The 113835-nt window shown below is 47.5% G+C and overlaps 1 protein-coding gene across 5 annotated transcripts; it reads left to right on the forward strand.

Annotated features, from left to right (window-relative positions):
- The first annotated feature begins 46574 nt into the window (after positions 1–46574).
- On the forward strand, positions 46575–109135 carry CERS4 (ceramide synthase 4). Of its 5 annotated transcripts, none has more exons than XM_049876708.1 (13): positions 46575–46696; positions 72303–72602; positions 73876–74173; positions 91338–91511; positions 95668–95785; positions 96389–96507; positions 96603–96660; positions 97022–97072; positions 97421–97513; positions 97729–97857; positions 98290–98396; positions 101064–101220; positions 101312–109135. In XM_049876708.1, the coding sequence occupies exons 4-13, from the start codon at positions 91339–91341 to the stop codon at positions 101468–101470; spliced, it is 1164 nt and encodes a 387-aa protein (XP_049732665.1). In that variant the 5' UTR covers positions 46575–46696; positions 72303–72602; positions 73876–74173; position 91338; the 3' UTR covers positions 101471–109135. The 5 variants fall into 5 exon arrangements, with proteins under 5 accessions (XP_049732665.1, XP_049732666.1, XP_049732664.1 ...); XM_049876709.1 differs by having other exon boundaries at positions 72467–72602; XM_049876707.1 differs by lacking the exon at positions 72303–72602.
- Positions 109136–113835: the final 4700 nt, after the last annotated feature.

Raw genomic sequence — 113835 nt, forward strand, 5'->3', positions numbered from 1 at the left:
CCATAGCAGCTGCACCATTTTACATTCTCACCGGCTGTCTTAGTTATCTAGTGCTGCCATAACAGAAATACCACAAGTGGATGGCTTTAACAAAGAGAATTTTATTTCCTGACATTAAAGTAGGCTAAAAGTCCAAATTCAGGGTGTCAGCTCCAGGGGAAGACTTTCTCTCTCTGTTGGCCTCCTCATCAGTCTTCCCCTGGTCGAGGAAATTCTCAGGCGCAGGGACCCCAGGTCCAAAGGATGCACTCTGCTCCTGGTGCTGTTCTCTGCTTGCTTCCCTTTTCTATTATCTCTTGAGAGATAAAAAGTGGTGCAGGCTACACCCCAGGGAAACTCCCTTTACCTTGAATCAGGGAGGTGACCTGAGTAAGGGTGGTGTTACAATCCCACTCTAATCCTCTCAACATAAAATTACAATCACAAAATGTAGGACAACCACACAATATTGGGAATCACGGCCTAACCAAGTTGACACACATTTTTGTGGGGACACAATTCAATCTATGACAACAGCAATGTCTTCATTTGAGCCATTTTGAAGTGTAGTTTTCAATGACATTTAGTACATTCACAATGTCGTGAAATGATTTCCACTAGCCAATTTCAGAACGTTTTCATCATTCCGAAAGGAAACCCCGGAACTTTTAAGTTGCTACGTTTTGGGTTAATTTGTTATGCAACAAGAGATAATGAATACAAGGTAGTTCGGGGAGTTAAATATTTAATAATCAAACTATACACCTCCACATGACTAAAAGAAAATAAAAGGAAACGAGTGGATTTCAAATCTCAGATTTCAAAGCTTATTGTTCCCATACTCATTTCCCAAGGAGCTTTGGTGGCACAGTGGTTAAACTCTGGCCTGCTAAACGAAAGGTTGGTGATCCGAGCCCATACCAGCAGCTCTGTGGGAGAAAAGGCCTGGCAATCTGCTTCTGTAAAGATTTACATCCTAGGAAACCCCGTGGGGCAGTTCAACTCTGTCCTATAGGGTTGCTAAGAGTTGGAATTGACTTAGCAGAAAACAGGTGGTTGTGGTTGTTATGTCCTTTGGACCCAGGGGCCCTGCGTGGAGAAACTCCCTCGTCCTGGGGAAGATTGATGAGAAGGTGGACAGAAAGCGAAAGCCTTCCCCTGGAGCCGATGCCCCACATTTGGACTTTAGACTACTTTACTGTGAGGAAATAGATTTCCCTTTGTTAAAGCCACCCACTTGTGGTATTTCTGTTATAGCACCACTGGATAACTAAGACAAGCATGTACCAAGAATCATGAATTGTTTGTGACTTAAAAGCCAGTATTTCCATTTCTGAGGATCCCTTCGAGAAGCAGGCAAATATTTACACATAAAGATGCTCGTGGCTGCGTTATTTTAACGTTCACTTGGCACAAAACCTAAGGTTCATGGTTAAGCAAACAGTAGCACAGTGATAAGATAAAGTCCCTTAAAAAAAAGTCCCTTACTTGGTCATTAAAAAACGTTTGGAGATTTTTTTTAACAGAATGAAATTTTTTTTTTTCATGTAACGTTATAAGAGCAGAGTACAGAAGGGGGGCAATTCATTTCCAGATTTTTCTGGGATTAAAAATTCTGTTGACCTTACGCTGAGTGAAAGGAGTCTACCTCAAGAGACTGGAAACTGAGTGATTCCATTTATATGACATAAACTCTAATGAGGGAAAACAGATTAGCTGTTGCCAAGAGGGTGGAGTGGAGGGAAGGGAGGGTGTGACCGTGAAGAGGCAGCTGTTCTGGATCCTGGTTGTGGTGGTGGTTACGTGGATCTATGCATGTGTTAAAACTTACAGAACTGTAGACCACCCATCTGTCAGTTCGTCGTACTGTGGTAGCTTGCCTGTTACTGTGATGCTGGAAGCTATGCCACTGGTATTCCAAATACCATCAGGGTCACCCACGGTGTGCAGGTTTCAGTGGAGCTTCCAGTCTAAGACAGACCAGGGAGAAAGGCCTGGCAATCTACTCCTGAAAATTAGCCAGTGAAAACCCTGTGGAGCACAACAGAACATTGCCTGACTCACTTGCTTTGCACATGTCATTAGGAGGTGAAATAGAGGGCCGGTGAGGGCGAGGGAGACCCTCAGTGAGATAGATGGACACAATACCTGCAACAATGGACTTGAACATGCTAGTGATCGTGAGGACGACTCAGAACCGGGAAAAGTTTTGTTGTGTTGTACATAATATTGCCATGAGTTGGAGTTGAATTGATGGCAGCTATTTTTTTTATAGGGTTGCTATGAGTCGGAATCGACTTGTCGGCACTGGGTATCTATCTATATACCAAATGCGGGGGAAGTCAATTTTACTTTACAATAATGTTAAAAATAAGATTTTTTTAAATGCAAAAGAAGAAAATTCTATTTTCCACCACCCCGCAGCTGCCCACAGCTGGCCCACAAGACCCTGATTCTTTCCTCCTAAGAATCAAGTGTCCTTGACACATACGGACCCACTGTCAGGAGCCCTGGTGGTGCAACAGTTAAGCACTTGGCTGCTAACTGAAAGGTCGGCAGTTTGAGCCTGCCCAATGGCTCCATGGGAGAAAGACCTGGCGAGCTGTTCCCATATAGATCACACCCTAGGAAACCCTATGGGGCAGTTCTACTCTGTCGCATGGGGTCACTGTGAGTCTGCTTGATGGCACCTAACAACAACTGCCAGCTACACACGCTCTCTCAGGAAAATGCAGAGGCCTGATCTGGTCTACGATTTTTGGAGTCTGTAGCCCACCTCGGGGCCCCATCCCTATGAGGCCGCACCTTGTCCATGGAGCCCCAGGACAAATGGCTGCATCAGGGCCACATTCCCTCTGGTCTTGCTGGTCCTCTCACTGCTCTGACCATCAGGCTACACTCCACTCTGGCCACCAGACTCTCCTGGCCACTGTGGAGTCACACTAGAAAGACATAAGTGCCCCGAAGAAGATCACTGTACTACCCACAGGGACAAGCACCTCCATCATCCATATCTACTTTCACTTACAGAGACGTGTCCGTAAACACCACCTAGTGCTGTTGTGTGTGTTTTAAATTTAAATAAATAGCACACTGTGCTTTCATTCTGCAATTTGGCTTTTCTTTTCACTCAACAGTATGTTTCTGAGATATGTGTATGTTGAGTTACAGGGAGACAGACAGAGAGACCCATACATTCCTTTTCACTGTTGTATAATATTCTACCACCCGTCCATGGCACTTTTCATTTGTCCATTCCCCCACTGATGGACACTTCGGTGGTTTCTAACTTCTCACTCTCACTAGCATTACCACCAAGGCAGTGATGTTTCAGTGGTAGAATTCTCACCTTCCATGCAGAAGACTGTGGTGTGATTCCCAGTCAGTACACCTCACCGGCCACCACCACCCCTCTGCCGGTGGAGGCTTGTGTATTGTTATGATGCTAACAGGCTTCAGCAGAGCTTCCAGACTAAGGAGGACTAGGAAGAAAGGCCTGGTAACCTACTTCTGAAAACCAGTCGATGAAAATCCTAGGGATCACAATGGTCTAATCCTCCATCATTCATGGGGATGGCACACGTTAGAATGGCATCGGGTTACCTGACCTCCTGTAACTTCACAAAGAGGAGAGAGAGTCACCGTCAGCATTAGCACAAGACGGATTCCTATGAGGTGGAGGTCAGATATACCTCCACCCTCCAACCTTTTTACCAACTGTGACACCAGCCATCCTCCCCATGGCACTGTCTTCTCCTCTGCTCGATCCAGCAGTTCGTTGTGATGGCCACAAAGAACTCACAGACCGTACTCACTGTTACGGGATTTACTAGGGGAACACCAAGTTACATTTCAGAATCAGGCACAACTTAGCCACAAGTTCTTCAGTCAGGACATCCCCTTCTCAGCTGTGCCCGCAGGCGGGCCTCTCTCTGGCCCTCAGCCCTTGGCTCCTTGGCCCGGCCTTTACTGTGTTTGGGCAAGTGTTACAAAGCTCTTAGCTCTGCCAAGTGCCCAGGGGCATCCCACTCCACCAGCAAGCCTCTTGTCTGAAGGCAATCATCTGTCTGGCTCCATGGGTCAGCAAGCTTAGCTCTGCCAAGTACCTGGGAGCACCCTGCTCCTCCAGGATACCTCCTGCCCAAAGGCACTCAGCTCACGGTTGGTTGGCATGCCCACTCTAGCCACCTCCCTCCGTGGGCTGGGAAGCGCACTGTGCCTCCTCATGCCAGTCTTCTAGTTCTGCTGCCTCTGTTGCCACCATTTCTCTGCCACTGTTTCTCGCCATCTCTCACCACCTCCAATGTTACAGCTCTCTCTCTCTCTCTCTACCTCCTGGGCCTTGGAGGTTCTCAGTGCCGGGACCCCAGGTCCAAAGGACGTGCTCCACTCCTAGCCCTTTTTTCTTGGTGGTAGTAAAGTCCCCCCTCCGTTCTGGGATTGGCTATTTTTTAAGCCTAGCAGGATGGCAAAACTGGCCAATCCCCTCTTTAGGGATCCATACACCTTATTTGCATGTAATAGGGTCAGTATGAGTCAGAATCAACTCAAGGGGTGTAGTTTTTTTCTTTGTTTACCCCCACAGGGGTTTCATGCACCTTAGTTGCATTGTTAGCAGGCTGTCCAATCCCATTGGTGAGCTACTAACACTTTATTTGCATAGTTCCACCCAATCATTTTGTTAGAGTCACAAAGGCTGTAGCTGGAGGGGCCGTATTAAGTAATTCACTGCGCTGCGAGCAGGACTGGGCAGTGTTGCATTCTGTCATGCGTGAGGTTGCCAGGAGTCAGGGGTGCTTTTGACAACAGTTAACAACAACAGCAACATCACTTCAAGAAGTCCTTATACTGGCTCTTTGGCAAGCCTCGGAAGGTTATTTTCTTCCAAAACTCAGTGTCTGATTTTTTTGCTGCTGCTTCCCCAAGGCTGGGAGCTAGTCCTGCCCCTCATGGTGTCCCTTCAGGCACTTCACCTTTGCTTTCTCATTACTGAGGCCTCCCTCCCCTCCCCACAACACACACACTTCTGACCTTCAGCCCCCGGCCATACCCTCCAAACCTCACCTCACCACTGAGAGCTGAAATCCACAGGTGGGAAGTGAAGGCATCCTTGGTATTTGACCTCTGTTTTCTAGGTGAAGGGGACAGTGTCCCACCCCAGCATCTTGGAGGAGTTGTCCCTTCTTCCTCATCTCCCCTCTCTCCTTAAGCCCTGCAGTCAGCCATCGCCCCTGACACTCTGGGACTCCAGGCATGATTCCTAGCAACCATAACAACCCACTCTGCCAGTTCTCACCTCCCTTGATTTCTCAGCAGCTACTGGCCCAGTTGGTTCCTGGGAGGTGCAAAGGGCTTATGCTCCACCACTAACCTAAAGGTTGGTGGTCCCAACCCACCCAGCCGTGCCATGGAAGAAAGGCCTGGTGATCTGCTTCTGTAAAATTACAGCCAAGAAAACCCTATGAGGCAATTCTACTCTGAAACACATGGGGTCTCCATGAGTCAGAATCAACTCCATGGCAACAGTTTTGGTTTTGGGTTTTTTTTTTTTGTTACTGGTGCAGTTGACATCTCCTTCCTTTTTTAAAATTTATAACAGATTTATTGAGCTATAATTCATATACCATAAAATTCACTCATTTAAAGTATATAATTCAGTGGTTTCTAGTGTGTTCCAGAGTTGTGTAATCTTCATCTCTACCGAATTTTAGAATATTTTCATCATCCCAAAAAGAAACCCTGCACCTATTAGCTTACTGATGAAGATCAAAGGCAATAACCTTCAGTATTTATTACAGCTCAACATAAAGAAAACAAAAATCTTTGCAACTGGGCCAATAAGCAATATCATGATAAACAGAGAAAATATTGAAGCTACAAAGGATTTCATTTTACTTGGATTCAGAATCAATGCCCATGGAAACAACAGTCAAGAAACCAAATGATGTATCGCAGTGAGCAAATCTGTTGCAAAAAAGACCTCTTTAAAGTGTTGAAAAGCAAAGGCGTCATTTTGAGGACTAAGGTGTGCCTGACCCAAGCCATAGTATTTTCAATTGTCTCATATGCATGTGAAAGCTGGACAATAAATAAGAAAGACTGGAGAAGAATCGATGCCTTTGAATTATGGTGTTGGTGAAGAATATTGAATATACCATGGACTGCCAGAAGAAAATCCAAACCCATTACCATCAAGTCAATTCTGACTCCTAGTGAACCTATATAGGGCAAATCTTTGGGCAAATCTGTGGCAAAAGACCTCTTTAAAGTGTTAAGAGCAAAGATGGCACCTTGAAGACTAAGTGTGCCCGACGCAAGCCATGGTGTTTTCGACCACCTCCTATGCATGTGAAAGCTGGACGATGAATAAAGAAGACTGAAGAAGAATTGACACCTTTGAATTGTGGCTTTGGAGAAAAATATTGAATGTACTATAGGCTGCCAAAAGAATGAACAAATCTGTCTTGGAAGAACTACAGCCTGAATGCTCCTTAGAAGAAAGGATGATGAGACTCCATCTCACATAATTTGGACATGTTGTCAGAAGGGATCAGTCCCTGGAGAAGGACATCATGCTTGGTAAAGTAGAGGGTCAGCAAAATGAGTTGGACTGACACAGTGGCTGCAACAATGAGCTCAAACATAATTGTGAGAATGGCAAAGGACAGTGCAGTGTTTCATTCTGTTGTATATGGGGTTGCTATGAGTCAGAACTGACCCAATGGCACCTATCTTAGTCATCTAGTCCTGCTATAACAGAAATACCACAAGTGGATGGCTTTAACAAAGAGAAATTTATTATCTCACAGTCGAGTAGGCTACAAGTCCAAATTCAGGGCATCAGCTTCAGGGGAAGGCTTTCTCTTTCTGTTGACTCTGGAGGAAGGTCTTTGTCGTCAATTTCCCCTGGACTAAGCACTTCTCTGCACAGGAACCTTGGGTCCAAAGGATGCTCTCTTCTCCCGGCACTGCTTTCTTGGTTGTATGAGGTCCCCATGTCTCTCTGCTCACTTCTTTCTTTTATATCTCAAAAGAGATTGGCTTAAGACACTATCAAATCTTGTAGATTTTATCAACATATTTGCCGTTAATCCTTTTTATTAACATCATAGTGATAGGATTTACAACACATAGGAAAATCTCATTAAATGACAAAATGGTGGACAATCACACAATACTGGGAATCATGGCCTAACCAAGTTGACACATATTTTTGGAGGACACAATTCAATTTATGACAGCACTTAACAAAAAAGAGCTAGAAGATGAACAAATCTGTCTTGGAAGAAATACAGTCAGAATTCTCCCTAGAAGCAAGGATGGTGAGACTTCATCTCATGTAGTTTGGACATGTTTTCAGGAGGTACCAGTCCCTGGAGAAGGACACCATGCTTGGTAAGGCAGAGGGTTATCAAAAGAGAGGAAGACCCTCAATGAGATGGATTGACACAGTGGCGGTAACGATGAGCTCAAGCATAACTACGATTGTGAGGATGGCAAAGGACCAAGCAGTGTTTCATTCTGTTGTACATAGGGTTGCTATGAGTCAGAACCAACTTGAAAATCCATTCGCAGTCACGCCCCATTTACCCCCTCCACCCAATCCCTAAGCAACCACTAATCTCCTTTTTGTCTCTATAAATTTGCCTGTTTTGAACATTTCATACAAATGGATTCAGACAATATGTGGCCTTTTGTGACTGGTTTTTTCACTCAGTGTGCTGTTTTCAAGGTTCACCCATTTTGTAACATGTATGAGTTCATTTTTATTTTTTTATGACTAAATAAATATTCCCTTGTATGAAATACACCACATTTTCTTTATTCTTTCATTGGTAGACATTTTTATCTTCCTCCTTACTGACACCATCTGACTCCTTGGCCTCTGGGGTTTGCCTCTTTTCTCTCTGCTCCTCTTCCTCTGCTTCTGCCTTACGTGCGCCTTTCAGGACCTTCTTTCCATGACACACCCTCTCAACAGGCCCACCTCATGGTGTCAGCTTCCACCATTCTCTCTCTCCCCCCTCCTCACTCTGTCTTTCCAGCCCAATCCACCTCCTTGTTCCCAGGCCTGAACATCTGGCTGCACCTGGTATCCACCTGACTCCTCAGATCCACTGGTACCTCCATTACCTGTGGCTCCTCTCATGATCCCATTTCAGAGATGGCCCCATTATTTACCCAGGCATTTGGCTAGAGATTGATGCATCATTCTCAAGTCCTTCCTCTCTCACCTCCAGTCAGTCACCTAGACCTGTTGACTTTACCTCCTGAATGTCTCCCAAAACTTCCCCTCTCAAGATATTTGCCCTACGAATATCTGACATGGAATTTATGTCCATAATATATAAAGAGCTCTTAGAAATCAATAAAAAAGGTAGAAACTCCAAAGGAAATATAAGCCACTCACAAAAGATGACACACAAATGGCCAATAAATGATAAGATGTTTGACACCATTAGACAATGGGGAAATGGAAATTAAAACCAAAATGCTATGGCATTCATATCCACCAGAATTGCTAAAGTGAAAAAGACAATACCAAGTGTTGCCAAGACTATGTAGCAACTATAACACTCATACAATTGTAACACTCCTTTGCAACTGTAACTCTCCTGTGCTGCTGGTGAGCGTATACAGTGGTTCAACCATTTTGAAAACCTGTTTGACAGTATCTAAAAGCAAAATAAGCACCTATATTATGACTTAGCAATTCTAACCAGTACCTACTTGCCGTCAAACTACTCTGAATCATGGCGACCCCATGTTACCATGACTAGAACTGTGTTCCATAGGATTTTGTTTTGTTTTGTTTCTTTTTTGATTTGGGTGAAAACATCTGCTGACACAACAACTTCCACATTTACAGCTCAATGACATTGATAATGTTTTTCACATTAAGCCACCATTTATCGCTATCCTCACCCAAAACATTCCACCACATTAGCATAAACTCAGTGCCCCCTCCATAAGACTTTCAATGGCTGATGTTTTCTTCCAGGAGCCGATCTCTAGGCTTTCTTCCAAGGTGCCTTCGGGTGGGCTTGAAACTCCAACCTTTTGGTCAGCAGCTGAGCACATTAACCGTTTGTACCACCTAGGGAGGACTTCCAGCAATTCTACTCCTGGGTATAAACCCCAAAGCAATACATATTTATATTCACCAGAAAGTTCATAATAGCCCAAAACTGAAAACAACGCAAATATCCAACAATAGGTTGGATGGATAAATTCTGGTGAATTCAAACAATGGAATACCACATAGCAGTGATTCTCAACCAGGGATAATTTTCCTCCTAAGAGGACATTAGCAATGTCTAGAGACATTTTTGGTTGTCACGACTTGGGGTGGGAGGAAGCAATGCTACTGTCAGCTTGTGGGTAGAAGCCAAGAGAACTACCAACCATCCTACAGTGCTTGGGACAGCCAACCACACAAAGAATTGGCCCTAAATATCAGCACAGGTTGAGAAATCCTGCAATACAGCAATGACAATGCAGGCTACTGCACCCTCCAACAACACGGATGAACCTCATAAATACAATATTGCACAAAAGAAGCCCAACACAAAGAGAAAATTGTGCAGGCTTCCATCTATACAAAGTTCAAATACGAAGCAAAGGTGATCTCTGCTGTTAAAAGTTGGGAGAGGGTTACCATTGGTGGTGAGAAATGAAGTTTTAATTCTCATGGAATCCAGATTTCTGGGTTCCATGGAGGTTGAGGTGATCTTGGGACACTGAACCTTAAGAATACTGGTTTCTTAAAAAAATATCCCCTAAAGTCATCTTAAAACCAAACAACAGTTTAGCTTAACTAGTAAAGAATGTCTGCCTGGAGGCTTTTAATATCTGTATGGGATTAAACTGACAACAGCTCAAAAGATATGACAGGAAGTTTAGAGGGCACTGAGTTTATGTTAATGGGAGAGGAACAACTCAAAAGGAGCAAGAAAATGGTTGCACAACTCGAAGAATGTGATCGATGTCACTGAATTGTACATGTAGAAACTGTTGAATGGGTGTGTCTGCTGTGTATATTCTCAACAACAACAAAAAATAAATTACAGGTAGTCCCCGACTTACAATGTATTCGAGTTACAACGAACTACACTTACGACTGTCCTCTACTTTTTTTTTTTGTATATCTTATCGTTTGTAAGATACTTATCGTTATTATCGTAGGAGCCCTGGTGGTGCAGTGGTTAAAGCACTCAACTGCTAACCAAAAGTAGGTGGTTGGAAACCACCAGCAGCTGGGCAGGAGAAAGATGTGGCAGTCTGCTTCTGCAAAGATTTATAGCCTTGGAAACCCTTTGGGTCACTATGAGTCGGAATTGACTCTGGATGGCAGTGGGTTTCTTTTTTTTTTTTTTTATCATTAGTAATACGTACTATATAAAAACCCATTAAAAAAACCATGTTGCAGTGTTCAATTTGCTGATGTTAGCATTCTCATGCCAACCCCCAAAGACAAATAAAGATTGGATTTATAAAGATACTGGAGGCGATAATAATGAAAACTGAAAGAAAAAAACATATTTGACTTATGTGAGAACTGACTTATAGTGGAATCATGACTAAGCCAAAAAAAAAAAAAAAAAAAAAAAACCTTTTGCATCTAGTCGATTCTGATTCACAGGACCCTACAGGGCCCTATAGGAACTGCCCCATAGGGTTTCCAAGGCTGTAATCTTTATGGATGCAGACTGCCACATCTTTGTCCTGGGGAGCATCTGGTGGGTTCTAACCACCTACCTTTCAGTCAGCAGCCGAGCACTTAACCCACAGTGCCACCAGGGCTCCTTAGTTAGAAACTACCTTCATTAAAAAAAAAAAAAAAAGGAAGAATATTGGTTTTCTAAAAAAAAAAAAAAAAAAATCCACTGCCATCCAGTCGATTCTGACTCATAGGACCTTATAGGATAGAGTAGAACTGTCCCACAGGGTTTCCAAGAAACGGCTGGTGGATTCAAACGGCCGACCTTTTGGTTAGCAGCTGAGCTCTTAACCACAAGTAACATTTAAGTCAAACAACTGTCTGGATAAATGAGTAAAGACCGTTTTGCCTTAGGCATTGTGCTCTTTTGAAGGATTCCCTATGTGCAGTCAGTTTCAAGAAACAGACTCCAAAGGTCAGACTAGAGCTATGTTTCAGGGCAAATCAGTAGTTATTTTAATTATTCTTCAAGACAATACGGTATGGAATCCTATCGATCATAAATTGTTTTATTAGGGATAAGCTGATGATCCAACAGAACGTGGAAAGTACCGAACAATGTCATTAATATCACACACAAGTATAATTTTGCTGAAGATCATTCAAAAGTGGCTGCAGCAGCACGTCGACAGGGAACTGTCAGAAATTCAAGCCGGATTCAGAAGAGGATGTGGAAGGAGGGGTATCGTCGCTGATGTCAGATGGATCCGGGCTGAAAGCAGAGAATAACAGGAAGATGTTTACCTGTGTTTTATTGACTCTGCTAAGGCCTTCACTGTGTGGATCATAACCAGTTATGGATAACATTGCGAAAAATGGGAATTCCGGAACACTTAATTGTGCCCATAAGGAACTTGTGCTTAGACTGTTGCTGGGAACTCTGGGTTCTGCTTGGCATGACTCCATCAGGGCCAAAAAGACAGAGACTGAGTTGGGGAGAATGAAAGACATCCTTATTGGTTGGCCAAGCAAGGAGACAGTCAGGGCTGTATGCCACCCAAGACTACCACGCAGGCAGCTTGTTGAGGCTGGTTTATACGGGCGGGATCAGTTTCAGAATCCAAAATGGAGGATGGGCAGGCACAGAGTGTTTTAGAATAAGTAAGCATTTTCTAAGATCCAAATTCAACTCCCCACGCAGGAGGAAGTTAGCCATTTTTGTTCATTAGCTTGTTAGCTCTCCATCCAGGGGTGGAGAATTTACTTACTATGTGTGAGGCAGTTAATGAGTCAAAGGTTATCTGGAGTGCCAAGATGGGAGGCAGGACTGGTTTTAGCCAGCCTGTGGCTGTTTCTCTTCAAGAAGTTTCTAAGGAGGAAAAGAAAGAACTCTAGGAAATGGGCTGGGTGTGGGGCTTTCTTGAGGCTAATAAAAATGGCTTTATGGCTCTAGTCCTGCCTTATTCCCTCCTTTTTGTTTTTAATTTTTATTGTGCTTTAAGTGAAAGTTTACAAATCAAGTCAGTCTCTCATACAAAAACTTATGTACACCTTGCTATATACTCTTAATTGCTTTCCCCCTAATGACAAAGGACTCTCCTTCCCTCCATCCTCTCTTTTCGTGTCCATTCAGTCAGCTTCTGACCCCCCTCTGCCCTCTCATTTCCCCTCCAGATAGGAGATGCCAACATAATCTCATGTGTCTACTTGATCCAAGAAGCTCATTCTTCACCAGTATCATTTTCTATCCCATCGTCCAGCCCAATCCCTGTCTGGAGAGTTGGCTTTGGGAATGGTTCCTATCTTGGGCTAACAGAAGGTCTGGGGACCATCACCACTGGGGTCCTTCTAGTCTCAGTCAGAACATTAAGTCTGGTCTTTTTATGAGAATTTGGGATCTGTATCCCACTGCTCTCCTGCTCCCTCAGGGGTTCTCTGTTGTGTTCCCTGTCAGGGCAGTCAGCTGTTGTAGCCGGGCACCACCTAGCTCTTCTGGTCTCAGGCTGATGTAGTCTCTGGTTTGTATGGACCTTTCTCTTCCTTTTCTTTTGACACTAACAGTTATTAGTTAGTGGCAAGACAGCGAGCTGCAGGAAAGGGGAAACGGGGCCATGACTCTTCAAACTGCTTCCTGCTGAGCAGGCTCAGTGAGCAGGGATGGAGCAGCTCTAAAAGATTAGGGTTCTTCCTCTCAGAGTTGTTGGATAGCTTTTAGCCTCAGATCATTAGGCGAGGGTGGTGATGTGGTTTGATAGCCTCGCTACTGTGTTAGAACCATATTGAGTTTGATAGAGCTTACTCTATTGGTAAAAGCTTAGTCTATTGGTAAGGAATTTGGCTAGGAGGATTAGGAGGCAGGGTTCAAACATGCAATCAAGAAAGAGTGCAATTAATACTACTGCAAGAAAAGAGGAAAATAAGGCCAAGAAGATTTTTTAGCCATCCAAACACTGGATTGCCCAGGTATAGGGTTTGGGAGTTAGGTTTAGGGTTAGGAATTCTGGATGCCTTGTACTTCCACACAGAAATACATAGCTGAAGGGGGCACAAAGCACACCTGCTCCTGATTGGGCTAATTTGACAAACATATTTTTCTGTCAAGACCATGTGAGGAGCAGAGTTGGGAGAAGAATGAAGGTGAAGCACCATGGTTTCATATTTGCATGAAGCAGGGTTTAACTTAAGAGGCCTACTACCTTAAAACAGGTGAAATATGAACAGGAAAGCAAAAAAAAAAAAAAAAAAAAACAGTTAACAGAATGCAGACATTGAAGAACAAACTCAATCTATGGGTTGAAAACTCAGTTTGTCTTGGGCTGGGTCCTCTAGAGGAGGAAACCAGTAAAGCTTATAAGTATATAGAGAGAGAGATTTATGTCAAGGAAACGGCTCACATGATTGCAGAGGCTGGAACGTGGATCAGGATAGAGGCTTCTTCCAATTCATGTAGCTGCAGGGGCTGGCGAACCCAAGATCAGCAGGTCGGTGAGGAGGGCTCTTGCTCACAGACTGTGAACACTGACGAATCCCAAGATCGGCAGGTAAGCTGCTAACTCAGGTCCCAAGAACTGGAGGTCAGATGAACAGGGGGCAGCTGCAGGATCCAGGGCAGGCGAAAGCCAAAACATCTGCTTATATTCAGATGTCGGCCACATGCCCAAGGAAACTCCCTTTCAACTGATTGGCTACTCATCGCAGATCCCATCATGGGGGTGATCACATATAAACACTAAGAATCATGGCCCAGCCAAGTCGACCCACAATCTTAATCATCACAGACTCTCTTAAACCCGTACTTCAGGTCTTGTAATGACTCATAGTTCCACTGTTCTGAAGAGCTGTCATTGTGAAGTGGAGGTCTGGGGCAGGTGTTGCTACTTAACACAAGTTGGCAGAAGGTGGTCCCAAACAGGGAAACAATACAACTGAAACTCAAAACAAATACTGTGAGGAGGGCAAGAGTAAAGCTTACCTCTAAGACCTTGGCAGCACTTACTGACATACTAGGGATATCAATGGACCATGTACTTAAGGTCCTCTGTGGGAGTACAAGTCCAATTTCTCTGGTTTGGAGAAGTTTGTCTCTCGATGTCCAGTGGCAGGTTCTTCTTGATTCTGGTACGATAAATCCAGGCACTTAATCCACTGACCTTGACTGCAGTAGGGGTGGCGAGGAGAACTTCAAAGGGTCCAGTCCACTTTTCCTGTAGGATGTCAGACTTCCAGGTTTTGATCAGAACCTGATTGGATGGATGGAACGCAGAAGGACTTCAGGCGTTGGTTCAGGGTCTTGAAAGTGAGCCTATCTATGGAGAGAGCATACACACCCGACAGAGACTGCAACTGTTCTTTTAAGAACTGGGTACTTTTTTCGTGTTGAGAGTCATCAGCTTCCAGGGGCTCCATCCCAGGATTCTTTAGCAAAGGACAGACATACATCAACTCAAAGGGACTGATTTTTTAATTTGGACCTACAGGCAGCCCAGGACTGAAGCAGAGCCAACTTAGTCCAAACCAATTTATTTTCCTGGCAAAGTTTTGCTCTTTGCCTTTTGAGCTGCTGCTTACCTCTTTTTACCTTTCCACCGGATTTGGGTCTCCACACTGAGTGCAGATTCCAATTGATGTCCAAGGCAGTCACCACATCTTGAGCAATTTTTTTGCAATAAAATGAGTCCCATTGTCGCTTCCAATGGATTGGGGCAACCCAAACCCTGGAATGATTTCTTCTAGGAGTCTTTTTTACTACCTCGGTGGCCTTCTCGGTTCAGCAGGGAAGAGCTTTAATCCAGTTGGTGAAAATATCTACAAATACAAGTAAATACTTACAATTTCTAGGCACTCTGGGCATCTGGATGAAATTACCTGCCAGTCTTTTCCAGGTTGTGTCCCTTTTCACCAGGTCCCGGGAGTGCAGCAACGCTGTTTGGAGGTTATTCTTGGCACAAGTGGCACGTTGTTGTACTACAGTTTCAATAGCCTTGTAAATTCTCTGTCCAATCAAATGTCTTTTTACCCAGTCGTACAGAGAGTACAGGGCATCATGCCCATAGTGAGTGGACTGGTGGGCTTCCCACATAACCATCTGTCATGAATTGAATCGTGTCCCCCCAAAATACGTGTCAACTTGGTTAGGCCATGATTCCCAGTATTGTGTGGTTGTCTTCCATTTTGTGATTGTAATTTTATGTTAAAGAGGATTAGGGTGGGATTGTAACACCCTTACTCAGGACACATCCCTGATCTAATGTAAAGGGAGTTTCCTGGGGTGAGGCCTGTACTGGCTTTTATTTTACAAGAGATAAAAGGAAAGAGAAGTGAGCAGAGAGAGGGGGGACCTGATACCACCAAGAAAGCAGAGGTTGCTGCACTGAGAACCTCCCAGACCAAGGGAAGATTGAAGACAAGGACCTTCCTCCAGAGTCGACAGAGAAAACCTTCTCCTGGAGCTGAGGCCCTGAATTTGGACTTCTAGCCTACTAGACTGCGAGAGAATAAACTCCTGTTTGTTAAAGCCGTCCACTTGTGGTATTTCTGTTACAGCAGCACTAAATGACTAAGACACCAGCCTTTCTTTTCTGTGGTACCCCATTGTTCTGCCGTGTACCTGTCCTTTTCACTGCAGTGTGGAGATTGATCTCGTGGGGGCAATGTCAGCTGGGGAACCAGAGGCACAATTGCATGCCATTGTTAAGACGCAGTCCTCACAGCTCTTTGGCTAGATCTGAACCAAAATCAGGTTGGTGAATTTTTGAACCCTTGGGGATACACAGTCCAACAAAATTTCTGTTTTTACCTGGTGTTGGAGTCCTCCCGCTCAAAGACAAAAATCTCTTGGTTTTTACATTCAAAGGGAATACAGAAGAAAGCATCTTTCAGGTCTAACACCGTGAACCACTTAAAAACTGGTGCCAGCATTGATAGTAGGTTGTAAGTGTTGGGTACGACAGGGTGGACAGTCACAGGTTCCTGGTTGATAGCCCAGCCCAGAGGTCTTGCACAAACCTGTAGCTTCTGTCTTTCTTCTTCACAGGTAAGATCAGGTATTGAAAGCTGATTGGCAAGGCCTCAGAATTGAGTCCTTCATTAAAGAAGGGTAGAGCACCCGTGGGGCAATAGGCCCAGGTATCAGCTGACGCAGCATGAGGTGAGCTCACCAACCTTGCTCCACTGGCATGTTCACATTCTGAAAGGAGATCTCAGCCTGCAGTTTACATAATAGGTCTCATCCTGACAGCTGGACTAGGCAATCTAGTGTATGTAGGAGGTAGCGAGTGTTTTTCCAGGAAGGGAGTAGGCCTGGAGACTTCTTTCCCTGACACTCCCACCACGGTAGGATTTTTCCCAAAGAAGGGGCTTGTTTTTGAGTTAAGACCAAAAAAGTGGCTTCAGTGTCCACTAGAAATTTGGTGGGCTTTCTCTCCACTTTCATTGTAACCAGAGGCTCAAGTGGAGGGCTTGTCTCTGGTCCCTTTCAGTCTGATTCATTCTTGGAGTATGCCATGACTGGGAGCCAGGCTGTCCCCAGAGGTTTGTTTGGGTTCAATGGGTGCTTATTTTGGGGTCTCTTGGGGGCACTCATTTCTCCAGTATCCCATTTCTTTACAATAAGCACGCTGGCTCTTATCCAACTGGGGTTTATCATTAGGCTTCGGTCTTATCTACTTGGGAGGCCCTCCTTTCCTTTGGCTTCCCTGCCAATCCCCTGATCCTTGCAAAGCAGCCACAAGGAAACTAGCGTGCTGTTTTGCTCTGCTGGTTTCTGTCTGTTCTGAAAGTTTTTCTCTCTCCTTCTCCCTGCCTGTGTAGACCCCGAAGGCAATCTCAGCCAGTTGAGAGATTGACATGGCTATGTCCTCTTGGACTTTCTGAAGTTCCTTTCAGATGTCCAGGGCACTTTGCCCTGTGAAAATGGCATTAATCAGCCTAGCATTTTCAGGGGACTCTGGGTCTAAATCAGTATATTACCTGAAAGCTGAGAGCTGAAAAGAATCTTTCAAGAAAAGAGGAGGGTCCTTCTCTGACTTCTAACCTCATATTCTTTATGGAGGCTCTTCTGCTTTGGAATTCCATTCCTGAGCCCTGCTAGGAGGCAGTTGTGATAGTAAATGAGAAAGTTTCCTGCTCCTGCACATTAGGGTTATAGCTGGGGTTCCTAAGGGAGATGGCGTCAGCTGCTGCTCAATTTTGGGCCTGATCGACATGACGCTTGTCAGCATCTTCGAGCTCTCTCAAGTACCATGCCTGCATCTCTGGCTGGAGTCTGTCGGAGGGTGTAAAGCCCTGCCTGATGGCTCTGACTCGGTTGGGGCCCCTGTTCTGAGGCCAAATCTAATGGCCAATAGTGGGCTCTGCCTCATGGGGCTGGATACATGAGCAGGGGAGCTGTGGGGGGAGCTGTGAGAGAATAAACTTCTGTTCTTTAAAGCCATCCACTTGTGGTATTTCTGTTATAGCAGCACTAGATGACTAAGACACTGGGTATCTTTATATCTACACAACATTGTAAAAGCTTCTACATAGTATTTTTCATCCCACTTTCCCAAGCGAGAACAAAACAAATCTAACTGCAGTGTGTTGTTACATTGTAAGGATCCATATAGCTGGCCACCTTTCATCATCTAATTTATATCAGGGCCAGGTTGTGTTACACTAGAAAATAAGTTTCTTTTACTTCATAGGATTATACCCGAACTGCCAATTTTTCAGGCTACATCCTAAAGGTGAACAATCAGGGATACTTTTAGAAGTACCATGGCTAAAACAGAATATCAGAACAGAGAACAACTACCTTAGAGTCCTAAGTGGCTGTTACAGAGTTTCAGGCTACTGGCTGGCTTCTACGAGGCAGCCTCGACACAACTTTTTCAAGTTACCAGAAAACAGAGCAGATCTAAGTGCACCATTACAGTGGGTATCACAGATTACATTTTGTCTCCCCTGGAGGAGTCACTGTTGGGTCTCGGAGGTATCTGCCTCAAGGACCCGCTGCCTGTCCCCTGGAGAAATCTCCTGGTGTGGTTGGACTTTCAGTTGGGTCCTCTGTCTGATCCACCTCCAACACCGAGCAATGACTCCTGAATGGCTTGCCAGAAAATATTGCCAGGAACTCCAAGTTCTGCTCGGCATGACTCTTCAGAGCCAAAGAGACAAGATACTGAGTTGGGGAGAACGAAAGGCAACTTTATTGGTTAGCCAAGCAAGGAGACAGTCGGGGCTGCGTGCCATTCAAGACTGCCTCACAAGCAGCTAGTTGAGGCTGGTTTTTATAGGCAGCATCAGTTTCAGAATACAAAATGGCACCCAGGTGGGCACAGAGTGTTTTAGAATGAATAAGCATTTTCTAAGACTCAGATTCAACTCCCCATGCAGGAGGAAGTTAGCCATTTTTGTTCATTAGCATGTTAGCTCTCCATCCAGGGGTGGAGAATTTACCGCACATGAGGCAGTTAATGAGTCAAAGGTTATCTGGAGTGCCAAGATGGGAGGCAGGACTGGTGGTTGCCAGCCCATGGCTGTTTCTCTTCGAGGAGGTTCTGAGGAGGAAAAGAAAGAACTCTAGGAAATGGGCTGGGTGTGGGGCTGTCTTGAGGCTAAGAAAAATGGCTCTATGGCTCTAGCCCCATCTTACTACAAAGAGGCAGTCGGTTGAACAGAGCAAGGGGATGCTGCGTGGTTTAAAGTCAAGAAAGGTATGCATCACAACTATCAAAACCTACACCAGACTGAGTCCAGTACAACTAGATGGTGCCTGGCTACCACCACTGCTGCTCTGACAAGGATCGCAATAGATGGTTCCGGACAGAGCTGAAAAAAAATGTAGAACAAAATTCTAATTCGCAAAAAAAGACCAGACTTACTAGCCTGACAGAGACTGGAGAAACCCTGAGAGTATGGCCCCCGGACACTATTTTAACTCAGTACTGAAGTCACTCCTGAGGTTCACCCTTCAGACAAAGATTAGATAGGCCCATAAAATAAAATGCAACTAAATGGGCAGGGACTAGAAGGCAGGAGGGGACAGGAAAGCTGGTAATAGAGAACCCAAGGACGAGAAGGGTGAGTGTTGACATGTCATGGGGTTGGCAACCAATGTCATAAAACAATATGAGCCTTACTTGTTTAATGAGAAATTAAGCTGCTCTGTAAACCTTCATCTAAAATACAATTGAAAAAAAAAAACTAAAGGTGTGAGTCAAGGTTGTATCCTTTCACCATACTTGTTCAATCTGTATGCTGAGCAAATAATCCAAGAAGCTGGACTATATAAAGAAGAATGTGGCATCAGGATTGGAGGAAGACTCATGACCAACCTGCAATACACAGATGACACAGCCTTCCTTGCTGAAAGCAAAGAGGACTTGAAGCACCTACTGATGAAGATCAAAGACCACAGCCTTCAGTATGGATTACACCTCAACATAAAGACAACAAAAAATTCTCACAACTAGACCAATAAGTAACCTCATGATAAATGGAAAAAATACAGAAGTGGTCAAGGATTTCATTTTACTTGGATCCACAATCAACAGCCATGGAAGCAGTAGTCAAGAAATCAAAAGACATATTGCAGTGGGCAAATCTGGTACAAAAGACCTCTTGAAGTTTTAAAAAGCAAAAATGTCACTTTGAGGACTAAGGCGCGCCTGACCCAAGCTGTGGTATTTTCTATTGCCTCATATATATGTGAAGGCTGGACAATACATAAGAACGACTGAAGAAGAATTGATGCCTTTGAATTATGGTGTTGGTGAAGAGTATTGAATATACCATGGACTGCCAGAAGAATGAACAAATCTGTCCTGGAATAAGTATAGCCAGAATGCTCCTCAGAAGCACAGGTGGTGAGATTTAGTCTCGCATACTTTGGACATGTTGTCAGGAGGGACCTGCCCCTGGAGAAGGACATCATGCTTGGTAAAGCAGAGGGTCAACAAAAACCAGGAAGACCCTCAATGAGATGGATTGACTCAATGGGTGCAACAATGGGCTCAAGCATAATAATGATTATAAGGATCGCGCAGGACCCGGCAGTGTTTCCTTTCTTCGTACATAGGGTCGCTATGAGTCGAAACCCACTCGACGCCACCTAACTACAAAAAGCAAGCTGGAATATAAGAATCTTTGGAAGCTCTTTCCTCTCTGGAACATTTTTGACTCTCCTTTAAGGAGACCTGATGTTAAATAAACTTCAATCAATTTCTATTATTGATTTTTGTTTTAACAGGGGGTAGTGCAAGGAAAAGGAGCCCTGATGGTGCAGTGGTTAAAGCACTCAGCTGCTAACCAAAAGGCTGGTGGTTCAAACCCACCAGCTGCTTGCAGGAAAAGGATATGGTGGTCTGCTTCCATAAAAATTTACAGCCTTGGAAACCCTATGGGCAGTTCTACTCTGTCCTATAGGGTGACTATGAGTCGGGATTGTCTCAATGGCATTGAGGTTTGTTGTTGTTGTTGTTGTTGTTAGTGCCGGAAGAAAGTATAGTGGGGAGTGGGGGGGGGGGGACTGGGGACATGGGTGTTGGTTACACAAGTGCATTCACACTGAGAAAAGTCTTTGAGCGGTACAGTTGTGATTTGTGCTTTTTTCTGAATGTGTACTCTACTTGAAAACATAGAGTCCCAGGGTGGTGCAAGCAGCTAGGCGCTTGACTACTAATCGAAAGGTTAACAATTTGAACCTGCCCAGAGGTGCCTTGGAAGAAAGACCTGGAGATCTACTTCAGAAAGGTCACGGCTTTGAAAACCCCACACAGCGCAATTCTACTCTGCAAAACATGGGGGCACCGTGAGTGGGAATTGAACCTAGAGCAACCGATTTGGTTTTGGGTTTTTTTGTGTGTGTTCGTTTTGCCCGTTTGGGCCTTACAAACTCTGGACTGGGCAAGCACCCCCGTCTCTCCCCCTCTCCCTAGTCTGTCTTCCAGCACCCAGAGGGCTCTCGGCGGGGGGGGGGGGGAAGGGGGGTACACAAATAAGGCCACGGCCCTCCCAACAATTTAGGAAAAGAGGATGAGAATGGCTGCACAGCTTGAAGGATGTAGTCAATGTCATGGAGTTGGATACGTAGAAATTGTTGAACTGGTGTTATGTTCTGCTGTGTATAGTCTCAACAACAAAGACAACAAAAATAAAATAAATAAAATTTTTAAAAAAGATCACATCCCTCCCAGCTTTAAAGCTTTCTATGGCTCCCTATTGCCCCAAGATTAGATCCAAGTCTTTAAGGAGGCTCCCAAGGTCTTTCTTGGTCCCAACTCTGCTTTTCTTGCAGGCTCATCTCTACCCAGTCTCTTTGCTCCTTGCACCATTAACCTCCAGCCCCAAACCTGCTGCTTCAAGCCTCCAGGCTTTTGTACCTGCTGTTGCCTTTGCCCGACTCCCTGACTGTCCCTAACACACTCTTGCCCTTGGAGGTTCAGCTCCAATGCCGCTGCTGTGGGACGCCTCTTGCTTAGGCTCTCTCTTCCTTCTCCTATGGGAAGACAGGAAGGCTTTGGGCTGGGATGATTTTCTGTAGTCACCTCTACCCCCCCCCCCACACACACATACACACACTTTCTGAGTTTTGCAAAATGAGAAAATGCTTCTGCCCCAATCCAGGTTCATAATTTATTGTACAAATTGAATATCACAGGATAAGTTGACATTAGCTTCTCCAGGCATGAGAACTCAACAGATGATGCCCGGACAGTTTAGAATCTATGTATGTCTACTTGAAAACCACCAGTATGTATCATGGATTGAATTACTTCCCCCCAAAAGTGTGTGAATTAATTTGGTGGGCCATGATTCCCAGTATTGTGTGGTTGTCCTCCATTTTGTGACTGTAATTTTATGTTAAAGAGGGTTAAGGTGGGACTGTAACACCCTTACTAAGGTCACATCCCAGATCCAATGTAAAGGGAGTTTCCCAGGGGTGTGCCCTGCACCACCTTTTATCTTACAAGAGAGAAAAGGAAAGGGAAGGGAGCAGAGAGTGGGGAACCTCATACCACCAAGAAAGCAGTCCTGGGAGCAGAGCGAGTCCTTTGGTCCTGGGGTCCCTGCACAGAGAAGCTGCTAGTCTGGGGGAAGGTTGATGAGAAGGCCAACAGAGAGAGAGAGAAAGCCCTCCCCTGGGGCTGACACCCTGAATTTGGACTTAGCATACTTTACAGTGAAGAAATAAACTTCTCTTTGTTAAACCCATCCACTTGTGGTATTTTTGTTATAGCAGCACTAGATGACTAAGACAGTATGAGACCAAAAGCTCAACAATCACTCCAAAGCAAATATGAGAAGATAAGGGGGCAAGGAAACTAGGTTACTGAATTGGAACAAACAGAACACAATTAAGAGGTCGTTGACACATTGTGATAAATGTAACTAATGTCACTGAACAATTTGGGGGGAAGTCATCAAAGGGGAACCTAACTTACTGTGTAAACTTTTACCAAAAACTCAACAAATTTTTTTAGAAGTATGTCGCTTTCACAGCTGGGGTTTTTTATACCTTAACTTGAAGTATGTTGTTGTTAGGTGTAGTCTATTTCCACTCATAGCGACCCCAGGTGACAGAGTAGAACTGCCTCAGAGAGTTTCCTGGGGGTCGCTATGAGTCGAAATCGAAATCGACTGGACTGCAACTGATTTGTTTTTGTTTTGTTTTTGGTTTAATCTTTAAGGGAGCGAGGAGATGGCCAGGTCTTTCTCTCACGGAGCCACTGGGTGGATTCTAACCCCCTAACTTTCGGTTAATAGCGGAGCTTTTTTTTTTAGCCGTGGCGCCACCAGGGCTCCTTCACTTGAGGTCTAGGGCAAGCAAAGCAATGTCTCCGTATGTGGCCAGTACACAATCCATTCCACCTGTGAGAGTATGAGAGCTGAAATGTTTTTTAACATCAGGGAACTGGAATTGGGCATCATTTCCTGGACCTGTCACGATTTCAATCTTGCTAAAGCCACAAATCCCGCGCGGCCTGTGTCCTTCAGTGTACACAGCCACCGGTCGGCCCAGCCGGAGGACACCGCGGAAACTGTAGACACTCACCCCGGGTTTCCTTCCTCCAGGGAAGCCCACCCTCTGAGTCACTCCAGGGGACCGCAGGGGGTGACAAGGGCCGAGAAACTCTAGGCCTCTGCCCAAAGTTACTCCCCTCCCAGGACAAGGTAGGGACCCCAAGGACCCTGAGACCCTGAACTTGCACAGTGCCAGTTTTTCCTAGTCGCCCACACTGGTGTCCTACAACACCGCCCCCAAGCACCGCCCCCCAAGCACCGCCCCAGGTACCGCCCCCAGCTCCGTCCACACCGCCCTTGGCTTTCTCCCTCCACACATTTGGAGGGGGGGCCGCTACACCCTGCAGAGGCTGCAGCAGGGGAAGTCCAACCTGACCAGGGGACCCCACCTCCAGCTCACCCCCGCAGCGCGCCCAGAGGCCTCTGGGAACTTTGCACGCTTGGTCTCTGGCTCTCCCACCGCCTCACCGCCCGACCTTGGGCAAGTCTCTCCACCTCCCTGAACCTCCGTCTCTGCAGCTGAAACACTAGTGGACCATGAAAAGAAGACACGTTCGCAGGAGAGCCGTGTAAAGTTACGCTGTTGTTGTGTGTGTCGTGCAGCCGATTCCGACCCATAACCACCCCATGGGATAGAGTAGAACTGCCCCATAGAATTTCCTAGGCTCCAATCTTTTTTTTTTTTTTAATAATTTTTATTGAGCTTTAAGTGAACGTTTACAAATCAAGTCAGTCTGTCACATATAAGCTTATATACACCTTACTCCATACTCCCACTTACTTTCCCCCTAATGAGTCAGCCCTTCCAGTCTCTCCTTTTGTGACAATTTTGCCAGTTTCTAACCCTCTCTACCCTCCTATCTCCCCTCCAGACAGGAGATGCCAACACAGTCTCAAGTGTCCACCTGATACAAGTAGCTCACTCTTCATCAGCATCTCTCACCTACTCACTGTCCAGTCCCTTCCATGTCTGATGAGTTGTCTTCGGGAATGGTTCCTGTCCTAGGCCAACAGAAGGTTTGGGGACCATGACCGCCGGGATTCCTCTAGTCTCAGTCAGACCATTAAGTCTGGTCTTTTTATGAGAATTTGGGGTCTGTGTCCCACTGTTCTCCTGCTCCCTCAGGGGTCCTCTGCTGTGCTCCCTGTCAGGGCAGTCATCGGTTGTGGCCAGGCACCATCTAGTTCTTCTGGTCTCAGGATGATGTTAAGTCTCTGGTTCATGTGGCCCTTTCTGTCTCTTGGGCTCATAGTTATCGTGTGACCTTGGTGTTCTTCATTCACCTTTGATCCAGGTAGGTTGAAACCGATTGATGCATCTTAGATGGCCGCTTGTTAGCATTTAAGACCCCAGACGCCACATTTCAAAGTGGGATGCAGAATGTTTTCATAATAGAATTATTTTGCCAATTGACTTAGAAGTCCCCTGAAGCCGTAGTCCCCAAACCCCGCCCTTGCTCCACTGACCTTTGAAGCATTCAGTTTATCCTGGAAACTTCTTTGCTTTTGGTCCAGTCCAGTTGAGCTGACCTTCCGTGTATTGAGTATTGTCCTTCCCTTCACCTAAAGTAGTTCTTATCTACTAACTAATCAGTAAATAACCCTCTCCCACCCTCCCTCCCTCCCCGCCTCGTAACCACAAAAGTATGTGTTCTTCTCAGTTTATATTATTTCTCAAGATCTTATAATAGTGGTCTTATACAATATTTGTCCTTTTGCCTCCGACTAATTTCGCTCAGCATAATGCCTTCCAGGTTCCTCCATGTCATGAAATGTTTCACAGATTTGTCACTGTTCTTTATCAATGCGTAGTATTCCATTGTGTGAATATACCAGAATTTATTTACCCATTCATACGTTGATGGACACCTTGGTTGCTGCCAGCTTTTTGCTATTGTAAACAGAGCTGCAATAAGCGTGGGTGTGCATATATCTGTTTGTGTGAAGGCTCTTATTTCTCCAGGGTATATTCCAAGGAGTGGGATTTCTGGGTTGTGTGGTAGTTCTATTTCTAACTTTTTAAGAAAACGCTAGGCTACAATCTTTAAGAGAGCAGATCTCCAGGTCTTTCTCCCGCAGAGCCACTGGGAGGGTTTGAACTGCCAACCACTAGGTTAGCAGCTGAGTGCTTAACTGTTGTGCCACCAGGGCTCCTGTAGGATTGTGCAGGGGCTTCTAAACACGTGGAAACAGGGTGGGTTCCAGTTCCAGCTCCAATGCTCAGAAACTGTATGACCTTGGAGCAGCACTTTAACCTCTGTGCCTCCATTTCCTCGGCTGTTAAACAAGGATAAAAGTACCTGCCTGCTGCAGGTTTGCTGTTAGCTGGTGTGTACTCGTGACAACCCTGTGTACAACAGAATGAACCACTGCCCAGTCCTGTGCCATTCCCATGATCTGTTGAGGACTAGACCATTGTGACCCATACAGCTATTTCACTGGTTAAATTTTCAGAAGTAGGTCACCACCAGCCCTTTCTTCCTAGTCTTAGTCTGGAAGCTCCGCTGAAACCTGTTCAGCACCATAGCAACACGGAAAGCTCCACAGACAGACAGGTGGTAGCTGCACCAGAGGTGCAATGACTGGAAATGGAACCTGGGTCTCGTGCATGGAAGGAAAGAATTCCATCACTGCCCTCACTGTTGCAGGACTGGATGAGTTAACTTTAAATAGCGTCTGGGTACCTAGGCGCCCTTGTTATTTTTCATAGGCAAGGTGCTAAGGATACCCATTCCTCGGTAAATGCTCAATGAATGTGGTATTTCCTCCCTACCGCTGATTGCCCCCACCCTGCTCTTGGCCCAGGCTGGCCTGGACTCCAAGGTCACTGTCTGAACTGATCCAATAACGACTGGCCTGCAGGGAGTCCCACCTGTCCAGGAAAGCCTCCGAATTGGCCTCCCCAGTCCTGCCTCAGCCCTCGGGGAATCTTCTAGAGACCAGACAAACCCCAGCCAGGTAGCCTTAGCAGCCAGCCTAGCCTCTGCCATGGCTCCTCCTCCCACCCTTACCCATGGGGACGCTCATGCATGGGGCCTCCTATCCACCGCACGCCTTTCTCTGGGCTGACACCGAGGACATCTCGCTGCAGTGGCCAGAGCTTCCCATGGCCTCCTGGACATCTAGACGCTCACACACAACCCAGCATCATCCCTCCAAATCTGCTTGTCATCCCACGTCACTCAGGGATGGCAGCCTGCTGGACAACCACCCACTCTTTAGTCCAGGTCTGCTGGCACGACCTCTGACCTCCCTCTCCTTCCATCCCCGTGCCTCCAGACACCCTCATCTTGGAAGCTGGACTTCTTTCTGCCCTGTTCTCTCTACCTACCTCCCACCTGCAGGCCTGGTGACCCTTTGATTGCAGATTGAATCATCGAATGCCCTGATAAAAACCCATCTGGGGCTCCCTGGGGTTCTACTCAGTCTGAACCTCTGATCCAGGGCCTCTAGGTCAGAATGGGCAGTCTGTCTCCGATCCAGCCACGCTGGACCTTCTTCATTTCCTTAAAGGCTCTTCTCCTCTAGAATCCCTCCCCTGGCCCCCGAGACCCCTGCCCCCCTGCCCACTCAGCTGGGACATTTCCTCTTACCTGATCCTGAATGTCCAGTCCCCACCCACACCTCCCTGTCAAACACCCATGACATAGGTCTGGCATTGCCAAGAGGCCTCCTCATTACCCGTGGCTCACTGGTCCTGGAAAAAACCAGTCCAGCTGCCATCGAGTCAGCTCCCACTCATGGCGCCCCCATGTGTGTCGGGGTGAACAGTGCTCCGTAAGGTTTTCAGTGGCTGATTTTTTGGAAGCAGATAGCCAGGCATTTCTTTCGAGGTGACTCCAACTGGACTCAAACCACCAACCTTTCAGTTAGCAGCCAAGTGTGTTAACTGTTTGCACCCCCAGGGAATCCCCCCTCCCCAGAAAAGACCCCTCCAAATAAAACAGACACCAAAACCCCAGAGCAGGGAACAAAAGTATTGATTAGAAGGAACTGTATGTTTGCAGGGGGGGGAGGGGAAAAGCACATTATGACAAATGAATTCATTCTCTCTCACTCTTTTTTTAAAATTTTATTGTGGTAAAATATATGTAACAAGTGGAGTCCCTGGGTTGTGCCAATGGTTAACACGCTTGGATGCTACCCAGAAGGTTGGAGGTTTGATTCCACATAGAAGTACCTCAGAAGAAAGGCCTGGTGACCTACTTCCCAAAAATCAGCCATTGAAAACCCTATAGAGCCCAGTTCTACCTGTCACACACAGGGCTGCCAGGAGTCAGAGTTGACTCCATGGCATTACTGGTTTTACACGTAACAAAACATTTCAGATTTTTACATGTACATTTCAGAAATGAACTCAATCTCTTCAATAGCCAACAAGATGTAGACTAGACTTGAAACTACAAGCTAAATCTCCAAACAAAAAAAGAAATGAATTCACTGGGGTCTTTTTGGGGAGATGGCATTGTTCTCTGCACAAATTCATATGCAATGGTTTATATTTAATTTTCCAGTATGACCTTGGAGGAAATAATTTTGGGGAGAAAAAAAATTTTGTTTAAAACCTTGTAGGGCTTGGTCAGTTTTCCCAACGGTCTCTCTGCCTCCTTTGATGTTCAAGTTACGCCCTACCCCCCTCCTTAGGCAGCCTGTCCTCCTTCACCCTTGGCTGCTTTCTCCTTGTTTAATTGTTTCCTGAACTAACCACCAAGTCCTCTCTGTCAGTGACTCACCTCCGATTTCAGCCTCTCTGTGCCACCACACTCTTCCACCATGTGAAATCCCACAGTGTTGCGAGATTCTTCATTTTGCAACTGACTTATACATTATGTTAATATCATTTCATGGGATGTTTACAACATCCCACGATCAGGGAGTGACTGGTGCCCACAGCCCTCCCCCTCCAAAAAAAATCTTGGCCTGGTAGATGCAGCGCAGCGCCAGAGTGAATCTGGTAGGGAGATTTGGGGGAAAACTGATCTCCTCACTTTTCAATTTCCTAGTAGACAGTTTTCATGTGTGACAGCTTTGGCTTCCCTCCACACCTCGGAACTGCCCTCTTTGCAGGAGTTACAGCGCCTCGTTATCTCTCAAAGCTGCAAATCTGCAAAACAGATGATGCAACCGGGAGCATAAAAGTTGGACCCCGACCTCACACTATGCCTCAACATGAATTCCCAAGGGAGCAAAGTTTGAAATATGAAAAACAAATTCATAAAAGTACTAGGGGGAAGAAAAAAATTTGCCACAGAGGTGTTTTTGAAATTATAATTTAAGAGTAGGAAAAGGCTTTTTTTTTAATTTTTATTATTGTGTGTTAGGGGAAGGTTGACAGCTCAAGTTAATTTCTCGTTCAAAAATTTATACACATATTGTTTTGTGACAAAGGTTGTTGCAGTTCCCACAACGTGCCAGCACCCTTGCCCTTTCTACCCTGGGTTCCCTGTGTTCATTCACCCTGTTCCTGTCTCTTCTTGCCTTCTCATTCTGCCTTTGGACAGGAGCTGCCCATTTGGTCTCGTATATCTGATTGAACTAAGACGCACATTCCTCACGTGTGTTATTTTCTATTGGGAAAGCCTTTTTTTTTTTTGTACTTTAGATGAAGGTTTACAGAACATGCTAGCTTCTCATTAAACAATTAGTACCCATATTGTTTTGTGACATTCGTTGCCAACCCCACAATACGTCAACACTCTCCCTTCTTGATCTTGGGTTCCCTAGACAGGAACTTTCCTGTCTTTTTCTGCCTTCTCATCCTTGCCCCTGGGCTGATGTGCCCCTTAATCTCATTTTGTTTTATGGGCCTGTCTAATCTTTGGCTGAAGGGTGAACCTCAGGAGTGACTTCATTACTGAGCTAAAATTGTGTCCAGGAGCCATACTGTCAGGGTTTCTCCAGTCTCTGTCAGGCCAGTAAGTCTGGTCTCTTTTTTGTGAGTTAAAATTTTGTTCTACATTTTTCTACACCTCTGTCTGGGACCCACTGTTGTGATCCCTCTCAGAGCAGTTGGTGGTGGTAGCCGGGCACTATCTAGTTGTACTGGACTCGGTCTGGTGGAGGCTGCAGTAGTTGTGGTCCATTAGTCCTTTGAAATAATCTTGGAAAAATCTTTTTAAGGAAAATAAATTAGACATGGATTAGATAGGTAGATAGCTGCCATCGAGTAGACTCCAACTCATGGTGACCTTGGATGCAACAGAACAAAACACTGCTCGATCCTACATTCATACTTCATACAGTCCACGTTCCGATTATTAATGGATGTTTGCAGCTGTTTCTTCTCATATTGAGTCGTGCCACATTAGCAAATGAAGGTCCCGAAAGCTTGACTCCAGCCACGTCGTTAAGGTTGACTCTACCTTGAAAAGGCAATTCTTCCCCACTTGTATTTTTTTTGTATTTTGAGTGCCTTCCAGCCAGCGGTGCTCACCTTCCAGCAGTGTATCAGACCGGTTCCGCTGCTGTTCATAAGGTTTTCACTGGCCAACTTTTTCAGAAGTAGACCACCAGGTCGTTCTTCCCAGACTGTCTTAATCTGGAAGCTCCACTGAAACCCGTCCACCATGGGTGACCCTGCTGGGATTTGAAATACCGGTGGGATAGCTGCCAGCATCCTAGCAACACGCGGGCCACCAGAGTATGACAAACTGATGGATGAGTGGTGGCAAGTTAAACATAAAAGCCATAACAGGAAAAGGCAAACAAGTCCAACCTCATAAAAACATTGTACACCAAGTAAAGATACAACTAACTAGAAGGGGAATTGCTACTCATAGTGTACACTAAGAGGTAATTCCTTTAATATACAGGTAGTCCCCGACTTTTGACGTATTTGAATTGTGACAAACCACACTTATGAGTGGTCCCTTTTCTGTGTGTGTGCATTGTGTTGTTGCTAATATGTTCTACATACGATGTTGCAGCTCTTAATTTGCTGATGGCATCATTCTCATGCCAACCCCCAAAGACAAATAAAGATTGAATTTATTACTGATTTTATTACTGAAAATAAAAGACAATAATAATGAAAACTAAAAAAAAGTGAGGTATTCAACTTATGTCAGAACTGACTTCCAACAGAGGCCTCAGAACAGGACCAAGTTGTAAAGTCGAGGACTGCCTGTATAAAACCAAACCAAATCCGCTGCCATCTACTTGATTCCGACTCATAGCGACCCTATAGTACAGAGTAGAACTGCCCCATAGAATTTCCAAGGAGCGCCTGGTGGATTTGAACTGCCGACTTCCTGGTTAGCAGCCATAGCACTTAACCACTATGCCACCAGGGTTTCCTACCTATATAAGGAGTCTCTATATATTGGTGAAGTGGTTAAATAGGTTGGCTGCCAAGCAAAAGGTCGGCAGTTCAAATCCACTAGCAACTCCTTGGAAATGCTACGGGGCAGTTCCACTCTTTCCCATGGGGTCACTATGAGTCAGAATCAACTGGACAGCAATGGGTTTTTCTATACATAAATGAGAAAATGACTAACAACTTTAAAAGAGAGAGAGATTCTTAGTTCAATCAAGGAAAGCAAAGATGAAAAGTCAGGAAGGGACAGAAAAACTGGACAAGCAGACACAAGGAACCTGTAGTGGAAAGGGAAAGGGGGAGAGCACTGACACAAGGAAGAGATGATATACGAATTTGCATATAAATTTGTGAATGAGAAAAGAATTTACACTATAAACTTTTACCCAAAGCACAATAAAATTAAAAGGGAGAGAGAGATTTTCCAGGAAAAGAATAGAAATCCACCTTTTAAACATAGTGAAGATGCTGAGTCTTGCCCAAAATAACACAAACGCAAATTGGAAGGCAGCCATTTTTAACCTCTCAGATTCTCACCATCAGCAGAGTTTGGTAACGCTGTTCAGGGACTGGTGTGGGGCCTCTTGAAGGATATTTTGGCAACAGTTTTCAAAGTGACACTCTCATGTCCTTTGACTGGAAATTCCATTTCTAAGAATTTATCGAGCACATCTACTCCACTGGCTTGATATGAGGTAAGCACCAGGTTATTCATTACAATGTTGCTTGGATTAAAAGCAACCTCCCAGTCCAGCACAGAAGACTATTTAAACAGAGAATGCTCAAGCATGGAATACTAGGCAGCTTTTAAAAGGAGGAGGTACTGAGGGTTGCCCAACTCTGTGATTATACTAAAAGCTATTAAACTGAACACTGTAAGTAGGTGTCTTGCTTTCCTAGAAGCCCTGGTGGTGCAGCGGTTAAGCACTCGGCTGCTAACGAAAAGGTCAGCAGTTCAAACCCACCAGCCACTCTTTGAGAGAAAGATATGGCAGCCTGCTTCCGTAAAGACTACACCCTTGGAAATTTTATGGGGCAGTACTACTCTGTCCTTTAGGGTCTCTAAGAACCGGAATTGACTCAATGGCAACAGGCTTTTGGTTTTATTGGTTTTCTAAGGGTCCTGATTATGGTGTTGGGGAAGAATATTGAATTGCCAGAAGAACAAACAAATCTGTCTTAGAAGAAGTATAGCCAGAATGCTCACTAAAAGCAAGGATGGTGAGACTTCGTCTCATGTACCCTGGACATGCTATCAGGAGGGATCCATCCCTGGAGAAGGACGTTATGCTTGGTAAAGTAGAGGGTCAGTGAAAAAGAGGAAGACCCTCAACAAGATGGATTGACACAGTATCTGCAACAATGGGCTGAAGCATAAAAATGATTGTGAGGATGGCACAGAACCAGGCAGTGTTTCCGTCTGTTGTGCATGAGGTGACTATGAGTCAGAACCAATTCAACAGCACCTAACAACAACAACAGCAAGGTCCCTGAATGAGATGAATTGACACAGTGGCTACAAAAATGGGCTCAAGCATAACAAGTATTGTTCTTTTGTACATAGGGTTGAGATGAGTCAGAACCAATTTGACAGCACCTAACAACAACAACAACCCTCCATGTGTCTGTCAGTTTGTCATATTGTGGGGGCTTGCGTGTTGCTGGGATGCTGGAAGCTATGCCACTGGTACTCAGATACCAACAGGGTCACCCATGGTGGACAGGTTTCAGCTGAGCTTCCAGAGTAACACAGACTAGGAAGACAGACCTGGCTGCCTGCTTCTGAAAAGAATTAGCCAGTGAAAACCTTACGGATAGCAGCGGAACATTGTCTGATACGGTGCTGGAAGATGAGCCCCCCAGGTGGGAAGGCACTCAAGAGATGACTGGGGAAGAGCTGCCTCCTCAAAGTCAAGTTGACCTTAATGATGTGGATGGAGTCAAGCTTTCGGGACCTTCATTTGCTGATGTGGCACGACTCAAAATGAGAAGAAACAGCTGCAAAAATCCATTGATGATCAGAACATGGAATGTATGAAGCATGAATCTAGGAAAATTGGAAATCATCAAAAATGAAATGGAACACATAAACATCCAATATCCTAGGCATTAGTGAGCTGAAATGGACTGGTATTGGCCATTTTGAATTGGACAATCATATAGTCTACTATGCTGGGAATGACAACTCAAAGAGGAATGGCATTGCATTCATCATCAAAAAGAACATTTCAAGATCTATCCTAAAGTACAGCGCTGCCAATAATAAGATAATACCAACATGTCGACAAGGAAGACCAGTTAATACGGCTATTATTCAAACTTATGCACCAACCATTAAGGCCACAGGTGAAGAAATTGAAGATTTTTACCAGCTTCTGCAGTCTGAAACTGATCGAACGTGCAGTCTGGTTCCGTTTATAATTATTGGTGATTGGAATGAGAAAGTTGGGGAAACAAAAAAGAAGGATCAGTAGCTGGAAAATATGGCCTTGGTGATAGGAACGATGCCGGGGATCCACATGATAGAATTTTGCAAGATCAAGGACTTCTTCATTGCAAATACCTTTTTTCACCAACAAACTGCGACTACACACATGGACCTTGCCAGATGGAATACACAGTAGTCAAATCGACTACATCTGTTGAAAGAGACGATGGAAAAGCTCAGTATCATCAGTCACAACAAGGCCAGGGGCTGACTGTGGAACAGATCATCAATAGCTCATATACAATTTCAAGTTGAAACTGAAGAAAATTTGAACAAGTCAACAAGAGCCAAAGTATGACCTTGAGTATATCCCACCTGAATTTAGAGACCAACTCAAGAATAGATTCGACACGCTGAACATGGGGAACAAAAAACCAGACCAGTTGTGGAATGACATCAAGGACATCATCCAAAAAGAAAGCAAGAGGTCATTAAAATGACAGGAAAGAAAGAAAAGACCAGAACGATGTCAGAAGAGACTCTGAAACTTGCTCTTGAACGTCAAGTAGCTAAAGCAAAAGGAAGAATTGATGAAGTAAAAGAACTGAACAGAAGATTTCAAAGGGTGGCTCAAGAAGACAAAGTAAAGTATTATAGTCACATGTGCAAAGAGCTGGAGATGGAAAACTGAAGAGGAAGAACACGCTCAGCATTTCTCAAGCTGAAAGAACTGAAGAAAAAATTCACGCCTCGAGTTGCAATAGTGAAGGATTCCATGGGGGAAAAAATGACACAGGAAGCATCAAAAGAAGATATAAGCAATACGCAGAGTCATTATACCAAAAAGAATTGGTCGACTTTCAACCATTTCAAGAGGTGGCATATGATCAGGAACTGATGGTACTGAAGGAAGAAGTCCAAGCTGCTCTGAAGGCATTGGCGAAAAACAAGGCTCCAGGAATTGAGGGAATATCAATTGAGATGTTTCAACAAACAGATGCAGCGCTGAAAGTGCTCACTTATCTATGCCAAGAAATTTGGAAGACAGCTACCTGGCCAACTGACTGGAAGAGATCCCTATTTATGCCTATTCCAAAGAAATACCTGATCCAACCAAATGTGGAAATTATAGAACAATATCATTAACGTCACCTGCAAGCAAAATTTTGCTGAAGCTCATTCAAAAGCAGCTGCAGCAGACATCGACAGGGAACTGCCAGAAATTCAGGCTGGTTTCAGAAGAGGACGTGGAACCAGGGATATCATTGCTGATGTCAGATGGACCCCGGCTGAAAGCAGAGAATACCAGAAGGATGTTTACCTGTTTTATTGACTATGCAAAGGCATTCGACTGTGTGGATCTTAACGAATTATGGATAACACTAAGAATGGGAATTCCAGAACGCTTAATTGTGCTCATGGGGAACCTGTACATAGACCAAGGGGCAGTTCTTTGAACAGAACAAGGGGATATTATACGGTTTAAAGTCACAAAAGGGGTGCGTCAGGTTTGTATCCTTTCACCATTCCTGCTCAATCTGTATGCTGAGAAAATAATCTGAGAACCTGGACTATGTGAAGAAAAATAGGGCATCAGGATTGGAGGAAGACTATGCTATGCAGATGACACAATCTTGCTTGCTGAAAGTAAATAGGACTTGAAGCATTTACAGATGAAGATTAAAGACAACGGCCTTCAGTATGGATTACACCTCAACATAAAGTAAACAAAAATCCTCACAACTGGACCAATAAGGAACATCATGATAAATAGAGAAAAGTTGAAGTTGTGAAGGATTTCATTTTGTCTGGATCCACAACCAACGCCCACAGAGGCAACACAGTTAAGAAATCAAAAGGCGCATTGCGTTGGGCAAATCTGCTGCAAAAGACTTCTTAAAAATGTTGAAAAGCAATGATGTCACCTTGAAGACTAAGGTGCGCCTGACCCAAGCCATGGTATTTTCAATTGCATCATATGCATGTGAAAGCTGGACAATGAATAAGTAAGACCGAGGAAGAGTTGACGCCTTTGAATTGCAGTGTTGGCGAAGAATATTGAATATACCATGGACTGCCAAAAGAACGAACAAATCTGTCTTGTGAGAAGTACAACCAGAATGCTCCTTAGAGGCAAGGATGGCGAGACTGCGTCTTACATACTTTGGACATGTTGTCAGGAGGGATCAGTCCCTGGAGAAGGACATCATGCTTGGCAGAGTACAGCGTCAGCGGAAAAGAGGAAGACCCTCAACGAGGTGGATTGACACCGTGGCTGCAACAATGAGCTCAAGCATAACACAACGATTTTAAGGACGGCTCAGGATCGGGCAGTGTTTCGTTCTGTTGTGCACAGGATCGCTATGAATCGGAACCAACTCGATGGCACCTAACAATAACAACAACAACAACCCAGTTATCTAGTTTCCTTCTGGTGTTTGTGCATTGTTAGTAGTGTTTTATATGCTATGTATGCCATGTAGCATTGTCCCTATTTTTTCTCCCATGATCTGTATCATTTTAGATTTTATATTTAGGTCTTTGATCCATTTTGAGCTAATTTTTTTTGTTGTTTGTTTTATTTTTTTCAGTACACATATTTTTTTTATGAAACAGGTGAACAACTCCACATGTCAACACTCTCCCTTCTCAATCTTGGGTTCCCTATTACCAGCTTTCCTGTTCCTTCTTGCCTTCTTCTAGTCTTTGTCCTAGGGCTGGTGCACCCCTTTAGTCTTGTTTTGTTTTATGGGCCTGCCCAATCTTTGGCTGAAGAGTGAACCTCAGGAGTGACTTCGTCACTGAGCTGAAAGGGTGTCAGGGGGCCATGCTCTCAGGGTTTCTCCAGTCTCTGTCAGGCCAGCAAGTCTGATCTTTCTTTTTGAGTTAGAATTTTGTTCTACATTTTTCTCCAGCTCTGTCTGGGACCCTCTATTGTGATCCCTGTCAGAGCAGTCAGGGGTGGTTGCTGGTCACCATCTCGTTGTACTGGACTCAGTCTGGTGGAGGCCATGGTAGGTGTGATCCATTAGTCTTGAGTTAGTTTTTGTGCAAGGTGTGAGCTATGGGTCTTGTTTCACTTTTTTGCAGATAGATACCCAGTTATCCCAGCACCGTTTGTTAAAGAAACTGTCTTTTCCACATTTAACGGACTTAGGGCCTTTTTGTCAATTATCAGCTGCTCATAGGTGAATGAATTTGTCTGGATTCTCAATTCTGTTCCATTGGTCTATGTATCTGTTGTTGTACCAATACCAGGCTGTTTTGACTACCATCGGGGTATAACTGGTTCTAAAATCAGGTAGTGTGAGGCCTCTCACTTTGTTCTTCTTCTTCAGTAATGCTTTACTTATCCAGGGCCTCTTCCCTTTCCATATGAAGTTGGTGATTTTTTTCCTCATCTCATTAAAAAATGTCATTGGAATTTGGATTGGGACTACATTGTATCTGTAGATTGCTTTGGGTAGAATTGACATTTTCACAATGTTGAGTCTTCCTATCCATGAGCAAGGTATGTTTTTCTACTTACGTAGGTCTCTTTTGGTTTCTTACAGTAGTGTTTTGTCATTTCCTTTGTGCAGGTCTTTTATGTTTCTGGTTAGATTTATTCTTAAATATTTTATCTTCCTGGGGGCTATTGTAAATGGTATTGATTTGGTGATTTCCTCTTTGAAGTTCCTTTTGGTGGTGTAGAGGAATCCAGCTGATTTTTGTATGTTTATCTTGTATCCTTATATTTTGCTGAAATCTTCTATTAGTTCCAGTAGTTTTCTTGTGGATACTTTGGGGTTTTCTGTGTATAAGATCATGTCATCTGCGAATAGGAATACTTTTATTTCTTCCTTACCAATTTGGATGCCCATTATTTCTTTTTCTAGCCTAATTACTCTGGCTAGAACCTCCAGCACAATGTTGAATAAGAGTGGCGATAAAGGGCATCCTTGTCTGGTTCCCATTCTCAAGGGGAGTGCTTTCAGACTCTCTCCATTAAGGATGATGCTGGTTGTTGGCTTTGTATAAATGCCCTTTATTATATTGAGGAATTTCCCTTCTTTTCCTATTTTGCTGAGAGTTTTCATCAGGAATGGGTGTTGGACTTTGTCAAATGCCTTTTCTGCATCAACTGATAAGATCATGTGGTTGTCTTTTGTTTTCTTTATGTGATGGACTGCATTGATTGCTTTTCTAATGTTGAACTATCCCTGCATACCTGCTATGAATCCCACTTGGTCATGGTGAATTTTTTTTTTTTACATGTTGTTGAATTTTATTGGCTAGAATTTTGTTGAGTATTTTTGCATCTATGTTCATGAGGCATATTGTCATTTTCCCTTTTTGTGATGTTTTTACCTGGTTGTCATATCAGGTTTATGCTGGCTTCAGAGAACGAGTTTGGAAGTATTGCTTCCTTTTCTATGCTCTGAAATACCTTCAGTAGTAGTGGTTTTAACTCTTCCTTGAAAGTTTGGTAGAATTCTCCAGTGAAGCCTTCAGGCCCAGGGCTGTTTTTTGTTAGGAGTTTTTTAATTACCCCATCAATCTCCTCTTTTGTTACAGGTTTGTTTAGTTGTTCTACCTCTGTTTGTGTTAATTTTGGTAGGTGTGTGTTTCTAGAAATTTGTCCATTTCCTCTAGGTTTTCAAATTTGTTGTAGTACAATTTTTCACAATATTCTGTTATGATTCTTTACATTTCAGTTGGGTCTGTTGTCATATCACACATCTCATTTCTTATTTGGGTATTTACTTCCTCTCCTGTTTTTCTTTTGTCAGTTTGGCCAGTGATTTATGGATTTTGTTGATCTTTTCAGAGAACCATCTTTTGGTCTTGTTGGCTCTTTCAATTCCTTTTCTATTCTCTATTTCATTTATTTCTGCTCTAATTTTACAAAGAAGAAGAACAAAGTGAGAGGCTTCACACTACCTGATTTTAGAATCAGTTATACCCCGATGGTAATCAAAACAGCCTGGTACTGGTACAACAACAGATACATAGACCAATGGAGCAGAATTGAATATCCAGACATAAATCCATCCACATGTAAGCAGCTCACATTTGACAAAGGCCCAAAGCCCATTAAATGGGGAAAAGACAGTTTCTTTAACAAATGGTGCTGGCATAACTGGATATCCATCTGCAAAAAAGTGAAACAAGGTTCATACCTCACACCATCCAGAAAAACTAACTCAAAATGGATCAAAGACCTAAATACAAAATCTAAAAATGATAAAGATCATGAGAGAAAAAATAGGGACAGTGCTAGGAGCCCTAATACATGGCATAAGTAGTAAATAAAACATTACTAACAGTGTACAAACACCAGAAGAGAAACTAGATAACTTGGAGTTCCTAAAAATCAAACACTTATGCTCATCCAAAGACTTCACCAAAAGAGTAAAAATACAACCTACAGACTGGGAAAAAATTTTTGTCTACAACAAATCCAATCAGCGTCTAATCTCTAAAATCTTCAACATACGGCAAAACCTCAACAACAAAAAGGCTAATAACCCAATTAAAAAACAGGCAGTTCATCAAAGAAGACACTCAGGCAGCTAACGGATACATGAGGAAATGCTCATGATCATTAGCTGTTAGAGAAATGCGAATAGAAACTGCAGTGAGACACCATCTCACTCCAACAAGGCTGGCATTAATCCAAAAAACACAAAGTAATAAATTTTGGAGAGGTCGTGGAGAGACTGGAACACTTATACACTGTTGGTGGGAATGCAAAATGGTACAACCACTTTGGAAATCAATTTGGCACTTCCTTAAAAAGCTAGGAATAGAACTACCATACAATCCAGCAATCCTGCTCCTTGGAATATATCCTAGAGAAATAAGAGCCGTCACATGAATGGATACATGCACACCCATGTTCACTGCAGGACTGTTCACAATAGCAAAAAGATGGAAACTACCTGGGTGCCTATCAACAGACGAATGAATAAACAAACTATGGTATGTTCAAACAATGGAATACTAAGCAACAACAAAGAACAGTGATGAATCCTAGAAACATCTCACAACATGGGTGGATCTGGACGGCATTATGCTGAGTGAAATTAGTCAGTCACAAAAGGACAAATATTGTATGAGATCATGATTACGAGAACTCAAGAAAAGGTAAACTCAGAAGAAAACATTCTTTAATAGTTACGATGGTTAGGAGGGAGAGAGGGGGAATTCACTAACTAAACAGACAAAATTATCGTAGGTGAAGGGAAGGACAACACACAATACAGGGGAAACCAAAAGCTAAGAAGTTTCCTGAATACTACCAAACACTTGAGGGACAGAGTAACAGAGGCAGTGGTCTGGGGACTATGGTTTTAGGGGACATCTAGGTCAATTGGCATAACAAAGTTTACTAAGAAAATGTTCTACGTCTCACTTTGGCGAATGGCTTCTGGGATCTTAAAAAAAAAAAAAAAAAAGCTTGCAAAAGGCCATCTAAGATGCATCAATTGGTCTGAACCTACCTGGAGCAAAGGAGATCTGAAGAACATCAAACACACAAGGAAAATGTTAGCCTGAAAGACAAAGGGGCAACATAAACCAAAGACTCCATCAGTCTGAGGCCAGAAGAACTAAATGGTACCCGGCTACCTTCAATGACCGCCCTGACAGGGAACACAACAGAGTCTCTGACAGAACAGGAGAAGAGCGGGGTGCAGAACACAAATTCATCTAAAAAGATCAGGCTTAATGGTCTGATTGAGGCTAAAGGAATGCCAGAAGACGCGGCCCCTGGACTCTTTGTTAACCTAGAACTAAAACCATTCCCGAAGCCAACTCTTCAGACAAAGATTAGACTGGACTATAAAATATAAAATAATACTTGTGAAGAATGGCTTTCTTAGTTCAAGTAGATACACAAGACTAAAAAGGCAGCTCCTGTCTGGAGGCAGGATGAGAAGGTAGAAAGGGATAGGAGCTGGTTGAATGGACAAGGGCAACCCAGGATGGAAAGGGGAGTGTGCTGTCACATTACAGGGATTGCAACTAGGGACACAACATTATGTGTATAAATCTTTTATGAGAAATTAACTTGAGCTATAAACTTTCACCTAAAGTACAAAAAAAAAAAAAAAAAAAAACCCTGTAGAGTGCAGTTCTACTCTGATATATGTAGGGTTGCCCTGAGTCAGCGTAGACTGGATGGCAACTGGATTTGGCGGGGCATGGAGGTGAGAATTGGGAGTAATGGCAAGCTTCTCAGGTCCTCTGCAGAAAGAAGGCAGAAATCAACAATTCCCATGAGGGCCGGGTGTTGCCTTTGGGTAGGGAAGAGGGATAGGTTTGAACTATGTATGCACAGTAGCAAGGGAGCCTCTTTCTCCCAACCCTGGTGACCCCCCGCCACACAGGGAAGGAAAGGAAAGCTGAGGCTGACAGAGAATAAGAGGGGAGGCCAAGATGGGTTCAAAGGCGCTTCAGGCTCATGACTGTGTGGCCTTGGGCAGCTCACTGTCCCTCTCTGGACTTGTGTCTTTGTAAAGTGGATATCATAAGTGCACCGACTTCACAGAGAAGGTTGAATATCTTAATCTCTGTAAAGCTGTTAGCACAGAGCCTGCACCGGTAGCTGCTGCTTTTCCCTGCCCCCTCCTTGCCTAGCTCTGCGGGGTGCCACCCTTTCTGGGCCACTGGGAACCACAGCAGCCAAGGAGCCAGCCTGCGAGGAGCACTTCCAGCGGAAACCGGTTGGCCTGCCCGTCCTGCCTGTGCCAGTGCCCGGGGGAGCTGGGCAAAGCCAGGCGGGAAGGAGGTGCGCTGAGCAGGTGAGGACAGTGAGGCTGAGGATGAGAGGCTGAAGAGCAGGTGGTACCCCAGGCCTCGAGCAGACAGAACTCACTCAGGGAGAAGAGTGTGGGATTCAGATCGGCTCAGCAGGGGAAGTAGAGGCTGCTCAGATGGACACATGCACAGATAGACAGGGAAGCACACACGCAGACCCCGACAGATAGAGACTTGGAGACATGGAAACATACATACGCACACACAGACACAAGGAGCAACACACCCACTGGCCCTCTTTCTGAGCCTGTCTCTGACCCCCCAGTTCTTCTCTTGTCCCTCTTGATTCCACCCTGCCCTTCCTGGCAAGTATGAAGCACCTGCTATGGACCAGGCCCTGCTCCAGGTGTCGGGACCACAGGGGGGACAAAACAGACATCCTTGTCCCTGAAGAGCTGATAGTCTCAGGGGAGCAGACGGTGTACAGGATAAGTACAGGAACCAGACAACCAGGGTGGGGAAGGAAGGGCTGACGAGAAAATAAAGTTGGGGAGGCGGATAAGCTGGGGATAGCGGGTAGGGGTGGTAGGCCTGAAGGGTGTGAGGGAGAGAGCTGTGTGGACATGCAAGAAGAGTGTTCCAGGCAGAAGGAACAGCAAGTGCAAAGACTTCTGTCCCCCACCCTCATCCTCCTTGTCTCCTCCTGCCCACCCCCCCCCACTTAGGCCTTTTAGACAGGCCTTCCAGGCACCCACCCCCTCGCCCACAGATGAGAACGCTAGGGCTCAGAGAGGCTGTGTGAGTTGTCCAGGTCACACAGCATAAATGGAGTCCCAGGTCTGTTTGAATTGGTGGCCTCTGTACTCAAGGAGCCTGGTGGCACAGTGGTTAAGAGTTATGGCGTGCTATGGCTGCTAACCAAAATGTCGGCAGTTTGAATCTACCAGCCACTCCTTGGAAACCCTATGGGGCAGTTCTACTCTGTCCTTTGGGGTCGCTATGAGTTGGAATCAACTTGACAATGGGGTTTGTGTTTTGGGGTCTTCAAGGAGTTCCTGGGGGGTGCAAACAACACGCTCAGCTGCTAACCTAACCATTGGAGCTTCCAGTCTGCCCAGAGGTGCCTTGGAAGAAAGGCCTGGCAATTTACTTCCGAAAAATCAGCTATCAAAAACCCGATGAAGCTCAGTTCTACCGTGACACACATGGGTTCCCATGAGTCAGAGTCAACTTGTTGGCACCTGGTTGGTCCTCAAGGAGAGGGGAGGAATCTAACTGCCAAAGGCTGGCTGGGGGGACAGCCAGCCAGGGGGTCGGGAAGAGCAGACACCTGCAGGCGTGAGGGACTGAAGGTAGACCTGGCCAAAAGGTTGGAGTGCAAGTCCCTGAGCTAGGCACTGCAGGATGAGGAGAAGCAGATAGACATTCCGGGCCTGGAGACCAGCAGAGGGGCCAAGGGCTCCAAGGAGAGGGTGATGAGGGACACGCAGTAGGAGGCTGTGGGTTTGACCTGGATGCTCATTTGGAAACTGAGTCTAAATGGGAAGGGTCCGACAGTGTGAGCATGGTCTGGCTGGGAGGCTCGATCTGTATGAGTTTCCTGTAGCCATTGTAACAAATGACCACAGACGTGATGGCTGAAAACACCACAAATGTATTATCTTGGAGTTCTGGATGTCAGAAATTTGACCTGGGTCTCACTGGGCTCGAATCGGCAGGGTTGCATTCCTTCTGGAGGCTGTAGGGGAGAATCCATTGCTTTGCCTCCTCCAGCTTCTAGAGGCTACCTATATTCCTTCCCCCATCTTCAAAGCCAGCAGCAAAGTATCTTCTCATCTCTCTCTGATTCCATTGCAACATCTCCTTCTCTGACTCTGGCCTTCTTGCCTCCCTTGTATTTGTGATTGCCTTTTTTTGGGCCCACGCAGATAACCCAGCACAATCTCCCCATCTCAAGGTTCTTGACTTGACCACATCTGCCAAGTCCCTTTTTGCCACATAAGGTAACACTTTCACAGGTTTCGGGGATTAGAATGTGGGCATCTTTGGGGGCTATTACTTGCCTACTGAAGAGTCTGCTGAGTCGGAATCGACTCAACAGCAATGAGTTTTGGAAGGAGTCCCTGCGTGGTGAAAACAATTAAGTGCTTGACTACTAACTGACAGATTGGCAGTTCAAACCCACCCAGAGGTGCCTTGGAAGAAAGGCCTGGCGATCTGCCTCCAAAAAGCTGTGGCCTTGAAAACCCTGTGGAGCAGTTCTATTCTGCATACCATGAGTTAGAATCCACTCGGCAATTTTTTTTTTTTTTTTTTTGCCTACTTCATGGTCCAGCCTCAGGGTCTAGGAAAAGGACCATGTGGCTGGAACCAGGGGGAGTAGCCAGGACAAAGAGGTATCCAGGGCTTGAACAAGGAGCCCTGGTGACACAACAGTTAGGCACTTGGCTGCTAACGGAAAGGTTCTAACCCACTCAGTAGCTCTGCGGGATAAAGACCTGGCACTCTGTTCCCTTGAAGATTACAGCCTATGTGGGGACCGTGGTATCAGGGAGCACCTAGCTCAATTGTCATAACAGAGTTTATAAAGAATATGTTCTACATTCTACTTTGGTGAGTAGTGTCTGGGGTCTTAAAAGCCTGTAAGTGGCCATCTAGGATACTCCACGAGTCTCACCCCTTTGAGAGCAAGGAAGAATGAAGAAAACTAAAGACATAAGGAAAAGATTAGTCCAAAGGACTAATGGACCACACCTACCACGGCCTCCACCAGACTGAGTCTAGTACAACTAGATGGTCCCCGGCTACCACCCCTGACTGCTCTGACGGGGATCACAATAGAGGGTCCCGGACAGAGCTGGAGAAAAATGTAGAAAAAAATTCTAGCTCGAAAAAAAAAGACCAGACTTGCTGGCCTGACAGAGACTGGAGAAACCCTGAGAGTATGGCCCCCGGACACCCTTTCAGCTCAGTAATGAGGCCACTCCTGAAGTTCACCCTTCAGCCAAAGATTGAACAGTCCCATGGAACAAAAGAAGACTAAAGGGGCACACCAGCCCTGGGGCAGGGACTGGAAGGTAGGAGGGAACAGGACAGCTGGTAATAGGGAATCCAGGGTTAAGAAGGGAGAGTGCTGACATGTCGTGGGGCTCTTAACCAATCTCATTCAACAATGTGTGTACCGTTTGATGAGAAGCTAGTTTGTTCTGTAAACCTTCATCTAAAGTTCAATAAAAAAATAAAAATAAAAGATTACAGCCTGGGAAACCCTATGGGGCAGTTCTAGTCTTTCCAACTGGCAGGCAGGGAGAGGGGGTGCCTGCTTCTTGCCTGCCCTGTGCCCTCCTTCTCTCCCTGTCCTCTCAACATGCGGTTGCTATGAGTCGGAATCAACTCAACAGCACCCAGTAACAACAGGGCTTGAATTTAGCTGGCCACCTGGACTGGGGCCTCTACGTGCCTCTTCAACCCCACCTCCCTGTCCCCCGGTCAAACACAAAGAGTGTGAACACCTGAGGGAAGGGAACTCTCAGCTTCCTAGGGTCCCCCCCCAGACCCACCAGCCTAGAAACGTCTACCCCATCACTACCACCCCCATCAACCAGGCACTGGCCCCCCTCCTTCGGAGCCCTGTCAATTTACCTTGAAATCCCGCCCTTCAGCATATCTGCCACCCCCGGGGCCAGGCCCCCGCCCCTCCCACTTAGCTGTCCCTCATGGCCCTCCAAGGAAACCCCCTCCCAGGTCTCCTTACACTGTTCTCTGCACGGCAGCCTAATTTTGAATCCAAGTGTGCTTCTCCCGAGGGTCCTGGTTGGCTCTGTCCTGCTGCCCTCCATTCACTCACCTCCAGACCCTCACTCAGTTTTGTTCTGCCACACCCTCATCTCTCACAAAGAGGTCACCTTCTCCAGCAAGACTGCCCTGATTATCCACCCACTCTCAGGCTTAGGGTCAGGCCTGTGCTCCATGCTCAGGGAAATGGCGGGGGAGAAGAAGGAGGGCACAGGACAGGCAAAAAGCAGGCCACTCTCCCTTCCTGCCAGCCGCACCCCAGCCTCCTTCCCCACCTCCCCACCTTTGCCTGGGCAGCACCTTCCATCGTTGGAAAGCTCTGCCTGATCCTGATCCTGACCCATCTAAATCCTCTTTTGAGCCATCATCCTCCAGGAGCTGCTGCTTCTCCCCTGAGGCCTGGGCACCCATTCCACTATGTCTCCCGGTCTTGTTGCTGTCCAGTCGATTCCGAGGTTAGCCCAGGTGTTACAGAGCAGAACTGTGCTCCGTAGTTCTACTGGCTGTAAGAAGAAGACCCAGAACGAGATGGATTGACATAGTGGCTGCAACAATGGGCTCAACCATAAGAACTGTGAGAATGACGCAGAACGGGCAGCGTTTGGTTCTGTTGTACACAGGATCGCTGAGTCGGAACCAAGTTGACGCCACTGAACAACAATAACAATCTTTACCGAAGCGGATTGCCAGGCCTTTCTCCAGTGGTGCCGCTGGGTGGGTTTGAAGACCGAACCTTTCTCTATGTTAGCAGTCCAGCACAAAAGCCACCTAGGGCTCTTCTCTCTGTGTTGCTATTGATAAAACGGGCGGCCATGTTCTGAGCACCCCCAAGGTGCATAGCGTGTTCCATGACATGTCCCTGGTCACAGTGAGGGAGGAAAGTGGCTTCATGGCCGCCTTTTCAGATGTGCAGACGGGCTGGGCCCCCCTTCCTACAGTTCAAGAAAATAAACGGGATGGCTAAGGTGAGAGGGGGAGCAGAGATGGAGGGGGGAGCAGGGGGGTCGGTGCTGGGTAGTGTGAGCGGAGGGGAAGTGGCTGTGGGGGGGCGGGGCAGAGCTGGAGGGGGCGGGGCTGAGGGGCGGGGCGGTACTGGCACCCTCTGAGGAGGTGTCGGAGTTGAGGCCAGAGGCGAAGGAGGCGCGCATTTAGAAAAAGATAGTCCAGCAAAGGTACAGCAAGGGCAAAGGCCTGGAAGCTGGGCTGAGGGACAGGTTCTTCCACACTTGGCTATACAGGTCACCTGTCGTCCTCCCCCTGCTGTGTGAGGAAATCAAATCTCAACGGGTTTCAGCAGCTTGCCCAGGGCCCCACAACCAGGAAGGGGCGGACTTCCCCCACCGCACCCTGAATCCGAGGCGCTGACTCAGGGAGGGGTCTGGTTGTCCCTGTTTCACAGAAGCTTAGGGTCACAAGGTGAAGACGCTTGTCCAGACCACACGCGGTTGGACAGCGGCTGTGGAACTCCCTTCCCTTCAACTGGTGAGCTGAGCACAAGCCCTCCAGGTGTGGCCCGGGGATCACAGCCTCCTCTGTCTGGGCTGAGCATGTCCTCCATTCATGTCTCTCCCGGGCTCCCTGCCCTGTGAGCTGCGTATCCAGGGCCACTTTCAGTTCCACAGGACAGACACGACGCACGCCAACCTATCTCCCTGCCTTATCTCCTGGCTCTGCAGCCTGAACCCTGCATCCACCAAACCCCCACCTTTGCCAGGATGCCCTAGGGCCTCCCTTGGCCCCCGAGCCCCTGGGCCAGACTGGCCCGCGAGCTGGGCCAGGTCGCAGACTTGGGTCCGTGGGTGGCCGCCGAGGCCTGCGCCTCCCCCGCGCGCCCAGGGTGTGCTGGCCGACGCGCGGTCCACAGCCGGGTCAGAAGGGGAAAACCCGGAGGGGTCTGGGCCTTGTAGCGGACCGCGGCGACGCCGAGGCAGAAGGAGCGCGCAGGTGACCCGCTGGGTTCAAAGGCGAAAGATAAGGCGCGGGCAAGACGCGGAAGGCTGGACTGGAGCCCGGGTGCCGGGGTCGGGGCGGGGCCGGCGGCGCGCTGCGGGGCGGAGCCTGGAGGAGCCGGGCAGGGTCCTGGAAGTACCTCGGTCGCGCGCAGTGAGGACCCCGGGACCGCAGGCCCCGCCCCTCCTAGGCCCCGCCCCCCGCCCCGTTCTGCCCCTTCCCGGCCCCGGCGGAGGCCGAGCGGGAGGCAGAGCTTGGCTGCCTGGCTCGGGAGGCGTGTGTCCGAGCTTCTCTGCGTCTGCAGCCCGGCTGTCCGCGCCCCCAGGTAAGTGAGCGCCCCGCGCTCCGCGCCGCCACCACCGCCCCAAGCGCCCGGCCCCGCCCACGCGGCTATGGCGGTCCCCGGACGCCGCCGCTCCGGCCCCCATCACCCCGCCGGGGGCCACTTCCAGCGGCCTCCCATCTGCTCCGGGCCCCGAGTCGCCTCCCCGAGGGAGTCGTGCTCCCCCAGGACTGGGCCGGGTACCCGAGGACACGGGGCGGAATGGGCCGGAGGGACTAGAGGTGAAGCTGGCCACGTGACGCGGGAGAATCCGACATCCGTGGGAGCCGGAGGAGCGCGACGGCAGTGTCACCCAGTCGCCAGCGAATCCGTGCTGCGGCCACCAACGTGCCAGGGCTGGGGACGAGCCCGCAGCACGGCCGCGTAGCGTAAACAGAGAAAGCTGATCGCTCCAACACTTCCTCAGTGTTAGGAAGCGGTCGCATCGGGGAGACGGGGTAAGAGTGGGGGTGCTGGGACAGGGCCAGGGAGGGATTCTCGGCGAAGGTGCCACCACCCCGGCCTGATTTGAGCAGCTCGCGAGGGTTCTGTAGGCCCAGGAAACAGCGAGATCCCGGGCAGGGCCCCGCCTGGTGTGTTTGCGGAGAGAAAAGAGGCCAGCGTGGGCTGGAGCGCCAGGACGAGGTGGATAGAGCTTGGCACAGCCTTCAGGGCCTCCAGGTGATGTGGGGCCGTGGGGACCACGGGAGGCTTCCAAGTGAAGGACGTGATCCGATTGTGTATTAAGCTCCAGCAGCCGCTGTGGGCAGATGGATGGCAAGGCTGAGAGCAGAGACCTGGGAGGAGGCTGACGCCTTGGACCAGGCTCGAAGGGGGATGGGACGTGGGCGAATTGGGGGTTCATTTTGACAGAAGAACTTCTGGATTCGCCGCCTGCTCAGAAGTGGGGTTCCAGGGCAGGCGCATCCAAGAGGCTTCTGACTTGGATGGTTGGGGGAATGGAGGGGCTTTTACTACTGGGAAGGGGTGTATGGCGCTGGAGGGGTCCTGTGAGATGCCATGTGATGGGGGGAGGCCCCTGGAGCCCTGATCTGGATCTGGGTGCTGGTTTTGCTGGAACATCCTGGGACCCCCTTATGGGACCACCTCAGTAGGAATCCCAGAGTGTGGATTGTGTTTGAAGCCCTCCCCCTCCCCAGCCTCCCTCCCCTTTCTAGAGCAGCTGTTGTGAATAAACGGGAGGGGCAGCAGCCTCACACAGCACGCCTGAGCCCAGTCATTCCCTTGCTTGCCTGCCTTCCCAGCTCCCTCATTCCCAGCAGAGGGGTTGGTGGGCAGCAGGTAGTGTCTTGGGGGGAGATGGAAGAGGTTGTGGAAAGAAGCTCAGAGGCTTGGTCATCGTCAGACTGGTCTTGTGGCCCCAAGGCAAAGCTTTCTGAGCTTTGGTTTGCCCATCTGTAAAATGGGTTGGTAGTACCTATTCTGGAAAGTGTTGCTGAGATCAAAGGAAGCCATGGCTAGGAAAGGGATTGGTGGATCCCAGAGGGGTGACAGTTGGGGGTGGGGCTGGGCCGCAGCAGCTGGTGGGCCTCCATTTCCTGCTCTGAGGAGTAGGAACAATGCAGAACAGTGCCCACCTCCTGACTAGGACCCACTGCCGGTTCATGAGTCAGGCTTCGTGTGAAGTGTTTGGCTGGCCTGGCGCCTAGCACATCGAGCGCCCAGCACAGGAGCCGTGGGGATGACATGTAGTTGGCAGCAGGAAGCAGACCAGGGCCTCCTCCTCCCATCTGTGGATGCCCAGAGGAAGGCAGGCACTGTGGGAGCACATTCTCCCTACTTATCTGGGCACAGCAGGCTGCCCCTCTTCCGGCTGGCAGGACCTGGAGCTGCATCCAACCCTGTTCTGCAAGTTTGAGTTCACTGGCCGCAGGCAAGTGACTTCATCTCCTCGTGCCTCAGTTTCCTGCCTTATAAAATGGGGATAATGGCAGTCGACACCTCAGAGATAAAGAGCTGAGTTCAATGTGCAGCGGGTTATGAGAGTCCAGTAAATGAAGGCTATTAAAATATAACACCCCCAGGTACCCACTCTGATATTTTAATAGCCTTCATTTACCCGGTTCTCATTACCCGCTGCACATTGAACTCAGTTCTTTATCTCTGAGGTGATGACTGCCATTATCCCTATTTTACAGGGCAGGAAACTGAGGCACGAGGAGATGAAGTCACTTGCCTATGGCCAGTGAACTCAAACTTGCAGAACAGGGCTGGAGGCAACCCCAGGTCCAGCCAGCCGGGGCGGAGGGGGCAGCCAAAATATCCGAGCAGGCACCTGAAGGTGCCACCACTCATCTTTCAGTTCGTCATACTGTGGTGGCTTATGTGCTGCTTTGATGCTGGATGCTAAGCCACCAGTATTCCAAATGCCAGCAGGGTCACCCATGGTGGATGGGTTTCAGCTGAGCTTCCAGACTAAGACACACTAGGAAGAAGGACCTGGTGATCTACTTCTGAAAAAGTTGGCCAGTGAAAACCTGTGGATAGTAGCAGAGCATTGTCTGCTACAGTGCTGGAAGATGAGCCCCTCGGGTTGGAAGGGACTCGAGACGACCGGGGAAGAGCTGCGTCCTCAAAGTAGAATCCGCCTTAATCATGTGGCTGGAGTAAAGCTGTGGGGACCTTCATTTACTGATGTAGCATGACTGAAAATGGGAGGAAACAGCTGCAAACATCCATTAATAATTGGAACGTACTAAGTATGAATCAAGGAAAACTGGAAGTTGTCAAAAATGAAATGAACTTGAAGATCAGGCATTAGAGAGCTGAAATGGACTGGCGTTGGCCATTTTGAATCAGACGATCATATGGTCTGCTGTGCCAGGAATGTCAGATTGAAGAGGAATGGCATCAGATTCATTGTCAAAAAGGACATTTCAAGACCTATCCTGAAACACAACGCTGTCAGTGATAGGATAATATATATCTGCCTACAAGGAAGACCAGTTAATATGTGTTAATCAAATTTACACACCAACCACTAAGGCCAAAGATGAAGAAATTGAAGATTTTTAGCAATTTCCGCAGTCTGAAATTGATCAAATATGCAATCGAGATGCATTGATCATTGCTGGCAATTGGAATTTGAAAGTTGGAAACAAAGAAGGATCAGTAGTTGGAAACTATGGCCTTGGTGATAGAAACAACGCTAGAATTTTGCAAGATCAATGGGGGCGGAGGCAGAGGAGGGGGAGATGTGGGCAGATCCTGGGGAGATTTGAAGGGGTAAAGTGTGAGAGAAGAGCCAGGTGACTCCTCCCAGATTTCCACGTAGCCCCGGACTAGGGAAGCCGGTTCAGGAACAGGTCTGCGATCTGTTTGGAAAACTGAGGTCCTGCTAGACTCCCAGGTGGAGGTGCCGTGCAGGGTGGGCTTTGGAGAAACAGGCCTGGAGCTTGGGAGAGGTCTCCACGCTAAGTGTGGCCACCAGTGGGAGGGCGTAGGAGCCAAGAAAGGGTGGAAGGAAACCAGGAGTGGGTACAAGCCAGAGGCCAAGGGTGAGAGGACCTCAAGAGGTAGGAAGGGGTCTCTCGTACCTCTGAGTCCCATGCTCAGATTACTCTGTGATGGGGGTTGCTCACTTCCTCACTCCCCAAGCTCTTCGAAACAGTCTCTTCTTTGCCACCCATGAATAAGCCACTTGGGCCTAGCCTGACTCAACAGGGTGGCACAGAGAATGCCTTCCTCTTCCTTCAATCTGGACTCTATATCTTTGTTAATATGACCCTATCACACTGATTTCCCACACTGAGCTAGCTCTGCCTTCATTCCCCAGCCCTCCCTGGACTCCCAGAGTGGTATTTTGTTCCAAAGTCCCAGGACTGTGTGTTTGAAGAGGGATTGAGCACCTGGGGGCCTGTGCCTGGCCCCACCTCCCCGCCACCCCCGTCCATCTGTCACTCATTTGTTCATTCAGCATATACCCATGGAGCACCTGCCCTGGGAGGCAGTGGGGACTCAGCATTGAACAAAATGAAGATGCCCCCCGCCAATTTACCTCGTGGAGCTGATGTTGTGGGGTGGGGGGTGTAGTGTGAGACCTGAAGAATGAGAAAGAGCAGCCAGGATTATGTGGGGGAAGAGCGTTCCAGGCAAAGGGACCAGCGGGTACAAAGGCCCTGGGGCTGCAACAGGCTTGGCATGTTGGAGGAACAGTGAGGAGGCCCAAGTGGCTGGAGTGGAGTGAGCGAGCGGAGAGAGAAGAGGGGTGGCTGGGGAGGCTGAGGGCCCCCAGAACCCCTCAGCCCACCCCAGAAGCTCCCTGGGAGGGTCTTTGGGATAAGAGGTTTGCAGGCTGGCTACTTTGTTACTTTGTCTCATATGCACAGTGGTCACCCTGCCTGGAAGTCTTCAGACTGTGACATTCTGGCGGGCCCTGAGGTTGGCAGGAGGAAGGAAGTGAGGACCACCCCCTTTCCTGGTGGGAAAACTACCCCCCCCCACATGTGTGGGGACCTCAGCTGACTCAGGAGAATTCCTGGATGGGCCCTGACTTTCCCGCAGGGGAGGGTGGAAGGAGGTAGCCAGGGAGAGTGCTGATGGGGGTATGGAGGCAGCGGCTCCATGAGCAGGCCGGACAGGTTGCAGAGCTGGACAGAGGCGCCTGCGTTCTCAGAGGAGACTGGAGTCCCTGAGGGGACGGGGGTGGGGAGGCAGGAAAGGGGCTGGCTGAGCATCTAGTCAGCCAGAAAAGCGGAAGCAGGTATGTTCTGAAGAAGGCCTGGCCCAGTGTCACGCCTTTGCTGTATGGAGGGGAAAGGACTCCTCCCTCTGCACCCCCTCCCACGCCTTCCCCATCCCACGAAGGCAAGAGCCAGGCCATCCTTCCGGCCCCTCTGCTGACCCAGGCATGCCCCCAGATCCCCTGGCCTTGGAGGCTGCAACTAGGCAGTGGGGACCTGGCCACTTGGACCTGGGACCCAAACTGAAGATGCTGCTGTGGTGGGGAGGGAGGAGCCTGGCTGTTCTCTCTGTCCTGGTCCACATTGGAAATGAGTGTGCCTAGGGGTGGCTCCCCTTGGCCCCCCCCACCGCCGCCCCGCTCTGCTCTGACAACGGTCCTGGCAGGCTCAATGGGGCCACAGTAGGGGCATGGCATGGGGGCTGGACTGTTGGGAGGTGGCAGGGGGTATGGGAGACAGTGACAGGTTGGGGGAGGACCAGGGCAGGATGACTCTGGAACTGCCTGCCTCTGGGACCCCGTGTTTCCATCTGAGATGCTGGTTTATTGTTTTGAGTTGCCATCTAGTCAGCTCCAACTCGTGGTGATCCCATGTACAACAGAAGAAATGCCGCCAGATCCTGTGCCATCTTCACAATTGTTGGCATGCTCAAGTCCATTGTTGTGGCCACGGTGTATTTTGAGTGCCTTTCAACCTAGGGGGCTCATCTTCCTGCACTGTATTGGACAGTGGTCCGTTGTGATCCATATGGTCTTCATTGGCTGATTTTCCAAAGCAGATTACCAGGCCTTTCTTCCTAATCTGTCTTAGTCTGGCAGCTCCGCTGAAACCTGTGTACTGTGGGTGACCCTGCTAATATTTGAAATACTGGTGACATTGCTTCCAACATCATAGCAACACTTGAATCCCCACAGTACGACAAACTGACAGGTGGTGGGAGACATTGGTTAGAGCAGGTCTGAATACAAGGCTTTACTTGCCTTGTCCTCCCATTCTCCCTCTCTCCCCCTCGCTCACTCTGTTCCAGCCACACAGGCCTTCTCGCTGTGCCTTGAATTCACCAGGAACCGTCCAGCCTCAGGGCCTTTTCATGTGCTGTTCCCTCTGCCTGGACTGCTCTTCCCCCAGATACCCACAAGGCCCCTCCCTCTCACTGCCTTCAGGTCTTTCCTCAAACACCACCCTCTCCAGGAGGCCCTCCCTGTTTTAAACTTGCATCCCTCACTCCCCAACTCCTGACTCCTTCTCCCTGCCTTATTTTTTGGGGTCCTTCCAGCTGCAGCGTGGGTGGGACTGGGGGCCTCTGGAGACAAGTAGGCTTGGGTTCAAGTCCCAGCTCTCCACTTCCTACTGTACGACTTTGAGCAATTGCATGCCTCAGTTTCCCCAGCAGCAAAATGGGCACACCAGAAGCAACTGGCTGGAGGCTGGGAGGAGTTGGGAACATGTTTAGGTTTGTAGCTGGCAGCTTCTGAGGCCTCTGGAAGCTCAGACTCTGAGGTAGGACCCTCAGGACTTAACTGGAATTTTCCAGAAATGTGATGGGGGATATTACTTTACTTTGGGTGGTCAGGGCCTTTCTGAGGAGTTGACGTTTGAGCTGAGGCCTGAGTCGGCTGGCAGTGAACTCCGAGGGAGCCAGACATGTTCACTGACCCCCAAGCCCACCACCAGCTGGGGAGACAGGCGTGTCCCTGGGAGGTTATAGGGCAGAACAGTTGGGTGAAACAGAGGAACCACAAACCCTGGAGGCAAGAGGAGACCCCTAAACCACCCCGGAGGCTTCTGGAAGCAGCGACAGGCAAGCTGCTTCCCTGGAGGGTAAGCAGCGGTGAGCCAGGCCAGGGATGCAGGTGGTGGGAGTGGGGACTCAGACAGAGGGAACAGCCCAGGCAGATGTTGTGTTAGGACAGTGCTACTGACGTTTGCTCAGACCCATAGTCTGCAAACCGAGACTGTGGAGGGCTGCCGGGGGGTAGTGGAGCAGGTTGGGGTGGTCAAAAACCAGTTGCCATGGAGTCAAGTCCAACTCCTGGCAACCTCCGGTGTCAGAGTAGAACTCTTCTCCATAGGGTCTTCAATGGCTAGGTTTTTGGAAGGCGATCGCCAGGCCTTTCTTCTGAGGTTGCTCTGGGTAGACTCAAACCCCTAACCTTTGGTACCACCCAGGGACTCCTGGCTGGGGCTGTAGAAAGGGCCTGGAATTCGGAGAATGGAGCCCTTCCTGCAGGTGGCAGGGAGCCCTGAGGGTCTCTTATGCAGGGAGTGGGGCTGCTGAGAGCAGGATGGATGGACTGAGAGGTAGCAAGGCGCAGAAAGAGCAGCTGTCCTGTGTCTCTGCCGCCCTCCATCCCCCTCTGCCTGGCTGCCCTCCGTCTGTGTGCGCATCTCATCAGAAAGGAGGAGCCAGCCCTCAATGGTCTTCTGAGAGGAAGTGCTTCGCTTCCAGTTACACAAACACCCCCAGCCTTAAAGGGACCGCAGGCATCTCGGATCCCTGTCTGAGAGGCCTCCATGGCCCCCATGAGGCCTGAAACCCCAGCATGGCCTCATCCCACTGAGGGCTCTTCGTGGCTCCTGGGCCCACCTAGGCAGCCGGGAGCTAGGACCGTCTCTCAATTTCACAGATGATGCTGCTTGCCTGAGGTCACCCAGCAGGCCAGAGGCAGAGCTCCCATCTGCCCTCCACAGGTTCTGTCTGTAGGCCCTGAAGTCCAGGATCTGTCGCTGTCCTGACCCCGCTGCCCCTGGGTCCCTGGGACCTGGGCGGGTGTGTGGGCCCATTTTCAGAGGGAAGCCAAGTGGGGGGGGGACAGGAGGCTGAGGGGGCCACTGGGACCCCTGGCTTTTGCAGCCTTGTGCCCCTCCTATCTTTCAGACAGCACCTTCTTGGATTTCTATGCCCAGCCCTTCCATTTGCCCACCTGGCTCTTCTCGCCCCTCCTACTCCTGTGCTGTGTGCCTCCAAATCCCTGTCGAAGCAGGTAGTCCCCAGGTCAGGCCTGCCCATCCCAGGGTGCCACCTCACCCCTGGGAGACCTCCCTTCTTGTATCCCGGTACCCCTCCCCGAGGCTGCTGTTTCTTCCACCAGTAGCATCCCCCCCCCTTTGCCTGACCCAGCTCCTCCTCTCTGTTCCTTATAGGGTCTCTGACTCACTAGGTGACCTCTTGGGGCATGTCTTAGCTATCTAGTGTTGCTGTCACAGAAATACCACAAGTGGGTGACTTTAGTGAACAGAATTTTATTTTCTCACAGTTTAGGAGGTTCGAAGTCCAAATTCAGGGTGCCAGGGAAGGCTCTCTCTGTCTTCGCTGAGGAAGGCTAGGGGAATGCTGTGTCTGGTCTGGGGGAAGACCCTTGTCTCAGCTTCTCTAGCTTGCTTCTCTGTGTTCCTTGGAAATCTCTACGCAGCATCTCTTTTTTCCCGTTCATGTTTGCTTCTCTGTACCTAATCTGCTCTTTATATCTCAAAAGTGAGTAAATTCAAGACACACCCTACACTGATATGGTCTCACTAACATAACAAAGTAAACCCTATTCTCAAATGGGATCACACCCATAGCAATATTGTTAGGTACCTTTGAGTCTATTTCCACTCCTGGCAACCCCACATGACAGAGTATGATTGCTTCATAGGGTTTTCTTGGCTGTAATATTTACAGAAGCAGATTGCCAGGTTTCCCCCAAGGAGCCACTGGGACCTTCTGTTAGCAGCCAAGCACTTAACCATTGTGCCACCAGGGCTCCTTATCCATGGGTATAAACCCAAAACCATGCCTGTTGCCACTGAGTTGATTCCAACTCTTAGCAACCCTATAGGACAGAGTAGAACTGCCCGATGGGGTTTCCAAGGCTGTAATCCTGACAGAAGCAGACTGCCACATTCTTCTCCTGTGGAGTGGCTGGTGGGCTCGAACCACCGACCTTTTGGTTAACAGCTGAGTGCTTAACCATTGCCACCAGAGCTCCTTATCCATGGATATAGGGGTTAGGATTCCAGCACATATTTTGAGGGGACACAGTTCAATCCCTAACAAACAGGCAGGGCTTCCCGAAGGAAGTTTCTGGCAAGCAGATTTGTGAACCTGGAAGGAAGTTGGCAGACAGAGGGAAGGCATTACCAGTAGGAGGCACAGCACGTGCAAAGGCTCAGGATACGTTGGGGTGTGCCTGAGTGCAGAGTGCAGGGTTGGATTGAAAGCTGAGGGTCTGATTCATATGACAGGAAGATGGCCCAGATGCTGATGTGGGTGAGACTGGAGACAGGGAAGCTAGAGCGGAGGTAGCCACGACGATTCAGGCCGGGGAGGATCATGAGGGAGAGGGATGCAATCGCGGGACTCTGTGAGGTGCTGAATGTTCAGGACATGTGAAGAGAAGTTTGGGGCAGCTCCCAGATTCCTCTCCCCAAGACCATGTGAGTGGTGGACACTCGCCAGGAAGCCACAAGTTTAGCGTGGTGTGGACAGGGGAGAGCCAGGCGGTGCCGGGTAAGCAGGGTTGGCACTGGGAGCAGGAGGAACCTGGAAACTCTCTGCATGGGCACTGTTGTGGATCGAATGGTGTCCTCCAAAAAGGTGTGTCAACTTGGCTAGGCCGTGATTCCCGGTACTGTGTGGTTGTCCTCCATCTTGTCGTCTGATGTGATTATTCTATGTGTTCTAAATCCTACCTCTATGATGGCAATGAGGCAGGATTAGAGGCAGTTATGTTAATGAGGCAGGACACAATGTACAGATTAGGTTGCATCTTAAGTCTTTCTTTGGAGATATAAACGAGAGAAGTGAGCAGAGAGGAGAGGGACCTCACGCCACCATGAAAGAAGAAACTGGAGCAGAGTGTGTCCTTTGAACCTCAGGTCCCTGCCCGGAAAAGCTCCTAGACCAGGGGAAGGTTGATGACAAGGACTTTCCCCCAGAGCCGACAGAGACAGAAAGCCTTCGCCTGGAGCTGGCGCCCTGAATTCAGACTTCTAGCCTCCTAGACTGTGAGAGAATAAATTTCTGTTCGCTAAAGCCACACACTTGTAGTGTTTCTGTTACAGTAGCGCTAGGTGACTTAAGACAGGTATGCTGACCGCAGCCTCCAAAAGGGGCTGAAATTTTCCCAGTAGATGGTGCAATAGGGACCAGGGCTGGCATTTAGGGCTAAAACAGGAAAGACAGCTGGGATTGGAGACGAGGGGAGTCAGGAGGTCCTGGTTCATGGAAGGAGGGATGCACAGTAGAAGGATACACCACTTTGGGGTCCTGGTTACATGGATGGGGAGCTGGCCACTGGCATTGGCCATTGGAGGGGAGTCACTGGTGATCCCGGCAAAGACCATAGTGGTGAGGTGGGAATGGGAAAGCCATGGTGGAGAATGAAGTAGAGGCAGGGTGAACGCCTCTTGCGGGAGCTGGGCTGGGAGTGGAGGTAAGACTTGGAAGGTGAAGGTAGGAGTTGGAGGAGGGAGAGCTAGGATGAGGGTGTGGGGGTCGGGCTGACTTTGCAGACTGGCCCCTATAGTTGCCCCAGCTCTTCAAGGAGACTCCTGGGGACCCTCAAGCAGAGACACTTGCCACCTGTCTGCCTCTCTCTGGTGGCTGCTGTTTCAGGTCCCCCCATAGAGGCAGCCACATCTTGCTTTCTAAGAGCTCTGATCTTGCTGCTGACACACCAAGGGTCCCATGTCTACCACGGGTGCCCAGTAGCGTAGATCTGTATTCAGTTCTAGCCTGGCCACTGACCAGTCATATAACCCTGCACAGATGACCAGCCTGGACTTTGAGCAGCCATGTGATCCCTAAGCTCAGTTTGCTCATCTGAGAAATGAAAATGGTAGCAGCATCTTCCTCAGAGCGTGGTTGATACTTCCAATGCAGGAAGGTGGGGCAGTGAAATTCTTGGCGTGGGGCCTCCCCTGGGGCAAGTATCTGATGAACAATAGTAGTTGTAATCCCTTGTTGTTGTTAGGTGCTGCTGAGCCAGTTCCGACTCATAGCGACCCTATGTGCCACAGAACTGAACACTGCCTGGTCACACACCATCCTTACAGTCGTTATGCTTGGGCCCGTTGTTGCAGCCACTGTGTCAGTTCATATCATGGAGGGTCTTCCTCTCTTCCACTGACACTGTGCTTTACCAAGCATAACGTCCTTCTCCAGGGACTGATCCCTCCTGACAATATGTTCAAAGTATGTAAGACGCAGTCCTGCCATCCTTGCTTCTAAGGAGCATTCTGGTTGTACTTCCTCCAAAGCAGAATTGTTCATTCTTTTGGCAGTCCATGGTATATTCAGTATTCTTTGCTAATACCACAATTTAAGGCATCAATTCTTCTTTGGTCTTCCTTACTCGTCCAGTTTTCACATGCATATGATGTTACTGGAAATAGCATGGCTTGGGTCAGGCGTACCTTAGCCTTCAAGGTGACATCTTTGCTTTTCAACACTTTAAAGAGGTCCTTTGCAGCAGATTTGCCCCAGTGCAATGCGTTCTTGATTTCTTGACTGCTGCTTCCCATGACTGTTGATTGTGGATCCAATTAAAAATGAAATCCTTGACAACTTCAATCATTTCTCCATTTATCATGATGTTGCTTATTGGTCCAGTTGTGAGGATTTTTGTTTTCTTTATGTTGAGGTGTAATCCATACTGAAGGCTGTGGTCTTTAAACTTCATCAGTAAGTGCTTCAAGTCCTCTTCACTTTCAGCAAGCAAGGTTGTGTCATCTGCATAACGCAGGTTGTTAATGAGTCTTCCTCCAATCCTGATGCCCCGTTCTTCTTCTTATTGTCCAGCGTATTGGATTATTTGCTCAGCATGCAGATTGAATAGGTATGGTGAAAGAATACAACCCTGACGCGTACCTTTCCTGATGTTAAACCAAGCAGTATACCCTTGTTCTGTCCAAACAACAGCCTCTTGATCTATGTAAAGGTTCCTCATGACCACAATTAAGTGTTGTGGAACTTCCGTTCCTTTTGATGTTATCCATAATTTGTTATGATCCACACAGTCAAATGCCTTTGCATGGTCAATGAAACACAGGTAAACATCCTTCTGGTATTCTCTGCTTTCAGCCAGGATCCATCTGACACCAGCAATGATATTCCTGGTTCCACGTCCTCTTCTGAAACCAGCCCAAATTTCTGGCAGTTCCCTGTCTATATACTGCTGTAGCTGCTTTTGAACGAGCCTCAGCAAAATTTTGCTTGCATGTGATATTAATGATATTGTTTGATAATTTCCTCATTCGGTTGGATCACCTTTCTTGGGAATAGGCATAAATATGGATCTCTTCCAGTCAGTTGGCCAGGAAGCTGTCTTCCATATTTCTTGGCATAGATGAGTGAGCACCTCCAGCGCTGCATCCGTTTGTTGAAACATCTCAAGTGATATTCCATGAATTCCCGGAGCCTTGTTTTTCACCAATGCCTTCAGTGCAGCCTGGACTTCTTCCTTCAGTACCATCAGTTCCTGATCATATGCCACCTCTTGAAATGGTTGAACGTCGACTAATTCTTTTTGGTATAATGACTCTCTGTATTCCCTCCGCCTTCTTTTGATGCTTCTCGGGTGGTTTAATATTTTCACCATAGAATCCTTCACTATTTGCAACTCAAGGCTTAAATTCTTTCTTCAGTTCTTTCAGCTTGAGAAACACCGAGCATGTTCTTCCCTTTTGGTTTTCCATCCCCAGCTCTTTGCACATGTCATTATAATACTTTGTCTTCTCGAGATGCCCTTTGGAATCTTCTGTTCAGTTCTTTTACTTCATCATTTCTTCCTTTTGCTTTAGCTGCTTGACGTTTGAGAGCAAGTTTTAAAGTCTCTTCTGACATCCATCTTGGACTTTTCTTTCTTTCCTGTCTTTTCAGTGACCTCTTGCTTTCTTCACATATGATGTCCTTGACATCATTACACAGTTTATCTGGTCTTCGGTCGTTAGTGTTCAATACATCAAATCTATTCTTGAGATGGTCTCTAAATTCAAGTGGGATATACTGAAGGTCATATTTCGGCTCTCGTGGTTTTGCTCTAATTTTCTTCATTTTCAGCTTGAACCTGCATATGAGCGATTGTTGGTCTGTTCCACAGTCGGCCCCTGGCCTTGTTCTGACTGATGATATTGAGCTTTTCCATCAGCTCTTTCCACAGATGTGGTCGATTTGATTCCTGTGTATTCCATCTGGCCAGGTCCATGTGTACAGTCACTGTTTATGTTGGTTAAAAAAGGTATTTGCAATGAAGAAGTCTATTAAAATTCTATCAGAATACCCCTACAAGGAAGACCAGTTAACATGACTGTTATTCAAATTTACTCACCAACCACTAAGGCCAAAGATGAAGAAATTGAAGATTTTTATCTTCAATTTTTATCAGCTTCTGCAGTCTGAAATTGAGCGAACATGCAATCAGAATGCATTGATAATTACTAGAGGCTGGAATGCGAAAGTTGGAAACAAAGAAGAGGAATCAGTAGTTGGGAAATAGGGCCTTAGTGATAGAAACAGTGCTGGAGATTGAATGATAGAATTTTGCAAGACCAACGACTTCTTCATTGCAAATACCTATAATCCCTTAGGTGTTACCAATGCCCACCAGCAGGTTGGGCAATTACTTGGTATAGGTGTGGGGAAGGTCTGCTCTCCCAGGGAGCAATCTGGCTTTGCAGCTACTTGGCCCTTCCTTGAGCCTACTCCATGCATGCCGTCACCAGAGGGCAGGCAGAGGGGCCCAGCAGCCAACTAGTAGGGGAAGCAGGGGCAGATGTTAGACCTGACTTGAAAGAGGAAGGACACCATCAGCGTGCTCCATGGAACCCACAATTCTCCCCATGCCCAAGGGGCTGTGATTGGGAATTGGTTTCTTAATAGACCTTTAGTTACCATTGGCATAAACTGTATGCTGGCCACTTTTTGTGCCTCTGAACATCAGTGCCAGGGCATTACTCCAGTTCTAATGCATTTAGTGTCAAGGTGGGTCCCTTTTGAAATGCATGAAGCTCACCAGACCTGAGTTGGAGCCTCATTGTTGTATAAGGTTGAGCATTCTATTAAATGTTGCTTCCTGGATGTGTTAGTTTTATGAACTTTTGCCCTTTTTTCCTTTGTTTCTATGATATAAGGCTTGCAAGCTTAATTACGGCTTTCCTGTGTGGTAGTTAGGGAGCCCTGATGGGTTTGTTTTGATTTTTCTGTGTCACCTTTGAAAAACAAGAAGTTCCCCACTTAACCTAATGGAAAGGTGCCCACAATAAATTGTATCTCTACTTCCCATTGGCATAGTCATGCCAAAGATAAGTGGCGCCACAGTGCCACTAGCCTCACTGGCGGACTGGATTATCAGATCATATTTCTCAAAATCCATATTACCATCAAAAATTTAAATGCTCTCAATTAGTAAGCTTGCATTCCAATACCGAAAGCACATGCCATCAAAAGAAAAAAAAAGAGAACAGATGTAATAACAAGTGGTTACTTTAAGTGGTGAGCTGGGGGTGGAGGAATATACCTCATATCCCCCCAGGCTGGGGGATCCTCACCTATAAATGCCCCCTCTGAGCCCCTGCCTCATCTGTCAATCACCTCTTCATTGGAAACCTTTTCTTTTCTCTTGTACGAAAACGATTTTCGAAGCCCTGGTGGCACAGTGGTTAAGCATTTAGCTGCTAACCAAAAGGTCGACAGTTCGAATCCACCAGCTGCTCCTTGGAAACCTTTATGGGGCAGTTCTACTCTGTTCTATAAGGTCGCTATGAGTTGGAACCCACTCAACGGCAGCAGGTTTGGTTTGGTTTAATATGATAAAAGAGTTACCCTTAAACACACTCTATTTGTAAAAGTAAGCGAAACACAAAACAAGTTAACCAGCCTCCCCCAAGCCCCACCCCCTCACAATATCCCAATGTCGTAACTCTCATGGTTGTGGGCTGTATCCTTCTAGCCCTTCCCTGCATGTTTACATGCATATATATAACCATAGAAGACACAGAAAATCCTTTGGTGTTTTTTCTTATTTCTTCAATTATTTTTTCTGCCACATTTGTTCCCACTCACTTTCAGGGACTCCAGTTACACGCATGTTAGACCTTTTGCTACTGTCACAAAGGTCTCTGAGGCTCTGTACATTTATATTCTCCACCCAACACTGTTCTTCAATTCAGATATTTGCTATCACTCTATCTTCAAAATTATTCACTTTTCCTTTACCTCCAATTTGCTATCAAGCCCACGCAGTGAATATTTTATTTCAGATATTGGATTTTTCAGTTTTAGAATTTCTATTGGGCTTATTTTTTTATGGTTTCTATTTCTCTACTGAGGCTTCTTATTTAGTCATTCATTTATTAAAACCCAGTACCCAGTGCCATCGAGTTGATTCTGACTCATAGCGACCCTATAGGACAGAGTAGAACTGCCCCACAGAGTTTCCAACAAAGATTTCTTGAAGAAATACTTGCTTTAAAGCCCTTATCTGCTAAGTCCAACATCTGGGTTACCTCAGGGGCAGTCTCCATTAATTTTCTTCTTTCTTGAGTATTAGTCATGCTTCCCTATTTCTTCATATGTCAAGTAATGTCCTGGACATTGTGAAAGGTATGTTGTAGAGAGCCTGAATTGTATTATGTTCCTTTGAAGAGCGCTGATTTTTTGAAATAATATTTTATTGTGTTTTTGGTGAAAGTTCACACAGTAAATTATGTTCCCGTTTAACAATTTCTATACTTATTGTTCAGTGACATTGGTTACATTTTTCAGTGTGTCAGCATTCTCATTATTTCCATTCTGGTTGTTCTGTTTCCTTTAACCTAGCTCCTCGCCCCCTTTACCCTCTCATCTTTGCTTCAGGGTACATTTGGTCTCATATAGTTGACTTTTTTTTTTTTCCTAAGGAGCATGGTGCTCTTGGGTGACATTGTTTATTTTATGGGGTAATCCATTATTTAAAAGAAAGGTGACCTCCAAAAGTGGTTTCAGTTCCAGATTTAAAGAGTGTCTCAGGGTGATAGTCTCAGGGGTTTCCCTGGTCTCTACTGGTCTAGTAAGTTTAGCGTTTTTTAGGAATTTGAGTTTTGTCCTATGTTTTTCTCTCATTCTATCCAGGACCATCTATTGTATCCCTGGTCAGAATGTCTAGTGGTAGCTGGGCACTATCTAGTTCTTCTGGTCTCAGAATAGATGAGGCCATGGATAGAGCATTATTATTATTTTTGATTATTTTTTTATCAGGCAATTAACCTGGTTGGACTCAATCTCCAAAGTCTATTTCCATTATGGTGGGGGACAGATGAAATCTCAGTTTAGTTCTTTGTGTGTGTGTGTGTGTGTGTGTGTGTGTGCGCATTAGGTAAAAGTTTACAGAGCAAATTAGATTTCCCATTCAATAGTTTGTACATAAAGTGTTTCATGACCTTGGTTTCATTCCTCACAGGGTGTCAGCACTCTTCCCATTTCCACCCTGGGTTCCCCGTTTCCTTTCATTCTGATTTTCTACTCCTTCCTGCCATCTCATTTTTGCTTTTGGGCAAATATGCCCTTTTTATCTCATGTAATTGTCCTAAGGACTGTGTTCCTCTTGGGTATTATTGTTTATTTTATGGGCTTATCTATTGTCTAGCTGGAAGGTGGTCTTTGGAAATGGCTTCAGTTCCAGGTCAGGAGGATGTGTTAGGGACATAGTCTCTGTCAGACCAGTAATTCTGTTCTTTTTGGTGAATTTGATTTTTCGCTCTGCATTTCTCTTCCATTCTGTCCAGGACCCTCTGTTGTGATCCCAGCCAGAGCAGCCGGTAGTGGTTGCTAGGCACCATGTAGTTCTTCTGGTCTTAGGGTGGTGTAGGCTGTCGTTCATATGGTCCATTAGTCCTTTGGACTAATTGCTCCCTTGAATGTTTGGTTTTCTTCACTCTTTGTTCTGGGCCGGAAAAGACCAACAGTCACAAGCTTTTAAGACCCCTGATGCTGCTTACCAAAGTAGGATGCAGAACATTGCCTTTATGAACTATGTTGTGCCAATTGACTTAGATGTCCCTCAAATCTATGGTCCTTTGATTCAAGCCTAGGAACTCCATCCTGCGAGGTATTTGGTTATATCTAACAGGTTTCCCTGATTGTGCCCCATGTGTGCTCTTTTGTCTATATTAATATATGAGGAACACCTACAGTCATTATGTAGAAATATCCACCACCGAACAAGTATCTTGCAGTGGATGTGTTACCTTACAGCTCCCACACATCTTGGTATACCTATCGACCTATGTATCCATTTGTAGATTAGTGTTTGTTAATACTATTGTTGAAGGATTGTCTATGCTGTGGTAATTACCATACTTGCCCTTTGTTCTTGCATTCCTCTCACTGTCCTCCCATGCCTTGGTCATGTTTTGCTGATTCTTCCATGTTGTGTATTTCCTTTCTCTTTACGAATATTAACACATGTCTTATATCTATTCTTTTTTCCTTATAATAATGGCCTCAAACAATATTTGTCCTTTTGTGATTGACTTATTTCACTCAGCATAATGTCCTCCAAATTCATCCACACTGTGAGATGTTTTACGAATTTGTTATTATTCTTTATCGTTGAGTCGTATTCCATTGTGTGTATGTACTACAGTTTGTTAATCCATTCATCTGTTGATGGGCACTTAGGTTGTTTCCACCTTTTTGCTATTGTGAATAATGCTGCAGTGAACATGGATGTGCATATGGCTATTCATGTCACAGCTCTTATTTCTTTAGGGTGTATACCTAAGAGTGGGATTGCTGGATCGTATGGTGCCTTAGTCATCTAGTGCTGCTATAGCAGAAATAACACAAGTGGATGGCTTTAACAAAGAGAAACTTATTTCCTCACAGTAAAGTAGGCTGAAAGTCCAAATTCGGGGTGTCGGCTCCAGGGCAAGGCTTTCTCTCTCTGTTGGCTCGGAGGAAGGTCCTTGTCCTCAATCTTCCCATGGTCAAGGAGCTTCTCAGGCATAGGGACCCTGGGTCCAAAGGACGCGCTCTGCTCCTGGTGCTGCTTTCTTGGTGGCATGACATCCCCAACTCTCTGCTTGCTTCCCTTTCCTTTTATCTCTTGAGAGATAAAAGGTGGTGCAGGCCCCATCCCAGGGAAACTCCCTTTACCTTGGATCAGGGAGGTGACCTGAGTAAGGGTGGTGTTACAATCCCACCCGAATCCTCTCAACTTAAAATTACAATCACAAAATGGAGGACAACCATGCATGGCCTAACCAAGTTGATACACACATTTTTGGGGGGACATAATTCAATCCATGACATATGGTATTTCTACTTCTAGCTTTATGAGGAAGCGTGATACGATTTTCCATAGTGGTTGTACCATTTTACATTCCTACCAGCAGTGTATGAGTGCCAGCCTCCCCACTGCCTCTCCAACATTTGTTATTCCTGGGTTTTTTTTGTTAGTTAGTGACATCCGATAGAGATGGTATCTCAGTGTAATTTTGCATCTCTTTAACCGCTGATGATCGCAAGCCTTTCTTCATATATTCGTTAGCTACCTGAAAGTCATCTTTGGTGAAGCGTATGTTCATATTCTTTGCCCACTTTTTAATTGGATTGTTTGTCTTTTTACTGATGAGGTATTGACGTTTTCTATAAATTTTAGAGATTAGACTTTTGTCAGATATGTCGTAGCCAACAATTTTTTTCCCAGTCTGTAGTGTCTCTTTTTACTCTTTTGGAGAAATCTTTTGTTGAGCATAAATGTTTAATTTTTAGGCAGTTCCATTTACATAGTTCATCTTCTGCTGTGTGTGCATTTTTGTATGTTTGGTATTCTATTTATATAATATATAAAGGCTCCTAGTATTACCCCTATTTTTAACTCTCTGATCTTTATAGTTCTCGGTTTTATATCTAAGCCTTTGATCCATTTTGAGTTACTTTCTGTATATGGTGTGAGGTATGGGCCCTGTTTCATTTTTCTACTGGTAGATATCCAGTTTTGCCAGCACCATTTGTTGAAGAGACTGTCTCTACCCCGTTCAGTGGACTTTGGCCCTTTGTTGAAGATCAACTGTCCATAGGTGAATGGATTTACATCTTGGCTCTCGATTCTGTTCATTGATCTGTGTGTCTGTCACTGTACCAGTAGCAGGCTATCTTGACTACCACGGCTGTGTAGCAGGTTCTGAGGTCGGGTAGTACGAGTCCTCCTGCTTTGTTCTTCAGTAATGCTTTACTTATCCGAGGCCTCTTTCCTTTCCATCTAAAGTTGGCGATTAGTTTTTCCATCTCGTTAAAGAATGTTGTTGGCATTTGGATCCAGATTGCATTGTATCTGTAGATTGCTTTGGGTAGTATTGACATTTTCACAATATTGAGTCTTCCTATCAATGAGCATGGTGTGTTTTTCCATTTATGTAGGTCTCTTTTGGTTTCTTGCAGTGGCGTTTTGTAGTTTTCTTTGTATAGGTCTTTTATGTTCCTGGTTAGATTTCTTCCTAAGTATTTTATCTTTTGGGGGGCTATTGTAAATGGTATTGTTTTCCTGATTTCCTTTTCAAAGTTCTTTTTGTTGGTGTAGAGAAATCCAACTGATTTTTGTATGTTGATCTTGTATCCTGCTACTTTGCTAAATCCTTCTATTAGTTCCAGTAGCTTTCTTGTGGAATCTTTGGGATTTTTCTATGTATAGGATCATATCATCTGAGAATAGGAATAGTTTTACTTCTTCCTTACCAATTTGTATGCTGTTTATTTCCTTTCTTTGCGTTACTGCTCTAGCTAGGACTTCCAGTACAATGTCGAGTAAAAGTGTTGATAAACGGTATCCTTGTCTGGTTCCTGTTCTCAAGGGGAATGCTTTTAGTCTCTCTTCCTTGAGAATAATATTGATTGTTGGTTTTGTATAAATGTCCTTTATTATGTTGAGGAATTGCCCTTTTATTCCGATTTTGCTAAGAGTTTTTATCGGGAATGTGTGTTGGACTGTATCAAATGCCTTTTTTGCATCGATCGAGATGATCCTGTGTTTCTTTTGTTTTATTTATGTGATGGTTTACGTTGATTGGTTTTCTAATGTTGAACCATCTTTGCGTACCTGGTATGACTCTTACTTGATCATTCCACTGGCTAGAATTTTGTTCAGAATTTTTGTGTCTATATTCATGAAGGATATTGGTATATGTATATTTTGTGTGTGTATGTGGCATAGTTGCCTGGCTTTGGAATTAGGTTTACGCTAGCTTCATAGAATTAGTTCAGGGGTATTCCTTCCTTTTCTGTGCTCTGAAATAGTTTGAGTAGTATTGATTTGAGTCTTCTGTGATGTTTGGTAGAATTCTCTGGTGAAGCCGTCTGGACCAGGGCATTTTTTTGTTGGGAGTTTTTTTACCTCTTCTTTCTCTTCTTTTGTTACAGGTCTGTTCAGTTTTTCTACCTCAGTTTGTATTAGTTTAGGTAGGTAGTATATTTCTGGAAATTTGTCCATTTCCTCTAGGTTTTCAAATTTGTTGGAGTACAGTTTTTTGTAATACTCTGTTATGATTCTTTTTACTTCAGTTGGTTCTGTTGTAATGTCACCCATCTCATTTCTTACATGGGTTATTTGCTTCCTCTCTTACTTTTCTTTTGTCAGTTTGGCCAATGGTTTGTCAATTTTATTGATCCTTTTAAAGAACCAACTTCTGGTCTTATTGATTCTATTTTTTTTTTTTTTTCAGTTCTCCATTTCGTTTAATTCTGCTCTAATCTTTGTTATTTCCTTTCCTCCGGTAACCATGGGCTTCTTTTGCTGCTCTCTTTCTATTCCAGTTGTAGGACTAATGTTTTAATTTTGGCCCTTTCTTTTCTTTTTTTAATTGGGCTTTAGGTGAAATTTTACAGAGCAAATTAGTTTTCCTTTCAATAGTTTGTACATAAAGTGTTTCATGATCTTGGTTTCCCCCACAATGTGTCAGCACTCTCCCCATTTCTGCCCTAGGTTCCCCATTTCCTTTCGTCCTTATTTTCTGCCACTTCCTGCCTTCTCTTCTTTGTTTTTCGGCAAATGTTGCCCTTTTGACCTCATATAATTGTTCTAAGGAGCACGTTCCTCTCAGGTGTTATTGTTTATTTGATGTGCTTGCGTATGGTTTGGCTGGTAAGTGGTCTCCAGGAAAGGCTTCAGTTCCAGGTCAGAAGGGTGTCTTAGGGCCATAGTCTCAGGGGTTCCTCCAGCCTGTCAGGCCAGTTAGTCTGGTCTTTTTTGTAAATTTGATTTTTTGTTCTACATTATTCTTCTGCTCTGTCCAGGATCCTCTGTTGTGATCCCAGTCAGAGCAGTTGGTAGTGGTAGCCAAGCACCATGTAGTTCTTCTGGTTTTGGGGTCATGTAGGCTGTGGTCCATGCAGTCCATTAGTTTTTTGGACTAATTGTTTCCTTGAGTCTTTGGTTTGCTTCACTCTCCTTTGGTCTAGACTGGAAGACACCAATAGTTGTATCTTAGATGGCCACTCGCAAGCTTTTAAGACTCCAGACACTGTTTACTAAAGTAGGATACAGAACATTGTCTTTATGAGCTATGTTGTGCCAGTTGACATAGATGTCCCCCAAGTCGCTTTCTTCTTGTTTGATGAGTGCATGTATTGCTATAAATTGTCCTTTGAGCCCTGCTTTTGCTGTTTCCCAAAGGTTTTAGTAAGACGTGTTTTCATTCTCATTTGATTCTAGGAATTCTTTTATTTCACCTTTCTTTTTTTCTATCACCCAACAGTTTTTAAGTAAGGTGTTTTTCAGTTTCCATGTATTTGATTTTTTTCCCTTGCTCTTCTTGTTATTGATTTCAACTTTTAAAGTGTTGTGATCAGAGAAAATGCTTTGTATTATTTTGATGTTTTGGATTTTATTGAGATTTGCTTTGTGGCCTAAAAGATGTGGTCTACTCTACAGAATGATTCATATTCATTGGAAAAGAATGTATACTTTGCTGCTGTTGGGTGGAGTGTTCGGTATATGTCTCAGAGGTTAAGCAGGTTGATTGTGGCAATTAGATCTTCTGTGTCTTTGTTAAATTTCTTTCTAGTTTTTCTGTCCTTCACTGAAAGATATGTTCACATATCCTGCAATTATTGTGGAACTGTCTGTTTCTTTTTTCAGTGCTGTTAGAGTTTGTTCTGTGTGTTTCAATGCTCTGTTATTGGTTGCGTATACATTTATTATGGTTATGTTCTCCTGGTGGATTGACTTTTTAATCAGTATATAATGCCCTTCCTTATCTTTTATGGTAGGTTTTGCCGTAAAGTCTATTTTATCAGAGATTAATATTGCCATTCCTGTCCTTTTTTTGGTTATTGTTTGTTTGGTATATTTTTCCATCCTTTGAGTTTTAGTTTATTTATGTCTTTGTGTCTAAGATGTGTCTTTTGTAGACAGCATGTTGATGGGTCACTTTTGTTAATTTCTTCTGCCACTCTCACTTTACTGGTGCATTTAAGCTATCTACACTAAGTGTGATTATTGATAGATATGTGTTTACTGCTGTCACTTTGTGGGTTTTTTTTTGGGGGGGTGGGGTTTGTGTGGTGTTGATTTCTTCGTTCTGCTTAATTTTCTGTGCCGATTTCTTTTTGCTTGTAGATGTTCTTTTCATTTCTTGAGCTGTCGATTTTGTGAGTATTGAGACTTTATGCTTTTCTTTTTGTTTTATTTTGATGAGTAGATTTATTAACTTTCTTTGTGGTTACCTTGAAATTTACCTTTACCTTCCTAATTTTAAACCAGTCTTTTATTTCTTGATATCACCTTGACTTCCTCTCCATATGAAAGTTCTACAACTTTACCACTTATTCCCCCTTTTTGTTTTGACGTTGTTGTCAGTTACAGATTGACATTATCTCTGGTACCCTGTTTTCAGTCTTTTAGCTTTGTTTTAATTTTGGAAATTCATTATCTGAGTTGATATCTGGGTGACGCTGTTCTGTGTCCTAATCTCAATTGTTGTTTGATGTTTTTGGTTCTCTATCCAAAGGACTCCCTTTAATCTTTTCCATAAGGTTGGTCTGGTTTTTACAAATTCTCTTTATTTCTGTTTGTCTGGAAATGCCCTAATTTCATCATTGTATTTGAGAGATAATTTTGCCACATACACAATTTTTGGTTGACAGTTTTTTTCTTTCAAGATTTTATGTATGTCATGCCATTACTTTCTTGCCTGCGTGGCTTCTCCTGAGTAATCAGAGTTTAGCCTTGTTGGTTCACTTTTGAAGGTGACTTTTTGTTTTTCCCAAGCTGCTCTCAGGATTCTTTGTCTTTGGTTTTGGTAAGTTTGATTATGATACATCTTGGTGACTTTCTTTTGGGGTCTATCCTATACGGAGTTCGTTGAAATTTTTAGATGGATATCTTCTTGTCTTTCGTGACATAAGGGAAGTTTTCTGTCAGCAAATGTTTGATAATTCTCTCTGTGTTTTCCATTGCCCTCCCCTGTTCTGAAACTCCCATCACATGCAAATTTTTCCTCTTGATAGTGTCCTACGTAATTCTTAGGCTTTCTTCATTCTTTTTTTCTGATTTTTCCTCAAACAAATTAGTGTCAAGGGATTTGTCCTCAATTTTGCTGTCTGTCTTCCAGTAATTCAATTCTACTTCTATATCCTTCTATTAAGTTGATTATTTCTTAGATTTTATTGGTAAACTTCTGGATTTCTAGTTGCTGTTTTTGTATGGTTTCTAATTTCCATTTATTTTGTTCTTATATTGTTTTCCTGAATTATTCTGTTATCTGTGTTTTTCTTGATCTCTCAGAGAAACCTGTGTGTTAGTCTTTTGAATTCCTTATGAGATATTTCCATTACCATTTCTTCCTCTGGAAGGTTCTTTATTTTGGTCACTTGCTGGAGCCATCTTGACCTGCTTCTCTATGTGATTTGATATTGTCTGTTGTCTGCGAGGTATCATGGTGTTACTATGTTTATTGATTTATTGTATGTTTATTTGCTGCATCCTGGTTTTTTGTTTTGTTTTGTTTTGATATATCGAAGTAGGCAAGGTATATGTGCTACCCGATCACCGGTCTGGCCACACTGGAGCGCTGATCCCTTGTCTCCATGTGGTGGGAGCAGCGACTAGGCCTGTGACCACAGTTCTCTGTTTGCTGGTCTTGCCGGGTAGCTGAGGATGTAGACTTTGTTTCTGGTGAGGTGATGTGTCTGTCCAACCATCTCAACAATTTCTGCATGTACAATTCAGTGACATTGACTACATTCTTCAAGATGTAGAGCCATTCTCGCTCACCTTTTCCAAATCATTCCACCACCATTAACGTAAACTCAGTGCCCTCTAAGCAACCCCCCCCCCAGCTTTTCCCCTCCCTCCCACCCCTGGTAACCACTAACAAGCTTTCGTTTCTATATATTTGCTTATTTCTTGTAAGTGAGATCATACAATATTTGTCCTTCTGCGACTGAGGTATTTCACTCACCATGTTTTCAAGGTTTATCCATGTTCTGGCACGCATCAGAACTTCATTTCTCTTCATAACTGAGTAGTATTCCACTGTGTGTATAGACCAACCACATTGTGTTTGTCCATTCATCTGCTGAGGGACATTTTGGTTATCTCCATCTTTTGGCTATGGTAAAAAGTGCTTCAGTGAACAATGGTGTACAGGTTTCTGTTTGTGTCCTTGCCTTCACTTCTAGGTATACACCTAGGACTGGAACCGCTGGGTTATATGGTAGTTCTGCATTCAGCTTTTTGAGGAGCCGCCAAGCTGTTTCCCACGGTGGCTGCACCATTTTACATTTCCATCAGCAGTGGATGAGCACGGTTCCAGTTTCTGCCCAACCTCGCCAACAAGGAGTGGTCATTTCCCCTCAGACTTCCAAGGACCTGACCCTCTCTCCTCCCTCCATCCTTCTTGAAACCTGCCTATTGTCTCCCAGCTATGTGATATTGGGAACCCCTAGTGGTCTCACCCTGTTCTAGCCCTCACAGTTTGGGGTGAGATCCAGAGCCAGACACTGCACTCCAAGCCCCAGGGGCCAGAGTTGGCCCAGAAGAAAGGCTCTGGGACAGGGAGGGGCTTCTCCCTGGGGTGGGAGGGCAGGGAAGGCTTCTCAAATAGAGAATTTAATCTGATCCTGGTTTCCAAAGACAAGGGAAGGGGGTGGGGTTTTTTTTAAAAAAAGACACCCCAAACGGTAGGGAGCGGTCCTGGGAAGCCCAGCATCTGGGCTGGGGAGGCAGACAGAGAGTGAAGAGGCTTGGATGGAGCCTGAGAAGGGAGAGAACAGCATTTTCAGGAGGGCAGGGCTGGGCCCCTTCCTCATTGGGCCAGCAGCTGCAGAGCTACCCACAAGGTCCCAATGTTGGTGGGTGTTTTTTGGGGGGGCAAGCGTTCCAAGAAAGTGCAGCGGGAGGGGGAGGGGAACCTGTTCCATATCATAGCAACACTCAACCCTTCACTGACAGTCCTGCGCCATCCACGTGATCGGTGGCGGATAGGACTGTTGTGATCCACAGGGTTTTCATTGGCTGATTTTTGAAATAGATTGCCAGGCCTTTCTTCCTAGTCCATCTTAGTCTGGAAGCTCCACTAAAACCTGTTCAGCATCATAGCAGCACTCAAGCCTCCACAGACAGATGGGTGGTAGCTACACAGGAGATGCAATTGGGTGGGAATTGAACCCCAGACTCCCACACAAAAAAAAAAAAAGAGGGTGAGAATTCTACCACTGAACAACCACTACCCGCTCTCAATGGCCAATATTGTTGTTAGTAGTGTGGGGTCAGCTCCAACTTACAGCAACCTTATGTAAAACAGAAGGAACGTTGCCTGGTTGTGCATCGTTCTCACAGCCATTGCTGTGTCTGAGCCCATTGTTGTAGCCACTGTGTCAATCCAGTTATCCATGAGGTTTTCACCGGCTAATTTTCAGAAGCAGATCACCAAACCTTCCTTTCTAGTCTGTCTTAGTCTGGAAGCTCCACCGAAACCTGTTCGGCATTATAGCAACACACAAGCCTCCACCGACAGACACATGGTGGCTGCACATGAGGGACGTTGGCCAAGAATTGAACCCGGGATCTGGTGAGAACTCTACCACTGAACCACCAATGTCCCTAAACAGATGGAATAATAAGGTGGCTTCTTTGGTGGTGCTCTGAGAACTCTGAGGAGGTGATGTTGGAGCTGAGATATGACGGATGAGACAAAGCTGACTGGGGAAGAGCATGCGCCAAGGCCCTGGGGCGGGAATGAGCTTGGTGAGTTGGACGCCCAGCAAGCAGCCGTTGTGTCCGCTGTGGATTAAGCCGAGGGAGGTGGGGGGGGGGTCAGCAGGGCAGGAGTATGTCTCAGTATGAGGTGCTAGGGTGAGGTGGAGCCCTGGACAATAACGCCCCCTGGTGTCCTTGGATGGGGAGCCTGGGTGGCGCAGTAGTTAAGCTCTCAGCTGCTAACTGAAAGGTCAGTGGTTCAAATCCACCAGTAGCTCCGCAGTAGAAAAGACCTGGTGATCTGCTCCTGTAAAGATTACAGCCTAGAAAGCCCTATGGGCAGTTATACCCTGCCCCGTAGGGTCACTCTGAGTCGGGATCACGTCAATGGCAATGGATGTTTAACGGGGTCCATGGCGGGAGCAGGCTGGTACTGTTTCCCGGACTGGCTGCATCTCTGGTCATTAGCACCTGGAGGGGCCCTGCACAGAGAGACTCAGGGCAAGTCAGGGCCATCTGGAGGGGATGGCTGGGCCCAGCGCAGGAGCAGGCCAGCTGTGGTCATCTCCGAACGTCGCTCAGCACATCATGTGTTCCCTGCCCTGGCCTCTGGCTGCAGTGAGTCAGGTGACCCTGGGCGGCAGGCCAGGCGGCTGGGGGGCCGAGTGAGAGAGTGTGTGCGTCTGCCCCTGGGCGGCCCAGACATCTGAGGTCTGAATTGATTCCTTTTTTCACAACTCCAGCGAATCCCTTGGTTCCAGACATATTTAAAACAAAACAAAGCCAACCTGTGTGTGCAGCCCTGCTCTGTGGGCCATGCTGGGGCCTTTGGAGGTCCAGGGGAGCAATAGGGGCCAGGCGTGGTCACTCAGAGCCCTGGGGAGTCAGGGTCCCTTTGCCCCTCTGCTCATCCCCCCTCCTGTGTCAGCGCCAAGCCCCAGTCCCTCTCTCTCCCCCAATCCTGGGGTATTTTTAGTCTCTAAGGAGGATTAGCAGAGGTGGCAGGGGAGAGCCGGGCTTGGGGCCAGGGAGGTTTCAAGGGGCAGCAGGCTAGGAGGCCCAGGGCTGGGGTGTGGGGGATGGAGGCACAGGCCATTCCAGCTTGACCAGCCACCTACGCAGTGGTTCTTGAAATGTCTCCGCAGCTGCCCTGGCCCAGCCCCACCTAAGCGCACTAGCTGCCGATTTTAGGGAGGGCTGCAGGGGTGTGGGGGCTTTCCAGGCAGCAGGAGCACCTCAGATGCTGGAAACCCTTCCAGCTCACTTCGCATTCCACCCCCTTCTCCTCTTGCTTTATTGGTAACAATGTTGTCATTGTTAGCTGCGGCCCACTCGTCCTCCGACTGATGGCGGCTCCATGCACAGTGGGACAAATGCTGCCCAGGTCTGTGCCATCCCCACGATCTCCTGTGGGTCGGACCGTTGTGATCCATATCGACTTCATGGGCTGATTTTTGGAAGGAGATCACCAGGCCCTTCTTCCTAGTCTGTCTTAGTCCGGAAGTTCTGCTGAAACCTGTTCAGCATCATAGCAACACGCAAGCCTCCACTGACAGACCGGTGGCGGCTGCACGTGAGGTGCATTGCCTGGAATCGAACCCGGGTCTCCTGCATGGAAGGTGAGAATTCTACCACTGCCCCCTATTGATAACAATAACAGCAACTAAATTTTACCTGGAATCCCTGGGTGGTGCAAATGGTTAACGCACTGTGTTGCCAATCAAAAGGTTAGAGGTTCAAGTCCACCCAGAGGTGCCTCAGAAGAAAGGCCTGGCAATTTACTTCCTAAAACTCAGCCATTGAAAACCTTGTGGGGTGCAGTTCTACCCGACACATGTGGCGTTGCCATGAAACAGGGTTGACTTGATGCCAACTGGTGATAAATTTTAGTTAGCACTCACCCCACCCCAAGCCTTGTCCCCAACACTTCACAGCGCATCCCCAGAACCACCCCATGTGAAAGGGGCTGCCTTTATTCCCGTTTACAGCTGAGAAACCAAGACACAGAGAGGCCAGGTCACCTGCCCAAGGCCACACAGCTCATAAACAATGTCACCACGGAGCACTTATGACCTACCTGGCCATCTCCCATGACCCCCCTGAGCATGCACAGCGGCTCCGTAATGCAGGAAATCAGCCTGTACCCATTTTATAGATGGGGCAGGTGAGGCCCAGGGAGGTGGAGTGTCACAGAGAGTCAACAGAGGAGCTGGGGTTCAAAAGAGAAAAACTGAAAATCGAGGAGGAGTGGGACCCTGAGTCTTGGTCCCTCCTGTCCCTCAGGAAGAGGGTGTGCCATTGAGAAGTTTGGGCCTTGCAGGCCGAGGACGCCCAGTTGCATTACATCTGTGCCCGAGCCCATCCTGTATGCCAGCCCCTGCCTAGATGCTCCATGTACAGGGTCTTCCGGCTACATGTATCCTAACGGATGAGGAAATTAAGGCCCCCAGGCAGTGGGCAGTGGAGCCAGGACTTTGGCAGTCCACTGGGCTCTAGACCCTGTGCTCTTCTCAAACTGCAGTTTCTTTTAATTATGCTCCAGGACGGTGAAGGGGATAGGGGACTGGGACAGAAACAGGTGGAGAGAGGGGTAGGACTGCCAGAACTGCGACCTCTGAGGTCAGGGCTTGTCAGTCTGAAGCCCCCTCACAGGTCTCTCGGGTTTGGAAAGTGCATTTCTGTTCCCCTTGCAGAAAGAGCTGGGCCTCCACAGAGGGAACAGGTCCAAGGCTGGTCATGCTTCCTTCTCCCCTGCTCCACAAAAGACTGCTTGGCCAGCTCTGACATCCCAGTGAGCAATGCAGGGCTGGGGGAGGATCTTTTAACTGGCTCTAAGGCAGAGGCAGCCAGGGTTTTGAAGGATGGGTTTTTTCTTTTAATTTTTATTGTGCTTTAAGTGAAAGTTTACAAATCAAGTCAGGCTCTCACATAAAACTTACATACACGTTGCTACATATTCCCAATTACTCTCCCCCTAATGAGACAGCCCACTCTCTCCCTCCACTCTCTCTTTTCGTGACCATTTCGCCAGCTTCTAACGCCCTCTACCCTCTCATCTCCCCTCCAGTCAGGAGATGCCAACATAGTCTCAAGTGTCCACCTGATCCAAGAAGCTCACTCCTCACCAGCATCCCTCTCCATCCCATTGTCCAGTCCAATCCATGTCTGAAGAGTCGGCTTCGGGAATGGTTCCTGTCCTGGGCCAGCAGAAGGTCTGGGGGCCATGACCACTGGGGTCCTTCTAGTCTCAGTCAGACCATTAAGTCTGGTCTTTTTTTGAGAATTTGGAGTCTGCATCCCACTGCTCTCCTGCTCCCTCAGGGGTTCTCTGTTGTGTTCCCTGTCAGGGCAGTCATCAGTTGTAGCCGGGGACCATCTAGTTCTTCTGGTCTTAGGATGATATAGTCTCTGGTTCATGTAGCCCTTCCTGTCTCTCAGGCCTGTAATTACCTTGTGTCCTTGGTGTTCTTCATTCTCCTTTGATCCAGGTGGGTTGAGACCAATTGATGCATCTTAGATGGCTGCTTGCTAGCGTTTAAGACCCCAGATGCTACTCTTCAAAGTGGGGTGCAGAATGTTTTAATAGATTTTATTATGCCAATTGACTTAGATGTCCCCTGAAATCATGGTCCCCAAACACCTGCCCCTGCTACACTAGCCTTCGAAGCATTCAGTTTATTCAGGAAACTTCTTTGCTTTTGGTTTAGTCCAGTTGTGCTGACCTCGGCTGTATTGTGTGTTGTCATCTAATTAGTGACTACCCCACTCCTACCCTCCCTCCGGCCCTCCTCTCGTAACCACAAAATAATGTTTTCTTCTCAGTTTAAGCTATTTCTCAAGTTCTTATAATAGTGGCCTTATACAATATTTGTCTTTTTGCAACTGACTAATTTCACTCAGCATAATGCCTTCCAGGTTCCTCCGTGTTACGAAATGTTTCACAGATTCCTCACTGTTCTTTATCGATGCATAGTATTCCATTGTGTGAATATACCATAGTTTATTTATCCATTCATCCGTTGGTGGGCACCTTGGTTGCTTCCATGTTTTTGCTATTGTAAACAGTGCTGCAGTAAACATGGGTGTGCATATACCTGTTCGTATAAAGGCTCTTATTTCTCTAGGATATATTCCGAGGAGTGGGATTGCTGGATTGTACGATAGTTCTATTTCTAGCTTTTTAAGGAAGCGCCAAATCGATTTCCAAAGTGGTTGTACCATTTGACGTTCCCACCAGCAGTGTATAAGTGTTCCAATCTCTCCACAGCCTCTCCAACATTTATTATTTTGTGTGTTTTGGATTAATCCCAGCCTTGTTGGAGTGAGATGAAATCTCATTGTAGTTTTGATCTGCATTTCTCTAATGGCTAATGATCATGAACATTTCCTCATGTATCTGTTAGCTGCCTGAATGTCTTCCTTAGTGAAGTGTCTATTCATATCCTTTGCCCATTTTTTAATAGGTTATTTGTCTTTTCGTAGTTGAGTTTTTGCAGTATCATGTAGATTTTAGAGATCAGACGCTGATCGGAAATGTCATAGCTAAAAACTTTCCCAATCTGTAGGTAGTCTTTTTACTCTTTTGGTGAAGTCTTAGGAAACCCTGGTTGCATAGTGGTTAAGTGCTACGGCTGCGAACCAAAGAGTCGGCAGTTCGAATCTGCCAGGCGCTCCTTGGAAACTCTATGGGGCAGTTCTACTCTGTCCTATAGGGTCGCTATGAGTCAGAATCGACTCAGTGGCACGGGGTTTGGTTTTGGTTTTTTGGTGAAGTCTTTGGATGAGCATAGGTGTTTGATTTTTAGGAGCTCCCAGTTATCTAGTTTTTCTTCTGCATTCTTAATAATGTTTTGTATACTGTTTATGCCATGTATTAGGGCTCCTAATGTTGTCTCTATTTTTTCTTCCATGATCTTTATCGTTTTAGATTTTATATTTAGGTCTTTGATCCATTTTGAGCTCATTTTTGTGCATGGAGTGAGGTATGGGCCTTATTTCATTTTTTTGCAGATGGATATCTGGCTGTACCAGCACCATTTGTTAAAAAGACTGTCTTTTCCCCATTTAACTGTTTTGGGGCCTTTGTCAAATATCCACTGCTCATATGTGGATGGATATATGTCCGGATTCCCAATTCTCTTCCATTGGTCTATGTATCTGTTGCTGTACCAGTACCAGGCTGTTTTGACTACTGCGGCGGTATAATAGGTTCTAAAATCTGAAGGATGGGTTTTGAAGGATGCACAAGAGTTTGCCAGACAAACAAGGAATGTGTCTAAGTCCTGTGAGGGCAGAGACCTTGCCTGTTTTTTCCACCGTTTTATGTCCTCAGCACTCAAGGGTACAAGAAATGTTAAATGGGCAGTCTAGGCAGAGGCATTCTTGGCATTCTTTGCCAAGGCTGGACCCTATGATGTTATACTGTGTGGTGGGAGCAGACAGTGTCGGACAGTGAATGGTGGGTTTAAGGCTGGGAACAGCAGAGGCCTAAGATGGCAGGAAGCCATTGCTGTTGCGCATTCTCCCTTGTTCCCAAAGCTCATTGGGACTTGCATGTACCGTGGCTGTGGTGGACCCCCACCAGCTGCTGTACCCTGGGGTAGGAGAAAGCCCTGGGGCTTGGAGTCTGGACTCCTGGGCTCTGGCCCCAGCTCTGGCTGGCTGGGGGCTTTCCTGGGATGCCCCAGTAAGTGCACGGGGATCCAGCTGACCTTGCCGGTTAAAGAAGATGATTTCTTTTCTAGAGAGTTCCACCACCTGGGCTAAAATCCCCACATCCACCGATCTGTCCCTCTCTCTATTCTTTCTGGACTGTCTGGGTCTTGAGTCTATCCAGACCAGCCACCATCTCGCACCCCAGACCCTGGAGCCACTGTCCAGCTGCTGCCCTCTAGTGCCCAGTGACAGTGGCCGCTTCTCAACACCTCACTGATACCTAGACACCAGACCACCACGACATGGCCCTCGGGCTCACCTTTATCTATATCCCCTCCCTGGGGAATCCATCTATTTCATGATTTAAATACCAACCACACGCTGATGAGTCCTGCCCAGACCCCCTGGTTCCCATCCCGGGGCCCAGACCCAAGTAACCCCTCCTCCCCAACCTGTCCACAGGACATCTGAGACCCCTCCTACTTGTCCGACACTGAGTCCAACTCCTGCCCTGAAATCCACTCACTCACCCTGGTTCCTTAGACCAGAGCTCTGGGAATTTTTCTTTGTATGTATTTGACTTTTTTAATGCAAATTTAATTTCAATCTGCAGAGAAAAGGGCCCAAATCATTAGTACACAGATCAGTGAACTTAACCAGAACAGCACTTAGATCAGGAAACAGAACGTTCCAGCCCCTCATGACCCCTCCAGTCACTACCTGCCCCCAGGGGTAGCCATCTTCCTAATATCCAGCATTGTAATAGGCAGAGTGAGTCAGTGGTTTGAACCCACCAGCAGCTCCATGGGAGAAGAGATTTGGCAATCTGCTCCCATAAAAAGATTACAGCCTAGGAAACCTTATGGGGCAGTTCTACTCAGTAACACATGGGGTCACTATAAGTTGGAATCAACTCGATGGCACACAACAACAAAGACATGCACATCTCAATCCCCGGAATATGTGGCCTCACGAGACAAAGGGGAATGAAGGTTACAGGTAGAACTGAGGTTGGTAATTAGCTGCCCTTGAGATGGGCAATTATCCTGGATGATCCAGGTGGGCCCAGTGCAATCCCAAGGGTCCTTATAAGTGGAAGAGGGAGGCAGGTGAGAGAACCAGAGAGAAGGTAGCATTAAGAAGAACTCAGCCCAATGCTGCTGGCTTTGAAGATGGAGGGAGGGGCCACAAGTCAAGGAATGTGGGCGGCCTCTAGAAGCTGGAAAAGACGGAAGAAAAGATTCTCCCCTAGAGCCTCCAAAAGGAATTCAGTCCTCCCAGCAGCTGATTTGAGCTCAGTGAGACCCATTTCAGATTTCTGGTTTCCAGAACTATAAGATAATAAAGTTGTGGTGTTTCAAGCCACTAAGTTTGTGGTAGTTTGCAACAGCATCAATGGGAAACAAATGCAAGCATCATAGTTTTGTTTCACCTGGTTTTGAACTGTATATAAATAGAACCTTACAGAATGTGCTCCTCTTTGCCTTCTTTCTTGAGGGCATTTTAGATTTTTTCCCTTCCCTACCCTTCCCCATCCCCATACCTAATCCATGAGCAACTCTTGGGGGTCCTGCCTCCACAGTATCTTGGAATCTCTTTCTCCCTTCTGTGCACCCCACCTCATCTGGACAGTGGATGACGCCACGTCCTGGTCTCCAAAAGGCTACTCCACACATGGCCATCCCGTAGCTACTCGTCTTCCTCCAAAATAAAATGAAGAGCAGCCAAACCCCGTATTCCACTGGTGGGAGTGTGAAATGCTACCACCACCGCCAGCAACTCACAGTGACCCCATGTGTGTCAGAGTAGAACTGTGCTCCACAGGTTTTCAATGGCTAAGTGTTCAGATGTAGCTCTCCAGGCCTTTCTTCTGAGGTTCTTCTGGGTAGACGTAAACCTCCAACCTTCCGGTCAGCAGCCAAGCATGTTAACCATTTGAACCACCCAGGGACTCCCATGAAATGGTACGAAACCCAACCAAACCCAGTGCTGTCGAGTCAATTCTGACTCATAGCGACCCTATAGGACAGAGTAGAACTGCCCCATAGAGTTTCCAAGGAGCACCTGGTGGATTCGAACTGCCGACCCTTTGGTTAGCAGCCATAGCACTTAACCACTACACCACCAGGATTTCCTGAAATGGTACAGCCACCCTGAAAAACAATTTGGCAGTTGCTTATAAAGTTAAACACGCAGCTGCCATATAACCCAGCATTCTCACTCCAGAGATTTACCCAAGAGAATGAAAACTTCTGCCCAGACAAGAATACATACGCAAATGTTCATAGCCCAAAACTGGGGTCATCCCAAATGCCTGTCAATTAGTGAATGATGAACTAATTGCACTCATGATTTAGCAATAAAAAAGAAACAAGCAACTGAGAAATGCAACCACACGGATGAATCTCAAAAACGTGCAGAGTCAAAGAAGCCAGACACAAAGATAGTGTATGATTCCATTTAGATGAAATTCGTGATCAAACAGAAGTCCTTGAATGGTGTGACTATTAATGTGCTTGCCTGCTAACCAAAAGGTGGAAGATTTGAGAACACCCAGAGGTACCTCAGAAGAAAGACCAGGAGACCTACATTCAAAAGATGAGCCATTGAAAATCCTATGGAGCACAGTTCTACTCTGACACACATGGGGTTGTCATGAGTTGGAGTCGACCCACCAGCAGCTGGTTTGTTGTTGTTAGGTGCCATCAAGTCTGTTCCAACTTAAACAACCCTGTGGGCATACAGCAGAACAAAACTGCCCGGTCCTGTGCCATCCTCACAACTGTTGCTATGTTTGAGCCCACTATTGCAGCCACTGTGTCAGTCCATCTCGTCAAGTGTCTTCCTCTCTTTCACCGACCCTCTACTTTACCAAACATGATGTCCTTCTCCAGGAACTGATCCCTTCTGATAACATGTCCAAAGTATGTGAGACAAAGTCTCACCATCCTCACTTCTAAGGAACGTTTTGGCCGCACTTCTTCCAAGACAGATTTGTTCATTCTTTTGGCAGTCCATGGTATATTCAATATTCTTCGCCAACACCACAATTCAAAGGCGTCGATTATTTTTCGGTCTTCCTTATCCATTGTCCAGCTTTCGTCTACAAATGAGGTGATTGAAAATACCATGGCTTGGGTCAGGTGCACCTTAGTCCTCAAGGTGATATCTTTGCTTTTCGACACTTTTAAGAGGTCTTTTGCAGCCCCTGGTTTAGAAGAGGCAAAACTAATCAGTGATGGAACAAAAGTATCAAACAGAGGTGGTTATGTTACCTTTGGGCAGGCGGAGGTGGGGACTGATGTGAAGGAACTTTATGGAGGAAGGTTGAGTTACACAGGTGTATTTGTCAAACTGAGCAAATGTACACTTGAGATATGGGTATTTCACTCTAGCAGATTTTATTTCAAAAGAAAAAAAAACAAGCAAATATTGAACCCTAGTTAATGATCAGCATGCTGAAATGTTTAGGCATATTATGTCTTTGATGTCTGCCATGTACTTTGGAATACACTGAGAAAATACAAAAAAAGGTGGGCTGATGGGTAGATAGAAGGATGGGCGGATGGGCAGATGCGTGTGTGAAATGCAAGTAGGAGCCACAGTAGCATCGGAAGCTGTCTAACATCAGGAGGGATACTGCCAATCAATGGCAGCCCAAGGCTGATCCCTGTGAGGTGGATGTCAGACATACCTCCCCTCTCCAGCCTTTTTTACCAAATCTGACACCAGCTGTCCCTCCCACGGCACTGTCTACTTCTTTGCTGGGTTTGATCATCGGTTGCAATGGGCACACTAAACTCACAGACCACACTTACAGTCAAGTGATTTATTAAGGGACAGGGTACAACTTGGGGTCAGCATCAACAGGCTACAACTCAGGAGGCTTGTAGGCAAAGTCTTCTTTCTTCAGTGCTGGACAGCTCTCTCAGCTCCTCTCAACCTTGCAGGCCTTAGCTCGGCCTCCTTGGGACAGCCTCCTCTCGGCCCCCTTGGGACAGCCTCCCCGAGCTCGGCCCCCTCGGGACAACCTCCCTTCGGCCCCCTCGGGACAGCCTCCTCTCACTCCCCTGAGGACAGGTTCTTCTCAGCCCTGCCATCTGTTGCCACCAGCTCTGCCACTTGGCCTATTGCGGGCCTGTCGCTGTCTTCAGTGTTACAGCCTGTTATGAACTGAATTGTGTCCCACAAAAATGTGTGTCAACTTGTCTAGGCCAGGATTCCCCATATAGTGTGATTGTCTTCCATTTTGTGATCTGATGTAATTACCTATGTGTTACAAATCTTAACCTCTGTGATGTTAATGAGGCAGGATTAGAGGCAGTTATGTTAATGAGGCAGGATACAATCTACACGATTAAGTTGTATCTTGAGTCAGTCTCTTTTGCGATATAAAAAAGAGAAGCGAGCAGAGAGGAGGGGACCTCCTACCACCAAGAAAGAAGAGCCTGGAGCAGAGCATGTCCTTTGGACCTGGGGTCCCTGCACTGAGAAGCTCCTAGACCAGGGGAAGATGGATGACAGGGACATTCCCCCAGAGCCAACAAAGAGAAGACCTTCCCCTGGGGCTGACACCCTGAATTCAGGCTTCTAGCCTCCTAAACTGTGAGAGAATAAATTTCTGTTTGTTAAAGCCATCCACTTGTGGTATTTCTGTTATAGCAGCACTAGATAACTAAGACACAGCCCTTGACCAGTGTTAGAGCTGTTTTAGGAGATCTCTTGCCTCCTCTCTCTCTCTGTTGCTTCTTTCAGCTTTCTTCCTTCTGCTTCTTCCCGTTGCTTCTCGTCTTTCTGTCTGCCCAACCTCTGTGGGGCTGGCTGCATATATATATGCATATGTATAATGGAATGAAGTTCTGTTCTGCCAACTCTGTCATAAGTTGGTTCTGACATAAGTCGAATACCTCGTTTTTTTGTTTTTTTAGTTTTCGTTATTTGTTATTGTTGTTAGGTGTTGTCGAGTCGGTTCCGACTCATAGCGACCCTGTGCACAACAGAACGAAACACTGCCTGGTCCTGAGCCATCCTTAAAATCATTGTTATGCTTGAGCTCATTGTTGCAGCCACTGTGTCAATCCACCTCTTTGAGGGTCTTCCTCTTTTCCGCTGACGCTGTACTTTGCCAACCATGATATCCTTCTCCAGAGACTGATCCCTCCTGACAACGTGTCCAGAGTATGTAAGACACAGTCTCGCCATCCTTGCTTCTAAGAAGCATTCTGGTTGTACTTCTTTTAAGGCAGATTTGTTCATTCTTCTGGCAGTCCATGGTATATTCAATATTCTTCGCCAACACCACAATTCAAAGGCATCAGTTCTTCTTCGGTCTTCCTTATTCATTGTCCAGCTTTCACATGCATATGAAATGCAATTGAAAATACCATGGCTTAGGTCAGGCGCATCTTAGTCTTCAAGGTGACATCTTTGCTCTTCAACACTTTGAAGAGGTTCTTTGCAGCAGATTTACCCAATGCAATGCGTCTTTTGATTTCTTGACTGCTACTTCCATGGCTGTTGATTGTGGATCCAAGTAAAATGAAATCCTTGACAACTTCAATCTTTTCTCCGTTTATCATGATGTTGCTCATTGGTCCAGTTGTGAGGATTTTTGTTTTCTTTATGTTGAGGTGTAATCCATACTGAAGGCTGTGGTCTTTGGTCTTCATTAGTAAGTGCTTCAAGTCCTCTTCACTTTTAGCAAGCAAGGTTGTGTCATCTGCATAACTCAGGTTGTTAATGAGTCTTCCTCCAATCCTGATGCCCAGTTCTTCTTCATATACTCCAGCTTCTCGGATTATTTGCTCAGCATCCAGATGGAATAGGTATGGTGAAAGAATACAACCCTGACGCACACCTTTCCTGACTTTAAACCAATCAGTATCCCCTTGTTCTGTCCCAACAACTGCCTCCTGATCTATGTAAAGGTTCCTCATGAGCACAATTAAGTGTTCTGGAATTCCCATTCGTCGCAGTGTTATCCATAATTTGTTATGATGTTTTCATCATTATTACCTTTTATCATCAATATCGTTATAAGCCTGATCTTTATTATATTAGCCTTTGGGGGTTGGATACATTATATGTGAATTTACAGGTATGATGACATCAGCAAACTATGCACCACCACATTGGATGTGGTACATACTACTAACGATAGGATGTATCGAAAAAAAAGGACAGTCATTAAGTGCAGTTCATAGTAACTCGAATACATTGTAAGTCAGGGACTACCTATGTATAGGCATTCGCTGTGAAATTCTTCTAACTTTTCTCTAAGTTTGAAAATTTTCATAATAAGATGTTGAAGAAATAACCTAGATTCTTCCCTGTAACCCACAGCCTGCACGGTCTGCCCCATCACCTCCCTGCCTCACTCCCTCCTGTTCTCCCCCTCACTCACTCCACTCAGCCCCACTGGTCCTCAGACCAGCCAAGCTGGATCCTGCCTCAGGGCCTTTGCGCATGCTGCTTATTCTCTAGAAAGCCCCTCCCAACCCCTCCCCCACCCTCTTCTATGCAAACCCAGGCCCTCCTTGTCCTTTAGGTCTCAGCTCAGATGGCTTCTCCTTAAAGAGCCTCTCCTGGATCACCACAACTAAAATCATGCCACCCTGTCTTTTCTGCCAGGTCCCATCACACTCTGTTACCTCATTTCTTTATGAATCTGTTTAGATGTCTATCAACTGCCTTCCTCACTAGGCTGTGAGCTCTGTGGGGACAGGAATGTGTCTACTTTGTTCCCTGTTGTATCCCCAGTGCTCACCCCCATCCTGTCATGTATAAGTCAACCAGGAAATATCTCTTGTCTAAGATGGATGAATGGATGGGAATTGGGGGGTGAAGAGTGAGTGGGTGGATGAGGGGGTAGATTGATAGGTGGGTGAATGGATGGATGGGTAGGTGAGTGGATGGATGAGTGAATGGATAGATGGATGGGTGGTTAGATGGATGGATGGGTGGGTGCATAAGTGGATAGATGGATAGATGGGGGTGGGTGAATGGATGGATGGGTGAGTGGTTGTATGGGTGAGTGGGTGAGTGTTTACATGGACGGATGGGGAGTGGATGGATGGATGGGTGGGTGGGTGGATAGATGGATAGATGGGGGTGGGTGAATGGATGGATGGGTGAGTGGTTGTATGGGTGGGTGGGTGAGTGGTTACATGGATGGACGGATGGGGAGTGGATGGATGGGCAAGTGGTTGGATGGGTGGGTGGGTGAGTGGTTACATGGATGTATGGATGGGTGAGCGGATGGATGGCTGGGTGGCTCAGTGGTTACATGCATGGATAGGTGGGGAGTGGATGGATGGATGAGGAGTGGATGGGTGGGTGGATAGATGGATGGGGAGTGGATGAAAGGATGGGTGGATGGATGGATGGATGGGTGGATGGATGGATGGATGGATGGATGGATGGATGGATGGATGGGGAGTGGATAAAAGGATGGATGAGTGGGTGGGTGGGTGGGTGGGTGGATGGATGGGGAGTGGATGAAAGGATGGATGAGTGGGTGGGTGGGTGGGTGGGTGGATGGATGGGGAGTGGATGAATGGATGGGTGGGTAGGTGGATGGATAGATGGGTGAGTGGGTGGATGGATAGATGGATGGGTGAGTGGGTAGATGGATGGATGGATGGGTGAGTGGGTGGATGGGTAGGTGGATGATTGGATGAGCAGGTGGATGGGTAGATGAATGTACATACAGTCCTGGAGGGGGCCAGTGTGGGGGTTTAGGCACTTGACTCCAGATAACAGATTTGTTTGGGCTCCTCACGCAGGCTAGACCTGGCCGGCTGGGGCTAGTCCCCAGGCTACTGTTGGTGGAACGCTGGCTTCCCTTGACACTTCTCCATTAACACACCACATTCAGTCTTGTGCCAGGCTCTCATACCCAACTGCAGCGGGCCTCTGGGAGCAAGGGAGAATAGCTGACATTCATGTCTAAAGGGGAGTCCACATTCCCAAGGACGACCAAGGAAGGGGTTGTGGTGGATTGTCTTAAATCCCTTGTCTTTGTACGAATCAAAGGCGAAGTCTTGCAGAGGAAGGAACCTTCCTGGGCTGTCAAGGGCTCACATTCACGTCCCTCTCAGCCACTCCGTGACTATTGCCCACCCATTTTTGCACCAGCAAAATGCAGGAGAATAATAATTATTGTTAGGACCTGTATTGTTCTCATCAGTTGGCACCAGGCAAAGCAGCACTTTTTGTGCCTTATGAGGATGGACTGAGAGGTGTATAGTTGTTGCTTTTGTTGTGAGCTGTTGTCAAGACGACCCTGACTCATAGCGGCCCCACACACAACAGAAAAAATCTGTCCAATCCTGCGCCGTCGCCATGATCAGTTAGGAATCGGACCATTGTGAACTATAGGGTTATCATTGGCTGATTTTCAGAAGTAGATCACCAGCCCTTTCTTCCTAGTCTTAGTCTAGAAGCTCAGCTGAAACCAGGTTCATATCTCAGCAATACACAAGCCTCCACTTATAAGCAGGTGATACTGTCCCCATTTTTCAGATAAGCTTCGGGTTCAGGGAGGTCGGGGCATTTACCTGACGGTGGACAGCCTCTTCTGTTCTTAACACTGGCTGTTAGAGAATCTTTGCTAGGCCCCTGCTGGGCTCCAGGGAACAAGGGTGGATGGGATGGTGGGCAAGGCCAGAGTGAAGCGAGAGAAGGTAGACTGGTAGCCATGCATGAAACAGGGACAGGCAAGGGGCCCACGTCCAGCTTGGCCTCCCCTCTTGGGAACTGATGGGTGGGTGTTACAAAATGGCTGCATGTGGGCACCTGACCTCCTCTAACTTCACAAGGGGGAAGGAGAATCAAAATCAACAGCCCAAGGCTGATTCCTATGAGGCGGAGGTCAGACATGCCTCCTTTCTCGGCCATCCTTACCAGTTCTGAAACCAGCCATCCCTCCCACAGCACTCTACTTCTCTGCTGGGTTCGATAATTTGCTGCAATGGCCACACAGAACTCAGACCATACTTACAGTTATGGGGTTTATAAGGGAAGTAACGGATTACAATTTGGGATCAGGAAAGACTCAGGATACAGTTGTTCGATCAGGACAGCCTCTTCTTAGCCATGTCCACAGGCACGCCTGTCTCTGGACCTCAGCCTCTCAGCCCATCGGCCCCTTGGCCCAGCCTCTGCCCTGCTCAGGCAAGTGTTACAAAGCTCTTTAGCTGTGCCAGTAAGTGCCCAGGGCACCGTACTCCGCCAGCAAGCCTGGGCCCCAAGGCACTCAGCTCTCTTGCTCTGTGGGTTGGCAAGCTTAATTCCACCAACGAGCACCCCAAGGCATCCCACTTTTCCAGGAAGTTTCCTGCCTGAAGGCACTCAGTTCTTTTGCTCTGTGGGTCAGCATACCCACTTAACCACCTTGTTCCGTGAGCCAGGAAGCACACCACATCATCTCACACCAGTCTCCAGGTTCTGCTGCTGCTGCTTCTGACCACCTTGTGCCATCTCCAGTGTTACAGCTCTCACTCTCTTGTCTCTTGGGTCTAGGGGGCTCTCAGCACAGGGACCCCGGGTCCAAAGGACACACTGCGCTCTCATCTCTTCTTCTTGGTGGTAGTGAGGTCCCCCCGTCTACCTCTGGGATGGCTCAATATAAGCCAGCGGGATGGAAAAACTAATCAATCACCTCATTAGGGTTCCATACACCTTATTTGCATGGTCCCACCCCCATAAGAGTGCCATGCGCCTTATTTGCGTTACTAGCAAGCTGTCCAATCCCTCTTGGTGGGCCACACACCTTATATTGCATCATGTTGTTGTTTTTAGGTATCTTCCAGTTGGTTCTGGCTCATAGTGACCCTATATATGATGGAACAAAACACAGCCCAGTTCTGCACCATCTTCATGATCGTTGTTATGTTTGAGCCCATTGTTGCAGCCACAGTGTCAATCCATCTCATTGAGGGTCTTCCTCTTTTTTGGTGACCCTCTGCTTTACCAAGCATGATGTCCTTCTCCAGAGATTGATCCCTCCTGATAACGTGTCCAAAGCATGTGAGACAAAGTCTTGCCATCCTCGCTTCTAAGGAGCATTTTAGCTGTACTTCTTCCAAGACAGATTTGTTCTTTCTTTTGGCAGTCCATGTATATTCAGTATTATTCTCCAACACCATAATTCAAAGGCATCAATTCTTCTTCGGTCTTCCTTAATTGCTCAGCTTTCACATTCATATGAGGCAATTGAAAACACCACGGCTTGCGTCAGGCATACCTTAGTCCTTAAAGTGACATCTTTGCTTTTTAATATTTTTTAATACTTTAAAGAGGTCTTTTGCAGCAGATTTGCCCAGTACAATGCATCTTTTGATTTCCTGACTGCTTCTTCCATGGGCGTTGATTGTGGATCCAAGTAAAACGAAGTCCTTGACAACTTCAATCTTTTCTCCATTTATCATGATGTTGCTTATTGGTCCAGTTGTGACAATTTTTGTTTTCTTTACGTTGAGGTATAGTCCATACTGAAGGCTGTGGTCTTTAATCTTCATCAGTAAGTGCTTCAAGACCTCTTCACTTTCAGCAAGCAAGGTTGTGTCATCTGCATAACACAGGTTGTTAATGAGCCCTCTTCCAATCCTGATGCCCCGTTCTTCTTCATATAGTCCAGCTTCTTGGCTTATTTGCTCAGCATACAGATTGAATAAGTATGGTGAAAGGATACAACCCTGACACATACCTGTCCTGACTTTAAACCACGCAGTATTCCCTTGTTCTGTTTGAACAACTGCCTCTTGGTCTAAGTACAGGTTCTTCATGAGCACAATTAAGTGCTCTGGAATTCCCATTCTTCGCAGTGTTATCCATAATTGGTTATGGTCCACACAGTCGACTGCCTTTGCATAGTCAATAAAACACAGGTAGACATCTTTCTGGTGTTCTCTGCTTTCAGCCAGGATCCATCTGACATCAGCAATGATATCCCTGGTTCCACGTCCTCTTCTAAATCCGGCTTGAATTTCGGCAGTTTCCTGTCGATGTACTGCTGCAGCTACTTTTAAATAATCTTCAGCAAAATTTTACTTCTGTGTGATATTAATGATATCGTTTGATAATTTCTGCATTGAATTGGATCACTTTCTTTGGAATAGGCATAAATATGGATCCCTTCCAGTTGGTTGGCCAGGTAGCTGTCCTTCAGATTTCTTGGTATAGACGAGTAAGCACTTCCAGCGCTGTATCTGTTGAAATATCTCAGTTGGTAAGCTGCCAATTCCTGGAGCCTTGTTTTCGCCAATGTCTTCAGGGCGCCTCGGACTTCTTCCTTCAGTGCCATCGGCTCTTTATCATATGCTACTTCCTGAAGTGACTGAATGTCAACTGTACTCCTTCCATCTTCTTTCGATGCTTCCTGCTTCGTTCAGCATTTCGCCCACAGAATCCTCCACTATTGCGACTCAAGCCTTGAATTTTTTCTTCAGTTCTTTCCGCTTGAGAAATGTCGAGTGTTTTCTTCTCTCTTGGTTTTCTAACTGCAAGTCTTCGCACATTATAATACTTCACTTTGTCTTCTCGAGCTGCCCTTTGAAGTCTTCTGTTCAGCTCTTTTACTTCATCAATTCTTCATTTTGTTTTAGCTACTCAACATTCAAGAGCAAGTTTCAGGGTGTCTTCTGACATCCATTTTGGTCTTTTCTTTCTTTCCTGTCTTTTCAGTGACCTCTTGCTTTCTTCATGGATGATGTCCTTGATGTCATTCCACAACTCATCTGATCTTCGGTCATTAGTGTTCAATGCATCAAATCTCTTCTTGAGATGGTCTCTAAATTCAGGTGGGATATACTCAAGGTCGTATTTTGGCACTCGCGGACTTGTTCTAATTTTCTTGATTTTCAGCTTGAACTTGCATATGAGCAACTGATGGTCTGTTCCACAGTCAGCCCCTGGCCTTGTTCTGACCGATGATATTGAGATTTTCCTTCGTCTCTTTCCACAGATGTAGTTGATTTGATTCCTGTGTGTTCCCTCTGGCAAGGTCCATGTGTATAGTCACGGTTTATGTTGGTGAAAAAAGGTATTTCCAATGACGAAGTTGTTGGTCTTGCAGAATTCTATTATGTGATCTCTGGCATTATTTCTGTCACCAAGACCATATTTTCCAATTATCAATTCTTTTTTTTCAACTTTTGCATTCCAATCACAGTAATGACCTTTGCATCCTGATTGCATGTTTGATCAATTTCAGACTGCAGCAGCTGGTAAAAATCCTCAATTTCTTCATCTTTGGGCTTTGTGGTTGGTGTGTAAATTTGAATAATAGTCATATCACCTGGTCTTCCTTGTAGACGTATGGATATTATCCTATCACTGACGGTGTTGTACTTCAGGATAGATCTTGAAATGTTCTTTTTGACAATGAATGCAATGAATGCCATTCTCTTCAAGTTGTCTTTCTTGGCACAGTAGACCATACGACTGGCAGATTCAAAATGACCAATAGCAGTTCATTTCACCTCACTGATGCCTAGGACATTAATCCTTATGCATTCCATTTCATTTCTGACAATTTCCAATTTTCCTGGATTCACACTTTTTACGTTTCACATTCCTATTTTAATGGATGTTTGCAGCTGTTTCTTCTCATTTTGCGTCGTGCCACATCAGCAAATGAAGGTCCCAAAAACTGGACTCCATCCACATCATTAAGGTCAACTCTACTTTGAGGAGGCAGCTCTTCCCAGCCGTGTTTTGAGTGCCTTCCAACCTGAGGGGCTCTCATCCGGTGCTCTATCAGACAATGTTCCCCTGCTATTCATAAGGTTTTCACTGGCTAATTTTTTTCAGAAGTAAACCGCCGGGTTCTTCTTCCTAGTCTTAGTCTAGAAGCTCAGCTGAAACCTGTCCACCTCGGTGACCCTGCTGGTATTTGAATACCGGTGGCATAGCTTCCAGCATCACAGCAACGCACAAGATCCCACAGTACAACAAACTGGCCTGTCCCCACCCAATCGTTTGGTGGGAGTTACAAGACCATGGCTAGAGAGACTGTGTAAAAGTGATCCATCGTACCACAGTGGGGGAGAGTTCTCAGTGTCTGCACCTCCCCCTCAGCCCTCTCCACATGTAAATCTCCCCGTTAACCTGAACACGTGCCCACAGGATGTTGTCCACCCTGAACGAGTGGCTATGGCAGGACAGGTTGTGGCTGCCACCCAACACCTCGTGGGCACTCCTGGAGGACCGGAATGGTGTGGTCTACGCCCACCCTCGGGACCTGCTGGCAGCCATTCCCCTGACGCTGACCCTGGTGGCCATGCGTGTGACCTTTGAGAGGTGAGTGTCCTCCACACAGCAGACACTGACCCATCACCTAAGTACTTTCTGCAGAGCCTGGCTTTGAACCAAACTGCTGCTCCTGGCTTCCTCCTGCCCTCAGCTACTTCCTCTGCTGGTCTGTGATTGCTGGTTGGTGGGAATGCTGGCCCCTGGATGCATTTTTGTAAAATGGGTGGGGCCCTAGAGGGTGGAAGCCTGCCAGCCTGCTAAGCTCAGTAAGTGACGGGGCCCCTGCCCACACCCTCCTGCCTCCGTCCCCTGGGGGCAGCCCCACCCTCGCCCAACACCCCTCCCTCCTGGCTCCTTCCAATGTCTTCCCTCCTCCTTGCCCTTTGTAGCCAAAAAAGGGAGCATCCACACCCCCACCTCCCCCTCGAACCCCCTCCCTTCACCCCCACCTCCTGCAGCCCCTGCGTCATCCCCTAAGTATGTACCTCTGCCCAATTCCCCCTGCCAAAAAAAACAAAAAAAGTTGCCGTTGAGTTAGCACCAACTCTTAGCCACCCGATGTGTACAGGGTAGAACTGTGCTTCATTGGGCTTTCAAGGCTGTAACCTTTTGGAAACAGATTACCAGGCCTTTCCTCCAAGTTGCCCCTGGGTGGGGTTTGAACTGCCAACCTTTGGCTAGTAGCTGTGCGCTTAGCCATTTGTGCCACCCAGGGACTCCAGATTCCCAGTGACCTTCTAGTTGCCAAACCCTGTGAATTGTCAGTCCTTTCTTGGGTTTTCTCCTCACTCCTTGGTGTCCCATCTCCTGGGTGGAATTCCTTCTTCCTTCTGTCAGTCTCCGTAACCGCCCCTCATGAGTCCTTTTGGGCCCCTGGGTGGCGCAAAGAGCAAACACACTCAGCTGCTCACTGCAAGGTTGGAGGTTCTAGTCTACCCAGAGGTGCCTTGGAAGAAAGACCTGGTGATCTGCTTCCAAGAAATCAGCCATTGAAAACCCTGTGGAGCATGGTTTTACTCTGACACACACAAGGTCTCCATGAGCTGGAGTCAACTCAATGCAACTGGTATGAATCCCTCTTTGGGTCTCTTCGCTCAGCCCCAGGTGGTCCCACCATGTCCCACAGCCACGAGGACCAATGACCAGTGCTGGATCCAACTCTCCAGGGCCATCAGCCACCCCATGGCCCCTTCCCTTCACCTTCCCCTACTTCCTCCCACACCTGCCCTTGCTCTTTTGCCTGGACTGTCCTGCCTGTGATTCCTCTAATTTTGGGTTCCAGTGTCTCCTCTTCCAGGAAGACTACCATGCCCTCCCTCAGGCAGAGCCTTTAATTTCCTCAGGGCCTCCCACGTTGGGTCCCTCTCCCATCTCTGCCCTGCCACCAGGAGCCTGGGAGTGTTGTGTGTCTTGCTTTGTCTCCCACTCAGTGGGAGCTTCTTGAGGTCTGGGGTCCAGCCTCACCCAGTGCAGGCTGGACACAGGGAAAGCAGGGAACTTTCGTGAACCTGTACACCTTTCTGAGCCCATCTGCTCGAAGCAGTTTACGCATACAACTCACTTAGTCCTCGATGTAACCCCGAAGGGGGTCTTTTACTGTGCCCATTTTACAGAAGAGGGAACTGAGGCACAGAGAGAGCACGTGGCCTGCCCAAGGCAACACAGCGGGTTGATGACCCAGGCCTAAGGCTTTGCCTATGGGAATTCAGGGAAACCCATTTCAGCTGGGCCTTAGAGGGAGCCCCCTGCCCTTCTGTGGGGGTGGGGGCAGGGTGAGACTGTGCCCAGATTCACCATTGGAGCTCCAAGGGGTGTTTGCCTCTTTTACTGAACTGAAGGCAGAGTTTAGGTGGCAGGGGGGATTACCATCCCCTTTCAGGGGCCTTCCTGGTGCTTGTTAAGGGCAGCAGCAGGGGGAGCTTTTCTGGGGTCTTAGCCCTTGTTAAAGGAAAGTGAAGCCTGGGTTTGAATTCTGGGTCTATCCCTCACTGTTTGTGTGACTTTGGGCATGGCTCTGACCCCTCTGAGCTTCCGTTTGCCCATCAGAACAATGGGGATGGTGATAAAAGGACTAGGGAGCAGGTGGAGTGAGCCAGCACATAAGCTGGACTTGGCCCCATGCTTGGCAGAGAGCACACACTCCGTAAACATCAACTCCCTACCCCCAATACGCCTGAGTCTAGAATGAATCACTTGCTGGGCTGTTCTGGGCCTCAGTTTCCCCACATGAGGGGTGAAGGAATGATACCAAAAACCAAAACCTGTTACTGTTGAGTGGATTTAGACTCATAGTGACACTATAGGACAGAGTAGAGCTGCCCCATAGGGTTTCCAAGGAATGGCTGGTGGATTCAAATTGCTGACGTTCTGGTTAGCAGCTGAGCTCTTAACCACTGTGCCACCAGGGCTCCGAAAGAATGATCAGATCAGATCCGTTGCTGGCGAGTTGGTTTCAACTCATAGTGACCTTATAGGACAGGGTAGAACTGCCTCAAAGTGTTTCCAAGGAGCAGCTAGCTGGTGCATTAAAACTGCCGACCTTTTGGTTAGCAACCAAACTCTCAACCACTACAACACCAGGGTTTCTGAAGGGATAATGGTGGATATTAAATTTGGTCCCTACCTGTGGCCTCAGGGCACCCCCTGGTGGTCAGTGTTGTGGCCGACCAGGGTCCCTGCTCTCTGAGTGCCTGCCCTGGAGTGGGCACTGCTGGGGATTCCTGACAAGGGTCAGACCCCAGCCCTGCCGGTAGGGAGCCCCTAGCCCAGTTGAGGACAGGCCAGGAGCTACACCGCCATGGGTCCGGCAGTGAGGGGCCCTCGTCCCTGGTTTGGGATTGAGGAAGGTGCCTGAGTACCCCAGGAGTTGGCCCTCACACCCCATCCTGAACCCTGTGACGCTGTGCTTATTTGTTGTTGTTAGGTGCAGTCAAGTCGGTTCTCTTAGCAACCCCTATATCACAGAGTAGAACTCCCCCCAGAGAGTTTCCTAGGCTGTCATCTTTACGGAAGCAGATTGCCAGGTCTTTCCTCTGGTGGAGCTGCTGGTGGGTTTGTACCGCCAACCTTTCAGTTAGCAGCTGTCTTAGTTATCTAGTGCTGCTATAACAGAAATACTACAAGTGGATAGCTTCAACAAAGAGAAATTTATTCTCTCACAGTCTAGTAGGCTAGAAGCCCAAATTCAGGGTGTCAGCTCCAGGGGAAAGCTTTGTCTCTGTGTCGGCTCTGGAGGAAGGTCCTTGTCATCAACCTTCCCCTGGCCTAGGAGCTTCTCTGTGCAGGAACCCCGGGTCCAGTGGACACACTCTGCTCCTGGTGCTGCTTTCTTGGCGGTATGAGTTACCCCTCTCTGGTTGCTTCCCTTTCCCTTTATCTCTTGTAAGACAAAAGGTGGTTCAGGCCACACTCCAGGGAATCTCCCTTTACATTGGATCAGGGATGTGACCTTAGTAAGGGTGCTACAATCCCACCCTAATCCTCTTTAACATAAAATTGTAGTCACAAAATGGAGGAAAACCACAGAATACTGGGAATCATGGCCTAAGCAAGTTGACACATATTTGAGGGGGACACCACTCAGTCCATGACAGCAGCCAAGCGCTTAACCATTGTCCATCAGGACTCCTTTGTGCTTATTCAGCAAACACTTTTGAGCACTTGCTCAGTCCTTTCTCATGCTGCCCAGATGCTGCAGAGTCGGGCTTGCTCCTCTCTCCCTGGCTGTCCTCCTCTGGGCATCTCTCATGAGTCCCTCCTGTGATGCAAACAGTGAAGGCTCTTGGCTGTTAACTGAAAGGTTGGTGATTCGAGTCCACCCAGAGGCACCTTGGAAGAAAGGTCCAGAAATCTCCTTCTGAAAAACCAGTCACTGAAAACCTTATGGAGCACAGTTCCCCTGACAGTCTGGAATCCCCTGCCTTCTTTGTGTTTGGGTCCGGTGCAGCTACGAGGCCTCCCCCCAGGATCCCAGGGCATGGGGTGGGGATTAGCCATGGGACGCTGGTCCAAACCCTGCCCCTCAGGCCTCCTAACCCTCCACTCTGATGAAGAAAGATTTGAAACATTCCACTCTGCCACCTGCTGCTGTACCCCCCTGGCCAATGACATGGCCGCTCTGAGCCTCAGTTTCCCCACCTGTAGCACGTGTCCCCCGCAGACCTGTCCCTGCTCCTTGGACTGACGGCTGTCCTCCTTACCCCAGGTTTGTGGGCCTGCCCCTGAGCCGGTGGCTGGGCATTCAGGACCGCAGCCAGAGGCCAGTGGTGCCCAACCCCACGTTGGAAAAACACTTCCTCACACAGGGGCGGAGACCCCTGGAGGTGAGACCCGCCTGGTTGCCCTGGAGCGGGGAAGACTAGGGCAGCCTCTGGTACCCCCAGTGCCCCAACCTTCCAGTCCACCTGGACACCCGTCAGCGGGCACGGCTGCCCCATGGAAGGCCCCTGGGATGGGGGGCTAGGCAGGTTTCTCTCCTGTCTGGGGAGAAGTATGTGAATTTTCTTTCCGTTGCCACCCATGTGTGTGGCTGCAGCCATGGGCAGGGTCTGGTCTGGCTCCTGTGGGAAAAGAGGGGAAGGGTGTGGTCTGTGTACCTGGGTGGTACCAGGAAGAGAGTCTTGTTCCCATTGAAGGTTGGGCTGCTCCAAGGGGGTGGGAGAACCCTAGCTTTTCTGTGGAGGGTACAGGAATGCTTCTGTGGAATCCAGCCCCCAGCCCCTTCATCCAGTCCCTGTCGGCATCCTGGCTGCCTTGGGAGAGCAGGTTCTGTCCTCGGCGGGAGAAAGGAGAGTGGGATAAGACCCTTTTCCCCAGGACCCCACTTCACCCCTACCCCTGTAGGTAGAAGGTTCTGCCTGTCCTGGGGCAGGGATGGGAAGCCACCACAGGGCCCTGTGACCCTGGTACCACCCCTCCCTTCCCAGCACCAGCTGGCCCTCCTGGCCACCCAGTGTGGCCTCACCCTGCGGCAGACCCAACGCTGGTTTCGGGGCCGCCGGAACCAGGATCGGCCCCACCTGAGCAAGAAGTTCTGTGAGGCCAGGTGAGCCCAGGGCTGGGGCTTGGAGGAAGGTCTGGAGTTGCTGGAGTGGGATCTGCCCTTCTGGCAACTTCCTTATGGGCTCCCCCCATCTGCAGCTGGAGGTTCTTGTTCTATCTGTGCTCCTTCGTGGGTGGCCTCTCGGTCCTGTACCACGTGAGTGTGCCCTGCTGCCCACCCACCCCCTCCACCTATTCCACAAGCACCTACTGTGCACCACAGGGGCTAGGTGTGGGGGTGGTGGTGCAGGCAGCAGGAAAAGCAGGTGCAGAAGCACAGAGAAGAGGGAGAGCTTGGCGAGGCCTTGGTGACCATCCACTCACAGGCTCCTATTAATGACCTACTGTGTGCGGAACTGGGGACCCAGCGAGAATGAGCCCCTGGGCTGGAGTAGGGGGCAGATGTGCAGCCAAGCAGGAAAAAGCATGGCCAAGTGAGAGTGGCACCTGGGGGGGCCCAGACCAGGGTGGGGGCTGGGCTCTGATCTTCGGGCAGCCTCAGACTCTGTCTCCCACAGGAGTCGTGGCTGTGGAAGCCGTCAATGTGTTGGGACAACTATCCAGACCAGGTGAGCGGTAGGGGGTGCACGGAGGTTGGTGGGAGGGCCGAGGCGAGGGCCTGGCAGTCAGAGTTCCTGCGGCCTGGGAACGGGAAGCCAAGCCAGGCATCGTGCCAGAACTCTCCCTGAGTCTCGCTCTCAGCCGGTTTGACTCCCCTGTGGAATGGAGAGGGGTCTGGAAGCCTGGAAACTCAGAGCAGGAACTGCCACAAAACTGTTGCCCTTGATTACCTCCAGGGATGAAGTGCTCACTCCTTCCTCATTCACTAGGATCTGAATGTCCTGGGTTTGGGCAAAGCAGGGGGAGGGGAGACTGGTGTGCTGGGCCCCTCCCCACAGTAACCTTGCCCCACCCAGCCCCTGAAGCCCACTCTGTACTGGTGGTACCTCCTGGAGCTGAGTTTCTACATCTCCCTGCTGATTACACTGCCCTTCGACACCAAGCGCAAGGTGAGACCAGAGTGAGGGCCCAGCTGGGGGAGTGACGAGGAGCTGGGAGGGGCGGCCTCCCAACCCCACCCCACCCTCCAGACCCCCATGGTGCCTGGGGCAGGACAAGTCCAGAGGTACCAGCCCCAGGGGAGTGCCAGCTCCCGCCCCTTGGGGTGGGGCCCCTCTGGCCACGGAGCCCTGCCCAGGCCATCACTCACCCTCTTCTCCCACAGGACTTCAAGGAGCAGGTGGTCCACCACTTTGTGACCATCACCCTGATCACCTTCTCCTACAGCGCCAACCTGCTGCGCATTGGCTCCCTCGTGCTACTGCTGCACGACACCTGTGACTACCTGCTGGAGGTGGGTCACCGCCTGCCCCTGCCTGCCCTCACCTCCTCCCATGTTCTCCCACCTGTCCCTGGAGGCAAGACCCTGCCTCCTCACTGCTCTCCTGGGAGGTGAGCCCCCCCAGTCTCGCTTTACCTGGGAGGTGAGGTCCCGCCCCTCTCAGTTTACCTGGGAGGTGAGGCCCCACCCCTCTGAGCTTTCCTGGGAGGTGATACTTCACGCTGTCCACCTCCCCCTCCATCTCTCCTGTCCCTCCTTCTCTCCCCTTACTTTTCTGTCCAGGTCCTGAAGACAACATCCCCCCTCACTTGGCCCCACCCCTCATCCCATAAAAAGAGCTCCTGTTCTAGCCTTTTCCTGAGACAAAGCCCCGCCCTCGGCCTGCCCGCCCCTCCCCGCGTTGCCCTGGCCTGAGCAGGTTCCTCTCTGGCGCGCCCTCCCCAGGCCTGTAAGATGTTCAAATACCTGCGCTGGCAACGCCTGTGTGACGTGTTCTTCCTCATCTTCTCCTGCGTCTTCTTCTACACACGCCTTGTGCTCTTCCCCACGCAGTGAGTCCGTCCTCCCGCAGGACGCGGGTAGGGGGAGGGAGGGCGTGTCCGAGACCCCAGGCCTACCTTCCCCTCTATCCGGGAGTGGGAAGCTTCCAGGAAGAGGCGGGAAGGGTCTTCATGGCACAGGCCACAGCCTGTGCGAAGGTCCAGAGGGGAGAGAGAGAGCTGGGCTCCGTCACCAGTGCTGAGTGTGCTGGGAACATGGAGTGGAAGGAGGGGTGGGGCGGGGCTCACTGATGTCTCCACCCAGGCAATGTGTTGAGCCTCATGAATGTGCCACGTCGTGGGACACAGCAGGGAGAACACCGTGTGGGCCCCTGCTCTCCTGGAGCTGATCTTGGGTGGGGCGGGCCAGTGACAAATAAGGCGAACGAGCACACTATTGAGTATGTCAGGGGTGTTGAGTGCTAAAGAAAGAACTGAAGCAGGGAAGGGCACAGGGGGTCAGGGAAGGCTTCAGTGACAGCATTTGTACAGAGAGACCTGAGGGAGGTAAGAGAGAGAACTCTGCTGATCATAGAACGGTGTTCCAGGCAAAGGGAACAGCACAGGCAGAGGGAATAGGGTGTGCAAAGGCCCTGAGGCAGGACCGTGCCTGGCATGTTGGAGGAACAGTGATAAAGCCCATGTGGCTGGAGTGGAGTGAGCAATGGGGAGAGAGAAGGAGGGGACAGAGAAGGTTGTGCAGGGCTCTGTGGGCAGAGGGGAGGACTTGAGCTTTTACTCAAGTAAAGGTGGGAGCCCTGGAGGGCTGTGAGCAGAGGAGGGAGGGCCCTGACTCGTGTGCTCAGAGGCGCCCTCTCGTGGCCATGGAGTGGAACGACTGTGGGAAGTGAGGGCAAAGCTGGGGGGCCAGGGCCGAGGTGGCTGTACTGGTCCAGATGGTGATGATGGGGTGGGGGGAATCAGTGCAGACAAGAGGAGTGGGCAGATTCAAAGGAAGATGCCAGGGTTTGGGGAAATGGAGCTGCCGTTAGCTGAGGTGGGAATGAGCGCAGAAGGGTGACCAGCTTTAGCCATGTTGGGGCTGGCTCCACAAGGAGACGTATAGGAGGCTGGGTCGTGCCAGGCTGGGGTTTGAGAGAGTGATGTAAATACAAGAGCTGCGAGCACATGGCCCAGGGTCCTCAGGGGTCCTGGTGTGGCCAGAAAGTCCTGTCTTAGGGCCCCCTGAGTGTGCGGTCAGGGAGGAGCCTGCACCAGAACCTGAGAGGAAGAGTGCAGGGTGAGAAGACGGGAGCACAGGTGCCTGAAGGCACTGAGAGAATAGTGTCAGGGAGGAGGGAGGGGGCCAGGCCCCAGGGTGAGGTCCCCGAGAGGTGGGAGCAGGAGGAAGAGGTAGAGATGGTGAAATAGACCACACAATGGAGGGCCTTGGGGGTCAAGGGAAGGCGTGAATGGGGGTGGTGTCTGGCGAGAAAGTGGGGTCAAGCAAGAATCTTCTGGAAGGGAAAATCCATGCATGTTAGCTCAGCTGCCTGGCCATGAGAAGGGGCAAGGAGGGATGGGGAGGGGGGCTTGAGGAGGCCCTAGGTCTCAGGGACATAAGGGAGGGGGACAGATAGGGGGCATCTAGGGGGCAGGCAGGCCAAGGGATGGGCACAGGGTAGGAGCAGAGGCTGGACTCTGCAGTGAGCTCCACAGAGGTCACTGGTGACCCCGATGGCCGATCTGGTGATGACGTAGAGAGGGCAGGTACCACCGGCCCTTTTGAGGAGTTTCAAGAGAAGAAAAATGAGAGGGTAGCCAGAGGGGGAAAGTGGTGTCAGGAAAAAGCTCTTTGGTGTTGGTTTTGCTTCTTGTGTGTGAAGTCAGGGTTGGCATGAATGGTGACACTCCTCAGGAAGGGGCGTGAGGCAGCAGGGGCCGCAGGGAAGTCTTTGCGAGGAGAGGGATGCTGGGGTCCAGGACAGTTTGTCTGGGGCAACAGGAGAGAAGGTGGAGTGGGGGGTGGACAGGCCGATGGGTGTGCTGGAGAGGAACCAGGATCCTCCGCACCCCATGTGGCTCACAGTTACGGTTACGAACAGTTTTGAGTTAACGAGCTTGAGCGTTTTGCTGAATTAGCAAACCAAGCACGGCTAAAGCTCAAGGTCTCTGGATGGTACAAACAGTTTGCACCCATCTACTAACCTAAAGGTTGGCAATTTGAGCCCGTTTAGCGGCTCCATGGAAGAAGGGCCTGGCAATCTGCTTCCATAAAGATCACAGCCAAGAAAACCCCATAGAGCAGTTCTATTCTGTAATACATGAGTCAGTCATCATGAGCCAGAATCAACTCGGCAGCAGTCAAACCCATCAAAAACCCATTGCCGTTGAATCAATTCCAACTCATAGCAATCCTCTAGGACAGAGTAAAACTGCTCACAGGGTTTCTCCCAAGGATCCCCTGATGGATTCAAACTGCTGACCTTTTAGTTAGCAGCCAAGCTCTTAACCACTGTGCCACCAGGGCTCCTTGACAGCAGTAGGTTTGGATTTTTTGGCTAAAGTGCAGAGGCGTCATCCTTGGGGTAGTAGGGAGCCATAGACGGTTCTAAAGCAGGGAAGGCTGTGCATGTTGGAGGTTCCTGGGCTGGAGTTAGGTTTGGAAGTCTGGAGCTAAGGTGGGAGCCTGCGGGGCTGCAGCAGCTGGTGACACCCCCTCCCTCCCTCCGGCCAAAGGATCCTCTACACCACTTACTATGAGTCCATCATCGGCCGGGGCCCCTTCTTTGGCTACTACTTCTTCAACGCCCTCCTGATGATGCTGCAGCTCCTGCACGTGTTCTGGTCCGGCCTCATCCTGCGCATGCTCTGCCATTTCATGGCCAAGGGTCAGGTACAGCTAGGTCCCCGGAGCCCCCAGCCCAGCCTCTAGCCTCATCCCTTCCCCCTCGAGCTTCACCCCGTCCTCTGTCTCTGTCCCCCAGATGGAGAAGGACATCCGCAGTGACGTGGAGGAGTCAGACTTGAGCGAAGAAGAGGCCGCCCGGGAACGTCAACAGCTGAGGAACGAATCGGCCCCCGCTGGCGGTCCCCGGAGCCGGGCAGCCAGGCGGCTGGCCAACGGGCACACAGCAGCCATGTAGGCCGTGAGGGCTGGCTGTGTGGGGCTGCCCCCAGTGCCCAGGGGCTTGGATTTGTGGGGCACTGGACTGGCAGCCTTCAGGCCAGCTCTGTGGAGACAGTGAGGGCCCCACCTCCAGGAAAGGCTGATGATCTGTCTCCAGCCCCTTCCCCTGCCCTCCCCCTTCCCATCCTCCCTCTGTGAAATCAGACACAGTCGGAGCCAGCAGCAGTATGCCCAGGACGTCCTCTGGGGAGCCCCAGGCTGGAAGGGGCCTAATAAAACGTGAATGGAGCCAAATTCACCACACCACCTGAGAGATGTGTCCCTGTCCCAGAGCCATCTCTCCATCCTGTGATGCCCTGAGCGAAGCAGGAGTCTACGGTTAAAAATAATATTAAGCCAATAATAGGAATTGATTGAAGTTTATTTAATAGACAATTTGCAAATTGGGGTGACAAAAGAGAAAAATCTTTTACAGATTCTTAGACTCCAGCTTATTGCTAGTAACTTATAAGTTGCCATGGAAACAGGGCTAGAATAGTGTTTACATAATCACTTGTGGCCATGCAACATTTTCTTGAAGAACAATTCAGATAGTTACTGATTTACCCTAAAACATAATTTCTAGTCTGACCTTTAAAATTGCTGTTTGTGGAAACTGGTTGCACATAGATAGTTCTTTAGAAGAGCACATTGCCCAAGGCAAACAGTCTTTACTAATTAAGCTAAACTATCCTTTGACTTAAAGATGACTTTCAGAAAACCAGTTTTCTCAAGGTTTATGGTTCAATGATTATCTCAGGGTGATAGTGTGGATGGGTCATTTCAACCTCCATGGAATCCAGAAGCCTGGATTTAAACTCTGTTCCTTACTACTTATATATCCCACAGACAGGAATACTCACTGTCCTTGCTCCACGCCACCCCCCCAAGGCTGCTTGGACTGGGTGGGGAGTGGACATGTCCCACAGGGATCCAGACAGCTGGCAGCACAGAGACTTCCAGGCAAGTTCCATCCCCCAGACAGGGGCTCCTTAGACAAGCCACCTTCTATAACCCTCAGTACATCCCTGGACGAGCTGCTCATATAGCCGGTTTCCAAATGAGAAAGTTCCAGGCTCACAGAGGTCACGTCCTTTGCCCAAGGTCACCTGAAGGTCAGAGGCCAAGCAGGAGGGCAGAGAAGAGGCCCAGGTCTCCTCTGCTGACTTTGCCCAAGGCTAGCCAGAGCCGTGTCCTTAGGGTCCCCAAGGCCCCCTGGACACTGTGAGATGGGGCAGGGGGTCAGTCCCGCTCGACCTCCTAGGGGTCAGCCAGGGCAACCCATGTGTGTCAGAGTAGAACTATGCTCCATAAGATTTTCCATGACTGATTTTTCAGAAGGAGATCACCAGGCCTTTCTTCTGAGGCATGTCTGGGTGGACTCGAACCTCCAACCTTTCAGTTAGCAGCTGAGCATGTTAGCCATTTGCACCACCCAGGCACATAGTATGAGAAGTTTAAGAACAAATATATGCCAGTAAATTCGAAAATCTATATGAAATGAATACATTTATGGGAAAACATAAAATGCACAAATTATACCAAGAAGCAGCAGAAAAACTGACTAATAAATGTTCACAAGATGTAAATAATAGAGGAAAAGTACCTCCCCACTAAAGCACAAAGGCCAGAGGATTTTACAGTTCAAGTTTTATCAGCATATCAAGTAACAGATAAAACCAGAACCCAAGCCAGTTGCCCTGCAGTCAGTTCCGGCTCACAGCAACCCCATGTGTGTCACAGTAGAACATGGAGTTTTCATTGCTGTGAACTTTTAGAAGCACATTGCGAGGCCTTTCTACCAAAGCATTGTGGGTCTGTTCAAACTGCCAACCTTTTGGTTAGTATTGGAGGGCTTAATGGTTTGCACCACCGAATTCCCATCTTATTAAGTGATACAAAGAGGGGGAGAGAAGGTATATAACTTCTTTTGAAAGGATAATATAACCTGGAAACCAAATCCAGGTATGGGCAGAATAAGACAGAAAAATTCAAGCTAATTTTCACTTAAGTCCATAGAAGCCAGTGCACCTCGTGGGCAGCCAACACCCATTGGGCAGGGGAGGCTTGTGTGTTGCTATAACGCTGAAACAGGTTTACAGGCTTCAGTGGTGCTTCCAGACTAACAGAGTAGGAAGAAAGGCCAGGCCATCAACTTCTGAAAATCAGCCAATGAAAGCCTTATGGATCACAACAATCTGATTGGCAACCAATCATGAGGATGGTGCAGGACTGAGCGGCATTTTGTTCCGTCATGCGTGGGGTCGCCATGAGTCAGGGGCTGACTCAACGGCAGCTAACAACAGCCAGCCAAATCGATTGTTCTAGGGGAAAACCATGACCACCGAGTGCAGTTTGAAAAGCAATGTATGAGTCAACTTTAGAAAATCAGGGTAATTTATCACTGTCAGCTGGTACTTTATCACTGGCATTCTTCTGTCATAGCTGCTTGTTTTTGCCATGACCCCGTGTATGTGTTCTGAGAAGTCATACCCCAAAAATGACAGAACACATGCAGAAACACGGCTAGGATACATCACTCAACACCCTTGCAAGTCTGGAGCAGAACATTAAGAAGAAACAAAACCCAGTGCACCCAGTGCTGTCGAGTCGATTCCGACTCATAGCGACCCTATAGGACAGAGTAGAACTGCCCCATAGAGTTTCCAAGGAGCGCCTGGCGGATTCAAACTGCCAACCCTTTGGTTAGCAGCTGTAGCACTTAACCACTACGCCACCAGAAGAAACAAGCTTCATAAAAATGCTAACGGCTTTAAAAAAAAGTTTTTTACAGTGTTTATACAGTTGCTGTCAAGTTGCCTCTGACTCTAGGTGACCCCGTGTATGTTGGAGTAGAACTGTGCTCCATAGGGTTTTTGTGATTGTTAAGGTTGTATGTCAACTTGGCTGGGCCATGATTCTCAGTGGTTTGGCTGTTATGATGTAGTCTGGCGGGCATACAATTATGTGATTACCTCCGTGATGGGATCTGCTGTGAGGAGCCAATCAGTTGAAAAGGAGTTTTCTTGGGGGTGTGGCCTGCATCCAATATAGATGGACTTTCTGGCAAAGCTCTCAGGGTTTTGCTCACTCTGGATCCTGCAGCTGGCTTCTGTTCATCTGACCTCTGGTTCCTGGGACTTGAGCTAGAGCTTACCTGCCATCTTGCCTGCTGATCTTGATATTCATCAGTCTTAGCAGCCTGTGGACCAGAGCCCTACTGTTTGACCTGCTGATCTTGGGTTCACCAGCCCCTGTGGCTACATGAATCAGGAGAAGCCTCCAGCCTGACCTGCAGACTTAGGACATTCCAGCCTCTGCAACCACATGAGCCGTTTCCTTGATATAAATCTCTCTCTATATATAATTATATGCTTTACTGGTTTTGCTTCTCTAGAGAACCCCTCCTGAGACAGTTGATTTTTTGGAAGTAGACGCCAGACTTTTCTTTCAAGGTGCCGCTGGGTGGACTCGAACTTCCAGCCTTAGGGTTAGAAACTGAGACCGTTCACCATTTGCACTACCCAGGGGCTCTAGCATAGTTAAAAAGACACGTTAAATTCCTAATAAGTGTAAAGAAATAGATTTGAAACTTAAAAAAAATACAAAGTGGCCATCTAAGATACAACTATTGTGTCTCTATTCATCTGGCACAACAGACAAGGAAAACAAAGACTCAAGGAAGAAGCTAGTCTACAGGACTAATAGTCTACACAAACCACAGCCTCGTCTACCCTGAGACCCGAACTAGATGGTGGCCCAGCTGCCACTACCTACCGTTCGAATCAGGACCACGGTAGATGGATCCTGAGAGAATGGGAGAAACGTGGAACAGAACTTCAAATTCTAAAAAAAGAAAGACATTGCAAGAGTTGAGACTGAGGGACTTCCTGAGACGGTTGCCCTGCGATAGTCTTTAGATCTTGAACCAAAACTATCCTCTGAGGTCACCTTTTAGCTAAATAACAGATTGGCTCACAAAATAAAGAGTATCACCTTGAGGACCGTGCTCCTTTAAAAAACCATCTACAGCGTCAAGGGGAGGCATGCATTCTCTGGGCCCCATAGAGTTGTAGCTCCAGCATCGGCATTCAAAATGGGGAATCTCTGGGCTTACCTCTGACCTACAGAATCTCAATCTGCTTTTTAACAAGCTCCCCAGGTCGAAACAGAGTTGGCCTGAAGCACACCAGGCACGAAGGGATTCTGAGGCTGCTGTTTTATGGCCATCTCCCCTGCACGGAGCAGAATAAACCATAAAACAAAACCCATTGCCGTCAAGTCGATTCCGACTCATAGCAACCCTATAGGACAGACTAGAACAGCCCTATAGGGTTTCCAAGGGGTGCCTGGTGGATTTGAACTGCCGACCTTTTGGTTAGCAGCTGAACTCTTAACCGCTGTGCCACCAGGGCTCCACCGAGCAGAATAAAGCCCCACAAAGGAATCGAACCTAGGCTGCCTGGTTTATCCACACAATGGACTATCCTAAAACATCCTGCCTCTCTTTGGAGTGGAAGATTAGAAAAGAGTAGAAAAACCACCTCCAACTGGACACATCTACACAAACCACGGAAGTCCCATGTCCTCTAAGCCCTCCCAGGCTACTGCCCACACACAAAATCTCAATGACAACTTTTCTGATTATAAGTCAAGTAAGTTTCTAAAACGGAAGACATAAAGCCATGAAATAAAACATTAACAAATCATCCCACGCCTTCTCCATCCCAACACTGAGCCTCGGCAGAGGTCTCCACTTTGGGGTCTTTGCAGTCCCCCTTCCTTGGCCGTCCCTAAACCAGCGAGACCAAGTTAACAAGAAGAGCATCTTCTAATTTCCTTGTGGATTTGCATTCTTTAAATGCCTGTGAAGCGTCCACAATTGAACAAGGATTCCAGTATTTAAAGCCCACCAGACAATGATTCTTATCCAGCCCCAACGCGGCCCCTTTCCAGTTTCCTCCAAGCACAATGTGTAGAATTACTCAGTGTGTCACTTCCTAGAACACGCGATTGTTTGTAAGAGGTAGGCAAGACTTCTCAGACAGTATTTATTTTTCTCATTTTAGACGCAATGCCCGCAGCCTTCACAGTGTTCACTTTTCCAGAAGCTTCTCAAGTATCGAATGTGTGTGGACTCAGTTGTGTCCCTTCTTTTTTCAAAGTTATGCTTTGGGGTAGGGGGGTGGAAAGAGCAAGACAATGTACAAATGGTCAAACTCTTTGTTTGATCATCTGGTATGCAATAAAAGAAGTGTGTTAGATTACACCCTAGCAATCATTCTGAGGAAAATATTCTGAAAGTTGTAACTCGGTGCATTTCAACAGCTTGGAGAAAGGGGATTTCCTAGGGTGGGATTAAGAGGAGAAAAACAAAGAGGATCAGCGTTTTCCTTATTGGGGCTGGAGTGGATTTTTCCTGAGGTGTTTTCCATCCCAAATCTTGGTGGGAGGATGGATCCCTGCAAGTGTTGGGACTTTTATTGTTGGCAGGGCTGTGGTTTGAATTCAAAGGGGATAAAGAAGGCATAATTGTCCATTCAGTTAAAACTAGAAGGATGCTGGACCGTACCAAAAAAAAAAAATCATCTTTATAGAACCAAACAGTCACCAATTTCTTTAAAACAGATGAGAACATAAGGGGTCAGGGAAACTAGATTAATGGAAACAGAACTACCAGAACGGAAATATTGAGAATGTTCACAAGTTGTGAAGAACATAACCAATGTCACAGAACAATTTGTGTAGAAATTGTTCAATGGGAACCTAAACTGCTGTGTAAACCTTAGCCAAAAACACAATAAAATATTATTAGAATAAATTAATTTAAAAAAATACAAAATTGAGGGTCACTTGAAGGAAAAGAGAGTGAGGAAGTGTTGAAGCTGCTGAGTTACCAAGGCAACAGGTAATGCATAAAGACAGGTAAAAACAGCAAAATTACCACCAGAGGCCAAACAGAAGAAAGGAAGTTCAGGGTGGAAAGACATTAGGTACAAGGAGACAGCGCCACCTATGGGTGGTTCTGAGTTCCGCTGTGTTTGTGAACTACTGCTGAGGAGATGTGCCCTGGTGGCGCAGTGGTTAAGTGCTCAGCTGCTAATCCGAAGGTGGGCCGTTAGAACCTACTAACCGCTCTACAGGAAGAAGACGTGGCAGTCTGCTTCCCTAAAGATTGCAGCCTTGGAAACCCTGTGGGGCAGTTCTACTCTGTCCTATAGGGTCGCTATAAGTCAGAATCAACTCCACGGCCTCCGGTTGTACAGCAGACCGTTTGGTGCGAAACTTTTGCTGTTGTTGTTAGTTGCCATCGAGTTGGCTCCAGTTCATGGCGACGTTGTGTATAACGGAACCAAACGTTGCCCGGTCTACGCCATCTCCACAATCGTTGGTGTATGGGAGACCATTGCTGTGGCCATTGTATCAATCCATCTCACGGCCGGTTGCCCTCATTTTGGCTGACCCTCTATTTTACCAAACATGATGTCCTATTCTAGCAATTAGCCTTTCCCGATGACATGTCCAAAGAAAGCAAGCTGAAGTCTTGCCATCCTCACTTCTAAGGAGCATCTCGGTTTTATTTCTTCTAAGACAGAGCTGTACTCAGTATTCTTCATCAACACCATAGTTCCGACGTTTTCACTGCCCAGCTTACATATGCATATGAGGCAACTGAAAAGACCATGCCTTGGGTCAGACACACCTAAGTCATCAAAGTGACATCTTTGCTTTTTAACACTTTTTGATAAGGTCTTTTGCCACAGATTTTTAGCACTTAAGAGAGCAGAATTAGACTGAGATGCAACTAACGTGGACAGAACTAAAGAAATACTGTTGAGACAATAAAAAAGGAAATTGCAAACGGTCCCTTCCCATTTATTGTTGGACAGGCTTCACAGAGGACGATATTATGATTTCCATGAATATATTCATGTGGATACAAAATTCAGCACCAGGTCTGGAAAGACCCACACCCAATTCTGTAATGATGTTCCAGTGTGAAGTCCCCGGGTAGCACATGTGACTAAGCACTCAACTACTAACCGAAAGGTTGTGCTTTGAGTTCACCTAGAGGAGCCTCAGAAGAAAGGCCTGGCAACCTACTGCTGAAAAATCAACACTGAAAACCCTGTGGAGAACTCCCTCCTTTACCACGAAATCAGCAGAACTGGATGGTGCCCAGCTATCATTACTGAACGTTTTGATCAAAGATTTTATAGAGGAATCCTGACCAAAAGTGGGGGAAATGCAGAACGGAATTTCAAATCATCATGGAATCCAGAGGCTGGATGAACCCCTCAAGCTATCGCCTTGAGATAATCTTTAAACCTTAAACCAAAAATATCCCCTGAAGTCTTCTTAAAATCAAACAGTAGTTTAGCTTAATTAGTAAAGAGTGTCTGCCTTGAACGTTGTGCTCTTTAAAGATCTATATGGGATCAAACTGACGATAGCAACTCGAAAGATTTGATAGGAAACTTAGGGGGCAGTGAATTTAAGTTAGTGGGGGATGAATAATTTCGAAAAGTAGGGTGAGAATGGTCACACAACTTGAAGGATGTAATGTCACTGCATTGTACGTGTAGACATTGTTGAATTGGTGTATATTTTGCTGTGTATTTTCTCAACAACAACAATAAAATACAGTAAAAAAAAAATAAATAAAAAGCCCTATGGAGCATTAGTTCTACTCTGTACACCCAAGGCATCGCCATACATATGAGTCAACTCAACGGCAACTTTTTTTTTTCCCCCTGGCTCCAGGATGAGGGGGAAATGGAGAAGAGAGGCTGGTGATGTGGAGGGAGGGCGGATAGCATCATCTGTAATTTCTTATTAGATATATAGTTAGGTATGCTAGTTAAAGGTTGATGGTTTGAAACCACCCAGCAGCTTTGCAGAAGAAAGACCTGGCAATCTGCTTCCGTAAAGATTACAGCCTAGAAAACTCTATGGGGCAGTTCTACTCTGTCACATGGGGTCGCTGTGAGTTGAAAACAACTCCAGGGTACCTAAAAACAATGAAACTTTAATTCTAAAGGAGAGTCAAGGGAGTGTGGAGAAAGGCGTGAGAGACAGAGGGGAAAGAGAAGGACAATAACCAGGGTGTTCTAGAGACCAGGGAGAGGATATGACTAAGACAGGGGTGTGGCCCCAGGCGCTGACAATAAGGAATGAAGGTAATGGGGGGGGGAATGAGGCGGTAGCTATGGTGATGGGGGGAAGGGTGACTAAGATACCAGGGACCCAATCAGCAAGGTAGGCATAGGCTTAATTGTACTTACTTACTACAGTATTTTTACTCAAATAACATGTACCTTCTACGTTTGTTTGCCAACCACTCCCTCCCCCAGGAGCTACTTTCAGTAAGCACCGCTATGCCAATTTTTTTTCACAAGTTGCTGTGAAAAAAAAATAAATAACACAGTGCAGTTTGCAAAAATACCTTCCGGGGGAGGGAACGGTTCGCAAACAAAAGTAGATGGCAAGGTGCATGTTATTTGCGTAAAAATACAGTAATTGGTCGTGCACAATTTCACCTGGGTTCACCATCTCTTTGAAAATAACACGGCGATGTGGTGAAATTATGCGCTACAGATTACTAAGTAACGCAAGATGGTGCGTACCTTGCTTACTATAAACCAGCGCGTACTCTGCCAACTGGCTAATCCGCCCCTGTTAATTTTATCTCAGATACGAGAGGGGTGGCACTGGATGACCAAGTTGATGACAGGCAACCAAGGGAGTGGCAGGGGTGACAATGGTGATGGGGTAGGCCAGAGTTGCTGGGAGAAAAGTGGGAAAGAGAGGAGTTAGGCTGTGGTTCCCCCTGCCTGGCCAGGCAGCGCTCCCCCCCACCACCACAAGTTGACTTCCCACCCCCAGGGGCATTATGGCACTCAGTGTGGACATCCTGGGCTCTGCTGAGACCACACACCACCACTGTGGCCAGGGAATTCCCTGCCTCCACTTGACAGCCCAGGAAACGGAGGCTCTGGGACCAGGAGGCTGCCTGCACCCTGGATCTGTGTGGCTCCATGCAGCCAGGCTTTCCCGGGGGTTGAGAAAGCCAGAAGCAGACAGCTTGGGTTCAAATCCCATTTCAGCCAAATCTCAGCCCAAACGTCCGTCAATGGATGAATGGATAGACAAAATGTGGTCCATCCATACAATGAATTATTAAGCCATAAAAAGAAATCAAGTCCTTGATACATGCTATGACATGGATGAACCTCGAAAATATGATGCCGAGTAAAGTCAGTCAGTCACAAAAGGACAAATGCTGCATGATTTCACTTATATGGACTATCTAGAACAGGCAAATGTGTACAGACCTAAGGTTATTATCCGCCAGCCGCTCCTTGGAAACCTTATGAGGCAGTTCTACTCTGACCTATAGGGTCACTGTGAGTCAGAATTGAGTCTTGACTCGATGGCACACAACGACAACAGGGGCAAGCAGGCTGGAGGGAGGGGGAAAGGGAACTCACTGCTTAGGGGATACTGAGCTTCTGTTAATTAAGAGTGATGGAAAAAGTTTGAATAGCGGTGATGGTTGCACAACATGATAAATACAATTAATGTCACTAAACTGTACATGTGAAGAATGTTTTTTAAAAAGTGATCAATTCTGCTAAGTGAAAGAAGCCAGACTCAAAAGGTCACTTATGGTCTGATTCCATTTATATGAGATGTCCAATAGGCAAATCTATAGACAGAAAGCAGATTAGTGGTTGCCTAGGGCTGGGGGCAGCTCGGCTGCCAACCAAAAGGTCGGCAGTTGGATCCACCAGCCGCTTCTTGGAAACCCTATGGGGCGGTCCTACTCCGTCCTGTAGGGTCGCTATGAGTCAGAATTAATCCCACGGCAACAGGTTTGGTTTTTTTGTTTTTTGTATAACTGGGGGTAAGGCGCTCTGGTGGTGCAATGGTTAAGCACTCGACTGCTAATCTAAAGGTTGGTGGTTTGAACTCACCATTGGGTCTGCGTGAGATAGACCTGGCCATCTGCTCCCATAAAGATTATAGCCTAGGAAACCCTATGGAGCAGTTCTACTCTGTCACATGGGGTCACTATGAGTCGGAATTGACTTCATGGCCCTCAACAACAATAGGGCTGGGAGGAGTGAGGAATGGGGAGTGACAGCTAATGGGTACGGGTTTCCTTTTAGGCTGATGAAAATGTCTTAGAACCAGATAGAGGTGGTGTTTGTACAACCCTGCGAAGGTACTAGGTACCACCAAATGTTACACTTTAAAATGGTTAATGGTTAATTTCGCATTATGTGAATTTTACCTCAATAAAATACAACCGGGAAGGGTGAGCCTTGGACCCACACACTCCCCCTCCATTCCCACACCCTCTCAGCCACCTTACACCTGCCTTCCCTGCCCACTCTGAATGTACCCAACAGTCCCCAGGTGCTGGGAGCTGTGCTCACCCCACCCAAGTCCCCCACCTATGGGTTCCCCAAACACCCCACCCTCACAGGTCAGGGCCATGGTCTTAGTTTCCTAGTGCTGCTGTAACAAAAATATGACAAGTGGGTGGATTTAAAGAACAGAAATTAATTTTTTCAGAGTTCAGGAGGCTAGAAGTCCCAATTCCAGGCACTGGCTCTAGGGGAAGGTTCTGTCAGCTCTGGGGGTAGATCCTGGACTTTTTCAGCTCCTGTAGTCCCAGCGCTCCTCTATTCCTTCAAAATCTTCCTGTGCCGTCTATCCCCCACCCCCCAACCCCTGTTTATGCGTCCTTGTGTCTGTGTATATGCCACTGCTTAGAAGTCCCTAAACCAAAAAAGAAAAAAACCAGTGCCGTTGAGTCAATTCTGACTCATAGCGACCCTATAGAACAGACTAGAATTGCCCCCATAGAGTTTCCAAGGAGCACCTGGCAGATTTGAACTGCCATCCCTTTGGTTAGCAGCCGTAGCACTTAACCACTATGCCACCAGGGTTTCCTAGGAGTCCCTACGCAGTGCAAATGGTTAAGCACTGAAAGGCTGGAGGTTGGAATCCACCCGGAGGTACCTCTGAAGAAAGGCCTGGCAATCTACTTCCAAAAGATCAGCCACTGGACTACTCTGACATGCATAGGATCATGAGTCAGGGTCAAATCGACAACAACTGGCTTGGTTTTGGCATTTTTGAAGGCTAGGGTGGACACAAGGGCCTGTGGGCTTCACACTGAATGTGCTGCTAGGGTCTTGGGGCCAGGGAGTGGACCCCCTCAGGGCCAAGCTCTCAGGGCAGAGAGGACCTCGGCCATTCTCTGCTCACAGATGCCCTCCCACCCTGCTGGAGTCACCTCCAGGAGTGTTTCTGTATGGAATGGGATGAAAGGCTGTCCGGTAGAGCGAGCCCTGCTTTCGGAAACAAAGAGTGCTTAATGCCTGCACGCTCATGTGTGACAGCCGTTTGTACCTTTGACTGCCCCAGTGCCCAGGCAACAACGCCACCACCCTTTAGTCCATTGGCCCAACTGGATGGGGCGTCCACACCCCCCTCCCTGACACCCCAGCTTGAGCTCTCTGCCCTGCCTATGGCCGCTGGTTACAAGCACAGCGATGAACCAGGCCTCCTGGGTGTCTATGCTTTGGCGTGGTCCCTCTACTCACACCCGCACTGATCCTGGACATAGCAGCCAAAAGGCTGTGCCAGCCCCAGGCCTGAGCTTTGGGGCACCCGACAGCTCCTGCTTTTGTGCTTTGAGGAGCTCTTATGGATTGAGTTGTGTCCCCCAAAAGTGTGTTGTGAATCCAAAGCCCTATAGTGGTTATGGAGCCCTGGTGGTGCAGTGGTTAAAGTGCTCAGTTGCTAACCAAAAGGTGCACGGTCCAAACCCAACCAGTCACTCCTTGGGAGAAAGATGTGATGGTCTGCCTCTGTAAAAACTACAGCCTAGGAAATACTATGGGGCAGCTCTACTCTGTCCTGTAAGGGTCGCTGTGAGATCGACTGGATGGCAATGGGTTTATAGTGGTTATAATCCCATCTGGGAATGGGTTTTGTTATGTTAATGAGGCACTATTAGTGTAAGGTGTCTCAATCAATCTCTTTTGAGATATAAAAGGACCAGATTAAGCAGGCAGAGATGGGGAAAAGAGATACTATGTCATGTGAGATCTCCAAAGAACCAAGGAACAGAACCTGAAAGGAGACAAGGACCTTCCCCCAGAGCCATCAAAGAGAGCCTTCCCCTAGAGCCTGTGCCCTGAGTTTAGACTTCTAGCCTCCTGAACTGTGAGAAAATAAATTTCTGTTCATTTAAGCCGCCCACTTGTGGTACTTGTTACGCAGCACTTGATAACTGAGACAGGAGCCCAGGTACAGAGCCCAGCT

The sequence above is a fragment of the Elephas maximus genome, chromosome 3 (assembly GCF_024166365.1).
Source record: "Elephas maximus indicus isolate mEleMax1 chromosome 3, mEleMax1 primary haplotype, whole genome shotgun sequence".
Taxonomy (NCBI): domain Eukaryota; kingdom Metazoa; phylum Chordata; class Mammalia; order Proboscidea; family Elephantidae; genus Elephas; species Elephas maximus.

Bases quoted from the DNA above. Each gene is read 5' to 3' on its own strand.
- CERS4 (XM_049876708.1), top strand. From the start codon at position 91,339: ATGTTGTCCACCCTGAACGAGTGGCTATGGCAGGACAGGTTGTGGCTG. The intron at 97,858-98,289 runs GTGGGTCACCGC...CGCCCTCCCCAG, and splicing joins CCTGTGACTACCTGCTGGAG to GCCTGTAAGATGTTCAAATA. The intron at 98,397-101,063 runs GTGAGTCCGTCC...CTCCGGCCAAAG, and splicing joins CTTGTGCTCTTCCCCACGCA to GATCCTCTACACCACTTACT.